The 119686-nt window shown below is 46.1% G+C and overlaps 3 protein-coding genes across 8 annotated transcripts; 1 reads left to right on the plus strand and 2 right to left on the minus strand.

Moving 5' to 3' along the window:
• Positions 1-2161: 2161 nt before the first annotated feature.
• Positions 2162-16060, plus strand: KLHL40 (kelch like family member 40). Its single transcript, XM_083466955.1, has 6 exons — positions 2162-3552; positions 5789-5949; positions 8695-8802; positions 11113-11298; positions 12499-12645; positions 15809-16060. Exons 1-6 carry the CDS (start codon positions 2398-2400, stop codon positions 15918-15920), a joined length of 1869 nt encoding a protein of 622 aa, XP_083323081.1. The 5' UTR covers positions 2162-2397; the 3' UTR covers positions 15921-16060.
• A 9244-nt stretch (positions 16061-25304) lies between these two features.
• ZBTB47 (zinc finger and BTB domain containing 47) lies at positions 25305-68926 on the minus strand. The gene is made up of 6 exons (XM_083466861.1): positions 68525-68926; positions 37217-38647; positions 35353-35500; positions 34652-34767; positions 32340-32484; positions 25305-27578 (listed from the first exon to the last, which is right to left on the minus strand). The coding sequence occupies exons 1-6, from the start codon at positions 68525-68527 to the stop codon at positions 27175-27177; spliced, it is 2247 nt and encodes a 748-aa protein (XP_083322987.1). The 5' UTR covers positions 68528-68926; the 3' UTR covers positions 25305-27174.
• A 12849-nt stretch (positions 68927-81775) lies between these two features.
• Positions 81776-118397, minus strand: NKTR (natural killer cell triggering receptor). Of its 6 annotated transcripts, none has more exons than XM_083466602.1 (17): positions 118169-118397; positions 116605-116699; positions 111855-111929; positions 111188-111295; positions 109657-109701; positions 107636-107723; positions 98845-98874; positions 98084-98229; positions 95836-96061; positions 93502-93654; positions 92454-92541; positions 91473-91618; positions 87591-90443; positions 85964-86059; positions 85653-85712; positions 85203-85304; positions 81776-83118 (listed from the first exon to the last, which is right to left on the minus strand). In XM_083466602.1, exons 2-17 carry the CDS (start codon positions 116660-116662, stop codon positions 83040-83042), a joined length of 4353 nt encoding a protein of 1450 aa, XP_083322728.1. In that variant the 5' UTR covers positions 116663-116699; positions 118169-118397; the 3' UTR covers positions 81776-83039. The 6 variants fall into 6 exon arrangements, with proteins under 6 accessions (XP_083322728.1, XP_083322727.1, XP_083322729.1 ...); XM_083466601.1 differs by having other exon boundaries at positions 85203-85307; XM_083466603.1 differs by lacking the exons at positions 111855-111929; positions 116605-116699; positions 118169-118397 and adding an exon at positions 109338-109365 and having other exon boundaries at positions 85203-85307; positions 111188-111249.
• Positions 118398-119686: the final 1289 nt, after the last annotated feature.

Raw genomic sequence — 119686 nt, forward strand, 5'->3', positions numbered from 1 at the left:
CCCCTTCTCCTTGTGCCCTCCATCTTTCCCAACATCAGGGTCTTTTCCAGGGAGTCTTCTCTTCTCATGAGGCGAGCCTCAGCTTCAGGATCTGTCCTTCCAGTGAGCACTCAGGGCTGATTTCCTTCAGAATGGAGAGGTTTGATCTTCTTGCAGTCCATGGGACTCTCCAGAGTCTCCTCCAGCACCATAATTCAAAAGCATCCATTTTTTGGCGATCGGCCTTCTTTATGATCCAGCTCTCACTTCCATACATCACTACTGGGAAAACCATAGCTTTAACTATACGGACCTTTGTCAGCAAGGTGATGTCTCTGCTTTTTAAGATGTTGGGAACAGTATTACCCGAGCATTAAAATTTTGGCTGGATTTTCAGCATTTCAGACTCTCAAATCCATAAATCTTTATGGTATTCTTGAATTTGCATCTTGCCTTTGCTCTACAGAGCTCAAGGCAGCACTGAGAGTTCATCCTCCCCACGATCTTCACAACAGCCTTATGAGGTAGGTTTGGGTGAAGCAGGATGTGGCCCCAGGACCCAAGCGAGCACCATGCCTGAGTGGATATTGAATAAGCTATATATAGGCCTCTGTGAATGCTTGGGACAAAGCAATATAAATATTATAGTCCCAGCAGGACTTTCATCCTTTCGTGTCAGTTGGCCACTAACAATCATTCCACATATTTCTGAAAACAGAGGGTATTGCCAGTGCTTATGTGTCCAAAATGGTACCACCAACAAGCAAGAGGGATACACCTGCAGCTTTGCGGGTACCCTCAAAGTCTGCTGAAGTACATAAAGGGAATCCTGACTGGCTATTTTGAGGGCAGGGTGTGTAAAATCAAGAGGGACAGGTAATCTGAAGGAGCATCTCCACCCCCATCATTCTACCCAGACACTGAGATCCAGCTCCGAGGGCCTTCTGGTGGTTCCTTCACTGTGAGAAGCCAAGTTACAGGAAACCAGGCAGAGGGCCTTCTCAGTGGTGGCACCCTCCCTGTGGAATGCCCTCCCACCAGATGTCAAAGAGAACAACTACCAGACTTTTAAAAGACATCTGAAGGCAGCCCTGTTTAGGGAAGCTTTTAATGTTTGATGCATTACTGTATTTTAATATTTTGTTGGAAGCCACCCAGAGTGGCTGGGAAGCCCAACCAGATGGGCGGGGTATAAATAATAAATTATTATTATGGAGTGGAGTATCCTGAGGCAGGGCGTGGCTGGCTGACCGGAATCCTAAGCAGAAGCGCTTCATACTGCAACATTTTGTTGCTGTTCCCAGCGACAAAACGAGCAGTCAAGTCCTGCTATTATGGTGGAAATGCCAGGAATAGGGCTTATTATTTCAGTATGGGGAAAATATGAAGCCAGGAGCAGGATGGGGAATGAAATCTGAACACAATGAAACTCAGCCTCTGCTCAAAGCTGTCTGGAACAGGCTGCTAAAAGGCTTCTGGCTTGGCGTGATGGGTATAGTGGGCCTCACCTTAGGGACTAGCAGCTTGCCTGTTTCCCCATCTGTTCACTTGTAAACAAAAAGTTTGTTGCCAAGGGCCCCATAACACAACCGCACTTGCTCCTGACGAGGAAACGAATCCTGCGTACGGCTGCCCATGGAACAGCCGGTCACTTGAGGGAACACAGCTCAAACAACGATGTGCATGTGAATAAATCAATAAATCAAATCAGATAAACCATCCCTGGGGCATTTGTGACTTGGACGGATTTCCTTCTTTCGCACCAAACGTCAGATGCCTATATTCGCTGTTTACTCAACTCTGACTTTGCAGTATATTTTTAGCGCATTAATCTTTGCTCCGGATTTAGCAAAGGAGACCAGGGATATGTGTGTGTGTGTGTGTGTGTGTGTGTGTGTGTGTGCGCAGTCAAGACTATCCCCACAGCTCCTGAGCTTGATTTTAGGGACTTTGAGTCACTCTGAGGCAGAATCTATTTCTCACACACACACACAGTTCCTAAGGCAGCCGGTCCCCAGCTTTTCTGCTGAAAGTCCTTCAGGAAAAGGCTTCCCCGATAGTGAATCACGAAAGCGTCTGCCATGGATCTAGAATTACACTTACAGCTGTTACTCAGCCCCCCTCGTGCCACCCCACCCGCCAACAACAGCCACCCCTCCCCGGCAGGCCAGTTTGTCATATTAAAAGGTGATCGGCTTACATATGCTGCCGAATGGATTCCCTAAGCTCCGTAATGCTGTAGCTATATATAAAAAGCCCCTCTTGCTGTGGAAACTGAGCCACACAGTCAGCTGCGTTGGCAGCAAGTATCTCATATTCTCTGAGCTCCATCTGGGAGCAAAAAAGGGGGGACTTCGGACGCTCACGGGTTCAAAGGAGTGGGAAGAGAAGACCTAGGAGGAGGAAGAGACAGGAGTCATGGCCTTGCCGATGGAACAAGCCGAGGAGTTGCGTCTCTACCAGCAAACCCTCCTCCAGGATGGTCTGAAAGACATGCTAGACCACAACAAGTTCCTCGACTGCGTCTTGAAGGTCAAAGGGAGAGAATTCCCGTGCCACCGCCTGGTCCTCGCCGCCTGCAGCCCCTACTTCAGGGCTATGTTTCTCTCAGACATGGAGGAAAGCAAGAAAAAGGAGATCGACTTGGAGGACGTCGACCCAGAAGTCATGGGGAAGATTCTCCACTACATCTACACTTCGGAGCTGGACATCACCGAGCAGAACGTCCAGGACATCTTCACGGTGGCTAACATGTTCCAGATACCTTCCATCTTCACCGTCTGCGTCTCCTTCCTTCAAAAGAGGCTTTGCCTCAGCAACTGCCTGGCCATCTTCAGGCTGGGATTGATGCTGGACTGCGCACGCCTAGCCATAGCGGCGAGGGACTTCATAAGCGACCGCTTCACCCTCATCTCCCGGGACGAGGAGTTCAACCAGCTCTCTCCCGACGAGCTCATCGCCATCATCTCCACCGACTCGCTCAATGTAGAGAAGGAGGAGACCGTCTTCGAGGTGGTGATGAAGTGGGCCACTGCGAGGGACCGCGAGGCCCGGGCGAAAGCACTCCCGGTGGTCTTTGAGAGCATCCGCTTCCGACTCATGGACAAAGCTTACTTCAAGGACCATGTGGAGAAGCACGCCTTGGTCAAGTCCAGCCCAGAGCTCCTCAAGAAGGTCCAGATGGTCAAGGATGCCCATGACGGGAAGTTCACGGTGGTGAGAAAGACGACGGGGAAGAAAAAGGGGGAGAAGAAAGCTGGCGACAATGTCATCAACGGAGAGGTAGAGCAAGAAGCAGGAGAGGAAGAGGAAGAGGAGGCGGCTCTCCCAGGGATCTTGAACGACACAATGCGCTTTGGGATGTTTCTACAAGACCTTATTTTCATGGTCAGTGACTCTGGGGCAGTGGCCTACGATCCAGGAGCCAACGAGTGCTATTTTGCCTCCGTCTCTGCTCAGATCCCAAAGAATCACGTCAGCCTGGTCACCCGCGAGAACCAGATCTTCATAGCAGGTGGAATTTACTACAACGAGGACAATAAAGAGGACCCCATGAACTCCTATTTCTTGCAGGTACCACTTGTTGTTTTCTTCCTCCTGGCTTGTGAATGATGTACACAGCTTGCTGCTCCTGGGCCAAGAGTCATGCAGTGCTAGATTCCCCTTGGAGTGTGGAGCCGACTCCAGGGTGGTTTAGGTCCAGTTTCAGATGTGCACTGGTTCAGGCTGGCCTGACGCTCTGTTTTAAGTCTGTGGCTCAGCAGGGATGGTGGCAAGTTCAGAACAATGGCATTGCATCACCTTATATTGCATTACCTAGATTGTTATTGCTTTGTTCATAATCTAACAGTTGTCTGGCTAGATGAGGCAGGAGATCCACATAGCCAGGGGTCCCGCTTCCCCTTTAGCTGAACACAAGTGGGCCCTGCAACAGAAAGTTGCAGTATGAAGTGCTTCTGCTCAGTATTCCAGTCACATCTTGGGGGCCAAGAAGGTCTCTTAGCAACTCTCAGCAACTCTCAGCACCCTTAACGAACTACTGTGCCCAAAATGCTTTGCAGGAAGCTATGACTGTTTAAAGAGGGATGCGGGTGGCGCTGTGGGTTAAACCACAGAGCCTAGGACTTGCCGATCAGAAGGCCAGCGGTTCCAATCCCCACAGCGGGGTGAGCTCCCGTTGCTCGGTCCCTGCTCCTGCCAACCTATCAGCTCGAAAGCACACCAGCGCAAGTAGATAAATAGGTACTGCTCCGGCGGGAAGGTAAACGGAGTTTCCGTGCGCTGCTCTGGTTCGCCAGAAGCGGCTTAGTTATGCTGGCCACATGACCCGGAAGATGTACGCTGGCTCCCTCGGCCAATAAAGCGAGATGAGCACCACAACCCCAGAGTCGGTCATGACTGGACCTAATGGTCAGGGGTCCCTTTACCTTTTTTATGACTGTTTAAAATAGTATAGTGCTTTGAGAGCGGGGTGTAAACATGGCGTAGTTCTCCATTGTTCCAGAGGGCAGGACTAGAACCGATGGGTGGAAATGGCAAATGCGGTTGGACTCTGTTTCCCATCAGCCCCAGACACCAAGGATACTAGTCCGGAGTGATGGGAGCTAGAGTCCAGACACATCTGGAAGGCTACAAGTTTCTCGCCCCTGCATTCAGAGGAACATCCAAATGATGAGATTTGTTGAACCATGGAAGAGGACTGCCCCAGGCTCTCCTCGTCCCCTGGAGGTATAGAAGCAGAGGCTGGATGGTTCTCTATTGGGGAGGCTGCAGCTGCATCCTGCATTGTAGATCCAGTGGGAATGGGCCAGATAACCTCTGGGGGACCTGTCAACTCCATCGTTCTATGTTCTGCTACCCGACAACAACCAGAGCTATATCTCAGTCCTAAAAACCCTAGCAGCAGGGTGAGCGTAAACCCTGCTCGATGCAGTGTGATGTACTTCTGAATAAATCTATACAGCATCCACTCCAACTGATCAAAATTGGGGTGCTCGTTTTCTTGGCCCAAACTCTTGCGGGAGTCGGGTGGCGCTGTGGGTTAAACCACAGAGCCTAGGGCTTGCCGATCAGAAGGTCGGCGGTTCGAATCCCCGCGACGGGGTGAGCGCCCGTTGCTCGGTCCCGGCTCCTGCCAACCTAGCAGTTCGAAAGCACGTCAAAAGTGCAAGTAGAAAAATAGGTACCGCCCCGGCGGGAAGGTAAACGGCGTTTCCATGCGCTGCTCTGGTTCGCCAGAAGCGGCTTAGTCATGCTGGCCACATGACCTGGAAGCTGTACGCCGGCTCCCTCGGCCAATAATGCGAGATGAGCGCCGCAGCCCCAGAGTCAGCCACGACTGGACCTACTGGTCAGGGGTCCCTTTACCTTTACCTTGCGGGAGTCAGTTGACTTGGGTGAGAGCGAGAGGCCAAAAAACAGGACATTCTGGGATCCAATCAGAAGCAAAGGTTGGCTTCTGTAATTCCAAGATGTCCTGCTCAAATCTAGAGGGGTATGATACAGGTCCACGCTCTTTGGAGTCTTCTTCTTCCTGTATAACAGGAGTGGGAGACTTCAGGCCCAGGGTCCAAATGTGACCTTCCAGGCCTTTCTATCAGACCTTTTGGACTTGAGTGCTTTGGCCTGGTTGGAAAATGTCCTCAATCTCTGATGGAACCTCTGGGCTACCTGGACGGAGGATAAAGGGGTGTGCAGAAGAAACAAGCTGGTTTTGCCTCTGGCCCTGCGGCCCTCAGAGAGTTGTGCAGGTGTGACTGTGGTCCTCAGCTCTGCCCTGATGCTTCTCTGCCTTATCGCTTCTCTGCAGTATGACCACTTGGACTCAGACTGGCTCGGGATGCCTCCCCTGCCGTCTCCGCGCTGCCTGTTTGGCCTCGGCGAGGCTGAAAACTCCATCTTTGTGGTTGGCGGGAAAGAGTTGAAGGAAGGAGAAGAAACCCTGGACTCAGTCCTGTGCTACGATCGGCTGTGAGTGCAAAACAAAGTCATAGAATCATAGAGTTGGAAGAGACCACAAGGGCCATCGAGTCCAACCCCCTGCCAAGCAGGAAACACCATCAGAGCACTCCTGACATATGGTTGTCAAGCCTCTGCTTAAAGACCTCCAAAGTAGGAGACTCCACCACACTCCTGGGCAGCAAATTCCACTGTCGAACAGCTCTTACTGTCAGGAAGTTCTTCCTAATGTTTAGGTGGAATCTTCTTTCTTGTAGTTTGGATCCATTGCTCCGTGTCCGCTTCTCTGGAGCAGCAGAAAACAACCTTTCTCCCTCCTCTATATGACATCCTTTTATATATTTGAACATGGCTATCATATCACCCCTTAACCTCCTCTTCTCCAGGCTAAACATGCCCAGCTCCCTTAGCCGTTCCTCATAAGGCATCGTTTCCAGACCTTTGACCATTTTGGTTGCCCTCCTCTGGACACGTTCCAGTTTGTCAGTGTCCTTCTTGAACTGTGGTGCCCAGAACTGGACACAGTACTCCAGGTGAGGTCTGACCAGAGCAGAATACAGTGGCACTATTACTTCCCTTGATCTAGATGCTATACTCCTATTGATGCAGCCCAGAATTGCATTGGCTTTTTTAGCTGCTTTTTTTTTTTTAGTCGTTGGTTTCAGGCTTGGGCCTAAAACCTGAGCCAACCAATACAGACTCCGAAGCAGATTTTGGACGAGGGGCAGTCCACATTATGACCCTGAGGCCATTGTTCAAATTTTGACAGGCAAATTTTGACAGGCAAAACTGTGGGTTGGAGGGTGTTGACAAGCTGCAAGGTATGCAACCAAGATGACCAAGGAACGGTTGAGGGAGTTGGGAATGTTTAGCCTAGAAAAGAGGAGACTGAGAGGAGATATGAGAGCCATCTTCAAATATCTCAAGGGCTTTCAAATGGAGCTTGTTTTCTCCTGCTCTGGAGGCTAGGACCCGAACCAATGGATTCAAGTTACAAGAAAGGAGATTCCTTCTAAACATTAGGAAGAACGTTTTGGTAGTGAGAGCTGTTCAACAGTGGAACAGTCTCCCTAGGGAGTTGGTGCATCTTGGACCTTTCTAAGAAGAGTTTGTATGGCTATCTGTCAAAGATGCTTTAGTTGAGATTCTGAGTCGCAAGGGGTTGAACTAAGACCCTCAGAGTCATTTCCTACTCTACGGTTCTATGATTATATGAAAATGGAGGTTGAATCGGCCTCAGTTGTGCCTGTCGAAATCAACAAGGGCCTCAGGGTAATAATTTGTCACCACTGGGATTAGCGTCTTTATTTATTTAAAACATTTCCATAACACACAAACATTAAAAACAAAACAACGTCTGGGTAGTTTGCAGCAGCAGACAACAACCCATAACTTACTTTATAATTATGCTTTAATTGTGCCGCCGCTTTTATTGTTCTATACTATGTCTACATTTAATTTGTTCCTTGTGAGCCATCCAGAGAATTCGGATTGCGCAGAAAATAGATACAGAAGCCATCCATTAAAATACTTAATCACAGCAAAAGGCAGCAGTAGAAACGATTGCAATAGATTTTTTGATTTTTTTTAAGCACGTCTGAGGTTAAAAGCCTGGGGAAAAAGGGAGATATTTGCTTGGTGCCTAAAAGACATTCATGGAAGTGGGGAGAGATTTTAGTATGCTGCTGTGAAAGGGGCAAAGAAATGGAGAAAAGAGGGGTGAAGGGGAGCCTAAGGCTGCAATCCTAGAGCCATTTTCCTGGGAGGACAAAGAAGCAAATACCGTATTTTTCGCTCTATAACACGCACCCGACCATAACACGGACATAGTTTTTAGAGGAGGTAAACAAGGAAAAAAATATTCTAAACGAAACAGTGGATGTATGATTTTTGTGGTTCATGCTGTGGCCACAGACATGTGATCTGACGGTGAGTTTGGGGTAGCCCAATGCAAAAATCCTGAGGATCCATGTGAATCTGTGCTTTGTAACCACGTTTTAAGTGGGAAGGGAAGGAAAAGCACTCAAGGGACAAGGAGCATGCGTGGGGTGTGTGGAGAAGGATGCTGCTAATAATGCAGAAGAGGGGTATAAGGGGAGAAGGCTCCTCTCCTCTCCCGCTTTGCTCCTTTAAAACAAGCAGGCTCTGCTTCTCTCCCTCCTTCCTGCTCATCCCCGGCTTAGAGAGCTGAAAAGTTTTGCTGCTATTTAGCGAGCTGAGTGGGGAGGAGAGAGGGACAGAGAGCACGGTTTAAAGCAGCCAACCAGACAGGAGCCGCTTACACCTGTGTAAGCGGCTCCTCTCCCGCTTTGCTGTTTCAAAGCGAGCCACGGAGGAGGGAAGGAAGGGGAACCATGGATCCTCTGCTCACGACTGCAGCAGATCCCCCCGCCACCCGTAGGCATTCGCTCCATAACACGCACAGACATTTCCCCTTACTTTCTAGGAGGGAAAATGTGAGTGTTATGGTGCAAAAAATACGGTATGTCAGAATTCCCTCAGTGTCTCCTTTTCTTCAGTTCTCGATGTTAGTTTGCAGATCTTTTTTTTAAAGAAAATTCATCAGCGTGTTCTCCTAATGGGCACATTTATATGCAGTTTTTTTGGTGTAATATACATTTTTTTGTATAAAATACCATTTTTGCCCAGCGATTCCCCCTAACGCAACGCATTTCTGGATGTTATTTTCATACGGCCTGGGGGCCTGGGAAGAAAGCTGAAGGCTGCCTGAAATAATATCATTCTTCTGTCCACCAGGTCCTTTAAATGGGGAGAAGCGGACAACCTTCCTTACCCAGTCTATGGCCACAGTGTGGTATCCCAGAATGACCTCATCTATGCCATCGGAGGCAAAGGAAATGACAAGTAAGTGAGAGCAGTGTTAGAAACAAAGATATGAAAGCTAGGAGCTAAATGGCACCTTAAACCGAGGTTATGGGCGCAACAACGGGATGTCTAGGCGCGGTTTTAAAAAATAACAATAATACAAAGCAGAAACTGAATGAACTGCAGGTAAAATATTATGTTCATTTTTCACATGCTCTAGTAGTCCTTTCCCCACCCCCCTAATATTCTTAAGAGGGTCTCTTCTCCAGTCTTCAGAGAGTAGCTGGAAGCTGAAAAAGGTCCTCCTTTCCTTCCACTCTGCAGTTTTAATCTGAAATCTTAGGCGCGTTTGTTATGTACTGAGCTGAATCCTAGAAAAATAGGATGCAGAATGCAGCAGTCTGATTGGTCCGCAGGAGCCACCCAATCCAGCTCCAGGTGGAAGTAAATCAGTGACCTGATTGGCCTGCAGGAGCAGCCAATCAGGCTTCTGGATGAAGTGAATCAGCAACCTGATTGGCCTACAGGAGCAGCCCAGAATTAGCCAATCACGCAGGGCCCATTGTGTAAATAATGTATATATAGCTAGACGTTTGGGGGAAAGTTTCATTCATTGCGAATCCCCGCGGCGGGGTGAGCTCCCGTCGTTCGGTCCCAGCTCCTGCCCACCTAGCAGTTCAAAAGCACCCATAAAGTGCAAGTAGATAAATAGGTACCGCTTTCTAGCGGGAAGGTAAACAGCGTTTCCGTGTGCTGCTCTGGTGCCGGCTCGCCAGACCAGCTTCATCACGCTGGCCACGTGACCCGGAAGTGTCTCCGGACAGCGCTGGCCCCCGGCCTATAGAGTGAGATGGGCGCACAACCCTAGAGTCGGACACGACTGGCCTTCGGGCAGGGCTACCTTTACCTTTACCTTTACCTTCATTCATTGCTACTACAGACTGAATAAAGAGCATGAAATTCGCACTCGACTCCAAGTATATTTCAGTGTTCATGTTGAGTTCTGGCACCTCTTTTTCAAGAAAAATGACACTGAATTTGACACAAGAGCTGTTCATATCTGGTTGGCTGCCATCCTTCTGTCTCGGGAGACAATGGAGGAGTGAGCCTTTGAGGGTGCAGTCAAATTGTTGGGAGAGTTACAGCGCCTGCTGTGGCTATAGAGACCGATATGGGAGAGACCTGTTTTGTTGCAGCTGCGGCAGACGACGGTGTCCGGTTGTGCTGCACCTTGTCTCGGTCCATTCACTATCAGAAGCACAGCCGGTGGTGACCAGAAGAGAGAGCCTTTTCTGTGGCTGCTCCCATATAGTGGAATTTGCTCCCCAGAGACGTTAAGACGGGCTCCCTCCTTGTCCTCCCTCTGCCAGCAGACTAGGTAAAGGTAAAGGGACCATTAGGTCCGGTCGCTGATGACTCTGGGGTTGCGGCACTCATCTCGCTTTATTGGCCGAGGGAGCCGGCGTACAGCTTCCGGGTCATGTGGCCAGCATGACTAAGCCACTTCTGGCGAACCAGAGCAGCGCATGGAAACGCTGTTTACCTTCCCACCAGAGCAGTACCTATTTATCTACTTGCACTTTTGACGTGCTTTCAAACTGCTAGGTTGGCAGGAGCAGGGACCAAGCAACAGGAGCTCACTCCATCGCAGGGATTTGAACCGCTGACCTTCTGATCAGCAAGCCCTAGACTAAGACCTCCCTGTTCAGACAGGCCTTTGGAAACTCAGCTGAAAGATGGTTCTGACCACTGGGCTGCTCTCAGGGAAGCCTGCATTTTCATCACTGGTTCCAAATGTGTTTTGGAGCATTTTAACTATTGCTTTTCAACAGTTAGTTTTTACTGCTCTGTATTTTATAATGTTAGGGACACGGGTGGCACTGTGGGTTAAACCACAGAGACTAGGACTTGCTGATCAGGTCGGCGGTTCGAATCCCCGCGATGGGGTGAGCTCCCGTTGCTCTGTCCCTGCACCTGCCAACCTAGCAGTTCGAAAGCACATCAAAGTGCAAGTAGATAAATAGGAACCGCTCTGGCAGGAAGGTAAACGGCGTTTCCATGCGCTGCTCTGGTTCACCAGAAGCGGCTTAGTCATGCTGGCCACATCACCCGGAAGCTGTCTGCGGACAAATGCCGGCTCCCTCAGCCCATAGAGCAAGATGAGCGCTGCAACCCCAGAGTCGGTCATGACTGGACCTAATGGTCAGGGGTACCTTTACCTTTACCTTTATTTTATAATGTTGTTTTTAAACGTTGTAAACAGCCTTGAACCTCAGTTTGGGAGAGAGGTGGGATTATAAAAACTTTAAATAAACTAAACAAACCTCACCCCTGCCCCTTCTACGCCAGGAAGTGCCTGAACACACTCCTTGTCTACAACCCAAAGAAGTTTGAGTGGAAGGAATTGGCTCCCATGAAAACAGCACGATCACTGTTCGGGACGACAATACACAACGGGAAAATTTATGTGGTGGCTGGAGTGACCGATTCCGGCTTGACCAGCTCGGTGGAAGTGTATGACATTGCAGCCAATAAGTAAGTGCCTTTCCTGGAAGCACACAGAATCACAAAATTGTAGAGTTGGAAGGGACCCCAACGGTCATCTAGACCAACCCCCTGCAATGCAGGAATCACAGCTCAAGAATCCCATCCAATCTCCGTTTATAAACCTCCAATGAAGGAGAGTCCCCAGCCTTCCGAGTTAGTTTGTTCCACTGTTGAATCGTTCTTAACCCTCAGGAAGTGTTTCCTAATGTTTAGCTGGAATCTCCTTTCTCGCAATTGAAATCTTTTGGTTCGAATCCTCCCCTCCTGACCAGGATTTCCCAGAACTATTGAACCCCGAAGCACGTTTCTCACCACCACCACTAAAATTCCTGTGCTGCGGAAGCTTATTTGCAAAGTGTGCCAGAATCAGAATTATCAGACAGAGGAGGTTCCCCGTTGCACTCTGCGTGAGTCACTGATCTGTGCGATGCTTACAGATAGAAAGAGGCCTGTTCTGCGAAACTACTCACACAGAGATGCAGCAGGTATACAAACCTTTGGCCAGGTACCTCTGCATTAGGACTAGACAGGATAGTTCAATCCCACCCAGAATTCCCTGTCCAGTGGAGTCTCAATGGAAGGAATCTGGACCAGAGGGGTAGTAGGATTTTGGTGCCCATTGCTTTGTACTTGTGCCCCACTGCATGCCCCATATCTAGTGCTCTTATAGAATCATAGAATCATAGAGTTGGAATAGACCACAAGGGCCATCGAGTCTAACCCCCTGCCAAGCAGGAAACACCATCAGAGCACTCCTGACATATGGTTGTCAAGCCTCCAAAGTAGGAGACTCCACCACACTCCTGGGCAGCAAATTCCACTGTCGAACAGCTCTTACTGTCAGGAAGTTCTTCCTAATGTTTAGGTGGAATCTTCTTTCTTGTAGTTTGGATCCATTGCTCCGTGTCCGCTTCTCTGGAGCAGCAGAAAACAACCTTTCTCCCTCCGCTATGTGACATCCTTTTATATATTTGAACATGGCTATCATATCACCCCTTAACCTCCTCTTCTCCAGGCTAAACATGCCCAGCTCCCTTAGCCATTCCTCATAAGGCATCGTTTCCAGGCCTTTGACCATTTTGGTTGCCCTCCTCTGGACACGTTATGTGCATAGGGATGTCAGTCAGGGAACGTGCAGGCAGAGAGGTCTGCATCCTCACGCTCATCTGGTTTTCTGTGCCATGTCAGGTGGGAAACCTTCCCGGAATTCCCCCAGGAGCGTAGCTCGGTCAGCCTGGTCAGCTTGACAGGTACTCTCTACCTGATTGGAGGCTTTGCCACCGTGGAGACAGAGTCGGGGGAACTGGTGCCAACAGAGCTCAACGACGTTTGGAGGTAAGACATGCCGACATGTTTCAGCCTCGCTGGCATTCATGGGAAGGAAGCAAATGGGAGATTTCTCATTTATTAAAGGTGTTTTGTTGTGATTGTGGGTTTCTGTGGGTGAGTGTCTGGAGGCGGTTGGAGGATGGATGGCGGCTAACAGATTGAGGTTGAATCCTGACAAGACAGAAGTACTGTTTTGGGGGGACAGGAGGCAGGCAGGTGTGGAGGATTCCCTGGTCCTGAATGGGGTAACTGTGCCCCTGAAGGACCAGGTGCACAGCCTGGGAGTCACTTTGGACTCACAGCTGTCCATGGAGGCACAGGTCAAATCTGTGTCCAGGGCAGCTGTTTACCAGCTCCATCTGGTACGTAGGCTGAGACCCTACCTGCCCGCAGACTGCCTCGCCAGAGTGGTGCGTGCTCTGGTTATCTCCCGCTTGGACTATTGCAATGCGCTCTACGTGGGGCTACCTTTGAAGGTGACCCGGAAACTACAACTAATCCAGAATGCAGCAGCTAGACTGGTGACTGGGAGCGGCCGCCGAGTCCATATAACACCGGTCTTGAAAGACCTACATTGGCTCCCAGTATTTTTCTGAGCACAATTCAAAGTGTTGGTGCTGACCTTTAAAGCCCTAAACGGCCTCGGTCCAGTATATCTGAAGGAGCGTCTCCACCCCCATCGTTCTGCCCGGACACTGAGATCCAGCACTGAGGGCCTTCTGGCGGTTCCCTCACTGCGAGAAGCCAAGTTACAGGGAACCGGGCAGAGGGCCTTTTCGGTAGTGGCGCACGCCCTGTGGAACGCCCTCCCAGCAGATGTCAAAGCGATAAACAACTACCTGACATTCAGAAGACATCTGAAGGCAGCCCTGTTCAGGGAAGTTTTTAATATGTGACATTTTAGTGTATTTTTCATCTTTGTTGGAAGCCGCCCAGAGTGGCTGGGGAAACCCAGCCAGATGGGTGGGCTACAAATAATAAATTATGATGATGATGATGATGATGCGAGTGCCTATTATACCAGATGATGACTTTTAGCTGTGCTACATAGAACCATAGAATTGTGGAGTCGGAAGGGACCCTGAGGATCATTTAGCCCAACCCACTCCAACGCAGGAATATTCAGCTGCCCCATACAGGGATCAAACCTGCAACCTTGCCGCTATTAGCACCACACACTAACCAACTGAGCTATCCCTACTAGCTCTGAACAGTAGATGCCACAGAGCCATGATGATGAGTTGCCATTGATAGAAACACACACACACCCTTCTCCATGGAAGCGCTCAGTCGCCTTTTAGAGCCACCTTGGCCATCTTGTGGCAAGGAGTTCCACAGATTAATTTTGTGCAGCTTTATGTGGGAGTCCTTGGTTTTGCCCCAACGTGGATCATTGATTTTTATAGTGCGGCTCTCCTTTGCCGCTGCATCAACCATCTCCCCATTTGGAGAGCTCTTTTTGGAGCCGTCAAGACTGACCCTGTTTTCTCGGCTCGCTAGAATTTGGGGTTGCCTGAAAAACCTAGCTACTTCATGGCAGATTTGGGCTGTCAGAGTATTCCAAGTTACAGGTAGGGAGCCATGTTGGTCTGTTGTAGTCGAAACAAAATAAATAACTCCTTCCAGTAGCACCTTAGAGACCAACTAAGTTAGTTATTCGTATAATAATAATAATAATAATAATAATAATAATAGTAATAATTTATTTATACCCCACCCTTCCCAGTTCAAGAAACCGGGCTCAGGGCGGCTAACAACAAATTTAAAACACTTAAATTGATGCTACAAAAAAACCAGCATAAAACACAGTATAAAGCGTAAATAACAATAAAATCAAAAATCAATTTAGGTATGAGCTTTTCCTGTGCATGCACACTTCTTCAGATACCTGAAGAATCTGGTATCTAAAGAAGTGTGCACGCACACGAAAGCTCATACCAATAACTAACTTAGCTGGTCTCTAAAGTGCTACTGGAAGGAATTTTTTTATTTAGAGTATCAGGCTGCAAATGATACATAACTAATTGCATCCCCCTCACCCACCTGAACTGTGTTTCCTTTGCAAATGGGGTGGAATAATCTAATAGGCAACATAATTTATGCAATTATGCAAATTGCATAATTCTGCCACAGAGAACAATAATGCAGTTTTGAGTGGCAGGCGAGCAGCAGCGTGATGGGATCAGTGCTGCACGGAGTGAATGCCGGGCAGAACAGAGAACCCCACGGTCTTACATCCTTTCACCAGATCAGTGATGCACAAATTAAAAAAGCACCGGTCCCAATACATTTCAAAAAACAAAATCTATCTAAAACATGGAGGGAGGGAGTTAAAAGAACATTTCGATGTAATAGAACTTTAGCGTGGAACTTGGGAACTCCCTGCCTTGAGATATCAAGCAGGCTCTGTCGCTGCACTTTTTGGCGCCTGCTAAAACAATCCCTGTTTAGACAAGCCTACCCAGGCAGTGGAAGACAGGAGTGCCTGGCCTGCTCTGGTCCATGGGGTCACGAAGAGTCAGACATGACTAAACAACAACAGCAGCAACAATAATAAGCCAGGTGCTTAAAAGGGACGCGGGTGGCGCTGTGGGTTAAACCACAGAGCCTAGGACTTGCGCGACGGGTGAGCTCCCGTTGCTCGGTCCCTGCTCCTGCCCACCTAGCAGCTCGAAAGCACGCCAAAGTGCAAGCAGATAAATATGTACCAGTCCGGCGGGAAGGTAAACAGCGTTTCCGTGCGCTTCTCTGGTTCGCCAGAAGCGGCTTGGTCATGCTGGCCACATGACCCGGAAGCTGTACGCTGGCTGCCTTGGCCAATAAAATGAGATGAGCGCCACAACCCCAAAGTCGTCTGCGACTGGACCTAATGGTCAGGGGTCCCTTTACCTTTACCTTACCCAAGTGCTTAGAAAGCCGAGGCAACTTTAGTTCCAGGGTTTTAACTTTTGCATGTCTTCAAGTACGGTTGTGGATTTTTCTGGATTTTATTTTTTTATCTTTTTTGTAAAGAACTTTGAGCATCCCCCTCCCCCTTTTTCTTTTACAATCAAGGAATCACGTGCATAAGACGTCCTGGCGCCTGTGCATTTTACGCCAGTCGACATAAGAACTGTAGGTCCATTCCCCCCATCTTGGTCTCATCCAGTTCTGTTCCTGACTTTTCCAGGTACGACGAAGAAGGGAAGAAGTGGGAAGGTGTTCTCCGAGAGATCCAGTACGCCTCAGGTGCAACCTTTCTGCCCGTGCGGCTCAACGTTCTGCGATTAACAAAAATGTGATTGCACCCCAACATCACTTTTAACTTCCTGCTACCAAGATCTCTCTCTCTCCCTGTCTCCCCAAATTCTCTTTCTTTTGTAAGTCAGTTTTGATGAATGTCACTTTTTTTGGTTAGGTAAAACATTTTGAAAAACTGCTACATTTGCTGCTTCCTGTCTTATTTACTCGGTTTCGCTAATGAGCACCGGAATAATGAAAGGCCGTAATAGGCAGGCTGGCATTTGTGCAAGAAATTTGTGGAAGGAAATTTGTGCAAGCAGGCACAATCAAATTGGGCAGGAGTTGGTGGGCAGTTCCCTAAATCTTAGCACAACATATGCAGTTCCCTAAATCTTAGCACAACTTCACCCTCTTTTATTTACTGACCTGGGAGGGAGCAGCAGCTACAGAGAGGAATAAGAGGAGTTTGGTTTTGATATCTCGCTTTATCACTACCCTAAGGAGTCTCAAAGCGGCTAGCATTCTCCTTTCCCTTCCTCCCCCACAACAAACACTCTGTGAGGTGAGTGGGGCTGAGAGACTTCAAAGAAGTGTGATTGGCCCAAGGTCACCCAGCAGCTGCATGTGGAGGAGCGGGGAAGCAAACCCAGTTCACCAGATTACGAGTGCACTGCTGTTAACCACTACACCAGGCAAGTCGCTCAGGGAAGGCAGGCAAGACCTTGCAATCTTGCCGAAACTACATAGCCCAGCTGTTCTCTGTACCCTGAAGACATAGTCACCAATTTCCTATTATTGAGGAACTCCCCGGAGTCTTTTCTGCTTCTACCCAGACAGATGGACAGGGGGAAAAAAACCTGAGGTATATCTAGGTACAGTGGTACCTCGGGTTAAGAACTTAATTCGTTCTGGAGGTCTGTTCTTAAACTGAAGCTGTTCTTAACCTGAAGCACCACTTTAGCTAATGGGGCCTCAGGCTGCCGCCACACGATTTCTGTTCTCATCCTGAAGCAAAGTTCTTAACCCGAGGTACTATTTCTGGGTTAGCGGAGTCTGTAACCTGAAGCATCTGTAACCTGAAGCGTATGTAACCCGAGGTACCACTGTATTTGATGTCGATGCCTGGGAATCTGAAATCTGTAGTTGACTTACTCAGTGGCTGGGCGTGACAGTATCTGATGCTTGCTTAAGTGCCCACTGTGTCTTTGCAAGAGAGGAAGAAGGGAACAAGTTTTCTGCACCCCCATTGATTCTTTGGTTCTGCCTCCTACTAGCTGCCCTCCCCACCACCCCACCAGCTCCAGGGTCCCCCCAGGGCCCCCTCCAGCTCTGCAGCTCTTTGTCTGGTAGCCCAGGGAAGATGGAACAATCTGAAGATGTTCTGGAAATGGGAAGACACTGGCCCTCTTGACCAGGGGTCAGCAAGCTTTTTAAGCAGGGGGCCGGTCCACTGTCCCTCAGACCTTGTGGGGGGCCGGACTATATATTGGGGGGGGAAATGAATGAATTCCTATGCCCCACAAATAATCAACTGGGACACGGGTGGCGCTGTGGGTTAAACCACAGAGCCTACGACTTGCCGATCAGAAGGTCGGCGGTTCGAATCCCCGTGACGGGGTGAGCTCCCGTTGCTCAGTCCCTGCTCCTGCCAACCTAGCAGTTCGAAAGCATGTCAAAGTGCAAGTAGATAAATAGGTACCACTCCGGTGGGAAGGTAAACGGTGTTTCCGTGCGCTGCTCTGGTTCGCCAGAAGCAGCTTAGTCATGCTGGCCACATGACCCGGAAGCTGTACGCCGGCTCCCTCGGCCAGTAAAGCAAGATGAGCGTCGCAACCCCAGAGTCGGTCATGACTGGACCTAATGGTCAGGGGTCCCTTTACCTGTACCTTTACAAATAACCCGGAGATGCATTTTAAATAAAAGGACACATTCTGCTCATGTAAAAACACCAGGCAGGCCCCACAAATAACCTAGAGATGCATTTTAAATAAAAGGACACATTCTACTCATGTAAAAACATGCTGATTCCCGGACCGTCCGCCGGCCGGATTTAGAAGGCGAGTGGGCCGGATCCAGCCCTCGGCCCTTAGTTTGCCTACCCATGCTCTTGACTCTGCACCTTCTCCCACAGATTCCCCTCTCTTTCTCCTGGGGTAGCTAAACCCTTTAGGTCAAACTGTTTGTTCCAGTAACCTCAGACTCAAATCGTTTGTTCCGTCTTATATTCCCAACTTTGCCCTGAACATCTCAACAATAGACACTGAGGCTCACAAATAACTAGACACACAAGAAATTTTCCTCCTGGAAAAAGAACGGCACGCGCACTCAGATCAAGAAAGTTCCGTTTTATTTAGGTGTAAGATTTGGAAACAGCTCTCCAATTCCTCCCCACCCCCCTCAAAAAATGTCCCTCAACAAAACAGAACATTTTGGTGACGATTAAGCAAGGTCCCACTGTCCGTTGAGTGTTTGATATTAATTGGAAGAAGCAGGGCCTAAATAATATATTTATATATACTTTTTAATTAAAAAAAAAGCATTAGGAATGTTTTACGGTTCACATGACAGATCAGAGACCCTCAACGCTCATTTCCTATTCCCTAAAAGAAGACGACGACGACATTGTTAACAAGGAGGCTGTCGTAGTAAAGGAGCTGTTACCAAGGAGCTTTTCATAGTGAAACCTTAAGAAAGTTATCAGGCTGGTACGATATGCCGGGGGGGGGGGGGAAACCCCAGGCTCAATTTTGTAGTCAGCCCAAGTTCTGAAGGATGTTTCGCACTCACGCTCACCTGTCTTTTCTGTAATGTTGCAAGAGAGACGGGGCCAGCCTGGTCTCCCCAAACCCCTGTAGAAATGGCTTTGCCTCTATCTAGCAAGCTGCTCTAAGAAGCCTCAAATAATCTATTCATAGGAAGCCTGGGCATTTCCTTCTAATCTTTCCTTCAAACTTTTGTTGACTGGTGTAATCGCAAAGTAGTAAAACACCCGAGTTGTGAACTGGCTTCATGTTTCACAATCAGCTTTATTAGACGCAGGGTAGCCAAGCCACTCTTTCTCACTCACTGCCTCCCTAGCTCTCCATTTTTAAATTGGCTGACCTCACAGGGCTGTTGTCAGACGTGGAGAGGGTGGTGCAAGAAAACCTCCTTTCACATTTCCCGGGGCAGGAATTCCTAGCATGCTCTCTTCCCAATGCTGCGGTCAGGATTCAGGAGAGACAAAGTGCTGCTTCACCCAACACAGAGGTTATTAGACTAGGACAGGCACATCCAACAGGTAGACCGTGACCTATTGGAAGATCGGTAGATCACTGGATGGGGATCTGTGCTTAGTTCGCACCACCTCAAAATCATGTTCCTGGAGCTATGCCTACACCCCTGGGAAGCCCATGAGCTGAACCTAAACACAACAGGCCACTCTTTCCTCTACAGTGGTACCTCGGGTTAAGAACTTAATTTGTTCCGGAGGTCCATTCTTAACCTGAAACTGTTCTTAACCTGAAGCTCCACTTTAGCTAATGGGGCCTCCTGCCGCCGCCGCACAATTTCTGTTCTCATCCTGAAGCAAAGTTCTTAACCCGAGGTACTATTTCTGGGTTAGCGGAGTCTGTAACCTGAAGCATCTGTAACCTGAAGCGTCTGTAAGCCGAGGTACCACTGTAGATAGTAGTCTCTTGGGAGTTGGCCAACCCTGGACCAGGGGCTTCACTCCCACAAGAGGCAATAATGGCCTTAGATGGCTTTGAAGGAGGATTGGGCAAACTGATGGAGGAAAGGGCTACTGAGAGCTACTATACATGGCAGCTATGCTCTGCCAACACTGCCAGAGGTCTCTGAATGGAGGCTGTTGGAAATCACAATGTGCGAGAGAGGTGTTGCGATTGGGTACATGAGAGCAGTACATGTGAAAAGGATCTAGGAGTCTTGGTTGACCACAAACTTGACATGAGCCAACAGCGTGACGCGGCAGCTAAAAAAGCCAATGCAATTCTGGGCTGCATCAATAGGAGTATAGCATCTAGATCAAGGGAAGTAATAGTGCCACTGTATTCTGCTCTGGTCAGACCTCACCTGGAGTACTGTGTCCAGTTCTGGGCACCACAGTTCAAGAAGGACACTGACAAACTGGAACGTGTCCAGAGGAGGGCAACCAAAATGGTCAAAGGCCTGGAAACGATGCCTTATGAGGAACGGCTAAGGGAGCTGGGCATGTTTAGCCTGGAGAAGAGGAGGTTAAGGGGTGATATGATAGCCATGTTCAAATATATAAAAGGATGTCATATAGAGGAGGGAGAAAGGTTGTTTTCTGCTGCTCCAGAGAAGCGGACACGGAGCAATGGCTCCAAAATACAAGAAAGAAGATTCCACCTAAACATTAGGAAGAACTTCCTGACAGTAAGAGCTGTTTGACAGTGGAATTTGCTGCCAAGGAGTGTGGTGGAGTCTCCTACTTTGGAGGTCTTTAAGCAGAGGCTTGACAACCATATGTCAGGAGTGCTCTGATGGTGTTTCCTGCTTGGCAGGGGGTTGGACTCGATGGCCCTTGTGGTCTATTCCAACTCTATGATTCTGTGATTCTGGGTCCTGCTTGGAAGCTTTGGGCAAGCGTCTTGTTGGCCACCGTGGGAACAGGACACTGGACTAGACTAGGTGGGCCTTTGACCTGATCCAACAGGACTCTTCATAGAGTTGGGAGGGGCCCAACCCCCTAAAAATGCTGGAATCTCAACTAGAGCATCCATAACAGAAGGCCACCTAACTTCTGCTTAAAAACCTCCGAGGAAGGAGAGTCCACCCCCTCTTGTGGGAGTCCGCTGTCAAACAGCTCTCACTGCCAGAAAGGTAGGTCTGAAGTTTAGCTGGAATCTCCTTTCTCGTCGCGTGAAGCCCTTGGTTGGAGTCCTACCCTCTGGAGCAGAAGAAAACAAGCTCGTTCTCTCTTCTATAGCCCTTGATATATGTGAAGATGGCTATCTCATCTCCTAGGGACGCGGGTGGCGCTGTGGGTTAAACCACAGAGCCTAGGACTTGCCGATCAGAAGGTCGGCGGTTCAAATCCATGCGACGGGGTTAGCTCCTGTTGCACAGTCCCAGCTCCTGCCAACCTAGCAGTTCGAAAGCACCCCTAAGTGCAAGTAGATAAATAGGTACTGCTCCGGCGGGAAGGTAAATGGCGTTTCCGTGCGCTGCTCTGGTTCGCCAGAAGCGGCTTAGTCATGCTGGCCACATGACCCGGAAGCTGTACGCCGGCTCCCACGGCCAGTAAAGCGAGATGAGCGCCGCAACCCCAGAGTTGGCCACAACTGGACCTAATGGTCAGGGGTCCCTTTACCTTTATCTCCTCTTTTCCAGGCTAAACCTGCCCGACTCCCTGAACTGTTCTTCCGACGTTCTTTGTGATAACACATGTCCTTTTGGTATGCCAGGGATAAAAAGAGTGTTACATGCAGCACTGCCCAAGTGTCCAGACTCCTTAAATCAGGAGGAGAAAAGGGCATACCGGCATCCTGTACACAATCGTCCATTCATTCACAGGAGCCTAGAAAGGATGTGGAAAACTCTCCTTCCCCTTTCCAGGATCAAGACAGAGTCACACAATAGTTAGGCAGGCACCTGAACTGGAATGAGGGGCGGGGAATGGGGGACTGCATGTTGAGATTTCTGCATTGCAGGGGGTTGGACTGGATGACCCTTGGGGTCCCTTCCCACTCTACAATTCCATGATTCTCTGAAACGCAAGGATCACCCAGGCACACTCAGTAGGGATCCTGCCTTGCCACCAAAAAGGTCCTATTCAGCCACATCCCTGGTTTTGGAGGCTTCCAGCAGATGCTACCTGCACTCTTGCAAGAATAGAAGTATCTGAAGAAGTGTGCATGCACACAAAAGCTCATACCAAGAACTAACTTAGTTGGTCTTTAAGGTGCTACTGGAAGGAATTTTTTTATCTTGCAAGAATATCCACACAGGGGATGTGGAGACTTTGGGGAGGGGCCATAACTCAGTGACAGAACATCTGCTTGGGCTTCGGAAGATCCAGGGTTCAACCCCCAACGGCACGCCAAGTTTCAAGGACCACTGGTTAGCAGGAGACCTACCCAAGACCCTGCAAAAGCTGCTCCCAGTCAGGGCAGAGTAGGGTTGAGGAATTGGCAGCCCTTCCAGGTTCGGTTGGACTCCAGCTCCCATCATCCCCAGCCAGCATGGCCCGTGGCAAGGGATGATGAGAGTTGCAGTCCTACTGTACCTGGAGGAAGAAACAGGCATCTCACACACCTGGCCTAAGCAATTCTGGGCTCTGGGTGGGTAACTCAAGCTGCAACAAGGCAGGTCTCCGTGTGCCTGGCTTGTTTTTGGAACAGCGCTTTGGAAAAGCTAAGGATCTCGTGGATACTCCTGCAGAACCACAGCTTAAGACGTCCAGGCATTGGACCTTGGAGATATGCCACTTTTCCCATCAATATGTTTGCCTTATACAGTGGTGCCTCACAAGACGAAATTAATTCGTTCCACAAGTTTTTTCTTCTTGCGAGTTTTTCGTCTTGCGAAGCACGGTTTCCCATAGGAATGCATTGAAAATCAATCAATGCGTTCCTATGGAGACCGTCCGGGGACAGAGGGGAATGGCTGTGCGCCTTCCCCTCTGTCCCCTCTTTTGAAGCAAGGGGCGGAGGGGAGAAGATCGCTTCTCCCCGTTGCCGCCCCTTGGTTCAAAAGGGGTCCGGGGACAGAGGGGAATGGCCGCGCGCCTTCCCCTCTGTCCCCGGAGATTGCGGGGCAAGCTTCGTTTTGCGAAGCAAGCCCATAGGGAAATTCGTCTTGCGAAGCAACTCGAAAACGAAAAAACCTTTCGTTTTGCGAGTTTTTCGTCTTGTGAGGTGTTCGTCTTGCGGGGCACCACTGTATAGAACAGGCCAGCTCTTTATTTCCCCAAACTTTCGACAGGTGGGTGGGCACACCTGCATTTGGGTCGGCTGATGTTGCAGTGATTGGCTGCTGGGTGGTCCCGCAGACCTGCCCAATGGTCCACAGTGGTGTGGGGAGATGGCGCCCAAGCAGGAATGAACTCGCTGCTCAGCCACTGGTGGGATATTCTGCAGGGAGCAATTGCAGAGGGCAGTTCCCTGGGGGGGCAGCCAAACCTAGGATTGAACCCCCGCTTATGAATCAGCTGAAGCCTGTCCTCTGCAGAGACTGACAGCACCTGCCGAACCCACCCGCCATCTGACATCAACTGCCCATCATCATCTGATGGCCAAGTTGATATGGTTTCATGCGGATGACCTCACGGACCAAACTGAAACCCTGGCTGGCCGAGACTGGCCTGCAGGCTGGAAGCTCCCCACAAGTGATAAATGTGGGGTGAACTATATTGATGGAAACAAACCCACCCACCAACCAAGGAAAGGTTGAAGTGTCTTCCCAGTGATGTGGGATGTCAGCTCTGAAACACGATCCGAAACGTTTCGCTCCCCTTAGCTTGCAAACCTTTCAACAACCCTGCAAAGTATGATTACCCCCATATTGAGAGGGGAGGGAATGAGAGGGCTGAAGCCGAGAAGGAATGGCTTGCATATGGGCAAACGGGAGTCATTTTTATGGCAACGGTGAGACCCGAAACTTTGGTTGGGTGGGGGTCTCCTGGTTTATTTGGAGAAGGACTCGCTTCTGGATAATTTGGGGTGGGGTGGGAAGCAGCCTGGCATACCAGGAATGGTCCCTGGCACTTCCAGGGGTCCGTCTCTCTCTGGGGGTTACAGCCACAAATTCAACACAACTCTCTGGAAGCTTCTGGAACAATGCTCCGTGTTACCTCAGTGAACAACCCTTGTGGGTTGTCGGTGCTGCACATGCAGGTGGTCTGATTTTAAGGGGAGAAAATTGGGCACGCTCCCCCTACATATTCCCCCCTCCCCCCCGGGGAATGATTAAGCTTGCCCCTAACACACACGGATCCTTCGCAGCCAATAGCACCTTCCCTACATCCACAGACTAGCATTACGTGGCCAAAAGAGGTGTGCGTGGGGAGACTGGCCCTGCCTCCTCCTTTTTAGGCTCAGTTTTGCCCTCATACAACTCAGCAGGGTGGGACAAGATGGCGGCCTAGTGAGAATTTGCTCTGCCTGCTGCTGGCTCCGGCGCCACCTACTGGTGGGCTCCCCACCTTCCGCCCTGCCAGACCCAACGGGAACTAAACGCCACTGGCCAATGGTGCCAAAGCTGCTCTGTCGTCCGCCTCCCACCCTTCAATTTGAGGATAAACAGGAAAAACGCAAGAAGTGGCTGCGATCATTGACCACGGAGTGCTGCTTCCCTTGCAAGTTAGAAAGTAAAAGCATATGCAGGTTATTCACACGACTGTTAAAATGAAAAGTTTGCAATATACTTTGCAGAACGTTTCTGACGCCGCTTTTCTTTTTTTTAAACCATTGTTCTCAGAACTCAGATCCTCCTCCTCCCCACCCCCCCACCCCCACCCACACCAGATCTATATAGAATAAAGTGCTTCATTGTAAATATTTTTTTGTTTGTAACGCTAAAAGAGAGAGTCCACGATACACGCGTCTTTTTCAGTTTCTCTTCGTTCTTGGCATATTCGGGCAACGGGTTTCAAACGCTGTAGAAAGCAACGCGTTCAGAATATTACCTTTGAGGCATGTGGAGTACGTTGCCTTTTTCTCTTTCTCCAAAGGAATATGAGGTTGTTGGGGTTATTTTGAGGGGTGCAGGTAAGACACCCCCTTTTCCCCGACGCTAGCCATCACTCTGTAAAGTGTCTGGAAGAGGTTGCCACAGACAGTCAAACCGGGAAGCCTCTCTCACCAAGAGGCCCACGACGTCTTCTTCCCAAAGGGTTCGGCGCCGCGGCGTTCTGTCCCGACACACCTAGCAATTATTGCACCGTCTCGACCTTTTCCCCCACCCGCCCAAGCCACAACTTTCTCGCCGCATCTTTTCCTGTCCATTTGTTATGGCTGTTGTTCCAGGGACCAGCCCTGCTTCAGTTCACACTAAAGACACACACACACAGGAAAAAAAACCCAAATACGTAGAGAGGCAAAGTGGTCTGGGCGTTTTAGCTGAAGAGGAGCCGTGAAGTTTCAGGCAAAGGAGGAGAAATTGCCGAATTGAATACCCAACGAGACTCGTAAGTCGCCCATTGCACACGGACCTGTCCGCGCGCATGTGGGGTTGTGTTGTTGTTTTTTGGCATGCCGATGGGGCAAATCCGCCTATGCGCTGCAGCTGCTCAAGTTCTGCCTGTTTTCCATGGGGCTTGACTGAGGCTTCTTGTCTTTGAAATGAACAGAACCGGCTTAGCAGTGGCACATGAGCGAAATGGCCTGCTGATTTCATTAGCCCATAACAGAGTCCGGAATACCTTGCCAGCACCCAAACGAGGAAGAGTTACTATGATGGATTAATAAAGTGCAAAAAGGTTAAAATAATAAATTCTTTATGTTACAAAAAAAGAGGCCAGAGATCCTTGCCCAGGCCAGCTCAGAAGCATTTGGCAGGTACGACCCTAACGGAGTTTGCTTAGTGCATTAGCCCACTGATTACTGGAATTAACAGAAGGCTGTAGATCAAGTGCCTGTGGCCTTATTTCCATTTCTCGGGTCCACAAAGACTCTTCCGTAGAGCCTGCTTGTCTTAAAGCCATGCAAACCGGCAAGGGTGAGAGGGGATCTGTACTTCAAGAGGGAAATCAAGAGAAGGACTCTTCTCCTCTGGTGCGATTTCATGGACCACCAACGAGGTTCAGCCTCGTCTCTCCCATTGTGCAGGGAGGAACGGGTCCCTTGAGCAACAGAGAATGAGAAGTCACAAGTCGTGCTGATACCGAAAGATGGAGGAAGGGGAGGAAGGGCTGTAGGCTCAGTGGTTAGAGCATTTACTTTGCAACCAGAAGGTCCCAGGTCAATCCCCCAAGTCATCTTCTGGTAGGGCTGGGAGAAACCCCCCTCCTGAAATTCTAGGGAGCTGCTACCATTCAGTGTAGACAATATTGAACTAGATGGACACAGGACTTGTTGTGGTATGAAGGCAGCTTGCTGGGCTCTTAAGGAATGGAAAGCTGGCCTCTGGGCGACACAACATCTAGCCACTTCCACAAATCATGGCATCAACGACACCCTGGACTTGCTATTTCCCTGCAGCTCAACTGCGAAAAGAGGTTTCCCTTTCCCCATTCCTTTAGAGCAGCCTTTCTCAACCTGTAGGTCCCCAGATGTTGTCGAACTACAACTCCCATCTCTTTCTTTTTCACCTCCCAAGGTGAAAGACTTCTGGGTTCAAGGGAAACGTAAGCACTTCCAGGAAGGGATGCCATATGCCTCTGCAAAGTGGTTGTTGGGAATGGCAAGTATAATAATAATAATTTATTATTTATACCCCACCCATCTGGCTGAGTTTCCCCAGCCACTCTGGGCGGCTCCCAATCGAGTGTTAAAAACAATACATCTTTAAATATTAAAAACTTCCCTAAACAGGGCTGCCTTCAGATGTCTTTTAAAGATAAGATAGCTACTTATTTCCTTCACATCTGAAGGGAGGGTGTTCCACAGGGCAAGTGCCACTACCGAGAAGGCCCTCTGCCTGTTTCTCTGTAACCTCACTTCTCGCAATGAGGGAACCACCAGAAGGCCCTCGGCACTGGACCTCAGTGTCTGGGCTGAACGATGGGGGTGGAGACGCTCCTTCAGGTCTACTGGACTGAGGCCGTTTAGGGCTTTAAAGGTCAGCACCAACACTTTGAATTGTGCTTGGAAACATACTGGGAGCCAATGCAGATCTCTCAGGACCGGTGTTAATGGGGAGAGAGTGCTACTCAGGGGCTTCACCTTAGGGAATCTGGTTGGCCACTGTGAGAAGAGGACTAGATAGGATGATCCAGAAGGACTCTTGTTATGGGCTCAACCTCTCCTCTCCACCAGACGTGGCAGGATAAGCTAAAGAAGAGAATGCTCTCTTTTGAGCCATCAAAACCGACAAGGTCTGTCGAACAGCCTTTAGCACACCCCAAGATCTTCAGAGCCCAAAAAATGGACGGCAGCGGCATTTGGTCTACAGCCTTCCACGCGTGAAGAAAACATAACGTGAGTTTCAAATTCTACGCAACTCAAGCAGCAAAGATGGCTTGAGTTGAGAACCTCAACCTCTTCAAGCCAGAGGCAAAAGACCAGGCCCTGTCGAAGAAGAAAAACCCAAACCAAGGGCTGCCCACGACATTCGTGACTGACACCTGCTGGGCACTTACTGAATTACAGGCCGGTTCTGCGCCCGCACGCTCAACAGCTGGGCGAGGGCCTAGTTGTTCAAGTTCACTCTGCTGCCCGGGAAGAGAGGTGGTGGCGGCGGCAAGAGCGGCGGCGGAGGGATGCTCTGTGCGTGAACATGCATGAGGGGCAAGGGGAGTGCATGGGAATGCGGCGTGCCGTGCAGCGGGACGCCCGTGGTCAGTTGAGGCGAGCCGGCGGCCTGGGGAGCGGCGAGGCCGATGGCGTTGTTGCCGTTGGGGTCCGAGGCCACAGGGTTGCTCACCCGGAAACACTTCTCCTTGTGGGCCTTCAGCATGTTGGAGAAGCGGAAGCGCTGGCCGCAGACGTCGCAAGGGTAGGGCTTCTCGCCCGTGTGCGTCCGGCGGTGGCGCTTCATGTTGGGCCGGCTGGTGAAGCTCTTTCCACAGATCTCACAGATATATGGCTTTTCACCTGAGGAGAAGGGAGAAGAAAGATGGCGGGAGACGTTGTGTCATTGAAATTCTACTCCATATTGATAATAATTATAATAATAATTATAATAATTATAATAATAATATTTATTTATATCCCGCCCTCCCCAGCCGAAGCCGGGCTCAGGGCGGCTAACAACAATAAAACAGTACAACAGTACAACACAACACTCTAAAATCGTTCATTATAAAATTAATTCAAATCAAACCGATGGCAACCATTGGGCCAGAGCTCTGCGAAGATTGCCAAAGGAGGGAGTCAGGCTGTGCCTTGGCCAAAGGCCTGGTGGAACAGCTCTGTCTTGCAGGCCCTGCGGAAAGATGTCAAGTCCCGCAGGGCCCTAGTCTCTTGTGACAAAGCGTTCCACCAGATCGGAGCCACAGCCGAAAAAGCCCTGGCTCTAGTTGAGGCCAGCCTAACCTCTCTGTGGCCTGGGACCTTCAAGATGTTTTTATTTGAAGACTGTAAGTTTCTCTGTGGGACATACCAGGAGAGGCGCTCCCGTAGGTACGAGGGTCCAAGGCCGTATAGGGCTTTAAAGGTTAAAACCAGCACCTTAAACCTGATCCTGTACTCCACCGGGAGCCAGTGCAGCTGGTATAGCACCGGGTGAATGTGATCCCGCAGCGAGGACCCTGTAAGGAGTCTCACCGCAGCATTCTGCACCCGCTGGAGTTTCTGGGTCAGTCTCAAGGGCAGCCCCACGTAGAGCGAGTTACAATAATCCAGTCTGGAGGTGACCGTCGTGTGGATCACAGTGGCTAGGTCAGGGTGAGAGAGGTAAGGAGCCAACTGCTTAGCTTGGAGGAGATGAAAAAATGCCGCCTTTGTTATAGCTGCAATCTGCGCCTCCATGGAAAGGGAGGAGCAGAAAGCTACTTCCGACCTAAGGAGGAGGAGGTGTTGCGGGCTTCCCGCCCCCAACACTTGCACGGTGGCTGACTCCCAGCCCTGCACGACCAGGGGAATCCTCTGACGCGTCGTTCCCTGGCCAGCCAAGCGGCTGGCTCAGGGGGTGTGGCTCGCCCCATTTAAGGGCAAGCGCAGCAGAGGAACGTCCTCTTTTGCCGCCAATCAGCTGGGGAATTTCCCACCCACCCACCCTTCAAGGTTCCTCCTTTGACCTTGCTATGGACTTCGGTTGGTCACCGTTAAGGGGCCTGGCATGAATTTTTCCACTTGGCAAATTGGCACCAGCCACTTGGTATTTTCGCCTACCTCGTAGCAAATCATCACAACTTCTATGATTTGGCGGTTAGGCATTGGTCGGGGTATTGTTATGTAGATGAATGGGGGGGAGGAGCGACATCACCTCCCCCGGATAGTGAAGGGTAGTCCGGTAAAGGACTCCGGGGGGCGTGGCCCTGTCCGAAGCCTATGGAGACCAGGGCCCAAGGCAAGCCCCTATCGGTGACCCCGGGGGCGTGTCTAGTTGATGTGCATCAGCAGGGCTCCCCCTGCTGGTGTTAACCCTTCCCGGCCTCTCAGACAGACAGACTGAAGCCGGATAGTTGATTAGGACCAATGCCTAAGCCAATACCGCTCATCACCTGTAACCAATAAAGTTGTGGCCAATTTTAGCCCAGTAACCTAAATAATGTTGTCCGGTGTCTTTATTTCTACTGGTGGGAGGGGGGAACTCACCACGCAACTCCAATGTATAGTGAGCAGAGTAACAACTTAAACACGTTGCAGGATTCCCAAAAAATAGGCCAGAGGCCATTGTATTTCATCCAGCAAAGCTTTACTGCTACTGAAAGCAAATGCCATGAGAAAAGCACACCCAGAACTCTGGCCAATATAAATTTCAGTAGTGGGAGTGGTCCCTACTCGCAAATCAATAGTCAATTGTAACAAAAACTAATCCATTCAAAAGTATGTATTCTGACAAGGATTATAAACTCAAACAGAGATTATAAACTCAAACAGAGATTACAAACTCAAACTCATAAGGATATGTATAACACAATAATTCATTACAGAATTAGAGAGAAGAGTTTATGAGTAGAGATAAATTCATGTTAGTCCATAGTCAGATATATTGGTATGTTTAATAACAAGAACCCCAATTTATTTAACTGAAGGCAAATGAGCAAAATGGTCGCAAATTCAATACATTCAGGATTTGGCCCTGTCCATAAGAAATCCAGTTGTAGCAGACTTGACTTAAACTTACAGTAACTTATAATAAGTCTAAACCTTAATGCTAAGCATTCTATGTACAGCAGTGGTGTCCAAACTTTTTTCAGAGAGGGCCAGATTTGATGAAGTGAAGGGCCCTGAGGGCCAACCAAAGAGCCAACTGAACTTGTTAACCTTTGTTTAGGATTGAAGTTGTTGAGCTTTCTTTATGATTTTACCCCAAAGTTGTTGAGCATTTCTTAGGATTGAAGTTGTTCAGCTTTTTTTTAGGGTTTTACCCCAGGAGATAAACTGCCACAGGGGCCGGATTAAACGACCAGAGAGCCGGATTAGGCCCCCAAAACGGACTTTGGACATGCCTGATGTACAGAACACCGCACCAGAAGGGAAAGAGATAGAAAGAGAAAACAAGATTCCTTCTGGTCCTGCTTTTATAGTCAGCGTGACCTTGACTGAAAGAGATAAGAGAAGCAGTTAAAGCCAGCTGCACTCCTGCTCCCCTGAAGGGATAACCCAAACATCAGGAACCTTCTGCTTGCTTCTTTCACACAGAGATGCTTCCAGAAGAGTTAAGTAGAATACAGTGGTGCCTCGCAAGACGAAAATAATCCGTTCCGCGAGTCTCTTCGTCTAGCAGTTTTTTCGTATTGCGAAGCAACCCTATTAGCGGCTTAGCGGATTAGCGCTATTAGCGGTTTAGCGGCTATTAAACGCTTAGCGGCTTAGCGGCTAAAAGGCTATTAGCAGCTTAGCGGCTTAGAAAAAGGGGGGGGAGCGAAAAAAATCGCAAGACTCGCAAGACATTTTCGTCTTGCGAAGCAAGCCCATAGGGAAATTCATCTTGCAAAGCGCATCGAAAAACGGAAAACCCTTTCGTCTAGCGGGTTTTTCGTCTTGCGAGGCATTCGTCTTGCGGGGCACCACTGTAGGAACGACCTCTACATATCAGATGTACTTTCTGTACTAAGAAATACAAACTGACACTCTGGGATTAAAAGGAATTGGGGGGGGGGGAGTGGTGATGCCAGTGGGGTCTTTGGGAAAGCTGAGGCCTAGAAACTTGTTCAAAGTTGGGTAATTTAATATAATTACCGTATTTTTCGCTCTATAAGACACACCAGACCACAAGACGCACCTAGTTTTTGGAGGAGGAAAACAAGAAAAAAAATATTCTGAATCTCAGAAGCCAGAACAGCAAGAGGGATCGCTGCGCAGTGAAAGCAGCAATCCCTCTTGCTGTTCTGGCTTCTGGGATAGCTGCGCAGCCGGCATTCGCTCCATAAGACGCACACACATTTCCCCTTACTTTTTAGGAGGGAAAAAGTGAATCTTATAGAGCAAAAAATACGGTATATATAATCGATGACTGGTAGAGCCAGTTTAGCAAAGTGGTTAGAGTGCAGGACTATTGTCGTAATTCTGATTATTGGTTAAATTTGTATACTACTTCCACTAAAGATCACAGGGTGGTTCGCAACATAAAAATGCAAAATGACCCGGGAGGTCAGGGTTCAAATCCCCAATTGCCCATGAAGCTTACTGGGTGATTTGGGGCCAGTCACTGCTTCTCAGAATTATTTGCCTCACAGGTTTGCTGTGGGGGTGATTCTGGGAGACAGGGCCTACCTACCCACAAGGCCTCCAGCTTTCCAGAATTCAGTCATGGTTTATTGTTGAGGTTTTGTTATGGTTGCTGTTTTGAAATTATAATGGTTGCTTGTGTATTGTTCTCACTGTTGCAAGCTTCTTTGAGCCTATTTCTTTCTTTGAGGCAGTGTACAAATACGCGGGTGGCCCTGTGGGCTAAACCACAGAGCCTATGGCTTGTCAATCAGAAGGTCGGCGGTTCGAATCCCTGCGAGGGGGTGAGCTCCCGTTGCTTGGTCCCTGCTCCTGCCAACCTAGCAGTTCGAAAGCACGTCAAAGTGCAAGTAGATCAATAGGTACCGCTCTGGCAGGAAGGTAAACAGAGTTTCCATGCGCTGCTCTGGTTCGCCAGAAGCAGCTTAGTCATGCTGGCCACATGACCCGGAAGCTGTACGCTGGCTCCCTCAGCCAATAAAGCGAGATGAGCTCTGCAACCCCAGAGTTGGCCACAACTGGACCTAATGGTCAGGGGTCCCTTTACCTTTTATCTTTACAAATAAAGTGATAATGATGATATATCTATTTACCTACCACATTTTCCCCTGACAGGAGACTTAAGGCAGCTTAGAAATAAAAATAAGAACTGCTAAACATGGGGGGGAGGGGGGAGTCGTTAAATAACGACCAAACATGGATAGAATTAAAACTACATGCATATATAAAATCTGTTGAAAATTACTGTAATAAACACAGCACAGCACCAGCCCTTTAATTAAAAGCAGTCCATTTCCCCAAAACCTGTTGGAACAAGAAAGGATTCACAATTTTAAAGAGAAGTTTTGCAAAACCACTCGGAATATAGGACAGGACAGAAGAGGTGGGTCCGTGACGTTACAGGCACTGGTCAGTCAGTACTGTGCGCAGCTGTGGAAATGGGGCTGGACTTAAGACTGGGAAGGCAAGAAGGGGGAACTTGGCTGGCTTGTCCACCCCGAGCCATGGATCCCTTACCTGTGTGTGTTTTCATGTGCTCGTCAAAGTACTGCTTCATGTTGAAGTCCTTCCCGCACCACTGGCACATGAACTGTTTGTGACCGATGTGGATGCTCATGTGAGAACGGAGTTGGTACTTGTACTGGAACCTCTCGTTGCAGTTCTGGACAAGGGAGAGAATGGAGGAATGGAATAAGGAAAGGCAGGAAGTTCGCATGAAGGAAAGGTCTCTGTTGTATTAAACCAAAAGGTCCATTTCATTCAGCAGTTTTATCTACAGTCTGCCTTTCCTCCCAGGAGCTCAAAAACGACGTATTATGCTCCTATCCTTCCCACGGCATCTTACCCACAAAACGACCCTGCGAGGCTGGCTTCCTCAACCTGCCATAGAATATGAACACATCTGTAAATATATACTTTAAAAATAACACTGTGCATAACAGAATGGTTTTTTTTAACTGTGTTTAGAAAGCCTAGTTCATATCTGGAACGTGTCCAGAGGAGGGCAACCAAAATGGTCAAAGGCCTGGAAACGATGCCTTATGAGGAACGGCTAAGGGAGCTGGGCATGTTTAGCCTGGAGAAGAGGAGGTTAAGGGGTGATATGATAGCCATGTTCAAATATATAAAAGGATGTCACATCGAGGAGGGAGAAAGGTTGTTTTCTGCTGCTCCAGAGAAGCGGACACGGAGCAATGGATCCAAACTACAAGAAAGAAGATTCCACCTAAACATTAGGAAGAACTTCCTGACAGTAAGAGCTGTTCGACCGTGGAATTTGCTGCCAAGGAGTGTGGTGGAGTCTCCTACTTTGGAGGTCTTTAAGCAGAGGCTTGACAACCATATGTCAGGAGTGCTCTGATGGTGTTTCCTGCTTGGCAGGGGGTTGGACTCGATGGCCCTTGTGGTCTCTTCCAACTCTATGATTCTATGATTCTATGATATCATGAGCTCTGTTGCAATAAAACTGCAATTGCCAGCAAGTGGAAACATCCTGCACTTTTATAAACCAAAACAGAACAAGCATTACTCCAGGCTTCCTCAATAATAATAATAATAATAATAATAATAATAATAATAATAATAATAATAATATAGTAATAATAATTTCTTATTTACTGTATTTTTCACTCTATAGGACGCACTTTTTCCCCTCCAAAAATTAAGCGGGAATGTGTGTGCGTCCTATAGAGCGAATGCAGGCTGTGCGGCTAAGCCCAAAGCCAGAACAGGGAGACGGAGCGCTCCGTCTCACTGTTCCAGCTTGGGGATGGCTGCGCAAAACCTCCGCAGGGCAGCGGGGTGAAGGACCCCCGCTGCCCTGAGGAGGCTTCGAAGGCTGCGCTCCGGGGGCTTCAGGCAGCTATCTGCAAGCCTTCGGAGTGCAGCAGGAGTTCCCGCTGCGCTCTGAAGGCTTGCGGATAGCCACCTGAAGCCTGGAGAGCGAGAGGAGTCGGTGCACACTGATCCCTCTTGCTCTCCAAGCTTCGCTTCTCTGGAGAGGTGCTGCACAGTTTTCCCTCTCTGCGCAGCTCCCCTTCAGTGAAGCAGGAGGAGAAATGGAAGGGGCTCCGTTTCTCCTGCTGCTTCGCTGAAGGGGTGCTGAGCGGAGAGGGGGAGTCGTCCCCCCTGTTCTCCCCCTCCTATGGTCCGGTGCGTCCTATAGAGTGAAAAATACGGTATACCCCAGCCATCTGGCTGGGCTTCCCCAGCCACTCTGGGTGGCTTTCAACAAAATATTAAAATACAGTAATGCATCAAACATTAAAAGCTTCCCTAAGCAGGGCTGCCTTCAGATGTCTTCTAAAAGTCTGGTAGTTGTTGTTCTCTTTGACATCTGGTGGGAGGACGTTCCACAGGGCGGGTGCCACCACCGAGAAGGCCCTCTGCCTGGTTCCCTGTAACTTGGCTTCTCGCAGCGAGGGAACCACCAGAAGGCCCTCAGAGCTGGACCCCACTGGGAATTCCTCAGATGGGAATTGTAGTCTCAAAACATCTAGAGCAGGCTTCCTCAACCTCAACCCCCTCCAGATGTTTTGAGACTACAATTCCCATCATCCCTAACCACTGATTCTGCTAGCTAGGGATCATGGGAGTTGTAGGCCAAAAACATTGGGAAGGTCGAGGCTGAGGAAGCCTGGACTAAGAAAATGCAGCCAGCCCAGACTCACGCGTGGAGTTTCAAACACTCATCCTTTCTGCGTGGAAGCAGGATGGCTAAGGGCTGCAGAAGAAGAGGACTTGAATACAGATCCATCAGACCAAGTTGACACTGCAAACAGGAAACTGGAAAGCAGAAGAAGATAAGACAGGCTGAACCTGGCTCTCACCTCACATTTGAAAGGCTTCTCCCCCGAGTGCTGCAGAGAGTGCACCTTCAAAGACATACTTCGCTTGAACGACTTCCCACACGTTTCACAGGTGAATGGCATGTCCTTGGTGTGGGCTGCAAAGCAAGGGAGAATCGTGGTTACCAGGGAAATCTGTACGGTTAGGAATGATCCCCGTCGCGGGGATTCGAACCTTTGGTCTCCATCTTCCATCTCTTTTTCAGACTACAACTCCCATCACCCCTGACCACTGGTCTTGCTAGCTAGGGATGATGGGAGTTGTAGTCCAAAAACATCTGCAGGCCACCAGGTTGGGTGTGTGTGTGTGTCTGGACCAGCCTTCCTCAACCTGTGAGTCCCCAGATGTTGTTGGACTACAACTCCCATCACCCCTAGCTAGCAAGGCCAGAGCTCAGGGATGATGGGACTTGTAGTCCAACAACATCTGGGGACCCACAGGTCGAGAACTGCTGGTCTGGACTGAACCGTTCTTTTAAAGGCACCGATAAAAGCAAACACTTGAAAAGGGGCTACGTGAAATAGTTAGAAAGTAAGATGAAGACAGGCTTGGAAAGGGTTCGTGGGGCAAAGCCTAGAACCCTGATTTGCGCCCGAGAAGGTGGGTTATCTGCACAGCGCTGAAACGCCGCCTGATGTTGGGTGCTCCTCAGGGGGTGGCAAACCTACTGCTGTCCACTCACCGACCATGTGCTTCCGGACATGCGCCATCGTGTAGAACTTCTTCTCGCAAATCTCGCAGGAGAACTTCTTCTCCGCGTAGCCGTGGACGATCTTGTTGTGCTCATGGAGAGACCACAGCTTCTTGAAGGCTTTCCCGCAAGTGATGCACTGCAAAGGAGATGGGGAGAGTCAGGAGAACCTGAGCCTAGCGAAAAAATTGTGCAATTCATAGAGTTGGAAGGGGCCATGAGGAACATCTACAAGGCAGGATTTAGGTTTGATGAGGCCCACCCAGGACTTGCCGATCAGAAGGTCGGCGGTTTGAATCCCCGCGACGGGGTGAGCTTCCGTTGCTCAGTCCCTGCTCCTGCCAACCTAGCAGTTCAAAAGCATATCAAAGTGCAAGTAGATAAAAAGGTACTGCTCCGGTGGGAAGGTAAACGGCGTTTCCGTGCGCTGCTCTGGTTCGCCAGAAGTGACTTAGTCATGCTGGCCACATGACCCAGAAGCTGTACGCCGGCTCCCTCGGCCAATAAAGCGAGATGAGCGCCGCAACCCCAGAGTCGGCCACGACTGGACCTAATGGTCAGGGGTCCCTTTACCTTTACCTAAGCTACTGAAGGTAATGGGGCCCTTTATATGTCCAGCTGTCCTTTGTCAACAACAAACTGTTGAATTTGAATTTTTTTGGATGGTTTGTTGAATATTACTTCATTTGATAAAACTTGTTTGTTTTAAAGTTACAGTGGTACCTCGGGTTAAGAACTTAATTCGTTCCGAAGGTCCATTCTTAACCTGAAACTGTTCTTAACCTGAAGCACCACTTTAGCTAATGGGGCCTCCCGCTGCCGCCACACGATTTCTGTTCTCATCCTGAAGCAAAGTTCTTAACCCGAGGTACTGTTTCTAGGTTAGCCGGGTGTAGCCTGAAGCGTCTATAACCCGAGGTACCACTGTATTATGATTTTTTGTAACATATTGGATCAGATTGTTACTATTGATGCTTGATGTTTTAGTATGTTTTTATAGGCATCGGAAGCTGCCCAGAGTGGCTGGGGTGACTCAGTCAGATGGGCAGGATATGTATGTATGTATACATAAATTATTATTATTATTGTTGTTGTTATTTTCAATTTTTTTATTGATTTTCCACATTTTGTGTTTAGTTTATTGTCTTTGTTGCGTGTTTTGTTTGTTTTTGCTTTTTCCTGTGTGAACAGATTATTGTTGTTGTTGTTGTTGTTACGATATGGATGCAATGCGGCAGCTGGAAAGCAAAACATTATGGGAATGTTGGGACTGTTCCGTGGGAACAGAGAGACAGTCTATTCACAGTGCTGAGCACCGGATTTAGCTCAGAGTGTAATTTGAGCTGTACAGGAAGTACAGGAGGTGGAGTTTGTCTCTCTGCTGTTGGAGTTTGAAGAGTGCAGACGTGTTTCTCTGTAATGCTGCAAAGACAGAAATAAAGGCATGTAAATACATTTCTGTCTATCTCTTTCCCCTGCCTGGGGGGCGGGAGAGTGGTGTGTTCTTCTCACGTTTGAGGAGGATCGCCGATCGTGACCTAGCCTGGATCCTGCCGGAGAATGCAGACAGGGAGGTCAACCGGGATTCAAGCCAGGTGCCTGGAGAGTGGCCAGTTTCTCCTGATAAGGCTTGATTTCCTAACAATTATTAGTCTCTCCAGGGATGGGAGACTCCCCTGCCTGTAACCCAGGACGGCTGAGCCCAGTCAGTGGGTCTGTCTCAGCATAAGGCAGCATCCTACATCACGACGCCTGTCCGTTCTAGTTTCACACAGGGCGCCCCATGCGCCAAAGCCTGCGAAGGGCGGCCTGGCGGAAATGTGGCGCCTCAAGGGGCAGTGGTCTCCCTCCTCACCTGGATGTTCTTCTCGCAGTCCGTCTGGTGGTGCAGCAGCAGCTCGCTCTCCAGCAGGAACCGCTTGCCACACTTGTCGCAGATCTGCATGCGGCTGTGGGTGACATTCATGTGTTTCTCCAGGTACCAGCGGTTGTTGAAAACCCGGGGGCACTTCTTGCAGGGGTAGTGCTGTTTCTCCTCCAGCTTCACCTTCTGGCCCACCCCATCCGGCTCCTTCTTCCTCTTCCTGCCTCTCTGGTCCTCCCCTTCCTCCTCCGCTTCCTCCACCTCCTCGTCTTCCATCGCCACGGCAAGCGCCTCCTGGGACCTGGTGGACGCAGCGGCCTGGACGGCCTTGGAGGGCCTGCTGGCCTTGTGGGGCAGCTCGGACCTCTCCCTCTTGATGTCCGCCACCTCCTCGCCGTCTTCCTCCTCCTCCTCGTCCTCCTCCTCGGTGGTCTCCTCCAGCTCTTCCTCCTCGCTGTGCTCCTCCTCTTCCTCCTCCTCCCCCACCTCGCCGTCATCCTCTTCCTCCTCTCCTTCCCCGTTCTCTTCCTCTTCGCCATCCTCGTCCGCGCCACGTCCTTCCCCTTCGGGCCGCCCAATCACCGCAGCGATGCCGGCCGTCTGGTCAGCGGCCGGAGACTTCCCCTCCGTCCCTTTCGAGACGTTGAGGGTTTGATTGTTGAGGTTGACTTCCACAATGATCTGCTCTCCCCGGTTGTAAGAGCTTTGGCTGCCCAGGGCCACATCGGGCTCTTCGCCCTCCACCTTGCAAACAGGCGGACTGCCATCTTTCTCCTCCTTATAATACTTCTTGCCAGCCACGGCGGGCAGGTTCTGGTTGCCCCCACACGCCGCGCCGTCCTCAACCCGCACCGAGTAGGGGTCGTTCCCTTCCCGAGCATAGATCTTGGGGTGCGGCGCCGGGTCCATCTCCTGCTTGATGTTGCAGTAGTACTGAGATGGGATGCCTTTGCCACAGCTGTCCGGAGGCAGCGCCATATTGCTGGCCATGGCTAAGCCGAGGGACCTGCTGCTGATCAGCTCCTGGCAGGAGGACGCAATGTCGCTCATCTGCAGGACGGCGGCCGCGTTCAGGACGTCCTGCACGTTGCAGGCATTGACCAGGAGCTTGGAGGTGTAGATGAAGTTGAGGATCTGCTGGAGGCCCTGGGAGGTCAAGGCCTCCAGGGAGAGCTCCACCCGCTGCAGCTGCTTGTTCTGGGTGAAGAGGGAGTGGAAGAAGTGGCTGTAGGCGGCGAGGACCCCCTTGTGAGCCGGGAAGACGTTCCTCTGCTGCAGCAGGACGATGTCCACGTCGCACAGATCCGGTTGAAAGAGGCGCTGCTCATTCAGTCTGTCCATCAAACACGTGAAGTGGAGGGCTACATCCTCCACCAAAGAGTATTCGGCGGCCGGGTAGTCAGTTGTCTTTTCGACTATCAGCTGTGGGAAGAAATGAGAGGAAGGTTAAGAAGAGCCAAGTGGTGGTGGGACTCCACCTTCTCCTCCTCCTTGGAACGGATGGAGCCCAAGACAGCTCAGGTGGCTTCCATCCTTACGTCCCCACCAAGATATCTGAAATACAACCAGGAACGGAGCAGGCTTGCTTGTTAGGGCAAACGGACATTTTCTCTCTCTCTCTCTCATTTTTATTAAATTTTCTATTTTACAATATAGACTATTCATTCAGACAACCTTAAAATATCAATGACTTCCCTTCTTCTCTTTCCATGGTTCATTTTGCACAGCATAAATCCCTGCATACTAAACCATTCAGTATTCCATTGTTACTTCCATCAAAACTTATTTACGCTGTTGAATTTATCTTAAGGCTGCCAACAGGTATACAAAATTATTGCCCATATATTCAATAAACATTTTCCAATCTTCTTCAAACGTATGTTCGTCTTGTTCTCTTATTATATAAGTTAGATCCACAAGCTGCACATATTCCACCTTGCTCGTTTTCCATTTTTGGGCTAACGAAACATGGGCCGCCGTAGTGGTGTACAGAAATAACCTTTTTTGACACCTGGGAATTCCCATCTGAATAATCCCCAACAAAAAGGATGTTGGGTGTTTGTTTTTTGAAAGGTGCTTTAAAACATTTTTTTCAATTCATTATAAATTATTTCCCAATACTCTTTTACCCTTTTACAGGTCCACCACATATGGACAAACGTATCCTCAGTCTCATTACATCTCCAGCACTTATCTGATTCAGTCCTATACATCTTAGCAAGTCTGCTCGGAGTTAAATACCATCTGTAAATCATTATCAAGTAGCTCTATGGCAGGCATGGCCAAACTTTGCTCTCCAGATGCTTTGGGACTACAACTCCCATGATCCCTAGCTAACAGGACCAGTGGTCAGGGATGATGGGAATTGAAGTCCCAAAACATCTGGAGGACCAAGTTTGGCCATGCCTGTTCTATGGACATTTCCTCACTAACCCTACCAATCTAGGGTCTAGGTAGCTATTCCCAGGTCTGGAGAAATTGCAGCAGCAGGGAATCACTCCACCAGTTTACGTACCTTCCAACATTGGGCTGTGTACTTGCAGCCAGAGACTACGCCTGCATGGAAACATCCTCTGCTCATCCCTCTTCAATCCCCTCCTGGTTCTGGGGGACAGTGGTGTGGGGATGGGAGGGAAAGCCCCTGGCCCTTATCTTGCCTGGCCTGCCTCTTCCTCCAGCTCTGAAGCTTCCCCTTCCTCTGTTTCTTGCCTCCTGACAGGTACAGGTCCCCACAAAACACTCAGCTCAAAGTGGTGAACACCCTTCTACCCCGTCGACTCCTTTTCATCTTCACAACGACCCTGCGAGGCGGGTGAGGCTGAGATACCGTGACTGGTCAAAGGTCACCCAGGGTGCTTTGTGGAGGTTTGAACCCTGGTCTCCCAAGTCCCAGCCTGACACTGTAGTCCACTATACCACGCTATCAATGGGTACTAGCCACAATGACCACAGCTGTGAACACACCATACATTTGGTGACTGGGAGTGGCCACCAAGACCACATAACACCGGTCTTGAAAGACCTACATTGGCTCCCAGTACGTTTCCGGGCACAATTCGAAGTGTCGGTGCTGACCTTTAAAACCCTAAATGGCCTCGACCCAGTATACCTGAAGGAGCGTCTCCACACCCATTGTTCAGCCCGGACACTGAGGTCTAGCGCTGAGGGCCTTCTGGCTGTTCCCTCCCTGCGAGAAGTGAAGTTACAGGGAACCAGGCAGAGGGCCTTCTCGGTGGTGGCACCCGCCCTGTGGAACACCCTCACACCAGATGTCAAAGAAATAAACAACTATCTGACTTTTAGAAGACATCTGAAGGCAGCCCTGATTAGGGAAGCTTTTAATATTTGATGAATTACTGTATTTATTATTTTGCTGGAAGCAGCCCAGAGTGGCTAAGGAAACCCAGCCAGATGGGTGGGGTATAAATAATAAATTATTATTATTATGTGCTTAAACCACATCACCTCTTGCAGAGAGTCTTGGAAACTGTAGAGAAATTCAGTAAATAAATAAATTGGGGGTCAGCCAAATTAGGTCTGCTGGCTGCAGGGTCCCCACCCCTATCTTATCTTGAACGGACCCAGATTTCCCAGGGGGAAGGCAAGGCGAGAGAGAATCACACCTGAAGTTAGCAAAAAGCAACAGCACACACACAGCCGCACCACTGACCGTCACACAGGGATCCTGTCAGCTATCACTCAGAAGATCCTTGCATACCTTCTCCAAGGTAATTACAGCCCATTAAAAAGAGCGACTCGTTTCCTTCATTAAGAGACCTCATTAGGATGAGTTAAGGCACACACTCCAGTGGGCTTTAAAAATAATAATAAATTATTGCCGGGGGCGAAGCATCACCTCCAAAACTTTAAAGTCACATTGAAGAAGCTCTTGGTTGCAACTTGCAACTGGTAGAGAGCAGCCGTTCCGGGATGAAAAAGTCCTTTGATGCAGAGCCGTAAATCTGCTGAAAAGAAAGATGCTCTCCAGGGTTTCGATTGCAGACAGGTAGGGGGAGGCAGCTGGAGAAAGAGACTGAGGCGTCATCGGTCGCCTGCAGACTGACAGTATTTTGCAAGAGGGATTCAGTCCCCGTCCCCCCCACAAATCCGGGATTGCACAGTTAGGGTAGATTAAAGCGTTCCAGTGCAAAACAACAACTCACTGAACAACAATAAAAAAGGGGGTTTGCAGTTAGGCAAGTAAAGGGACGTGGGTGCCACGGGTGAGGCTGAGAGACGCAGGTGGCGCTGTGGGTTAAACCACAGAACCTAGGGCTTGCCGATCAGAAGGTTGGTGGTTCGAATCCCCACGACGGGGTGAGCACCCATTGCTCGGTCCCTGCTCCTGCCAACCTAGCAGTTTGAAAGCACGAAGTGCAAGTAGATAAATAGGTACCACTCCGGTGGGAAGGTAAACGGCGTTTCTGTGCGCTGCTCTGGTTTGCCAGAAGCGGCTTAGTCATGCTGGCCACATGACCCGGAAGCTGTACACTGGCTCCCTCAGCCAATAAAGCGAGATGAGCGCCGCAACCCCAGAGTCGGCCACGACTGGACCTAATGGTCAGGGGTCCCTTTACCTTTAAGTAAAGGGGAAATGCGATGAACGTGAACAAATGATCAGTGGGAGGCTGTAACACTGCAACAAAAGGATATCAGGACAAATGTTCTTCGTTGCATAACGAGGGAAGGGAAGCTTGGGAGCCTGAGGGCCAAATTCCTTCTGAGGAAGTCTCCTGGGGGCCACGTGCTGCAGGCAAAAGCGGACGGAGCGACGAATGCAAATGTTACCTTTGTATAGTATTCTAATTTCTAAACACACTCAAACACAGACACACACACACACACCCTCTCTATCCAGGAAGGAAGGCAAGAGGTGAGATCAGGCTTCAAGGACGCATTTCAGTCTGCCAAACAGAATCAAGGAAGGTGCAAAGCGAGGCTGGTGTGATCTGTGGCCTGGGAGGAAAGGGTCAGGCAGAGAAGCCTCCCCTCTTGGTTGTTGCCTCCAGAGAACAAGAAAGATAAACGGCTGAAAGTTCATTACAGAAATAAGCCCCAAGCTGCCTTCTGAGCTACTTCGGAACGACAGCAAAATAATCGGCCAAAGCCGAGCGAGTAGGTTTTTGGCATCTCCTCCTTGGCAGCTGCCTTCCTCAAAAAAAAAATCATTGCATAATCCGACCCTGATCTGAGCACGCAGACACACACACACACACACATTCTCCCTCTATTGCCTCTTTGGAGTTTATTCCTCCCTCCTTTCCCCTCCCTCAGTCTGACTTGATTCTGCAGTTGACAGTTTTGCAGCTGAGCTGCGTTGGCACGCGACTAGGGGACGCTTTATTATCTTCTTCTCTTTTTTAATTGCACAATCCACTTGCTTTTTCAATGCTTCGGGGAGAAAGATCCTGAGCTGATCATGACCAGATAGTGTAGAGAGGGAGAAAGAGAGTTATTAAAGCCATCTGGGGGGAACTCGGGTGCCCCTTGCCAGCGCACTATTACAAAAACGAGGCAGATTAAATAGCAAGAGAGGGTCACGGTGACCCACCAGTGTGCAATAGGAGCCTGCAGCCAGGCTGAAACGAAAGACCTTGCTCCTCAGGAGCAAATTCTGGGTGGGCAATTGAATCTGCTGGTCCAGACAGAGTGGGCAAATCCACACTCCATTGGCTGTAATAGCTCATAGAATTGTAGAGTAGGAAGGGACCCTAAGGTGCCATCTAGACCAACCCTTTGCAATGCAGGATTATGCCGTGGTTCCTTACAGGGATTGAACCTGCAAGCTTGGCATTATCAGCACCACGCTCTAACCAAACGAGCTATTCTGGCACAGGGGAAAGGCAATTCTTATGGCTTCGTTTACGTTTCTTCCGTCTCTGCAGCACCCCTCAGAAAACCAGCAAGGGGGAAATATATCAGCTCAAGATTGTAAAAGAAACTAACCTATCCATCGAATGCCACACAGCTAAGGAACGTGCGGCCATCCAGATGCTGCTGGACTCCAGCTCTCATCAGCCCCAGCCAGCATAAAGAATGGTCAGAGATATTGCAAGTTGTGGCCCATCTATATCTATAAGGCCATACGCTCCCCAGCCCTGATCAATGCACACACATCGAACTGCTGTTGTTGCTGGCCTCCATCTATCTCAAGAAGCAATGGAGTGTGCCTCCAGGGGTGAGGTCAAACCTCTGTGTTAGGAGCACTGAAGTGACCTCCCCAGGGCGCAAACCTGGGATGTGTGTGTGGAGGTCCTGGACTGCCCAGGCAACCAGACCCGCCTCTCAGCCTTGCTGATGTTGTCCAAAGGAAAGCAGGGCAAGATGTTGGGCACCAGCCTGGCTGCAGGAGTTGCCAGAAGGAGGCAGACAAGGTGTCATCCAGTGTGGTGTAGTGGTTAATAGCGGTAGACTCGTAATCTGGTGAACCAGGTTCGCTTCCCCGCTCCTCCACATGCAGTTTGTTGATGGGGAGGAAGGGAAATGAGATTGTTAGCCGCTTTGAGACTCCGTAAAGGTAAAGGTAAAGGGACCCCTGACCATTAGGTCCAGTCGTGGCCGACTCTGGGTTTGCGGCGCTCATCTCGCTTTATTGGCCGAGGGAGCCGGCATACAGCTTCTGGGTCATAGAATCATAGAATCATAGAGTTGGAATAGACCACAAGGGCCATCGAGTCCAACCCCCTGCCAAGCAGGAAACACCATCAGAGCACTCCTGACATATGGTTGTCAAGCCTCTGCTTAAAGACCTCCAAAAAAGGAGACTCCACCACACTCCTTGGCAGCAAATTCCACTGTCAAACAGCTCTTACTGTCAGGAAGTTCTTCCTAATGTTTAGGTGGAATCTTCTTTCTTGTAGTTTGGATCCATTGCTCCGTGTCCGCTTCTCTGGAGCAGCAGAAAACAACCTTTCTCCCTCCTCTATGTGACATCCTTTTATATATTTGAACATGGCTATCATATCACCCCTTAACCTCCTCTTCTCCAGGCTAAACATGCCCAGCTCCCTTAGCCGTTTCTCATAAGGCATCGTTTCCAGGCCTTTAGTCATGTGGCCAGCATGACCAAGCCGCTTCTGGCAAACCAGAGCAGCACACAGAAACGCTGTTTATCTTCCCGCTGGAGTGGTACCTATTTATCTACTTGCACTTTCATGTGCTTTCAAACTGCTAGGTTGGCAGGATTGAGACTCCTTAGGGTAGTGATAAAGCGGAATATCAAATCCAAACTCCTCTTCTTTTTCTTCATCCAACTGTCTTAGGAGATCCACTCTGGATTTGTGTAGGGTTTCTTCCCAAGATATCCCACAAGGCAGTGGAGGTTTAGGATGAGAGTTTTCCTTCTCCTTGGTGGGCTCCCTTCCCAGGGGTACGAGCCCCGTCTGCCCCTCAGTTCCCTCTATAGCACATGCAAAAATCGCCTTCTTGATCATTGCACCCACCATTGGTCTTGCTACTCAACCCACCAATCACCTTAAAAAGGTTTCTTTCCCAAGACTCTCGCCAGCTTATATTATTTTTAATTGCTGCTGGCGTTATTTTCTGCATTTATTTTTCAGTCATTTCTGCTCCTGTTAAGCTGCTTTGGGTCCTTCCTTAGTCAGAGGAGGGGGAACGGGCTACTAAAGGGTCTAAATCAGGGGTCTGCAACCCACGGCTCCGGGGCCGCATGTGGCTCTTTTACACCTTTGCCGCGGCTCCGGGGCGGATACTAGCAAGGGGAGGAGGCGCATTGTGCGCCCCGACACTCCCCACTGTGGCGGGCACTGTACTGGCTGTGACGTCGCATGGGGGCAGTGCGTGCGTTAGTCCCGCCCGCCCGCTACATTGTAAGGGGCATGTACGCTGGTCACTGCATTGAAAGGGGGCATGTACGCTGGTCACTGTTTTGAAGGGGAGTGAACACACACACACAAAAAGGTAACTTGTTAATTTAATGTTTATTTCTATGAAGAGGAGTAATTCTGAGGGGTCAAACAAAGAAATAATAAAAAAGTTATTTTTATAATGACTAGTTTTGTGGCTCCCAGGTTTTTTTCTTCGGAAATGGGTCCAAGTGGCTCTTTTTGTCTTAAAGGTTGCAGACCCCTGGTCTAAATAAATAAAAATTAAGAACCCATGTTGCTAAGGTGGGCAGTAGCTCCATGTTGTCCACACTGGCTGGCAGCATCTCTCCAGCATTTCAGGCAGGATTCAATTCAGGGCCTGGGACCTTCTGGCAGTGAAGCAGACCCTCCACCACTAAGCGACGTCCCCCGTAAGATCCCCAGTGTCCCGTGCAAACGAGTCCTTGCAATATCGCGACCCTCATTTTTTGCACCACCCCTGAAAAAAACACGCAGCCTCATGGCATTTTGCTCATGCAAGAGATTCCGCTGCTTTGAGGCACGCTATATATGGCTCCGAGCCTGACGAGGCGAGACGGAAGACCCCATTCCAGGTCTTCGCCTGCGCTGTCTTAGCAAACGCTTCCCCCGAGGGAGTCGAATTAATCATAGCTGATCCAAGCGCTTCCCGGCCGCGCTCTGGGGCACGAGAGCAGCCCGTGACGGAGCTCGTCACAGAAGGAGGAGGAAGCCCCGCTCGGGTGCAAAAATCCTGTTGGTGCCGCCTTGCACCGCTCCCAAGAGACATTCAAGGTCACTCTGGTCCCAGAGACTTCCCTCCCTCCCTCTCTCATTCCCAGAGAAGGCCATTGTCACAGCTGAACAGCTGCCCAGAGTGACAGAAGCACAAACTTGTAAGCTCCCTGCCTGCATATTCACAGCCAGCCATTGCATGGAGGAAGAGGATAAGTAGGTTCTGTAATGCAAAGGGGTCTGCATTACAGAAAGTTCAAAGTACAGTCACACCTCGGGTCACAGACATTTCAGGTTGCGCGTTTTCGGGTTGCGCACCGCGCGAACCCGGAAGCACCGGGACGGGTTACTTCTGGGTTTCGGCTCTCGCGCACGCGCAGAAACGATAAATTGTGCTTTGAGCATGCGCAGAAGTGCCGAATCGCAACCCATGTGTGTGCAGACGAGGTGCTGCGGATTGCGAACGTGCCTCCTGCCTGGAGAAGAGGAAGTTAAGGGGTGATATGATAGCCATGTTCAAATATATAAAAGGATGTCATATAGAGGAGGGAGAAAGGTTGTTTTCTGCTGCTCCAGAGAAGCAGACACAGAGCAATGGATCCAAACTACAAGAAAGAAGATTCCACCTAAACATTAGGAAGAACTTCCTGACAGTGAGAGCTGTTTGACAGTGGAATTTGCTGCCAAGGAGTGTGGTGGAGTCTCCTACTTTGGAGGTCTTTAAGCAGAGGCTTGACAACCATATGTCAGGAGTGCTCTGATGGTGTTTCCTGCTTGGCAGGGGGTTGGACTCGATGGCCCTTGTGGTCTCTTCCAACTCTATGATTCTATGATTCTATGGATCACGTTCACAGCCCAAGCGCCCACTGTACATCCTGGCATCTCCTTTGCAAAGAGGTGCAAAAGCAAGCAGAAGTCAAGCAGACAGTTATTTCAGGGAGAAATCTAGCAACTGGTTCCCAGTACGTTTCCGAGCACGATTCAAAGTGTTGGTGCTGACCTCTGAAGCCCTAAATGGCTTCAGCCCAGTATACCTGAAGGAGCGTCTCCACCCCCATCGTTCAGCCCAGACACTGAGGTCCAGCTCCGAGGGCCTTCTGGCAGTTCCCTCATTGTGAGAAGCGAGGTTACAGGGAACCAGGCAGAGGGTCTTCCTGGCAGTGGCACCCTCTCTGTGGAACCCCCTCCCACCAGATGTCAAGGAGATAAACAACTATACAACTTTTAGAAGATATCTGAAGGCAGCCCTGTTTAAGGAAGTTTTTGATGTTTGATTATGTTTTTATATCTGTTGGGAGCCGCCCAGATTGACTGGGGCAACGCAGTCAAATGGGTGAGGTACAAATAATAAAATTATTATTAACAGCTGGAACCAGTGAAACCGACTGTTCTAATGAAAAACCCACAAAAATATAAATTAGTGGAGGAAATAGCTCAGTGGCAGATTGCGTGGGGAGGGTCCCAGGTTCAAGTCCAGGCGTCTCTATGTAGCTCAGAGAATGCCCACTCTCTGAAACCCAAGTTAAGTGTAGACCAGGTATGGGCAACATCTGGCCCTCCAAGCTGCTGAACTACAACTCCCATCATCCCTGCCCGCTGACTCTGCTCGCTGGGGTGGATGGGAGCTGTAGTTGGACTGCTGCAAAGCGGACACTTGCCGTTCGTACATAGGCTGCCTCCGTGATTTGGAGCCTTGCATGACCAGGTATCCAAATAACGGGGAAAGCCTGCGAGAATATACCAAGCACGCCTTTCGCGGACATACCAATGTAGGTGTGATGGGACGCTCGCAAAGCTGTCTCCTTCCATTCAAATGAAGGGGGTGGATACTGAAGAGAGCTGCAGCTTAACTGCATTGCTCACACTTTCGGGGCAAGTGGGTAGCCTTTGTGCCCAAAGGCTGCCTTCAATCACTTGAGTCTACCCAAACTTTGCAGTCTTCATTTCATAGAATCATAGAATCATAGAATCATAGAGTTGGAAGAGACCACAAGGGCCATCGAGTCCAACCCCCTGCCAAGCAGGAAACATCATCAGAGCACTCCTGACATATGGTTGTCAAGCCTCTGCTTAAAGACCTCCAAAGCAGGAGACTCCACCACACTCCTTGGCAGCAAATTCCACTGTCAAACAGCTCTTACTGTCAGGAAGTTCTTCCTAATGTTTAGCAGAAAACAACCTTTCTCCCTCCTCTATGTGACATCCTTTTATATATTTGAACATGGCTATCATATCATACCCCTTAACCGCCTCTTCTCCAGGCTAAACATGCCCAGCTCCCTTAGCCGTTCCTCATAAGGCATCGTTTCCAGGCCTTTGACCATTTTGGTTGCCCTCCTCTGGACACGTTCCAGTTTGTCAGTGTCCTTCTTGAACTGTGGTGCCCAGAACTGGACACAGTACTCCAGGTGAGGTCTGACCAGAGCAGAATACAGTGGCACTATTACTATTACTATTACTTTGAGGCATTTTGCCATGTTCCCCTTCTCCCCCAGCCATCTCAAGTCAGGAAGATGACGACCAGAGAGGGGCCATTCTCAGGCATGATAGCCACCCCCCTGGGGAACACTCTTCCTGGACACCCACTTACTGGGACACCAGATGAAGGCCTTTTTATCATCTGCCCAGGCTTTTCATCATCATCTAGCATGAGGTCGACTTGGGTTCCTGTTTCAATCTGTCCTGCTGAATTGTAGGGTTGTTTTATCTCAGGCTGCATTTTCTTAGTCTAGGCTTCCTCAACCTCGGGCCTCCCAATGTTTTTGGCCTACAACTCCCATGATCCCTAGCTAGCAGGACCAGTGGTCAGGCATGATGGGAATTGTAGTCTTGAAACATCTGGATGGCCAAGGTTGAGGAAGCCTGCTCCAGATGTTTTGAGACTCCAGTTCCCCTCATCCCTGACCACTAGTCCTGCTAGCTAGGGATCATGGGAGTTGTAGGCCAAAAACATCTGGAGGGCCGAGGTTGAGGAAGCCTGCTTTATCTTTTTTGTTTTGTTTTTTAGCTGATGCTGTACTCTCTTTTGATTGGCACTGCGTTTCTCATTTCTGTCAACTTACTCGTTTATTAACTATATCAGAGTGGGGTACAGCGATCCGAAAACCAAACAGAAAAATCCCATTAAAATCAGTACAGAACAAATCATTAAAATGACTGGCTACTTGAGGGACTTTTAAAAAAACACAAAAAACCCACTTAGGTCTGTCAGCACAAAAACGTTTTTTCCCGAGAGATGCTGGAAAGTCAAAAGTGAGGGTGCCTGCTGTATCTCTGCTGGAAGAGAGTTCCACGGAATGGAACTGGTGACACTAAATGCCTTACTTTTAGCGGAAGACAATAGGGCTTCTGTAACATGGAGAACAACTAACAGTGCTTCTTCAGATGATATCAATGACTGAGCTTGGTCCTTAAGGTACCCTGGACTCAAGTTGTTCATGGCTTTGTACATCTATTCAAGGCTTACAGCAGCTTGTTCGTGTCACGGCAAACGGGTCCATTTCTTGCAAACTGAAAGGTGTGATGCAAAAGCAAAAATAAGCATGGAGAGGTAAAGTTATGGGGTGTCTAGGGGGGAGCAGTGAAAACTGCCCACCATTCCCCAAAATCAACAAGACAGACCTAGCTACAGTGGTACCTCGGGTTAAAAACTTATTTCGTTCCGGAGGTCTGTTCTGAAACTGAAACTGTTCTTAACCTGAAGCACCACTTTAGCTAATGGGGCCTCCTGCTGCTGCCACTGCGCCGCGATTTCTGTCCTCATCCTGAAGCAAAATTCTTAACCTGAAGCACTATTTCTGGATTAGCAGAGTCTGTAACCTGAAGCATCTGTAACCTGAAGCATCTGTAACCTGAAGCATCTGTAACCCGAGGTACCACTGTATTACATATCACCTCTTATTCATAAAGGCAGTCTGGGCTATTTCAGACCATCCACCGTTATACAGTTAACAAGAAAGAAGTCATAGCAACCTGTGGTTGTTGTTGTTGTTTTGGAAGAGAGCTTATCTATGGTAACTGTTCAGGAATTTGTTGCTTTCTTTTACTCGAATAAATTAAGAACATGGGTATTTGAACCATTGCCAGCAAGCAGGCTTTGATCCTCGCTCACGCTGAGCAAACCAGTTATTTGGGGAGATTACTTCTGTAGAGGGACACGGGTGGTGCTGTGGGTTAAACCACAGAGCCTAGGATTTGCTGATCAGAAGGTCAGCGGTTCGAATCCCCGCGACGGGGTGAGCTCCCGTTGCTCGGTCCCTGCTCCTGCCAACCTAGCAGTTTGAAAGCACGTCAAAGTGCAAGTAGATAAATAGGTACCGCTCCGGCAGGAAGGTAAACGGCGTTTCCGTGCGCTGCTGTGGTTCGCCAGAAGCGGCTTAGTCATGCTGGCCACATGACCCGGAAGCTGTACGCCGGCTCCCTCGACCAATAAAGCGAGATGAGCGCCGCAACCCAAGTCATCCGCAACTGGACCTAATGGTCAGGGGTCCCTTTACCTTTACTTCTATAGGAGAAGGTAGTTTTAATTTAACGGGGGGGGGGAGGCTGATGTGCAGTCTGTGTACATGATGCAAATTAAGCAAGTCTGCTTAAAATGTACCAGGTACAGGTAGGTAGCTGTGTTGGTCTGCCATAGTCGAAAGAAAATAAAGAAATTCCTTCCAGTAGCACCTTAGAGACCAACTAAGTTTGTTATTGGTAGGAGCTTTCGTGTGTATGCACACTTCTTCAGATACATGTACCGATTACACATTCTTTTGCCAGGTTCAGAGAAAGACAGAGAACTTTGGAGGGCAGTGAAATCTCTCCCCGCCTCCCCCACAACCCGATTCTTGGAAATCTAGCAATCACACATACACACAAACTTATGAGATTCTTCCAGTCAGTACTCCTGGCAGGCATTCTGGCCAAGAGAACCAGACTCATTTTAAAAAGGCACAAGCTGAGATTCTCACGAAGCAGATTTCCATGCTGGATGCCAGTGAGATCTCAGAATACAGAGCTCCAAATAATGCAACTTATGGGTACGAACGCACAGGGTGCTGCTGAAATCTGAAAGCCCAAAATGCACCACTGCTAGCCGCTCTGTACATAGCGACACCCAAATCTGAAAGCAGAATTCCCACTTCGCAGCCCTTTCTCATAACCCACCGATGTAGATGGGTGGAAATTCATTTTGAAAGCTGAAGCTGCTGAAACCGCACTTTCTGAAACCATGTGCGAGGGAAGACAAAGCCATCCTTCGAAATCCGTACTTCTCTAAATGTCGCGATTCGGGAACAAAATCGCACAGGCACCCACAAAAATTTGAACCCCGCTCATCCGATCGCGTTGCAAAGAGCCTACCAAAAATGATCATATTGAAGAAAATTGCTTTTAGGAGAAAATACAGTGGTACCTCTGGATGCGAACGGGATCCATTCCGGAGCTCTGTTTGCATCCTGAAGTGAACGCAGCCCGTGTCTGCGCGTGCACGGATCGTGATTTGCCGCTTCCGTGCATGACGTCATTTTGAGTGTCTGCGCATGCGTGAGCGGCGAAACCTGGAAGTAACGCGCTCCGTTACTTCTGAGTCGCCATGGAGCGTAACCTGAAAATGCTCAACCTGAAGCACATTTAACGTGGGACAAGAAGGTACAGTTAGAACTGGATATGGAACAACTGATTGGTTCAAAATTGGGAGAGGAGTACGACAAGGCTGTACAGTGGTGCCCCACAAGACGAATGCCTCACAAGACGGAAAACCTGCTAGACGAAAGGGTTTTCCGTTTTGGAGGTGCTTCGCAAAACGAATTTCCTATGGGCTTGCTTCGCAAGACGACAATGCCTTGTGAGTTCCTGCGGGGTTTTTTTTCCCCTTCCCCCCCCCTTTTTCTAAGCCGCTAAGCCGCTTATCAGCTGATCCGATCAGCAGATAAGCCGTTAAAAGCCGCTAAAAGCCGCTAATAGCGCTAATCCGCTAATCCGTCAATGGGCTTGCTTCGCAAGACAAAAAAACCGCTAGACGAACAGAATCACAGGACAGATTCTTTTCGTCTTGCGAGGCACCACTGTATATTGTCTCCCTGCTTATTTAACATATACAGAATTCATCATGCAAAAGGCTGGGCTGGATGAATCCCTAGCTGGAATTAAGACTGCTGGAAGAAATATCAACAACCTCAGATATGCAGATGACACAACCTTGATGGCAGAAAGTAAGGAGGAATTAAAGAACCTTTTAATGAGGGTGAAAGAGGAGAGCGCAAAATATGGTCTGAAGCTCAACATCAAAAAAAAAGAAAAAGAAGATCATGGCAACTGGTCCCATCACCTCCTAGCAAATAGAAGGGGAAGAAATGGGGGCAGTGAGAGATTTTACTTTATTGGGCTCCGTGATCACTGCAGATGGTGACAGAAGTCACGAAATTAAAAGACGCCTGCTTCTTGGGAGAAAAGCAATGACAAACCTAGACAGCATCTTACAAAGTGGAGACATCACCTTGCCAACAAAGGTCCGTATAGTTCAAGCTATGGTTTTCCCAGTAGTAATGTATGGAAGTGAGAGCTGGACCATAAAGAAGGCTGATCGCCAAAGAATGGATGCTTTTGAATTATGGTGCTGGAGGAGACTCTTGAGAGTCCCATGGACTGCAAGAAGATCAAACCTCTCCATTCTGAAGGAAATCAGCCCTGAGTGCTCACTGGAAGGACAGATCCTGAAGCTGAGGCTCCAATACTTTGGCCACCTCATGAGAAGAGAAGACTCCCTGGAAAAGACCCTGATGTTGGGAAAGATGGAGGGCACAAGGAGAAGGGGACGACAGAGGACGAGATGGTTGGACAGTGTTCTCGAAGCTACCAGCATGAGTTTGACCAAACTGCGGGAGACAGTGGAAGACAGGAGTGCCTGGCGTGCTCTGGTCCATGGGGTCACGAAGAGTCGAACATGACTAAACGACTAAACAACAACAACAAGGGGCTGCAACCTTTCCGAGGGCACCTCGTTTTTATGCACTCTGCAAAACTCTCCCTTTCAGCGGCCCACCAGCTCCGAAGGAAGACACCGGAGGCCTGCAGTTCTCCTCTTGGCGCCCCCCCAAAACCCAGAGGCCTTGGAGGGGCCTGCGAGGGAGAGCCGCCAGCCTTGCTTATCCAGGGTCGGCTGCGGTCCAGGCTCTCCAGCGAGGCCGAGTGAAGGTCAGCGCGAAAAGATTTTTGAGGCAGGCAGCCCGGCCTCATCCCGTCTCCGTCAACAGAGTTTTATGAGGGGGAGATGCATGAGGGGTTACAGCAAGTTCACTATGTGCAAAGTGCTTGGGGGGTGGCTTCTTCTTTTTTTCTAAAAGGGGGACATGGCAGGAGCAAAAAAGGAAGGGAGGAAACCAGATGGAGGACAGAACCAGACAGGATGGAGAAAATAATAATAATAATAATAAATAATAATAATAAATTATTTTATTTATACCTCGCCCTCCCCGGCCAGAGTCGGCTAACACCAATAAAATCGCAGTAAAAACATAATAAGGGAAAAAGAGAAGGGGAGGAAACCAATTTAAAATACAGGTTAAAATGCAATTTAAAATGCAGCCTCATTTTAAAGTACTGTAGCTGATAAATCAAGACCATAAGGGGAGGGAAACATAGGGGTCAGACCTACTTGAAACCAAAGGCCAGGAGGAACAGCTCTGTCTTGCAGGCCCTGCGGAAAGATGTCAAGTCCCGCAGGGCCCTAGTCTCTTGGGAGAGAGCGTTCCACCATGTCGGGGCCAGTGCTGAAAAGGCCCTGGCTCTAGTTAGACCAATCTAACCTCCTTGAGGCTCGGGACCTCCAAAAAAAAGCCTCAGATTGCAACCGCCTTCTCCACGTAATAGCTAGCTGCGAACCAGAGATGGGGAGACTCAGGGTGAAGGGCCAAATGTGGCCCTCAGGACCCTCTGCTCGGCCCTCATAACCCTTCTCAGGACACACCCCTTGCTGACAAGAGGCATTCGCCAGAGTTCAAGGACACATTCCCGGGAGGCGGAAACGAGACACAATTGCAAACCATGGTTTAGTGTTATGTGAACCAGCCCCAAGGAGTCTGTCTGTTCCCTTAATGAATGTTAAAATGATGTTGGACTGAAAATAAGTGGTTTTGGTATTAAGGCTAATAAGAATATGTAGATATAGATAGTTATTTGGATGAAAATATATAGTTATAATAGGTTAAGATTATAGAGTAAAGATAAATGAAAGAGGGTAAGGATTTGCTGAAAGGACTTTGTAAACGGGAATACAAAAGGGGAGGTGTGAGGAGGTCAAGGAAATAAGCAAATGAACTTAAAGATATTGAAAGATGGATTATTATTTTTTTCAAGATATTTTTCTTTCTTTTTTCTCTTCCTTTTTAATTTCTCAACTATTGGTTTTTTAGGTCTTTTTTTGGTAACTTTCTTGCTAGCTGTTGCTCTTTTTTGTATGTGTAATAGTTGGTTTAATTATTTTTAATTTAAAAAAAATATTATGTTTTGTATGTTTTGTGTAAAATCTTAATAAATATTATATAAAAAAGGAGTCTGTCTGTTCCCCTTCCTCTAGGTCAGCGGTTCTCAACCTGTGCTTCCCCAGATGTTGTTGGACTACAACTCCCATCATCCCTGAGCTCTGGCCTTGCTAGCTAGGGGTGATGGGAGTTGTAGTTCAACAACATCTGGGGACCCGCAGGTTGAGAAAGGCTGCTCTAGGTGCTTCCGCTATTTTGGAGTAGGGTGCAAACACGCACCGCAAAACTGTAGGCGAGGGCAAAACGTTGTTTGCCCATTCGGACGTACCCGGAAACCAGGTTGCCACAAACGGAAATCATAAGTCCAGAACTGTGTCTCCTGAGCTGAAGGAGGAGGCAGTATATATACAAGGCAGAAACTCCTCAGGGCCTGTTTGTGAAACATCAAACCAGGCAGGCATAACATCTGAACAGAGCCCAGCATCAGTAATCAACTCTTGGCCAACTGAGAATTCGAACTCGGCTCTTCCCGGCTCAAGCCCAACACTTTTGCCACCGCAGAATACTACCTCAAGTTTTTAAGTCTACTTTCCCTTTACTGGGTGACTTGCATTTGTAAGTGTGGTCTAGATTAGAAGAGAGAGATGCCAACTAACAGGGGAAAGAACTGAGAAGAAAACAAACAAAACAACAACAACCCGACAACATTTTATTTTTCCATGCAGACAAGCAAACGTAGAAGTGACAGAGCCTTCACTCTTCAGAGCTGTGGGGGAAATCGCAGCGAAGCATTGAATGAAAAACATTTGAAGAACGCCTAATGTTTTGACACATTGAGTTCACAGGGAAAGAGGGTTTGCCTTGTATCCTGTTGCCGCAGATGTACGGCATGGCAAGCCGGGATCTTTCAAACAAAAACCTTATCAGCTCAGTCGCAGCACGGCCCAAACTCCTGTTTTTCTCATCGGAGAAGTCAGCTGGGCAACCAAGAAGCTACAAATAAGAGTTGCTGCCTTTGGGTTTCAAAAGTTCCCTCACCATGGGGGCAGAGCTCCTTAGTAGCTTAGCTCATTTTTTTTAATGAAGCCATGCCTCTGAGCTTGCACAGAGTACATTTCCCTTGAGAGTCAGTGTGATATAGCGCCTGGAGCAAAGGAATGGATACAGGACACTGGGTTTCAAATTCCCACTAGGCCTTGAAAGATCACAAGATGACCCCAGTATTATTATTATTATTATTATTATTATTATTATTATTATTAAGATTTGTATATACCACCCTATACCCATAGATCTCAGGGTGGTTCACAACATAAAATTGCAATATAACAAAACACAAAATACATAACAAAAACAGAAACGACCCAATAACCCTCTCCTTCCACAATACATTTAAAAGGGCATCAGACGTCAATCAGTCAAAGGCCTGGTTGGAAAGGAACATTTTGCCTGGCGCCTAAAGGTGTATAATGAAGGCGTCAGGTGAACTTTTCCGGCGAGAGCATTCCACTGCATTCCCCCCCTTCGCCCCCCCCTTTTCTTCCTTCTCCTTCTCCTTTACTTTTTTTATTTCCTATAATGGCTTATGTTCTATGCCATGTAGTTTGATTTTTTTTGTAGTTTTTTTTTAGACTTTTCCATTATTATTAAAGGTTTTTCTTTTGTAATTTCGGTTGTTTGTATTTATCTGTATTTGTTTAAAGCAAAATAAAAATTGCGAAATTACGAAATAAAGAAATTATGAAAGAAAGAAAGAAAGAAAGAAAGAAAGAAAGAAAGAAAGAAATGAATGAAAGAAGGAAGGAAGGAAGGAAGGAAGGAAGGAAGGAAGGAAGGAAGAAAGAAAGAAAGAAAGAAAGAAAGAAAGAAAGAAAGAAAGAAAGAAAGAAAGAAAAGTTTGTATTTATCTGTATTTGTTTAAAGCAAAATAAAAATTACGAAATTACGAAATTACGAAATAAATGAAAGGAAGGAAGGAAGGAAGGAAAGAAAAGGAAAGAAAAGAAAAGAAAAGAAAAGAAAAGAAAAGAAAGAAAGAAAGAAAGAAAGAAAGAAAGAAAGAAAGAAAGAAAGAAAAGTTTGTATTTATCTGTATTTGTTTAAAGCAAAATAAAAATTACGAAATTACGAAATTACGAAATAAATGGAAGGAAGGAAGGAAGGAAGGAAGGAAAGAAGGAAGGAAAGAAAAGAAAGAAAGAAAGAAAGAAAGAAAGAAAGAAAGAAAGAAAGAAAAGTTTGTATTTATCTGTATTTGTTTAAAGCAAAATAAAAATTACGAAATTACGAAATTACGAAATAAATGGAAGGAAGGAAGGAAGGAAGGAAGGAAGGAAGGAAGGAAAAGAAAGAAAGAAAGAAAGAAAGAAAGAAAGAAAGAAAGAAAGAAAGAAAGAAAGAAAGAAAGAAAGAAAGAATTATTATTTATACCCCGCCCACCTGGCTGGGTTTCCCCAGCCACTTTGGGCGGCTTCCAAAAGAATATTAAAATACTGTGATACATCAAACATTAAAAGCTCCCCTAAACAGGGCTGCCTTCAGATGTCTTCTAAAAGGCCTGTTCTTGTGCTGCTGCCCCGGTCCGGACCTCTCGTGGAAGAGGCACATGAAGAAGGACCTCAGAAGATGATCTCAGGGTCCAGGTAGGTTCATATGGAAAGAGGCTGTTCTTGAGGCAGTGCAATCCTGAGCCGTTTAAGGCTTTATAGGTCAAAACCAGGACTTTGAATTGGGCCCAGAAACTAATTGGTAGCCAATGCAGTTGGACCAGGATCGGCGTTATATGCTCAAACCGTCTTGCCCTGGTAAGTGTGAGCAACCTAGCCGCTGATTTCTGCACTAGCTGACGTTTCCGAACTGTCTTCAGAGGCAGCCCTACATATAACACATTGCAGTGATTTAACCTGGAGTTTACCAGAGCATAGACAACAGGGACATGGGTGGCGCTGTGGGTTAAACCACAGAGCCTAGGGCTTGCCGATCGGAAGGTTAGCGGTTCGAATCCCTGCGACGGGGTGAGCGTCCGTTGCTCGGTCCCTGCTCCTGCCAACCTCGCAGTTCAAAAGCACATCAAAGTGCAAGTAGATAAATAGGTACCGCTCCGGCGGGAAGGTAAACGGCGTTTCCATGCGCTGCTGTGGTTCTCCAGAAGCGGCTTAGTCATGCTGGCCACATGACCCGGAAGCTGTACGCCGGCTCCCTCAGCCAGTAAAGCGAGATGAGCGCCGCAACCCAAGAGTCGTCCGCGACTCGACCTAATGGTCGGGGTCCCTTTACCTTTACTTCTGTAGGAGAAGGTAGTTTTAATGTAACGGGGGGGGGGCGGGGGAGCTGATGTGCAGTCTGTATACATGATGCAAATTAAGCAAGTCTGCTTAAAATGTACCGGATACAGGTAGGTAGCCGTGTTGGTCTGCCGTAGTCGAAGCAAAATAAAAAAATTCCTTCCAGTAGCACCTTAGAGACCAACTAAGTTTGTTATTGGTAGGAGCTTTCGTGTGTATGCACACTTCTTCAGATACATGTACCAATTACACATTCTTTTGCCAGGTTCAGAGAAAGACAGAGAACTTTGGAGGGCAGTGAAATCTCTCCCCGCCTCCCCCACAACCCGATTCTTGGAAATCTAGCAATCACACATACACACAAACTTCTGAGATTCCTCCAAGTGCAAGTAGATAAATAGGTACTGCTCTGGCGGGAAGGTAAACGGCGTTTCTGTGCGCTGCTCTGGTTCGCCAGAAGCGGCTTAGTCATGCTGGCCACATGACCCGGAAGCTGTACGCCGGCTCCCTCGGCCTATAGAGCGAGATGAGCGCCGCAAGCCCAGAGTCGTCCACGACTGGACTTAACGGTCAGGGGTACCTTTACCTTTACCTTAGACAATAGTAATTAGGCTGTCCCTGGCAAGGTAAGGATGCAGTTGGGCTACCAGCCGAAGCTGATGGAAGGCACTCCGGGCCACCTGAGCACCCCAGAATTCAGGGGGAGGCTGGGAACGGGTTTTTAATGTACAGTGTGTATGCAACCAAAGTTAAGAGCCCAAAACTTATAAGGGTCCATCCAGTGGCGTAGCGTGGGGGTTGCAGGGGGAGCCGGCCGCACCGGGCGCAACATCTGGGGGTTAGGGTTAGGGGGCGCAAATCCACGGGTTAGGGGGCACAAATCCATGGGTTAGGGGGCACAAATCCACGGGTTAGGGGCGCAAATTACTTGCCTTGCCCCGGGTGCTGACAACCCACGCTACGCCACTGGGTCCATCCAAAAGGAACCAGAGTAGATTAGGTTTCCCTTCCAGCTTGCCTTTTGCTCTTTCCAGGAAGAAGCCACTGCTCCAGCAAATCAATTTTGGGCAGCCCCCTTTCTGCACGATGCCTTGAGCCAAGGGCTCCCTAGCCATGTTCCTTTGCAGGGCGACTCATGCTTTGGGCTCTCCTTAGCCCATCCCTGACAGCAGCAATCTCTTGCGCTCCCGAGCTCAGCGCCGTGCTAATTCGAGCAAAACGATGATTGCCCTCCCCTCCTTCAAAAGCCTGGCACTTGACTGCCATTTCCAGAAAAGTGCTCAAATTACTAGCTGCGTTATTAAGGGCACAATGCCACGTCTCTCGCAATCGCATAATGGCACACTTTTATTAAAAGAGCAGGAGGATCAGGGGGGAGAGAGAGAGAGAGAGAGAGAGAGAGAGAGAGAGAGAGAAGCAGAGAGCGAGGAGAGCTTTGCACCATCGTCGTGAGATCGGTGGATCTGGGTTCTGCCATCCGGAACAGCTTCCCTAGAGAGCCCAGATTACTTTAATATATATATATATATATATATAAAATAAATAAATAAATTCCCTTTTTACATAACAGGGCTTTTGCTCGTCGCCACGCGCACACAGGCAGAACCGAAGGAGAAAGGGCCGCTTGCATTCTCCAAGTGCCGTTAATCCCACGGTTCGCCCTGAAAAGCATGTTCGCCTCACGGGGCCCAGCCTTGAACGCTAAAGGCTCCCACCAGCTTGATGTGAGTGCCAAGGTTATGCCAGGAATGTGAGGCCTACGCTGGAGGCTGGAAGGAACATTTGCAAAAGACGCAGAGTCCAGAGGCACAGCAAACCATTTTTCCCCCTTTTTTCTTTAGCCTGAAAAGAGGTCTCCGGTGTGACTGCTACTCTGGAAGAAGGGTGCAATTTCTACTACTCCACCAGCAGCAGCTGGGACCTCAGTAGGGATGTGTGTGTCTCTGTGTGCACTCAGCTTCCAAGATATGACCACGAAGGCCGCCTGCTTCTCGCAAAGAGCAGGTGAAGTAACAGACCTGTTTCTAAGCCACCAGGTTAGATAGTTCCCACGGCCAAATGCAAAAAAAATAATAATTCCTGAGCATAGAATAGAAGCGTATCTGTTGGAAATAACTTGCAGATAACTAATTGGCTTAGGATTTTATATCAGCTAAGTGACGAATCAATTGGTATAATTTTAAAATGAAAAGATTTAAAGATCTTAACGCTTAAGTTAAATTTTATAAGAACTGTGATTTGGAAAACCGTTAAATGGATATACATGGAAATTCAACCAAGGGGAAGTGAGGAAGTCACTTAAGGGGGACATTGTGGCCCAGTAGAGGTTCAAACCCTGGTCTCCCAGATCTTAGTGCAATGCTCTCACCACTAGGCCACACTGTCTCTACCATGCAGGCAGCCGCCATCCTCCCTTGATGTGCTTGTACATCCGCAATGGCTCTACTGGAGCTCCCCTTGCCACTTCTGCCCACGGCCTTGTGCCCTCCAGTCCCAGTAAGAACCGCAAAGGGGTGTACATGATCTGGTCAAGCCTGTAAAAAAATAAATCTGGGGGTGGCATGGGAAAGAAAGGGGTTGTGGATAGAGAAAGTCCCCTACCCTGCAATACAGGGACAATACTAACCTAACAGGGCAGGTGCAAAGATTACTAGATCACGTCTGGGCTCTGCTTTGAGCACTACGTGATTGCGAAGCTGGACAATCACATTTCCTCTATCTCCCAAGTAAAAGGGAGAGGGCGGCCATAGCTTAATGCCTCGTTCCGCAGAGTACAGAACTCCTTTATTGCTAAAATTAAATGTGAGATTCAGCACAAATGCTCTGTTGGTTATAGCTGGCGCCCACAATGAAGCAAGTAATTGTTTGATGTTCACCAAATGCTTTTTGTTGGCATTTTTAGTAGGTTGCATTAGTGTTCACTCATTTGGAGCCCTGTGAGATTTGGGGGGGCGGAGAGACATTGAAGAAATGCTCCCCCAAATCCATCATCCGCTGCCTGCTCTTTCTTTGACTGGCCAGGGGTCCGGCAGCTTTTAAAAAGTGGGATGGCCGTCCTTCTCGGGACAGTGCTCCTAAGCCAAACAGGGATCACTTAGTGGACAGGATGACATCATGATATAGGGCAGCCAATCAGATCTGACCTGGAAAGGATGGGGGATATGAAACAGCCAGCCCAATGGACAGACATGTTTCCTGCAATGCTTGACTCCCGCTCTGAAAGGACAAACACATTTGGCACCTTTTGACATCGACATACCAAAAGGAAAAAGGAAAAACCGAAAGAGGGAAGCCTTTTTGCCAGGGCCAAAAATACCCCTCTATTTGCTAGCCAAGAAGCAACTGCACCCCACAAAACAACAACAACAACAAAGCCAGAAAATAAAATACCACATTACTCTACATCAGGCCTAACGAAGAAGCAAGCCAGTATTGGCGTAGTCTTGCTTTTTGAGCAACGGACGCTCAATGAAACAGGGATGAGTAGACTAGAAGAAGCCTCCCTACCAATAAAACCTAAACATTGACAATCTTTTGTTCTCCTTCTATGGACACCCAAAACCAACTTTTGCAGTGATCCAAAAGAGCATGGGATGATGAGAAGTCTTCCACAGCCATAGTTCTGAAGGCAGGTCCTTGTTCTATATGCTCAAATTCCCACACAGCTCAATAAACAGGTGCCATTTCTGACCACAAACAAGGCTTGGGGATTCAGTCTAATCAAACTCTCCGAATGAGACCTAAATGGGTGTGTCACATAACCTGGATTCGCCATTGGGTGTGCATTCAGTGGGGAACGGCAGCCAATCTTGGCTCTCTGATGAGCAGGCCTCTACAACACAACTGCTTGCTTGTTGGGTTCAGGAATCTGCCTTGAGGGCCTCATCCTTTTACAGGCAAACTTCCGAGGGCCACGTGTCTACAGAGATGAAACTGGGCACAGCAATGCATGGAACCCTAACCTTTGCTCAGTAGGCTACTTTTCTAGACACACACATTGGTGGTTCCTACGCAGGTCTCTAGCCCAGCAAGGAAGAGCCATGATCACAGTTGAAGGACACATCCCAGGCCAAAGCACTCAAGGAGGGCGAGCAACATGGTGTGTGGACATGCCCAGAGAACCAGATTCATCCCTGAGGCTCTTCCCCCACATGCTATACTTTTACATGCCTATATACACACTTGCCATGAGCTACTAGGATTTGTGGACAACTACCCTACATGACAAACCACCGAATGACAAGAGGTAGCTTCTCAGGACCTTCAGGTCCTGGGCTGATTCCACCCACCCAGGCTGGCCATTGGATCTTCCAAGACAGGAAGTAGGATAAGAATGCTTCCTGTATGAACTGAGCCTTGCTTGAGCCAAAAAGGTCTTCCTGAACTCTGATGTGGTTCTATATCCTTGGCTCCTGACTAGTGACTTGTTCAATGGGTCTTTGTTCCTGGCTCACCTCAGACTGCTGAAAAACAGCGATGCGGTTAATTAATTTACACTCAGGACTTAAGTGGTCTTTCCAAGTTGGGGGCTCTTTTTAGAACCTAGACGTGGTCCTCCAAGATGACGTTGGACTATAACTCTCATTGTCCCTGGCCATCCTGGATGGAGTCCAGCTACATCTGAGACTCCCCCAAGGCATCTTGGTCCCAGGCCATTTAGAATCTTAAATCTTATTTCTTTAGGCTGGTTTTGCCTCACAACTGTTGCACCTCCTATACAGAGGATCCATTTTACAATGGAAAGTAAACTTGATGGAAAGAGCACATTAAAAATAAATATCTGCAAATAGCATCAGATTGGGAGGGGGCCCCTGATAATTATTGGAACCCCAGCAGTTAGAAGGGGGGAGTTAAAAGCAATTCCTTCCCCTGCTGCGGTGCTGAAGAAAATCCCTCATCCGAACTTATTTACACTGGGAGGAAATTTTCCATTAGTGTCCATGGGGGTTCCATCTCAATACGAATAGTCCTCATCTCTTCCAAGTCAAGGCCCATAAAGCATCCACAACAGATGTCCGTCCAATAGCGGCTTGAAGAGGAGATGTCCTAGTCTTCCTAAAAATCTAGCTGAACAGAGGCAGAGCAAAGTTAAGCACTGGAGAAGCAGAAATGCCCAAGTCTTGTTTATATCTGCTGCTTTTCCTATCCTGGGCAAATGTGATCGATAAGCTTTATCGCTCAGCCCAATCTTTTTCTTCTTCCCTGATCTTTCAGACCTTCTTTACAGGTTTGATCTTCTAGGCCAGAAATAAAACATCAAACATTAAAAACTTCCACGTACAGGGCTGCCTTAAGATGTCTTCTAAAAGTTGTATAATTATTCATCCCCTTAACAGCTGACGGGAGGCCATTCCACAGAATGGGTGCTACTACCAAGAAGGCCCTCTGCCTGGTTCCCTGTAACTTCACTTCTTGCAGTGAGGGAACAGCCAAAAGGTCCTCGGAGTTGGACCTCAGTATCTGGGCTGAACGATGGGGGTGGAGACGCAACTTCAGGTATATAGGGCCAAGGCAGTTTAGGGTTCTAAAAGTCAGCACCCACACAATATGACCTACCACGGCTTCAATCAGTTTCCCCCTGAAAAACCACAGCTGAGTCGCGCTAAGACTGTTATCAGCTGTAACCACTATGTTTTTCCAAATCTTAATGCTGCATAGACAATCCTTGTTTTCTGTGTTACTGAAACCAGGTAAGGTTGCCACCTGTTTTCCTGACATATTTCCTGTTAACCACGGTGTGTCAGGCATGGACCTAACAGGTGGAGATCTTTCCCATCACTAACTCTCCAAGCCCAGAAAGGTTTCACCTGTTGGATTAAATCCCACAGCAAATACAGGCACAGGGGCCCTAGCCACCCCCCAGTTTTTTGGATGCCAGTGTTGAAGCCAGGCAGGAAGTCAAGAACATTTCCCTGTTGTTTGGCCTCCAGTACCTCCATATATTCAAAAATATACTATCTCTGCAGAGGGAGGTTCCATCTCATAGCCAAGGAAAGTTCAATCATGTATAGACACTCAGATACTTCCCGGATCCATGATTCTACAGCATGTGTGGGGATCCTGTTTCAACCAGAGGCCCACATTCCTTCCCAGGCAATGTTTCAAGGGCCACATGGCAGTGGTGGGCAAGGCCAGAGGCAGAAATGGGCGGGGCAGCAAATGTAAAACTTACCTTTTTCACAGTAAGCTAGTTATTTCACCTAGACAGCATCTTAAAAAGCAGAGACATCACCTTGCCGACAAAGGTCCGTATAGTTCAAGCTATGGTTTTCCCAGTAGTGATGTATGGAAGTGAGAGCTGGACCATAAAGAAGGCTGATTGCCGAAGAATGGATGCTTTTGAATTCTGGTGCTGGAGGAGACTCTTGAGAGTCCCATGGACTGCAAGAAGATCAAACCTCTCCATTCTGAAGGAAATCAGCCCTGATTGCTCACTGGAAGGACAGATCATGAAGCTGAGGCTCCAAGACTTTGGCCACCTCATGAGAAGAGAAGACTCCCTGGAAAAGACCCTGATGTTGGGAAAGATGGAGGGTGCAAGGAGAAGGACACGACAAAGGACGAGATGGTGGGACAGTGTTCTCAAAGCTACCAGCATGAGTTTGACCAAACTGCGGGAGGCAGTGGAAGACAGAAGTGCCTGGCGTGCTCTGGTCCAGGGGGTCACGAAGAGTCGGACACGACTAAACAAGAAGTTATTTCACACATCTCTTTCACCTCCCGTCCAAACAAGCAAGATGCATTATCCGACTTCAAGGACACAGCTTGGGAGATGAAGAAAATCCCAGGCAGAGTGTCGAGGGTCAGACACAGAGAACGCATTTGGCCCCTGTGCCTGAGATTCTCACTCTTGCTCTACAGGGTGATTCACAAGCACACATTATAATAATAATAATTATGATGATGATGAGAAATTCAATGTCACATTATGCTGCTGTTTCCATCTAGACAAAACAATCCCTCATCTCCTCCCAGTGTTAGAAACTCAGATACATAAGCTACGGGACAAAGGTGGCTCTGTGGTCTAAACCTCTGAGCCTCTTGGGCTTGCTGATTGGAAGGTCGGAGGTTCAAATCCCCACAACGGGGTGAGCTCCCACTGAAGAAGAAGAGGAGGAGTTTGGATTTGATATCCCACTTTATCACTACCCGAAGGAGTCTCAAAGCGGCTAACATTCTCCTTTCACTTCCTCCCCCACAACAAACACTCTGTGAGGTGAGTGGGGCTGAGAGACTTCAGAGAAGTGTGACTAGCCCAAGGTCACCCAGCAGCTGCATGTGGAGGAGCGGAGACGCGAACCTGGTTCACCAGATTATGAGACTACTGCTCTTAACCACTACACCACACTGGCTCTCTGTCCCAGCTCCTGCCAACCTAGCAGTTTGAAAGTACACCAGTGCAAGTAGATAAATAGGTACCGCTCCGTCGGGAAGGTAAACAGCGTTTCCGTGGGCTGCTCTGGTTCGCCAGAAGCGGCTTAGCCATGCTGGCCACATGACCTGGAAGCTGTATGCCGGCTCCCTCGGCCAATAAAGCGAGAGGATAAAGCGCCGCAACCCCATTGTTGCCTTTGACTGGACTCAACCATCCAGGCGTCCTTTACCTGTTTACCTTAAACCAATGTTACAGTTGCCAACATGGAATGCCTTGTTGCCATTTTGGGACAAGGTGGCTCTAAAGTCTTATTTTTCAAGTGATGGAGTGATTGACAGTTAAATATATGGCTAGTTCAGAGGACAACCCTGAGCCAGGTTTAGAACTTTGAGAACTTAAAAGAAGAAAAGTCACTTTTGCCCAGGAACTGTCCACATATATATTGGCCTATTCCTACCTCTTTTTCTTAACGGTGACACAGACCATTCATAATGACCTAGCCACTGTGATCCACGCGACGGTCACCTCCAGACTGGATTATTGCAACTCGCTTTATGTGGGGCTGCCCTTGAGACTGACCCAGAAACTCCAGCGGGTGCAGAATGCCGCGGCGAGCCTCCTTATGGGGTCTTCGCTGCGAGATCACATTCACCCGGTGCTATACCAGCTGCACTGGCTCCCGGTGGAGTACAGGATCAGGTTCAAGGTGCTGGTTTTAACCTTTCAAGCCCTATACGGCCTACGACCCTCGTACCTACGGGACCGCCTCTCCTGGTATGTCCCATGGAGGACCTTACGGTCTTCAAATAAAAACATCTTGGAGATCCTGGGCCACAGGGAGGTTAGGCTGGCCTCGACCAGAGCCAGGGCTTTTTCGGCCATGGTCCCGATCTGGTGGAACGCTCTGTCCCAAGAGACCAGGGCCCTGCGGGACTTGACATCTTTCCGCAGGGCCTGCAAGACAGAGCTGTTCCACCAGGCCTTTCGTCAGGGCACAGCTTGACTCCCTCCTTTGGCAATCTTCACAGAACTTTAGCCTAATGGTTGCCATCAATTTGATTTGAATTAATTTTATAATGAAATGATTTTAGAATGTTGTACTATTTTATTGTTGTTAGCCGCCCTGAGCCCGGCTTTGGCTGGGGATATAAATAAAATTTAGTATTATTATTATTTATTAATGGTGAGTGGGGTGAAGACAAGCCACAGCAATTGACTATAACATCGTTCACTGCTCCTGCTCAGGCTGCATGGAAAAAGCGTTTCGGTTCCTGAAATTCATTACTGATGGTACAGATAAAATAGAACAGGTGGAACTGTACAGGATGGGGTATTCATGTGGGGGGGGGGAGCCAAGATCCAGGGCTCCCCAGGCATGCACCTCCAGAGCGTGGAGACGTCAGGTGTCATCCTGTCTCCCAGGTACCTTCACTTGGTAGCAAGTGGCCAATAAAGGTAAAGGTAAAGGGACCCCTGACCATTTGGTCCAGTCATGACCGACTCTGGGGTTGCAGCGCTCATCTCGCTTTATTGGCCGAGGGACCCGGCGTACAGCTTCCGGGTCATGTGGCCAGCATGACTAAGCCGCTTCTGGCAAACCAGAGCAGCGCACGGAAACGCCATTTACCTTCCCGCTGGAGCGGTACCTATTGATCTACTTGCACTTTGACGTGCTTTCAAACTGCTAGGTTGGCAGGAGCAGGGACCGAGCAATGGGAGCTCACCCCGTCGCGGGGAATCGAACCGCCGACCTTCTGATTGGCAAGTCCTAGGCTGTGCGGTTTAACCCACAGCACCACCCGCACCAGGTGCAAAATGCGCCTAGCAAATTTGAACCACTGTCCTCTCTCCATATGCTGTTTTGGAGGATTCTACCCCCACAAGTCAATTTCAAGGGTGCATAGCAGAGGGGAAGCCCTGCTCACACAGAAGCCTACAGGACTAGCTAGCCGAATCCCACCCATTATTCCTATTACCATTATTCCTTCACCAGCGGATCCCAGGGCGGGTTGGAACAGTTTGAAACCCTGCATTAAGAACCAGCTAAAACAAATCAGAGTCGCGGGAACAGGTCCTGAAAACACACACCTCAAGTGTCACAAGGCCAGGGCAGAAAAAGGTGTGTCTTTAGCACCTTAGGAAGCTGAATCCAGGAGGTTAAACCACTGAGGCTATTTCGAGTGACACCAGACGACCCAAGAATTCTGTCTGCCCTGCGATGGTCCGTTCACACATGCCAGCCAGCCTAACAGTGCTGCAATTGTGGAGCGAACAAGCGTTTGCGTGAGGAGCAAGCTCTACGATGGATGCAGGCCAAACTATGCAAAGACTGAAGATTGGGAGTTTTGGATTACAGCTTTTCCACACCAAAAACACACACAACACCACCCCTATTTGCAAACCAGATGTAGAACTTACACACACACAACCAAAGCCCAGAAATCCATATTACAACTTTTTGGTTCTGGATCGTACCCATGGTTAAGATTACTTCCTTGAGAAGATCTGCAATGATGAAGGACTGTAGGCCTTCCTTGCAATCCAGGGTTTCTCATGGCCAGATAACCCTTTCAGTGCCCCTCATCCCAAGCATCCAGATAGTGTCACTTCCAATAAAATGTATATTCCTGATCTTGTCCCTGCCCTTGAGCCGTGTGTGTGTGTGTGTGTGTGTGTGTTGTAAGGCTCCAGCCCTCCCTCTTTTAAGCTGGCACCTTCTCGCAATTGCAAACGGAAGGTCTCCCACCTTTCCAGTGCAGAAACACACCTTCATTTCTGCAAAAGGAGAAAAGGGAGAAGTGTCGCATGGGGGAGGGGGTGGAATCCCCCCCCCCTCGAAACCAATGCAAACTTGAGCAGACTTGCTAGATAAAAGGGGGGCTGGAAGAGGAAACTGTCACAAATCCCATAGCGACCCTCTTGCAATTCAATACCTCCAAGCAGATGGGTTTTTTTTTCCTCTCTCTCTTCCTAAACCGACACCACCCCATCGGAAGCCACACTTTGCCTGAAAGCTCCTAGACAATGCATCTAAACACGAATGTCACTCCGAGTTCACCAGAAAGGCAAAACAAGCCGGCGAGGCTTCCTCCGATGGCTATATACGACTGCAAGCAGCCCCGTCAACTTGTAACGATTGCAATTTTGGGGGGGGGGGGTTTGAGCTAATCCATCGCCACAGCGTCGGCCCAGCTATGAAGGAATTTTAACTCTTCGCATGCAACAAGACAGCTATTGTACGTTCTTCCAGCATCTCTCTGCACATCTCGGCTGCCCCCCACTTGCAAAAAAATAAAAGGAGACAGCCTATAGATGCAGGGGAGATATTAGATATATAATTATGCATGCAAATAAAATAAAATAAAAAGAGCCCTACCCCCTTCTGATCCACCTTGGCGCACATCTGCGCTCTGCAATTGTGGACACACAGAAGTAAGAAAAATGCTAACGGGGGGGGGGGCAGCTGGGGAGAAAGAGAGGCAGAATAATCGCAGCGATCGAGGGGCAAGTTTGCAAGGAGAGCAACTGTGCCGACCCCAAATAAATAATGAAATAAGGCAGAAAAAGAGAGAGAAATAAAGTATCGGATCCGGTACCATTTTGATGCCAGGGTCTCCGGTCAATTGAGCCCCGGTGCTCCTCTACTTGCTGGGGGGTTGTGATCTCCATGAAAATGTTGGAATGTGACAGATTAGATCTTTCTTTTTAAAGGTTTTCTCCTCCTCTCCCTTTTTTTCTCCTTCCCCCTTTTCCTCTGCAGTGGTTCCTTCTGCTGGGCTGCAGCGGGGGGGCCTCCTGCGCTCTCGTCTCCCCTCCGCCGCCGCGGCTGCCTCTGCTGGCTTGCTGCCGCTCCTCCTCCCCTCCCGCCGCCCGCCCCTTTGGCGGCTGCTTCACTCCGGCCCCCCCATCGCCCTGTCAGCCCCGGAGGAAGAGGCAGGCGAGCCTGGCAGCGCGCTGCCAGTGCCAGAAGCCGGGCCCAGCTGATTGGAGGCGCCGCCTCCCGTGCGCCTGCGCGCGGACCTTTCCTCCCTCTCTCGCTCCGATTTAAAGGGACTTTTGCAAGGCGCGCTCCCACCCAAGCAAATAGCCGGCCTGCAAAGGGGTGGCCGCCCCTTCCAGGGCCGGATTTATATATCAGCTAAACAAGCTATAGCACATAGCTGTCAACGTTTCCCCCCTTTTTAAGGGAAATTCCCTTATTCCGAATAGGATTCCTTGCAAGAAAAGGGAAAAGTTGACAGCTATGCTATAGCTTAGTGCTGCACTCACTGGGGGGGGGGGGGTTAAAGGAAAAAACACACCTCGATGTGCATTTCCAAAATATAAGCTAAAAAACAAATAAAATAAAACCTACATACAGCAACAGTGTTTTGTGTTGTGTAGGCTCCTATGATTGTAAGTAATGGGCCCCAATCATTTTAAGTTAGAACTTAATAATTATTTCACTATTAATATACTCCTTCTTAATTGTATACAATTACTACTACTACTACTACTACTACTACTATTATTATTAATACCTCACCCATCTAGCCGGGCTTCCCCAGCCACTCTGGGCAGCTTCCAACAAAATATTAAAATACAATAATGCATCAAACATTAAAAGCTTCCCTAAACAGGGCTGTATTTCGCTATTGATACAGTGGTACTTGGGGTTACGTACGCTTCAGGTTACAGACGCTTCAGGTTACAGACTCCGCTAACTCAGATCTATTACCTTGGGTTAAGAACTTTGCATCAGGATGAGAACAGAAATCGTGCAGCGGCGGCAGTGGGAGGCCCCATTCACTAAAGTGGTGCTTCAGGTTAAGAACAGTTTCAGGTTAAGAACAGACCTCCGGAACGAATTAAGTACTTAACATGAGGTACCACTGTATGCTTCTTCTTAATGGTATTTCTGTTCAATGATTACTTTGATAAAATACATATTTTGTTATGTGCAAATGACTTGAGATACCTATTGGGGCCATAAATTACCATATAGCATATATTCAACACACAAAAAACCAGCGACAATTTGTTGTTGACAAAGGACAGCTGGACATATAAAGGGCCCCATTACCTTCAGTAGCTTAGGGCCTCATCAAACCTAAATCTGGCCCTGCCCCGGAAAACTACAAAGTGCAGGTGACTGGTGATGCGATTTTGCAGCCCCTCTTAAGGCTGCAAGAGCATGCCCTGCACATTTAACCCAAGAGGAAGCCCAGGGTGTGCAGGGTTTGCAACAGAGTCACCATGGAAGGAGTCACGTTGCACGTGGGAAGCCTGTTCAAGTCCACATTTATTTATTTTTTTGCAGAGGCAGACACGGTTGTCTGGTGCTTGCTCCCACTGAACTTGGCTTGCCGATGGAGGGCTGGTTGCCTTTTCCTGTTGTGTGGGAGACCCCCCCCCCCTTTTGTGTGGTAGGGTGTACTGGAGGACGTTTTGGCTGTCTTCTAACCAGGGCTGCACTGTGCCCCCACCCCAACCCCCATAATAGCCTGTTTGTTGAATGGGAGTTTCATATGGACTGCAGAAATTTATCTGGAGCTAGGGTGGCTGGTGTCCTTTGTGGGTGGGGGAACACAGGTAATCTGACTGGGGGCAGCACAGCCAGCACACACTAGGATACGATAATCTTTATTGTCATTGTCCCATACAGAACAACAAAACTGAAAAAATCTACATCAGACATTCAAAACCAACAAGCCTGCTATCCCAGCCTGTTTAGCCTCCTACAAACTCTGATACCCCATAATTAAATACAATACAGTGGTGCCCTGCAAGACAAATGCCTCGCAAGACGGAAAACTCGCTAGATGAAAGAGTTTTCCGTTTTGGAGGTTCTTCGCAAAACGAATCTCCTATGGGCTTGCTTCGCAAGACGAAAATGTCTTGCGAGTTCCTGCAGGCTTTCCCCCCTCCCCCCTTTTTCTAAGCCGCTAAGCCGCTTATCAGCTGATCCGATAAGCCGATAAGCCGCTAAAAGCTGCTAATAGCGCTAATCTGCTAATCCGTGAATGGGCTTGCTTCGCAAGACAAAAAAACCGCTAGACGAAGAGAATCACAGAACGGATTGTTTTCGTCTTGCGAGGCACCACTGTATACTCCCATAGAGACTACCTTACACTGCGTTTAAAAGGGTTTAAAAGGGTTGCTATATTTCAAAAAGGAAAAACCAGGACACACTGAAAGTAGCTGAACATTTTATAGGGAACCCCCCCCCAAAACTATTGAGCTTTCCCCCCCTGACAAACCCCAAAGTTATTGAGGAATTTTTTGAGTTTTGGAGCTTTTTAAAAGGCATTTTGTTTGGCACTATTTAACCTCTGTTGCTGGTTTTCCAGGACATTTGCCCGATTTCTGAATCATAATGTATGTGGCTGGACTTTGGGGGGGAGACAACTGTGTGTGTGTGTGTGTGTGTGTGTGTGAGAGAGAGAGAGAGAGAGAGAGAGAGAGAGAGAGTGAGTTTTCAACATATGATACAATGGAAACCCAGCTAGTCTAATGATAATAAACAATACTTAAAAATAAAAGCCAGACAGGCCCAGGACAAGGTGGCTGGAAGAATGATGACATTCTAGCCAGGGCCTGTCTTTGCATGCAATTGCCGGACTACAACTCCTGTCATCCCTGATGAGAGATGAGAGCCCAACATCTGCTCATAGCTGTCAACCATCCCTTATTTGGCGAGAAAGTCCCTTATCCCAGTGCTGTGTCCCGCTGCTGTCCCTTATTGATGATGTCCTTTAAATTTCCCGGGTTTCAAAGGAAGCAGCTCCTCTCCCTCCCTCGCTGCCGGCCAGGGAGGAGGGAGGCTTCAGCTGTGTTGTTTGGCTGCGTTGCTCACCCAATAAGGAGTCTAAGAACGACTGGGGGGTGGAGCTTGCATGCCTTGTGCCAATCAAATCGGCCACGTTGCCTGGGGACTCACCTTTGCTCAGCGCTTCCCAGCGGAGAGGTGACGGTGGTTTTCCTTGCTGCATCCCCTTTGCCGGGTTGCTGCGCTGTGGGAACCACAGCTTGAGGCTTCATTTGGCTGCTGGCTGAGCTTTCCACTTTTGGCTTGGAGGGGCTCAGAAGTTGAACATACCTGTGCTTGGAAAATCCATTATTTTGGCTGCTGATCCTTTATTTTTGAGGCTGCTGGTCCCTTATTTTCAAATCTGTAAGTTGACAGCTATGCATCTGCTGGAGGGCTGGAGGTCCACTGCCTCTCCTGGAGAATCTCCTTTTGCAAAACCTGCTCATACAGCCATTTGCAGGATGAGTAACTGTGTGCATGAGGGTGACTCTGTTGTTTAAGAGGCTGCAGGTCATAAACAACTGGGTCAGCTGTTTCTCATGTCTGCCATCTTTATAGGTCAGGGTGCCTCGATTGCTAGATGACAGCTTCCTCCAAACTGGTGGGGGTTTTTTGGGGTGGGGGTAGCTGTATGATTTTGCAGTATACCTCACCCCCTTCCCACCAGATATGTCTTAATTCATCCTCTGCACAGCCCCGTCAGAGGTCAGTATTGAGCACTGTGGAATCACTGCCCATCCATAAACAGGACTGCTGGACATCTGGTCCTCATTTCCATTCAGCTTCAGCTGCCTTGTGCAGTAACCCGTTCCAGATGTTTGCTGCCCTCTGCAAAGGCATTTGACACAAGCCCGGTATTTATCCTGCCTCCCGTTTCTACCTCCCCACGCTTAAAATTCTATCCTTGTTGTCTTTCCTCGGGGGCTGAAAAGCTCCACTGGCTTTTCAGATGCCTGTCTCAATTTTTAAAAAAGAGTAAAGAAACAAACTATAGTTCTTCTAAATACTTGGCAGGGAAGCCAGCCAGCCTCATGACCTGCTGCTGTCAAAACTTCCGTGGGCACTGGAAACAAAAAATCAGAGAGTGCTTATGGCACAGTATGCAAATACGATTATTGTTGTGGATCTGGAGATTCCCTTCTGATGACTAGGGATGGGCCAACCTGTCAAATTCACTTTCTCGTTTTCCTAATCCTAAATTCAGCTCTTCATTTTCCACATCGGTTTGCAATCATCATCATCACTCATTTTGTGCAAGTTTCTCCAGATAAGACATATTTTTTTGTATGCAGCTTTGCCTAACGCAATCATGTTTGCAAAGCAATTTCCCCAGTATGACACGTTTTGGTGCACTAGTAAAAATAACACCCAAAATGTGTTGTATTGGGCAAATAGCTTTGCAAAAATGTCTAACACTGGGCAAAATTTAGTAAACATTTCTACACATGCTTCACTTTAGTATATATGCATTTTTTATACCAATTACTTGACTGGAGAACTGCATTGCAAAATTCAGGTAAGTCTGCTCTTTGAAAGATGGCTGTGTTTCGCTTTATGCGTTGCTCTGGGAAGTGCAAATTAGCTAGATTCGCCTTTGAAAGTCAGCAAATTGGATTTCTTCCCCATCCCTACTGATCCGCTGGATCAGAATGGACCTCTCCACCTCCTGTCCAAACACAGAGAAGGCAGGCTTTTCTGATTTGAGGGGGAAAGTATTTCAGAAACCCTCCCTGAGCCAAGGAGATATACAACTTTTAGAACAGGCATAGGCAAACTCGGCCCTCCAGATGTTTTGGGACTACAACTCCCATCATCCCTAGCTAAGAGGCCCGGTGGTCAGGGAGGATGGGAATTATAGTCCCAAAACATCTGGAGGGCCGAGTTTGCCTATGCCTGCTTTAGAAGACATCTGAAGGCAGCTCTGTATAGGGAAGCTTGTGGATGTTTAATGTTTAATTATAGTTTTATATATGTTGGAAGTTGCTCAGAGTGGCTGGGGCATTAATAATAATAATAATAATTAATAATAATAATAATAATAATAGTAATGGAGCAGGACATCCCTATTTCACATGTAATTCCGCAATACCTTCTGCGTACCTTGATAGGCCTGCCCAGGGGTCTTCAGGTTCTGTCACATGCTGATGATGTAATCAGTGTGCGCTGCTTTTAGATGTCTCTGAGCAAGGAACGCCATGGGCTGTTTCCTCTTCCCAATTCCTTCTGCAGAATCATCCAGAGGAACCAGTTTTGTCTGAACAGGCCATAGCCTGCCCTAAATATTTACGGGCACATGCCAGGCATTCGTTGGGCATCATCGTTCTCTATTGCATTGCACTCGTGGCAGTTAAGAATTTGACACCGATCGGCTGAACCCGTGGTGTGGCATATAACGCTTGCCAACACTCCAGCTGGCAGCTACTCAGGGAACGAAACCAGAATGTCCACAAGCCACCCCCACATGAAGCAAGGGGAAATTGCTAGCATTATGAAACCACACAGGTCCCATGCTTGAGGTGCAAGGAAATCACAGATTGAAAGGTTAGCTGGAAAGAGGAAGACACAAGATCTACCCACTCTGGAAGAATGGCAGATGAAGGTGATAGGCTATATGGGACTAGCAGAAATGACTGGCAGAATCCGAGACCAGGGAAAAGAAACGGCAGAAGAAAATTGGAAGAAATTTAAGAACTATCTTAAGAAATATTGTAAAATTAATGTGTGCTAGAATGATGTGATCTTAGAAATTAAACGGAGTACAGCTGTAAGGATTAAGTTAAAAGAAAAGAAAGGTTGACAATTAGATAAAATCAAGGGTGAGGATTTGCTGAACTAAATATTTGAAATGGGAATGCAGATAGGGGAGGTACGAGGAGGTCGGTGAAGTAAGTTTTAAGAAAATAAGGTTTTGAAATTATACTTGTTCTTTTTTGTTTGTGTTTGTGTGTACTGTTTTGTCTGATATAATTTGTAAAATCTTAATATTTTTTTTTTAAAAAAAGAAAGGTTAGCTGGAAAGAGATGGTGTAGCCCAGGGGTCAGCAAACTTTTTCAGCAGGGGGGCCGGTCCACTGTCCCTCAGACATTGTGGGGGGCTAGACTGTATTTTGAAAAAAATATATGAATTCCTATGCCCCACAAATAACCCAGAGGTGCATTTTAAATAAAAGCACACATTCTACTCATGTAAAAACACCAGGCAGGCCCCACAAATAACCCAGGGATGCCTTTTAACTAAAAGGACACATTCTACTTGTGTAAAAACACGCTGATTCCCAGACCGTCCGGGGGCCGGATTGAAAAGGCGATTGGGCCGGATCCGGCCCCCGGGCCTTAGCTTGCCTACCCATGGTGTAGCCCAAGGGTGTGGAACCTGGTGGTATTTGGATGTTGTTGGACTGTGACTCTCACCATCCTGAACTCCACATGGGAGACCAGGGTTCAATTCTCCACTAGGCCATGAAGCTCAATGGGTAGCCCTGGGCTGACCTACCTCATAGGGTTGTTGTGGGGATTAAATGAGGAGCGGGGGAGAACCACGTGCTCTACCTTGAGCTCCTTGGTGAAAATGGTGGGGTAGAAATGCAACAAAACAAGTTAGAATAAATAAATGCTGACTGGAAATGGAGTACAATAACATCTGGGAGGCTGCATGTTCCACATCAACAACCTCAGATATGCAGATGACACAACCTTGATGGCAGAAAGTGAGGAGGAATTAAAGAACCTTTTAATATGTGTGGTGGAGTCTCCTTCTTTGGAGGTCTTTAAGCAGAGGCTTGACAATCATATGTCAGGAGTGATCTGATGGTGTTTCCTGCTTGGCAGGGGGTTGGACTCGATGGCCCTTGTGGTCTCTTCCAACTCTGATTCTATGATTAATGAGGGTGAAAGAGGAGAGCACAAAATATGGTCTGAAGCTCAACATCAAAAAAACGAAGATCATGGCCACTGGGCCCATCACCTCCTGGCAAATAGAAGGGGAAGAAATGGAGGCAGTGAGAGATTTTACTTCCTTGGGCTCCATGATCACTGCAGATGGTGACAGCAGTCATGAAATTAAAAGGCGCCTGCTTCTTGGGAGAAAAGCAATGACAAACCTAGACAGCATCTTAAAAAGCAGAGACATCACCTTGCCAACAAAGGTCCGTATAGTTCAAGCTATGGTTTTCCCAGTAGTGATGTATGGAAGTGAGAGCTGGACCATAAAGAAGGCTGATCGCCGAAGAATGGATGCTTTTGAATTATGGTGCTGGAGGAGACTCTTGAGAGTCCCATGGACTGCAAGAAGATCAAACCACTCCATTCTGAAGGAAATCAGCCCTGAGTGCTCACTGGAAGGACAGATCCTGAAGCTGAGGCTCCAATACTTTGGCCACCTCATGAGAAGACTCCCTGGAAAAAAACCTGATGTTGGGAAAGATGGAGGGCACAAGGAGAAGGGCACGACAGAGGACGAGATGGTTGGATAGTGTTCTCGAAGCTACCAGCCTGAGTTTGACTAAACTGTGGAAGGCAGTGGAAGGCAGAAGTACCTGGCGTGCTCTGGTCCATAGGGTCACGAAGAGTCGGACACGACTAAACAACAACAACAACCATGTTAGCTTGGTGAAGACTTGAAGTTTTCATCCCCCAAAAAGTTTTTGAGTTTCCATTGAAATGAGGCTGTATTTTAATGTTTTAATGTTGTATTTTAATCTTGTTTTTAAGTTGTATTTCAATCCATTTGTTTTTGTATCGGGTGTTTGCCGCCCTGAGCCCGGTCTTGGATGGGGAGGGCAGGGTATAAATAAAAATAATTTTATTATATTTTTATTTATATTCTCCAGGCCTGACCTGCGCCAGGCAACTTTTAAAGAAAGGTGGCCACTCTACTACCCAGAGGCAGAAGGAGAGGGGATTTGATTTGGGTTTGTCACTCCAGCTACCTCCTTTTACTAGTCTCCTAATCGAGAAGAATATTGGAGGTGAAACACGGAGGACAATGCCTTTTCTAAGCAACACACATGCTACTGGGAAGTCTCCATAATTGAGCACTCCTAGCACAATAAAGCAATTGCCTGCATGAAAGCCACCCTTTGCTCACAACAGATAAAACGATCATGTAAGGAGTTTCCTTTCTTTTCCCACATTCAGGAAAAACAACAGCCTGCGTCCTAGTTACTGTACACATTACTTTTGGCAGCTATACGGAGATGTACCAACCAGTTGCTGGAAACAGCAGGCTCCAGGTACGCAGCCAAGACATTGTCCTAGAAGCGAACACAAGTTCCAGAGCTCCCTCCCCTGCCGAATTTATTTTCCTAAATCCTTATTATCTATGCTTGCGAAACTGCCGATATCCAAGACACACAGACCCAGCACAATTACAGCAGGTGATGGGAAGGCAGAAGTTGAGAGCAGCACCTTCGCCTGTGGGCAAGGGAGGCACTTTGATCTCGCAGGGAATTTTATTTACTTCTTACGGCACACTCCGTTCTTTCGAGGCTCCCTAAAGGTGCAAGTAGATGGGACTGTTCCACTTTCTGGTTAGTTTGTTGGTGATTACATGCATACCTCATGCAAGCATACTGTGCGTGGTTTTTTAAAAAGGGACACATATTTTTTCAGACAAGCAACGTGGTCTGCCGTGAGCTCCTCTGCCTGCAATCCCTCCCCACAGGCTATGGACCTGATCTAGACAGCTTCACAAATACTGAAGGATGAGAGAGTCACTGGCATCCATCAAACCGTTGAAGTTAGAGCTCCTGGTGTGATTTTAGAGGTCTATATGGGAGAGACAGGTTTTGTTGCAGTTGGGGCAGATGAAATGCACCATGGCTCCTTCCAGCGGTAATTCACCCTGTGGTCAGTCAGGAGCTCGTCCTACTCTCGAGTAGGACCATGGCAGAGACACATGCCCGACTGGCATGTTCTCTCCCTCCTGGTCAATCGTTCGGGAGCTTCAAAAGCTTTCTTCTGCTCGAACATCAGAGCGACCAACAGACATCTGCACACTTAGGGATCCGCAGAGTCTTCGCAGCTTGCGTAACAGACCTCAGCAACTCAGCGTTTTGGCTAATCTACTTTATTTACATATAAACACACACGGAGCACTGCAACATGGCTCCCTCTCTCTCTAGCATCAGAAAGCAAAGAGAGAAAGTACAAAGGCCAATAGTCCCACTTCACGGAACACAGTAACACAAACATCCTGTCTCCGTCACTTCCCACTCTGTGGAGTCAAAACATACACCGTCATGTGATAGACAAAAACCCCATGACTGCAATCATGGAGCAGGAATTCTAACATCACTGCTATGGATACACAACCTGACTGTCTTGTCTCCAGGCACTGTGGTCGTCTGCAAGGGATTCCCACATGGCGGGGATGAAGTTGCCAGTCCTCTCATCACATTTGCAGTAAAGGTAAAGGGACCCCTGACCATTAGGTCCAGTCGTGACCAACTCTGGGGTTGCGGTGCTCATCTCGCTTTATTCGCCGAGGGAACCAGCGTACAGCTTCCGGGTCATGTGGCCAGCATGACTAAGCCGCTTCTGGCGAACCAGAGCAGTGCACGGAAACGCCGTTTACCTTCCCGCTGGAGTGGTACCTATTTATCTACTTGCACTTTGTGCTTTCGAACTGCTAGGTGGGCAGGAGCTGGGACAGAGCAACGGGAGCTCACGCCATCACGGGGATTCGAACCGCTGACCTTCTGATCGGCAAGTCCTAGGCACTGTGGTTTAACCCACAGCGCCACCCGCGTCCTATACATTTGAAGACATCAATGTTAAACAGAGTTGGTCTGCCAATGGGCCTGGTGCCTGAAGCCAGCTCCCCATAAAGCACGTCCTTGGGGGATCCTGCCATCTTCCATTCGGTGAACATGACCAAGCCAACATAGGTGTCACTGTGAGAGGAGTGCAAACATGCTGGGAATGTAGGCTTTCGGGAGCACATCTGTGTTTGAGACTCTGTCCTGCCATGTGATGCCCAAAATCTTCCTGACGCAGCATATGTGGAAGGCATTGTAATCCAGCAATATCTGGAGGGACACAAGCTCCTCACCCCTGCTGTACGCTGACAGGCGGCTACCTCTAAGATTCAGGTAAGAATCTTTCCCAATCCTACTGTAAGATGTCAGGGACTGAACCTGGGATCTATTGCATGCAAAACATCCCTGAGATGTGTTGAGAAATGGCATTCGGCCCAAGGTCACCCAGGAAGTTTTGTGCTGGAGTTGGGATTTTAATCTGGGTTTCCTTGGACCTTTTCCAAGCACTCTTGAACACTTACACCATACGGGCTCTCCACATAACCACTCTGGGAAGGAGAATGCATGTTAAATAGTTTCAGCTAGCATATGGGCTGCTCTTGGGAAAAGCAGAAAGGCCCCAAACCTCAACAAACAAATGCAGATGAGACATTGTACAGTGCTGCTTGGTTATTGAACAGCATAACAAGGCTTGTTCAAATCCACACTGAATATTTCATTTGCGGGCAGAAGCTTTCAACGGATTTGAGAAGTGCTTTGGAGAATGAGGGACGTGCCATATGGAGCATGCACATTTTTCCACCCTCATGATCGGATCCACCAGGCTACATTCAGAATAAAAGAGCAAATGACTAAGGCAACCAGGTGTGGTGCAGAATTATTAAAGCAACCCAACCATGTGGAACCCTGGCTGAAAGCTTAAAGTTCTGCCACACTGTGCTTGTAAACATCAGCTGAGAACTTGGAAAACCTGGCGTTCAGGCCAGATTGTGGTGGTGGGTTTTACTTCTGCAGTTTTTATTATCATTTAAAAAAGCACCAACTGCAATCATCTAGCACATTAAGAAAAGGTTTGGAGCCATGCTGACTGGGGTAGATGAGACTCAGGAGTCTATTTGGAAATTCACAAACTGTTACACGATTAGAGAGAACTTTCAAAAAATGCAACATCGATGGTATCTAACACCATGGAAACTTTCAAAAATGTATAAAAATGTGTCAAGTAATTGTTGGGAGATGCGGAGACTCAGGAACATTCTACCATATGTGGTGGATATGTAGGAAAATACAGGTATTCTGGGAGAGTATACATGCAGAACTGCAAAAAATGCTAAAGATCTCTTTCAATAAAAAAACCCAGAGGCCTGCCTCCTGGGAATAACAGATTTGGATATTCCACAAAAGAGGAAGGGTATCTTTTTATATGCGACGGCGGCAGCAAGAGTTTTGATCGCAGCAAAATGGAAGAGTAATGAAATCCCCTCTATACAAGATTGGATCCAAAAGCTGACAGAATATGCCGAATTAGATGGTTTATCAGAAAAGATAAAGAATAAATCAAAACAGGAATTTGTTTCTAAATCGGAGGTTTTTAAAGAATATCTGAAAATTAAATATAGTAGCTTAAATTCTGTTGCAGCATTCAAGGAACTTCAGTAATAGTTGCTAGGTAGATAGAAGAAATTAGATTTATTGAGAATAAGTTTAATTATGAAAATGTGTATTGGCAATAAGTAATATGAATTTGAAATATGGAATAGACGGGAAGCTGGGTCTTTAGTGTTAAGACCAATAGATGTTTATTGTTTGCCAAGAAAATTATGTGTCTATGGTTATTTTTGTAATTTGTGTGTAATTTTGTATTTCTGTTTTTTTTGTGTGTGTTTTATAAATAAAGATTTTTTTTTTTAAAAAAAAGAGAGACTCAGGAGTCTAACAATTTCGTAAGGCCACAGGTTCCCAACTCCTGGGCTAGACGAACCTCATTTCCCGATGTTGGTGCTTTACTACAGGCATGGAAGCATTCAAAAATACAATCCTCCAGCTGGTGACTGAAGTGGTACCACCAGAATTTGACCACCTTGGCCTAACATCCTGTTCCACATGGCATATAAAACAGCTCTGCCTTTCCAGTGCGGTTGCTTATACTGTAGTGTGGTTCCTTATCCAGCTTGCTGTTGGAGGATGACAGCCGCTGATAGCAGGATAACTAGATCTAGCAAAAGGGAAACAGTGGGTACTCGGAAGGACAAGAAGATTGGAATCTGCTGGTAGCGTTTATATGTTTTAATTATTTACTTGTGTTTGTATCTTGCATTTTATCCTGTGAAGCACCCCGAGATCTCATGATGAAGGGCTAGGATCTAAAGCACACCTTTGGTGCATTCAGTTACGAGCAAAAATGCTGGAGTCTCACCATTTCCCTTCTGACCACATATCCTTATGCTGCTTCTAAGACATGGGTAGGCAAACTAAGGCCCGGAGGCCTGATCCTACTTCTGTGCATCACATTCCTCCAGCGGTTAGACTCTTACAGTGGACAACCAAGAGACAGAAATCTGGGCCTCCCCCGCTAAATGCCCTCACAAACACCCTTGTTCCCGAGCTCCCAGGATCTGCACTGAGCTAAGTCTTCCAGATAATGATTTACAGCGAGAAGCAACACCATACTCAGTGATTGCTCAAGATATGTGGAGGCTAACTGGGACGATTAGATACTTACCTTTTCAGTATGCTCAACGTGAGTATTAGTATAGGGATTTATAGCAATTAAAACACGTTTGCAGCCAACAAAATAATAAATAAAATACTGTATTTTTCGCCCTATAAGACGCACCAGACCATAAGACGCACCTAGTTTTTGGAGGAGGAAAACAAGAAAAAAAATATTCGGAATCTCAGAAGCCAGAACAACAAGAGGGATCGCTGCGCAGTGAAAGCAGCGATCCCTCTTGCTGTTCTGGCTTCTGGGATAGCTGCACAGCCTGCATTCACTCCATAACACACACACACACACACATTTCCCCTTACTTGTTAGGAGGGAAAAAGTGAGTCTTATAGAGCAAAAAATACGGTAGTTGTTTTGCCATTGACATATAGGCCAAGTTGACAATTATTATTTAAATATATTAAATAGTTGGTTTGAATTAAATGACTGAATTAAATAACCGATGTAACCCAATCTCTGTAAGTCGAAAAAGCTTGAAAACAATCTCAGTTCTATCAACCCAGGTTTGCATTTGAGGTAATGGAGGATGCCATGAGTTTGATGAGCACTGAATAACCAATATCCAATATACTTAAATGGTTTATATTTTTAATTGCAATGGGGGGGGGATCACATTTTCAAATGTACAGCTGTTAGCTCTTGACAAAAAAAAAAATCCAGATTTGAGAACATTTAAGAAATGTACAGCATTTCAAAATAATAGAAAGTTAAATTCAGTATCACGACTACAGTTACAGACAGCATTTTCCCCTCTGCTGTCACACCCAGTGATCAGAAGGGCTAGTTCTGCTGTTAGAAAACATTGCTATTTCATATGAAAATTTGTTTACACTGAAATGTTCATTTACAAACAATTCTTTAACTGCTGAATCAAACCACTGGAAGAAATACAGTGCTTTTGAATTGAAAATGAGTGTTTGTAAACCCATTCACAAACAGTTTGCTGTCACTATTGAGACTCTTTTTGGTGCTGAACACTGAAAATGAACTCCCATGTCTTCCTTTGCTACAGTATAAAATCTTAACAGTATAAATACCTTGTGGTATTCTGAAGCCAGTGGGAAAAATCAAACACCAAATTATCTTGTACAAGTCTCATTCACTGAAGGGCGGGTGGTCAGAAAGTCCCCACGGAAACTATTCCCAGTGTTCAAAGACATGACTAAGAATGTCAAAGGCTCTTTAGGTTGGCTTTTACAAATCCAGGGTGCAACATTATTCCTACATTCTTATAGCATGGATACAGAATTGAAATAGAACTCTAGGCTACCATCTTTTGAGGCTTAACATACACCTTTATACATTTTTTTAACTTTTTCCAAGAAAGAGATGCCAAGCTTTGCACCTGAACCTATTACATATTGTACTGCAGAAAGACAGAAATACCTGCCTTCAATATTTTTATCCACCTCCGCTCGTGTAAAGGCTTATACCAGATCACCACTGAAATAATACAAGCTTATTAGGTAACTGCAAAGAAGGTAGTCTTGGAACAGTATTCTCCTCCTCCTCCTCCTTCACAGTCTCATGGCTGCCAGCGTATTTTTGAGAAAAGGCTAGAAGCCATTTGTTAGTCCCAAGAGGTAATTCTGACACATCAGGCCTCTCTCAATACATAAGGATATCTGCAAATCCAAATCTCTCATGATTGATAAATCTAACTCCAGGGTTCAGAAGACAGCATATGAAAAAGTTGTGCTCAGAAGTTGTTAAGGCCTCACCTCACTAGGCATCTGTCAGTTTTACTTGGGAATACTGAGAAAAAGGGGTCTGCACAGTACTGATGGGGGGAAACCCCTGTTAAATACAATCCGTATTTCCAATGGTTATGGCTTTCAGCTGTATCTGCTGCTTTCACTGGGGCTTCGGTTGTTAGAATAACTGCGGTCACTTTCGCTGTCTGAGCCGTAGGATCTAGGGGGGAAAAGCCAAGACACAAGTGAAGGTCTACACCGCTGAAGTGTCACATTTTCAAGTACAAAATTCTGCAGCAGTCCCCACTGCGAGCAGAGTGGCATGGCAAGGAAATGAAATACATTTCATTATGTTAAATATGCTTTCCCCCCACAAAAGCTTGCTTATTTCAAGCATGGATTTTCTCAAACTCTCAAATGGATGAAAGTTCAACTACTCTAATTAGAGGTATATTTCAGGACTCTCCCCACCCAGGTTGTCTTTGGCCAGTTTTGAACCTACCACCTAACTTGGTACACAGCCAACACCTACTTTGATTCAAAGCATCATAAAAAAAGAGGTAACAGAACAAAAAGCCTGGCATAAGAGAGTAAGAAGGGACAATTTTTAAAATATTGATTTTCTTCAACACCCAAACATAGGGCAATTACACCTTTTCAGGCAATGTGGTGGAAAGCTGACGCGTTGGCACCATAATGAGATCTAACACCTATCAAGGTTGTTAATGGAAAACTACACATCAGGACCACTACTGGGAATAAAAAGCAGTGATCAGGTGTTCTCAGAAACATTTAGACAGAATATGAAGAGACACTTGTGTCACCTCTGAAGTTCAACAGCTGTCACCAAAGGTAACCTATTTTGCTGTGTGTTCTAGCTTACCAATAAAAATCAAATGTAATAACCTAGTTCTTTGTTCCTCTATGAGTCCAGCGAGGCAGAGTAAGTTCTGAATCAGTTATGGATTAGATGTGGGCTAACAAACTGAAATCTAATTGAGACAAGACAGACGTGCCTTTGTTCAATAGGAGAGCTGATCTGTTTTGGCTATTTTGATCACGTGTGTAGCCTGGGATCCCCTGGGGTGCAACATGGTAGTTGTAGCTCGAAGCACCCTTCCACCACTATGGTTTCTGGAGAAAGTAGATATGGCCACCTGCACAAGCCTTGGTTAGATGCAGAGTGGCTTACTTGTAATACACTCTACTAGGTGAGGCATTCTGAAGTGTGACGTGTTGGGACACTTCAAACTGTTGTCACTGGAATATGTGATCACACTGGCTTCACAGTGGAACATGTGATCACATTACTAGTTTTTGGGTACAGTCTGAGGCGCTTATTACCGTCAAAGCCCTAAATGACTTGAGTTCAGGTGACAAGGAACACCTCTTCTAATAGGAAACAGCTCGCCTGTTAAGGTAATTAGAAATGATATTGCTTTGTGTTCTGCTGTTGTCACACGTGTAGCCGAAGCTTGCATGAGACACAGAACTTTTTTGCAGTGACACACAACTTGTGGCACTACCAGGCTTTTGGTATTGGGTAGCTATGTTGCCTTGGTACTTTACTTTTGCTCTACTGCTCTACTATTAATGGTTATGGACTTTTAATATTTTACTGTACTCTGATTTACAGTGGTGCCCCGCAAGACGAACGCCTCACGAGACGAAAAACTCGCAAGACGAATTTCCCTATGGACTTGCTTCGCAAAACAAAGCTTGCCCCCGCACCCCGGACCTCTTTTGAAGCAAGGGGTGGTGGGGAGAAGATCGCTTCTCCCCGTTGCCAGCCCCGCAATCTCCGGAGACAGAGGGGAAGGCGCGCGCGCGCCTTCCCCTCTCTCCCCGGACCCCTTTTGAACCAAGGGGCGGCAACGGGGAGAAGCAATTCTCCCCGCTGCCCCTTCCCTTGCTTTAAAACAGGTCCGGGGACAGAGGGGAAGGCCCGGGGCGCTTCCCCTCTGTCCCCGGACGGTCTCCATAGGAACGCATTGATTTTCAATGCATTCCTATGGGAAACCGTGCTTCGCAAGATGAAAAACTCGCAAGAAGAAAAAACTCGCGGAATGAATTAATTTCGTCTTGCGAGGCACCACTGTATATTGTTTTGTTTTATATAATAATTATGTTTGGAGCCCTTGGGTCGCTCCTATTTTTGTGGAATTTTGGCAACTGCACAAGATTCGTAAACGATTCACATTACTGCTAGGGAGACAAGTAGTTTGAACAGAGAAGGTGAGAGGCAAATGTCATTTGCATTTGTCTATAGTAAGTTCCTCAGCCTAGCTGCCAAAAACCACATACCTGGACCGTCTGTCATAACTGCGAGATCTGTGGTAACTGTCACTCCTTTTGCTTCTACTTCGGCTACGGCTCCTGCTGTAGTAACTGTCATAGGTATAGGACCTGCTTTCATGGGTGAAAAACCAAGCAATGGCTTACTTTGTTTAACACTGAATCTCCCTCAATAAACTTAGAGGCATCAAAGCTTTCTTATTCACAGAAAATATATCTGGATTAAATACAATATGCTAGAGAATTAAAAACTAAACTCAAATGAAAAAAAATAAATCTATAAAGGCACCCATTCAATGTAGCTATGTTTTCCATTATTCTCTTTCAATTTTGAAGTAAAAAAAAGCCTGTTTAGAAAAGTAAGCCACAGCACCTTATTATCAATGTATCATTTAAATTTGCTGTTACTAACCCATTATATACTGGAGTCATATTTAAAAAAATGATCTCTTAGCATACCTTGATCGACTGTGGTGATCGTAAGAGCTGCTTCTGGACCGACTTCTACTATAAGTGCGACTATTAAACAAGAAAAGAATGACATGACATTTTTAAACTGTAAGAAAGATGTCCCGGTATTGTGCTTGCTTATTTTGCATTAAAGCCAGTTATAACTATTTCCCCAAGCGACAAAATATGTGTTTATTTTTAAACCATACTAAATCTACAGAGTGCCTCTGGTAAGAAACCAAACGAGGCTTCAAGCAGATTTTTGCAGGAATTTATTCTCTTCTCTCCAGCACTTCCCCTTCCCTTTTGCTGGTACTAACCTGTGACTCCTGCAACTGTCGTAAGAACTACTTCGACTTCTTGAGTGGCCTCTGCTGTACCATCCTCTGCTCCGGCTTCGCGTGTAACTCCGTGACCTAGAGATTTCAAGTGCATATACTTAAAAGCTGTGCAAAGTAAAGCCCAGCTATTCACAGGGGTCCGTTTTATGGTTTTCGGAGCACATAGTGACCAATAGGCTAGCCCCATTGAGCAAGGAACATTGAAATAGCCTATGGGTATCAGGAAGGAGCCTTCACTGCACTCTTTTCGACACATGCTAAAAACATTTTTGTTTGCACAAGCCTACGCAGATACCTCCCCTTCATGGATCACTGCCTTGTCGTGGCGAAGGGGCTTGAATAACTCAGAGAAGCTATGAGCTATGCCGTGCAGGGCCACCCAAGACGGGCAGGTCACAGCGGAGAGTTTAGACTAAATGTGATCCACCTGGAGAAGGAACTGGCAATCCACTCCAGTCTTTTGCCAAGAAAACTCCATGGACATAAAAAAAGGAGAAGCTTTGAGAAGAAGGGGGGTGTTTCCAAAGCATGCTCTGGTTCATGGGGTTACGGAGAGTCGAACATGACTAAGACGACTAAACAACAACAACGCAGATACCTACAATGCTGACATGGTTTCAGTTTCTTGCAGGTTCTAGTTTTCTGAACAATTTAATTGTTTTTACTAACAATTGTTGGGACGCGGGTGGCGCTGTGGGTTAAACCAGAGCCTAGGACTTGCTGATCCCTGCTCCTGCCAACCTAGCAGTTCGAAAGCACGTCAAAGTGCAAGTACAGTGGTGCCCCGCAAGACGAAATTAATTCGTTCCGCAATTTTTGTCGTCTAGCGAATTTTTTGTCTTGCGAAGCACGAAATCCCATAGGAATGCATTGAAAATCAATTAATGCGTTCCTATGGTCAAAAAAAGTCCAAACAAAGCCAAATTTGGTACAACAACAGTTTATTAACTGCTCTTTAAAGTCACACATACTGTAAAGAGCAGTTCAAAAATTGAAGGGAAAATAAATTAACTTTATAAACAAAACATGACTTTGTTTTTAGACAAAGAAAACAAAGTCGCGAGACGTTTTCGTCTTGCGAAGCAAGCCCATAGGGAAATTCGTCTTGCGAGGCAAATCGAAAACGGAAAAACCTTTCGTCTAGCGAGTTTTTTGTCTTGCGAGGCATTCGTCTTGCGAGGTACCACTGTAGATAAATAAATACCTCCAGCGGGAAGGTAAACGGCATTTCCGTGCGCTGTTCTGGTTCACCAGAAGCGGCTTAGTCATGCTAGCCACATGACCCGGAAACTGTACGCCGGCTCCCTCGGCCAGTAAAGCGGGATGAGCGCCAGAACCCCAGAGTCGTCCGCGACTGGACCTAATGGTCAGGGGTCCCTCTACCTTCACCAATTGTTATGTTTTATTCTTTACCATCATTTCATGAAAGAAATACAGACAACTGAGTGTTTGTGTGCACTTAAGGCACGCACAACCACTGACATGCATGCCGTTTTTGACACTGGAAGGGGGAGGAACAGGGACGGAACAGGCATGTGTGCATCCTGATGACTGTCCATAAAGAAAGAGCTATGTCTATTTGTAAAATGCAAGTAATTTTACTTACCTGTAAGAAGAGGTGGAACTTCCTGATCGACTCCTGGAGTGACTGTAGGAATGGGATCTTGCTCTGTGCCTGGATTTGGGGTCCGACTTGCTTCGTGACCGGCTATGGCTCCTTGACTGGCTGTTTTCCCGTGTGGGAGAATCCTCCTCGCTAGAGCTCTCGTGGTTCCTCGGTCTCCGATTCAGCCGGGCAGTCTTCCTAACTTCATCAAACAGGGAGCCTGGTCTAATTTTGTTTTTGCTTTTAATTTCTATTCTTAAACCTTGTGGCTTTGACTCAGACGACGAGGCCACGCTTTTGGCTTCGGAAGGAACACTAGAAGCTGCCAGAGCTGCAGGTTGCAGGTTCCCTACTCCCAGTAACGGTTTCCATTTATTATCAGCCACGCTGCTCTGAGGGTTTTCCACCAGCTCAGTCTTCAGCACACTTTCCACAGCAGCAATGGTTGTGACGGGCGTAGGTCTTTGTTTCTCTCTCTGTGTGCTGCCTTCTTTGCTACCAGTCAATTCTCTAGCATCAAGTCCTGGTTTTGCACTCTCCGCTTCAGAGCTGCTTGGCACATCTGTGCTCTTACTAACTTTAATGTCCTGCAGGTTCACCTTCAGACTTACTGGAGAAAGTTCCACATCAACCTTCACGGGCGAATTATGCTCTGGAGTACAAATCTCCATGTCATCCATCTGGGTAACATCCACCTCATTTTCGTTATTTACTTTGGCAGCACCGGCCCTTTCCGAAATTTCCGTATTTTTTTCTGAATTTAGAGCATGTGCTGGTGTTGCCTCTTCCCCATTAACTTTACAAACGTTCTTAACGGCAGGTGATGTCTGGCCTACAGTTTTATTCTCTTCACTGAGCTTTTTGTCATTCCCCGTTTGGTCTTGGAGGATTTTATCGTTTTCAGAATCCTGATCTGGCTTTTTATCTGTTTTTGTCACGACTGGCTTCTCTCTCTCATCCTTGATGCGTGGCTTTACAGCGATGTCCTCTTCCTCCTCCTCCTCTTCTCCAAACTCCAGAGGCGGCTGCCAGTGAAATGTTTCCTTTCGTTTTTGGGCCTTATGCTTCTTTTCTTTTTTACCCTTGGATTTCTCCTTCGCTTTTTTGGAATGTGTCTTTTTGAGGTTCTTTTTGGAGCCGTGTTTTTGCTTTCTGGATTTCCCCCTGGCCCCTGAATTGGAATGGGAGCTCTCCGTCTCAGAAGGGGAGAACTGCTTGCTCGTCTTGAGTGTACCTGAGGAGGAATCCAACTTCGTCTTGCACTTGGCGAGGCTGAGATCTGTGTCAGAGTCTGATGTGGCTTCACCTTCCTCCTTGCTAGAAGACAACCTTGAATCTTCCTTAGAGTTCCTGTTTCCACCTCGTTCTGAATTTGATTCAGAGTCCCACTTACTATCAGCGCGTGTTTTCCTTTTTGCTTTTCGACCACTTCTTGGGGAGTTCAGTTTCTCCTCCAAATGTCGTTTTTTTGAATGGTCACTGCCCCACTCAGACCCGGGCTTTTCTTCATTCCCATCGCAAGCAGAGCTGCTTTTCTTTCGCTTCCGGCTTGCTTTTTCTTGCTGCAATGGCCCTTTTTCCTGCACTTGCTGTGGTTTTGTCACCTGCTCACTATCCGTGGAGAAGTCCAAAGAGGATCTACTCACACTCTCCCTGTGCTTCTGAGAAGCCGCATCTTTTGCATACAGAAGAGTACTTTCAGAACTGCTTTGTCTCTTCTTTGACAAGTGCCCACTTTCTTTCGTTTTGCTTTTCTGTCGTTCATCCTCGCTTAGAGAAAAATAAGATGACGACCCACTGTAGCACGACCGGTCACTGGGGAATTTATGCACTGAATGGGATCTAACAGTTGACCGAGATCTTGAGCTGGATGGACTTCTTGATCTGGAGTAAGACTTGGAGTAGGATCTACTTCGAGATGTCCTGCTCCTCGACCTTCGCCAACTCTCTGAACTTCTATCACTGTGATTTTTTGAATAATCACTGCGGTCACTATCTGAACTTTTTCGCCGCTTCCGGTATGAAGAGGATGTGCTTGCATCTTTGACACTTGCTAAACTGTAGGTAGTCTGAGTAGGCATCAAGTGAGTGGTCTTTGCTTTCATTTCCTGAATTCGCTCATAGGATGGTTTCCAAGGCTTTTGCCCAGGTTTCCATCTAGAAGGTGGAGGACTGTCACTAAGCGATATGACTGGAATGCTTTCGGCAACAACGGGCTGTATCACAACTTTGTCATTTTGTGGCAATGCTGCCATGACAGGTTCGACTGCAACAGGCTTCAATTCATTTAAACGAGCTACGACATTTTTTGGTGAACTGGGCACCATCTTCAGATGCTTGGAACTGGACCTAGATCTTGATCTGCTCCTAGACTGAGAAGACTTAAAAGCCATTCTTGACCTAGAACTTCTTCTGGAATAAGATCTGGACCTGGTTCTGGACCTGGTTCTAGACCTGTAGTATGACCGGGAGTCCCTGCTTGACGGGGACAATGAGCTCTGCTTATCTCTATCAGATTTAGACCAGTCTCTTCTGGAGGAGTCATCTCTAGAAGAAAGTGAGGAAGAGCGGGACACCCTCTCCCGATCACAAGGCGATTTTGTCCTTCTAGCAGAAGAACGAGAAGATTCTTTCTCTGTTGAAGTAGATAACCTCTTCTTTTTAATTTGCTTCTGCTTCTTTAAGTGTTTTTGCTTTTTGGCCTTCTTTTTGTGCTTTGCCTTTTTCTCTTTCCGGTGTTTCTTGTGGTGGCGACCGTATTTAGCACTACTTAGGTCAGAATAACCATTATGTGACCATGACCTTGACCTCTGAGACAGACTTCTTTCATCCCACCTTCCTGGGTCACTCAACCTAAGAAAAAAAATGAATAAAATGTTTATCTGTATCTTGTGAGCACCCCGAGATCTTTGGATGAAACATAAATTTTAATTAATTAATTAATTAATTAATTAATTAATAAGCATTTCCTTGACTATGCTTGCTTGGCTTCTAAAGTTCTCTAGCAGAGTTTTCAGGAGCCATACAGCATGGGTCTAATGACCTGGGTACATGATCTGCAGATGCCTGGAAGTACTGGGCTGGTACAGCCATCTTCCTACAAAGGCCCTCAACAATTAGCGCACATGAAATTGAGAGCAGTATCTCTACCTCAAGTAAAGAAAACCAAAATGACAGAACTACATCTGAGTGGATAAACAAAGCCTCAGTTCACATGCCTCAAAGGAGTTGCTCAAATATGATCCAACGAAATTGTGTTAATACTCAGGAACATGTCCTCAGAGCAACTAACTTGGCTGACTGTTCAGATGAATAGTTTTTTGGATAAGTGTGTACCCATGGAATTCATTCCAAAAGCAGTCCCATGGGGGAACATTGTTAAAGCTACGATGGTAGTTCACTGGGAATGAAAACAGCCCGGAGGGTGGGGCAAAGGAGCTTCACAAAATGCAAATAACTAAAGTTTCATGAAACATATTTTGGGGCAAACTCAACAGATTTTCATAAACAAAAATCGTTCCATTTTAGAATTATTTTTAGCCTGTTCATATAGTTCTTTTACAATGCAGCCCCGAACTGTTTTAATACTCAAGAAGTTTCTGCAAGTGAGTAAGATTAACATATGTCGCCCTGTTCCAGATAACAGGATGTAAACTAGACGCAAAGCACCCAAGTAAAATTTCCCTACCCAATCAGCCCTACTCTCTTATTTGTAGCCATCTAAAAATAAACTCTCTTACCAGGTACAAAGCCTATCTAAACTGCAGTGCAATAGATGCCTTACAGAATCTGCTATTACCACTCTCTTTATTCATCTTGTGCCTATATGTAATCGACTGACTATTTTAGGGGACAAGAATAATTTAAGAGAGCTAGTCTTACTTGTCTCCTTTACTCCATTTTTCTCCACTGGGTGGCCTATAGGCTCTTAACCTCTGCATTTCTTCTTTCCAGTGTGGCGGAGTTTCACTGCTCTCATCATTATCAGATTCTGAACACGAGCGAGAACGAGGTGGTGTATGGTATCGCTAGAAAAATACAACAGCAGAAGCAGAATTGTATACAAAATCCGTAATGCAGTAGCGCTCGTACACAATCATCAAGGCTTATCCACGATTAAAAACAAATATCTGGGGGCAACCGTATAGTGAGCATATGTTACACCCAAATCTGGAGATTACTTGCAGATTTTCTGTGCAGGTAAGCAAACCTTGCCAGAGGAACTCTGCAGGAAGAGAAAATGTAGGTACAAGCGGAGACATTGTTCAACTTGGAGAAAGAGCTTTTGTGACAGGAGAACACAGAGCCCACAAGAAGCTAAACTACAGCAGCTGCCTAGTGGGCTTTACAAAATCATCTCCACTTCTACTCTTTCTGTTCTTTGCCATATAAAGGTTCTGCGAGCAACAGGCAAAAACAGCAATACATTTTGATAATATTTTTCAGTTGTTTATTGCTACTCCACCTTTTGAGGTCTCACATTCTCAGCCAATTTACAATGCCTTACTATCAATCCCCATCTCCATTTAGAAGAGAAGCCTATATCACTATTTTTTGTTTTGATTCAGTGCTATTTTTATAAGGTAACTTGTTTATTTTAAAAAGAAATTATAACCATTTGGTGTGTTTTTAGCTCCACTCATTCTTTATTCATGTTGGGAGCTGTCCTGGATCCCACACTAGGAGAAATAGAATAATACTTTGCAATTAACCTCTTCATTCCTGCTTCCGCATCCAGGGACAAGTATGAATTTTTGTATGCAAGTGGTCAGCAAACAGAGGTAGCTTTCAAACACAGGCCAAAATAAAGTTCTCATGTAAGTTACAAAGCTTGAAGGGCGGGGGAAAATATGGAAAACATACTATTGTGCCTCTCCCTCTGATTTTTCTTCCAGATTTAGATACTGAAGGCTTCTGGTCATTCAAAACCGGGGCTACATCAAGCAGCTTCCTTAAATATTAAGAATTATACAGGTATAAGGAAAACAGCACTGGCAATAATATATGTTTCTTGCAGTCAAATGTTAAAGACAGCCCAAACTGAGCAAGTGACTCAAATGGCCACACACTTAATTGCATAGCTTTTTCTTTGCTAAGACACAGTTCAGAAGCATCTGGTTGGCACTCCCTCCCCTCCCCAAAGTTACAGAATTTTAACCCAAGGTAAACGAGTCTCTACAGCTCCTAGCTGAGAGGTGCAATCACATACTGTAAAAGCATTCCTTCATCTGGCTCCCCAGCTGGATCACCTGGACATCAAAGTTTTCACTGGGGTACCCCCAAGAAAGACACCTCTTTAAGGAATCCAATAGAGAAGAATCTGACTCTTCCTGAAAGGAGTTTCCCCAAAGATGCTGAATTGCTATGAGACTAACCTGACCAGGGGCCTACATCACATGGCCCAAGAATGAAATGGGCATGTAGGATTTCTTCACCCTTTGCTGCATATACCCCACTAGGTATGAGAGTAGTATCTGGGGACCAGGTTATAATGGTCAGGACATAAGAGAGTTCATGATGAGGATCTTTCTAAACCAAAAGCTGGCTAACATTCAGAGAAAACAAAAACTGGAATCCCATATTTTGTGACAATTCTGCACCCTTGTCCCATTTTTTTAACAGCAACTGGTATAATAGCTGGCTAGATGAGACATTTCTTCCATCAAAAAATAAAGACCTTGGTTTCCTACATGTAAAATACATTTCCCCCCCCAGCCATGGGAGTACACAAGCATCCCATCGAAATTCAAGCATATGAACTGCATCCCTGTAATGCTGAGGTATTATTGCAAGTTACAATGATCCTCCACTAACTCCCTAACTGCAAATACACAACTGGCTCAAGGATTGCTTAAAAGGAGCAGTCCCACAGAGAAGGAACAAATACAACAAGAAGAAAATGGTTGCATACGGCTCAGGCTCTGTATTTATAACTGGTGCGTCTCTTCTGAGCAAAAATCTGTTTTCCGGTACTGGAGGAATTTCTTCAGGACGGACCACGGGCTTGTCCCTCTTCGCATTTGAGTCCACTGCTTTTTCATTTTCTTCGCTTCTGTTAGGATGGCTGAATAGAAAGAGCAATTTAGAATACACAAACACACAATTTTCGAAACCCAAATGAGAACTGCATGTGTCAGACTATATTCTGTATGTGACAACTTTCTACATCAAGTTTCCTGGCACTGTAAGAAGCTTTTCTCAAACTTAATAGCCTGGTGATGAATCAAACTCCTAAACTTTTTAACTTCCTGAATTTCTTTAAGTCAGCACAATTTACTTCTCCAGAAAAGCAGAGAATTAAGGCCTGCAGGTTATCTGCTCCTATTCCTTTAGATAAGCTGCATTAATTTACTCGAGGGCAAAAAGTGGAATTCAAAGAGCTCCAGTAGTGACATAGATTCCCATATGGAAGGGTATGCAATGGCTCTGTATGTAGGTTAAAGAACTAAGCAATCTGAGGGGCTCCCTCTTATCAAAGTGTGGTGTCAATGACTCTCCCCCGCTTCCCACTGTTTCTATGTTACTCTGTGTCATATACTGCTGTTTCTTCTCTATTTCCATAGGTCAGGGATGAGGAAGCTTTTTTGCCCCAAGGGCCACATGCCCATGGTGAGCAGGACCAGAGGGCAAAAGTGGGTGGAGTAATGAATGAGAGTTTTGCACTGTAGGGATATACCGTATTTTTCACTCCATAAGAAGCACCTGACCATAAGGCGCACCTAGTTTTTAGAGGGGGAATGCAAGAAAAAAACATTATTTAAAGGGAGCGCTGAGCAGAGCCTGTATGCATCCCAGGCTCTGCTCAGTGCTCCCTTTCACGAGCCGCGTGGAGCGTGTGTGCGGCGCTTGCAGGCTTTCCCCCGAGAAGGGCAGCCCATCACTGATGGGCTGCCCTTCTCCCTTCTTGGGGAAAAGCCTGCAAGAGCTGCACACATGCTGCCCTTCTCCCTCCTCGGGGAAAAGCCCCCAAGAGCCACATACACACACACACACTTTAAAGGCAGCGCGGCTATCCGTGGCTTTTGCGGGAGGTGGGGGAAGGGACAGAGCCGTGCTCTGTCCCTTCCCCCACCTCCTGCAAAAGCCACGGATAGCCGCACGAAACCTCCGCAGGGCAGCAGGATGAAGGCTCCCCGCTGCCCTGTGGCGGCTTTGCGCAGCTAAGCCAGAAGCTAGAACAGCCAGAGGGAGCGCTGCACAGCACTCCCTCTAGCTGTTCTGGCTTCTGGGGTAGCCCGCGAAGCCTGCATTCGCTCCATAAGACGCACACACATTTCCCCTTACTTTTTAGGAGGGGAAAAGTGTGTCTTATAGAGCGAAAAATACGGTATCTTCACACATCCCTCTCTATTTTTCATTCAGACAAGTGAAAGGAATAATCAGAGTTTAAGGATGCTTTGCAGCCAAGCAAAAAACACTATGGTGCAGGTTCAGTGAAGGGTGTGGCCTGGGGAAGAGTTACAGAAGCTATATATGGGAGTCAGGGGGGCATACTCAGCCCTTGGAGCTGTGGTCTTCCCTCCTGCTCCAAGTTCATGGGCTTTGCAAGAAGCGAGGCTGTCCAAAATAATAACGGCGGAGCGCAGAAGAGCTCACGAGTATTGGTGGAAATGGATGTTATGTTGTTTTTAAAAGCTTCATTTTTGTTCTTAAAACCTCACAATGCTTTGCTTTTACAAAAAACCAAACCAGAGCCCTTCAGAATTCAGCAGCCACATTCTAAAGAGCTTCATGTTGTAAGACCTAGTTGTAGGCATGTAAAAGTTTTGGGGTTGGCTCTTTTTAGATTCTCCATTATAGCAAATGGGAGAACACAGGTGTTTGATTTTACACAGAGTAGCTTGGAAACTCACACATAGGTCAAAGCAGAAGAACACAGAGCAACTTAGAAAGAGATAAGAATTTAAGAACGCACAGATACAAGGCAAATATTGAGACCCATGAATACCCCTACTCATTTTACTGTGATGAGCTTTAGCTTAAATGGTTAGAGCTGGTTCCTCAGTCCTAAATGTCAGCATCAATTTATGTAACATGTCAAAGTCAACTTCACAGATTATGCCCTGAAATGTTATTTCCTAATGCAAAAAGTCTGACAGTGAGACAGTTATCTTCACTGCAAGCCAAGAATCTTAAAACTTGGTGCTCAAGAGAAGCTTACAGGTTTATGAACAGAAGTGAATAAAACGTTAAAACCTTGATAAAAAAGCTTATTCATCTCTTCTTGTGATAATGTATTAGATACCTTCTTTGGCTTGATGCCCGTTTGTTCTTGGGTTCCTCCTTTTTCTTCTCTTCCCTTCGTCGCTTCCTTGACTGTTTAGCTTTCATTCTCCGCTTGCGTTTCCTTTTCCTACTTCTCTCACTTTCAGATTCACTGTCAGATGATGATTCTGATGAAGTAGACGAGCTGCTGCTGGAAGTATCTGAAGCTTCTGAGTGAGCAGACACCTTTCTCTTCTTCTCCAATGCTTAGGATGGGAAAGTTAATACATTTTGATAATTCACACTTGGAACATATGGATTTGCATTCAGCGTGGGTAAAACCACAAACACAATTAACTCTGGGGATCATGATTAGATCATTACACTTTTTTGTTTGTTTGTTTCTAAATATTTGAGATAGTATGCTAGTTCTAGCCATACTGATTGACCACTGGGCAGACATAAAAAGGCTACACTGGCTATTTGGCATTAACCAAATGCTAGACAATTTAATGCTGGACAATGCAGCCATGGTTTACTGCCATTTGCCTTGAGAAAATGGATCCAGGTACATTCATATAAAATCAACGTGCTGGTTATCTGTGGGAAGACAGACATTGTGCTATATGTCAGCAGCTGATATTGTAAAAGTATTTAACTCTCAACGTCACCCCCAGCAAATATACATCTTAATTCCTGCCTTATTTTTTAAATAGCCCTGAAGACTTCTTTCATCCAGGTTCTTAACTTTTCCTTCCTGCTTTCATTTTCCTGTCTTAAAGAGGGCATAAGAATGGATACTCATAGTGTTTTATTGTTTAATGTAAAAACTGCAACTGCTGAGGGTACGCGCACACAATATAAAAGACTTTGGGATGCAATTTATCTGCACTGGCTAGCCTAACAGTGCCCACTGAATAGTTTCTGCACAGGCATCAATGAAGTCCTCTTCTTTCCAAGGCCCTCCATAACATCTCTTTCTCTGGCCAGTATTTCCATCAGGGATCAGTGTGCACCTCCAATACAGCCAGCCCCCCTCTTCTGTCTAGCAACCTGGTCCACAGGTTATGCCACTGGTAGTGATGACTGTGGTACAAATGAGGCCAAGGGGACGCTGGGGAGAAAATGAGCACCACACTCTCTTGTGGGAAAAGTTATGCCTACATCTGGATGGATCACGGTCTTATGCAGAGTAAAAAAAAAAAGGCCATCTTAAAAAACAAAATCATGAAGAGTAGGGTGCTGACAGACGCATTGTGTTATAGCAAGGGTGGCTAACACACGCCCAGAGGCTCCATCCAGCCTCCAAGGGATTTTCTGTGGTCCCCTACTCCAATCTGTCTTATTGTTATTATTACTGCTCCTATGGGTCCCCTGTCGTGATGCCCTAAGGTTTGTTGTAGTCCCTAAAGGGACTATGTGCCCCCAGTCCATTTTGTCATTTAAAAAACACACAAAAACCTGACCATTCCAACAGGTCCCATGCACTTATTCTATGATGCCAAAGGGTTTATGACCCCAAGATACACCAAGATTTGTCTTTAATTGTTAAAAATTAAATGACCACACGCCCATCTATACTTTGGCCCACATGAGGACTGACCTCTTGGCCTGAAAATGGGTTAGGGACTCACGCTATAAACTCATTCTATGTAGACAACTTTATCATGAAAATGTCCTGTTTTACTATGATTTAAGCTTAGAAAATTTGATCCATTATTTAAACATTTAAAATTTAATAAGGAAGCACACTTCTACTATTCCTGTATTACAGTGGTGCCTCGCAAGACGAAAAGAATCCGTTCTGTGATTCTCTTCGTCTAGCGGTTTTTTCGTCTTGCGAAGCAAGCCCATTGACGGATTAGCGCTATTAGCGGCTTATCTGCTGATCGGATCAGCTGATAAGCGGCTTAGCAGCTTAGAAAAAGGGGGGGAAAGGAAAAAAAACCAGCAGGAACTCGCAAGACATTGTCGTCTTGCGAAGCAAGCCCATAGGAAATTCGTTTTGCGAAGCACCTCCAAGACAGAAAACCCTTTCGTCTAGCGGGTTTTCTGTCTTGCGAGGCATTCGTCTTGCGGGGCACCACTGTATTCTAGGTTTAACAATTGAGCATTTTCCAATATGCAGCCCACATTCTCCCAAATGTAGCAACACAATATGACCAAACTCAGTATGGAAACATAGTAAAAGCACGTAAAAAAGGGTTTCTTTACCTCGCAGAATACCTAGATCTAATACAAATTATGATATTATCTCACAGATTTCGAGGAAGTATGCAATGGCTTACCATCCTTTGCCGATTTTGTAACCAGCAACCCACAGTCAATAACTCGCACATCTGCATATGGCCTGCTGGCAGTATCAGTTTTCAGATTTTCTATTTGTTCTATTACTTCAAAACCAGAAATAACCAATCCAAAGACAACATGTACACTGCAGAAACAGAAGATGCAAAAAAGTGCACTGGTTTATATGCCAGCAGTAATTGCTTGGAGTGACTTCATGCAACAAATGTTATCCTTAACACAGAAAATTCATTTAAAAAGAGGTTGTGTTAAGAAAGCTTTAAAATTATTGGCAAAATGCAGAGCCAATATGCTATGCCCTGTTACATGTTTTCTGTCAGACACATATGGAGTCGCACATTACACACTTTTAATTACACACATAGGTTGTTTTTAAGGTGAAGTAAATTGGGGTTTTTAAAAAGCAGTTTTTGCCTATCCTGCTCATTTTCTTTATGTGTTCAGACTGTCCTTCCTACAGCAACCAATATGTTTCTCATCTGAATATCGTAAAGAAACTAGGAGAGGCATTATTGCCCTTTTAATTTTAGAATAACGACTCTAAATGATCTTATATGATACAAGGATAAAAAGTGGGGTGGAAGAACAGAACCACCATGTATAATTTACAGAATCCACTGAACTTTTGGAATGAGCAGAGATTTGAACCTTCCTGGTTTAAAAGTCCATGTTCAAGAGAAATTTCCAGTTGATTTGGCCCAAATGGCCCTAAAGTGCAAGAATACAAATATCTGTATCTTACCCATCAAGATGAGGAGCAGGCTTTGTAGTTCTGTTTAACATCAACATAAGATGATTTTTTGTGTGTGTGTGGAAAAAATCAGTTGTTCAGATGAGGAGGTAAAAAGGCAGAGTGGCACATAAAACAAAAAAGGAAGGAAAAAAACAGGGCCAAGTTAATAATTTTTTGCATACAAAGCTTAAGATTCTTATGAAATTCAGGAAATGGAATATATTTCAATAATTACTATTACTACAGCATAAAGCCACACTTCAGTTATTCCTCCAGGCGATATGCATGCAGACAGGGCACATACATTAACAGCTCAGTTTCACTGTGGCTGATATTGGGCAAATAACTGTACATGTGCACAAATTTCATCTATTGCAACAAGATTCATACTGCTCTGCTGCACAGCATTGCCATCTGGTTCTTACCAATAACACTAAAATCCGGCAATAATAATTTAGGTGCCTGTATCAACACCGTATGCTACACAAAACTTTAATTATTAGACAAAAAAAGGGGATAAAATCAGTTTCTGCAAAACAAATTGGTTTCCCCGCTATTCTTCTGGCTCTGCAAATCAGCTTCAAATCTTTTCACTAGAGACTGGTCTACAGCCACTGTTCTAGAAAAGGATCGGTAAAATTTATAGACAGTCAAGTAACACCAAAGGTTAGCACTGAAATCTTGTTGACATCTAATCACAACTAAGTCCCACTGAATTCAATGGGGCTTCCATCCAGGTAAGTTTGCATAAGGCTGCAGCCTTAGCTGAGACTCTTAATTTATTGAACTCCAAGTCCTGTTCCTGTCTACTCCTACAATGGCTTGTATTTTAAGGAGATTAAAAAATAATAATCAGGACGTAAATGCTATATTTGAAATTTCATCCCTCTAAACACTGTACCGGTCACTACTAAACCCTTTCAAGTCATACATTCCAACAGTTCCCATCTGTCAACGGCTCAGTAAGAGGATGATACAAAAGATTTCAGGGGAAAGTTATAACCCAAGTATAGCACCCCCCCCCCTTCTGCATACCACGCAGAGAATTTTTGCCACAAAAAGCAAGAACCGCCACTGAGTTTATTATTTTGATTAAGAGTCCTCCTCCTAAGTCCTCTTAACTTATGTTCCACTCTTCAAGATAATCAAATATTCCTGTTAGAAGTTTCCTATAAACCAGCAGCTTCGTTATCAGGGTCCACTGTTCTTGGCTGGCTTTGGTAACCAAGTCAAAAAGCAATGCTTGTTTGAGTGCCTTGCCTGAACAGCAGCCAAAGGAGCCCTCTACCTCCCTACAGGAAAGAGAGGTTCGGAGCTTGCCCATTTGGTCTCTGCTTGACCAGGCTGCTCAAGGCACTGTCACCAAGTAGCAGCCAAGGACTCTTCCAATTTCTTCTGGAGTAATAAAGGGTGGCAGACTTACTGGCCTGGCCCTGCACTGTGGGAAGAGGGGCAAGACTGCTGTACAGCAATACTGGGACCCCTCAGTCGCCAGACAGCAGTGGTATACAACATGGTGAGCAGAAATGTGGAAGGAAGGACAGAAAGTTTTGCACCACACAAACCTAAACGTGGGAAACCTGTGATTTGCTATACGTCCTGAAAGACGTCTGGCTACCCCTGAGCAAATGCTTACCTTTCAGAGAACTATCCAGAACAGTGAATATTAAGCAGGTGGTTACGTGTTCCTGACACCAAAGAACATTGAAAAACTAGCGAAGGAGCACAATGTGCTACCAAGTATTACCTTGCTGTTACTTGGCTTTGGGGATCCTGTTATGATTACTGTCGTTCCAACTATGTTGGTAATGCGCAGCCAACATCCCACCAATATTATGTATGTATGAACCGCCCTTTAGTAAAAGGGATGATCATTTTGATAATTTGATTCTTTACAGAGCTCAAATGGTGCAGTATGTGACATACAGGAACTTGAATTACAAGTTCAAGTTTTACTGCATCAATGGATGCACTGGGTAGCTACTGGCAAGTCACTCAGTCTCAGTTCCCTTATCAATAAAATGGAACCAATCTAGAAGAGCTGCTGCAAGGATGAATAATGCACACTGTGAAACAATCCACATTCTATGAATTAAAACAGAAGTTTAAGACAAGTTTGATTACAATTCATAAAATGGCTACCAGAAACTATACAGTCCAAACACCACCAGCTTCCAAATGGAAGTCTGATAATTAACTATTAAGGGTTTGAATATTTCACCATAAAATAGTATTTCTCATCTAAATGTTTAAGGGATTTTAGAATATTTTCACTACACAGACATTATTAACATTTTCAGGAAGGTATTGAGGAAGACAGAAGTGCTCTGACCGACAATTAGAATAATTTTTATTTGTTTATTTACCCCCCTCCCCGTGCTTTAGATATTCTGATAAACTTGAAACTTTGTATTTGCATGTTGTTAAATAAGATGGCAGGTGCCTGTAAATACAATGTTTTAACCAATGTTCCTTCCTTCCTCTGGAAGTCCATTATAGAATTGCAGTTTAAGAACGCAAGCTGGTGATCTACCCATCCCACACATTTTCAAATGTGTAAGCATAATTTCATCCTAGTGAAAAGCACTGCATAGAGAATGTTGCTTGTTCCTCTTCCCCCAAAAAGCAAAGCAACTAGCTTTCTACAAGTAATTAACATATTTTGATATTCTATCACAAAATAACACCTTGGGGTTTTTCCCCCCAAGCCGAGAGAATGAATACTTATTTAGGGGTTAAAATAGTGTTGTCATATAGACCAAACTGCTCTGCTCAAAACTGGTACTTCCCCCCCAAGAAGAACTTCAATACCACAAGATTTAATGCACATATGATCAGAAAAGGACAAGAAAGACAGAAAAAAAGAGAAGAGAAAGAACACAGCCTTAGAGGAATGAGACATTACCTTTGGAGCGCACGATGTAACACTGTTTCTGTAAATTTTACACAAAAATGGCAAGAAATAAATTGTAGTACAATTCCAGACAAAATTGAGTCTATGTTTAATACAAATTTAAAATATTTTTCAAGTGAATGCAGTTTTCAAAGTGTATGCAAAACCAAGAACACTTTAAAAAGAAGGGCTCTAAATTTTCTTCATGTTCATATTTAGAAGGTTAAAGTAAGTTGAGGGTTATGCCTTGCTTATGTACTGAAGTGTCACTACAAACAATGCACTCTATTAAACCTTTGCCTAGAAAAGATCTTTTTACTGAAAATTTTCAAGAGTATGCAATGCACATGTGTAGACTTCAGTGTAAGTGATTTTGGCATCTGAGGATGAATTTGTATTGTACGGGATATTATGGGTTGTATCCAATGCAAGTCAGACTCCAAGTAGACCCACTGAAATTAATATACATGACTACCTTAGGTCTACTAAATTTAAGTTAGCTGCAACCCTATACCCCTGTTATAAGAGACCATTGAAAGGAAGATAAGCTAATGAAGAATGTTAAAAACACAAAAGTCCATACTTTCTTGAGTAACTATGGACACTCATTTTAAAGTCTTTTTCACCTGACAGAAAGAAACTCTAGCAGTACAGAAAACATTATAGGCAGTAAAGCTTTAACATACAAAAAAGCGAACCATATGAAAAGAGACAGCATTCCCTAAACTTAACATTTTGTACTGGAGGTCTTACTGTTATTCTTTCAGTACATCAAAGATTACCAGCAAGCATTTTTGAAGAGATCCTTTATCACTTATATTTATTTAAAATAATTTATATACCGCTTAATTGTAAAAACGTCTAAGCGGTTTACCTGAAATATAATTCACTAAGACTTACAAGGCCTGGAAGTCCTTGTTAAGGACTTCCTGTGAATGAGCAGTGTTGTGAACTAGCACTCATTGATTCTTGGGGGTGGGGAGAATGAGAGCTGGTCTGCACGTAACACTAAGCCAAGGCTTGTGGTTTGTTCTTCTGGTCTCCAGTCGAGGCAGAGCAAAACGAAACAGGATTCAGAATTATGTACTAGCAGACTGCTTATTCACAGAAAGGCATTAAGCCACAAACCATGGTTTATTGTGATGTGTGTATCGGCCCATGTGTCACGCCAAACACACTGGGTCAGTTTTATTTGAATTTACTCATTACAGCAATTCAGCTGTGTTATCCATATTTAAGTTGAGCTGAAGAGAACTGTTTTGATGTTAAGAAAGTAGGAATCAATCATTTCTTAATGGTGTGAGAAATATTGTAGGAGAGCTACACTAAAAGACCTTGCACCGTGAAATTAACTGCTCCAAGAAATGCACTACTGTACATACACAGAAACTTTCATCACAAGCAAGACCAGGTACACCAGCTGTAAAATCCATTGCTTTAGATTTCTCTTAGAATGCCACCGTCCACAAATGAAAGCACAAAGTAGAAAAGTCACAAGGTTGAACACCCCCTAGCCTCCGCTCCCAAAACACAATCCCTGTCTACCATAGCTTTAGCATCTAAAAATTTGACCTCCCCACCCTCCAACTATGTTTTAGAAAAAGCTGTAGAACTGTTCCAAATACTTGCAGCTGTTCATAAACTAAGCTTCAGCAGATTTAACTGCAAGCCAGTTGCATGTTTGGACAAACACTGCATTCTTAAAACAGTGTTTAAAGGCCAAATATTTACTTTTTGTGTGTGTGTGCACAAGCGGTAAGGAAAAATGTGCATTCACATACTCATGCTATAATCTATTTTAGGTATCCCCTGAGCTTGTGTGCACCCAGCTGAATATTCTAACACCCTCCACCACCTCCCTTTTAACAGCAGATCTTCCTCTAGGGCATATCACAAAACTTCTTTTGGAACTCGACTCAATTCCAGAACTGCAAGGTACTGTGGAACCTGGACAATATGGCTTAAAAGCTGTACTTCCTGGCCTGATTGAAAACGTTGTAGCTCAGTATACAGCACTTAAACACATCCTTATGAGAATAGTAACTCATGAAAATATTTACAAAACATTGGACCAGGATCCTAACAGCTCATAGCGTAAGCAGAGTATCTTCCACTCATAGGGGAAGCTTGCTGATTTTTTGTTCCAACTACAGTACTTCATTCTGTGTTCCTGATCTTCAGCAAGAGATTTTCGAGGGGTGTTTCCACAAAATCCCCCCCTTGTATGCAGGAGTCCCACATGTGCTCCTTTAATTCTTAGAAAATATATCTTTATTTAAAAAACCAAAGCCACAAAATGTGTGGGGCTCCTGGTATAAATAGTAGTTTTGTTAATAGTCTAAGACTGATCACTTAGTGTACTGGTCACAAGAGCCAACTTTTTATCCATGGCTTTGGGAAGGAGCCTGATCTGTTCTGGAGTTCTCTGTTACCCCAAGGGCCATTGGCTAGAGGGGCTTCTGCCCCTGCTCTGCCAAGTCTTGACCCGTGTGGGGAGGAGGTTTCTCTCCATTGATTTGCACAGATGTGTGGGTCTTCCCTCAAATCATTGTGAATGGAATGCCCTACAAAAATATTTCAGTTTTTAAGAACTAGACTTGTCAGTCAACAATATCCTCCAACCTGTCCAATTCTCCTCTTGACTTCAGAGTGTTAACCTATTCAGCTTGGTCTCTCTCTCTCTCTCTCTCTCTCTCTCTCACACACACACACACACACACACAGAGAGAGAGAGAGAGAGAGAGAGAGAGAGAGAGAGAGAGAGAGGCACTCAAAGTTTACACAGCAACTCAAGAATTAGGGATCTCTGTCTGATCCAACTTGAGACATCTTGTTAAGGCCTTAATATAACTCAGGGGTTTGAAAACCTTACCTGAATCATCCCTATTGATCTCTTAATTCAATAACTACACAGAGTCAATGCATACCCCTACAATCTAGTGTGTGCTGAAAGTCAGTCTGCATCCACCTACATAGTCCTTTCAGACTGCAAAGCAGGGGTGTTAATTCTATGGGCACGGAAGAGAGGTGTGAACACACGAAGATATTTCAGAGTGTTTCCTAGAGGTTTCCTAGATTTCCAAAAAGTGTGTTGTTTTTGTTTGTTTTTAAAACAGAATTCAAGAGAGAGATATTTCTGGAGTGTGTGCGCGCACACACACATATGCAAAAAATTACTGTTTGGGGAGTTCACTGGAGGTAGCTACTTAGAGGGAAGCACCTAAAAATAATGTTAGCACACTGCGCTTAAAAGGTAAAGGCACCCCCTGACCGTTAGGTCCAGTTGCGGACGACTCTGGAGTTGGCGGTCATCTCGCTCTATAGGCTGAGGGAGCCGGCGTTTGTCTGCAGCTTCTGGGTCATGTGGCCAGAATGACTAAGCTGCTTCTGGCGAACCAGAGCAGCACACGGAAACACCGTTTCCCTTCCTGCTGGAGCGGTACCTATTATTCTACTTGAACTTTGACGTGCTTTTGAATTGCTAGGTGGGCAGGAGCTGGGACAGAACAACGGGAGCTCACCCCATTGAAAGGGATTTGAACCGCCGGCCTTCTGATCGGCAAGCCCTAGGCTCAGTGGTTTAGCCCACGGCGCCACCTGCGTCACCTCTAAATTATAATCATTTGCATCCATGAAGGCTCGGAGCTTCAGCTGCAATTCTGTGCACATGGAACTCAAGATGTACAGGAGCTGTTGTAGCTCCATGCTGCCTCTCTGCTCAGAGCAACACTGCTGACCCTGATGCAGCAGGCTTCTTGGGAAGTCCCTTCTGTACCTCATCTGCACCAACTACTTGCTCTTTCCCTGTGGATGCAATGTGCTCAACACCAGAGCACTCAACTCCTGATTTCAAAGTTAACAGCTTTCAATAGCTGCACAGAGGTAATACAGAGGTCACTCTGCTCCCCTTGTGCCAGAGATGAATCCATCTTTTTTAAACTCATAGAGCCTAAGCCACTCAACCCTTTCCAGTTCAAATATCAATAATGTGTAAGGAGCCCCCAGAAAAGATAGCAAATGATTACAGTCCTAGAAATATGACAGCTACTGGGATCAGTTTCTATATGTATGAACCTTGAGAAGCGTGTCTACATAAAATTAAATTTTCCCTGAACTCATGGATTAGAGTGAAATATAAACCTATTTATTAAGAGCATTTTACAGAATTAAGACAATTTAAACTCTGGTGTTGGCCTTTATTAAAAGCCGGTCTTTAAGATCCAGCTCCTAATAGTTTGCCTATTAACCAAACAATCCTGCAGGTAATATGAAAGAAACTTTAGAGCCCATTGGTAGCTTCTTGATCAATGTACTATCAGTTGTTATTTCTCTAGTTCAGATAAGCTTAAAAATGGAAAAAGTGTGAGCAAGAGAGAAGGTAGCAAGGATAGTGAACAAACTGCTTGTGCTCAGGACTAAATATACGATTAATCCAAGTGTTCAGTTTCAAGAGAAGCCATCTTTCTGCCAGACTAGATAAACAGAATTCACAACAAACCTACATCTCTTTGCCCAATGAAGTATGAAGGAAATCCATTTCCAATCCTTCTTCTGGTTATATTCAATTTCCATTTTTCGGACTTTTTTTTTAGAAAAGGAAACAACCTAAATATGCCTCTTATCTGAACTTCATGAAGGCAGAGATATCTTGAAACAAGAAGAGTCTAGTCCTGGACAAGATACTCCTTTAACTCGGCTGTGAAGCGCCATTCATTCTTACCCAAAAAGAAAGATGGCAAAGTTTATAAAGTTTTGAATAGCGCAACCTGGACTGCAATTCTTCTAAAGCACTTCTGAAAACACACCAGCTTGAAAACACAAGAAAAAACCCAGATCCTCCTAAACACAAGTCTACAGTGAATAAAACTTGCGTTTCTAAAAATGTTAATAGAAAAGAATGGAAGGTATTTTAAATACCGAAAGGGGCACATTGAAAACAGAATGACTGGGAAGTCACTTCAGCTTAAGAGCTGTGCGGTACTCACAATATTTTTATGAATCAGGGATGAAGTTTGTTGACAAAAACTTGTGAAGTACATTACTTTGCCGTTCAGTTTATCTGTCCAAACTTTAAGCGATTTAAGATGTGCAGGATAACCCATTTGGAATGTCTGTACTATGTTATGATATCGAAATCTTTTATGATAAACCTAAAGTACTGCCAAAAGAAAAATTCCCTTCAAAAATTTATTTTACGTTTTGCAATTAACTCTGGTCAATAAGATGCTTTGTTTTGTCTTCTCTTCCCTTTTATTGTTATCTGCAGAATGCAATAAAATGATTGTAAAAACTGTCATCAAGATGATCAGTCAGCTAGCATACATGTATATTGTACTGAGTAGTCTGTTTTGGATGTTTCTCCCTATGCATTCAGGGAATCCATGGAAGTGAGCAGGAACCTCTGGTCCCATGCCCAGTATGAACGTTCCTGCTTGCTCTGCTCCTGATTATATAGAATCATCTAATCCAACTCCCCTCTATGGGTGTCAAACAAAGGTCTCAAAAACAGCCTCTGTGTATCTAGCTGTACATGTACAGATTCCCTTTTTAGACCTTTGGCAAATGAGAGAATGGAGGGATACTTCTGATACGGGCTTTTTAACAGCTCTGAGCTGAACTGGGACAAAATTTGTCACAGAAGTGGGATTTAAAAGATAATTTACTTGAATTATTTCAAAAAATACTATTTTTATGCTACAGAAATGCCAAGCAAATTCAATTATTCTAGAAAAAACGTATCTAAAAAAGAATTGTTTTCTGTAATTTGTGAGATGAATGAGTTTTTGACTGCCCTTTGCTTTTTTCTGCAACAAATACTTTTGATGGTTGGTTTTGGCAATACCATCTTTCTCATGAACAGCGCTTCTTCATTTAAGAAAACTCAGCTCTCACATTACATCTACTTACATGAAAAACTGGGAACCATTGGTATGTTTCCCTCTGTTTGCCATCGACAAAAGGAATGCTCTATCGTGTTTCAGAATAAAGTTTTCATCTGTTTCAAGAAAGAAGAAAAGACAGGCTAGTTAGCTTCTCTGGGCTGAATGAAGTACTTCAAAAAAGATCAGTAGCTTAACAAGGAGGAATTCTCCAGCTGTTCACCAGGGAAATTTGAAAACTACATAATAAGAGCAGATATAGGTTGTACAATCAACAAATTCGTTAAATAATACTTAGGAGTTTTGTTGTTAGTCATAACAGCTTTACAATTAAAAAAACAAATAGATTTTATCAAGCTGCCTTTGACTGTTAGCCTGCACATTGGTCCATTCAGTCTAGGTCTGTTTGCACTGACAGGAAACAGATCTCTTGCAAATACTGGTATCTTGGACACGCAAACTATGCACACTATCACCAAACTATACCTGGATTGTTCAGTCCAACCCTACTGACTATGGAGAAGGGGGTCGGGAAATACCATAGGGCGGCGTTCCACAATTTAAGAAATTCAATGGTCACTTAATGCCCCCTTTCCTTTGTGAAATAGGACAACATATTTGGCTGACTCTAAGTATAGCCCTCTTCCATTCCAGGACTTAAAATGATGACAGCCCCCCTGGAGTACTAATAAATTAGCAATATATTAGCAACAGAGTAAGAATGGTGCTGGGTGGTAGTAATTCACAGACCATTAATGACCACTGCATAATTGCAGTGAGGGTTGGATACTTTTGTTTATAAAACCTGCCTTGAGTGCAATACTGACCATCTACAGAGAAAACAACACCCAAAACACATTATCTCTCAAAACCCACTTCAGTACAGTTTTTCCACCAATTGCAAAAGCGAATGAAAATAATTTCCACAAAACAGAAGAGAAAGCCCTGTGCCCTCCTTTCAAGCTTTGGTCAGAGTACGTCGTTAGGAGTAAAACGTTAATCTGATGAAGGGTATAGAGGAGCCGAGCAAAACTAATTTTAGTCAGATAATCCCTTTCATATGCACACAAAAGTATAATTATGGCTGAACTGTTAAACATTAAAGCTGCAAATACACAGTACCATAATATTTGTACTTACCCATCATAAAATCTTAGAGAAAAAGAACCAAAAACCTTTAGAATAAGGATTTGTTGATGCACTACTCTTAAAGACCAGTATCTGTTGCCACCTAACTCTATTTAAACATCCTTAGAGTTTAGCTTTGGTAAGCATGTTTTGATTTGGTGCATATTCCAACCAACCACTTTCAACACAAGTTTGCAACCAATATTACAACCAGAACCATCCAGTTTCTGTTTAAGAATCAATGACTAATAATAGGAAGCTCTTGGAAACAGTTCATTCACAGGTTTAGTAAAGAACAAACATAAATGTATTGCTCCTATGAAAAACAGCTACATGCTGAAAAATATTTTGAGAATTCAATATACATACAAACCTTGAAAGGGTGGGGGATAGGGGAAGGGGAAATGTTTCAAGACAAGTATTTCGAATCCCAATTATTTCTTTTGCCAAGGAGAAGACCACCTTAGAGTCTCTCAAACTATATTTAGGCTTTTCTCCAAACTATATTTACCCAGCCACAAATTCATTATCAGTGGTCCAAATGTTTATTAGGAAGGGGGCAGGGGAACAGTTTGAATTTGTGTTGAGCATTTGTCTCTTACCTTTTCATTTTGCAAAAGACCACATTCTCTATAAACAAAAGAATATGTTGACAGTTTTAGGCAGGAAGATAGGAGTTGTCATGAATCAAGTTGCCTAGCCTCCATGCTGAAGTCATGTTTAACCACTACATTAGCCGCAATAAGTTTTGACAGTTAATGCTAACATTACAATATATTCATTTACAAGTCATGCACATAGATAGTATCCATGCAACGTTACTTTCATGCAAAGGTGATCTAAGTAGACCTTCTCATTAAATGCATCATGAATAAAAACTCTCAAAACTGCAGCAAGAGATCAAGAATTATTAGACCTTACCTTTAAAATATCCTCCATAAACAGATTCACCTCCTTTTCCATTACCTAGTTATTTAAAAAGTATGAATTAAACCATGTCAAAATGGAATTATTCACATGGTTAGTATAGTGATAGGTCTGTGTATAGGTATAATTCTGAACTCTTGATGTGTAAAAGATTAAATAGGACCAGCTTAGATAAATGTTTTAATTGCATAGTTTATCATTCAACCTCATGGTAAAGCTCAATTACAGAAAGCTTACAGCTAAATCGACTATCCAAAACAAAGCTAACATACAAGGATGGAAAGTTGCCCCAACACGTTGTTCAGAACCATGTATTTCACAGCTTGCTGTTGCAGGGGAACCACTGGCTATGCTGACTGAGACTGATGGAGTCTAACACCTGAAGGGTTCTCCATCCCTGCCCTAAATTTATTTGACACCAAGCAAACTCTCAGCAGTGGTAGACTCAGGCCAGAACAGAAGAGCAGCCAAGTGTGCTAACTGGCATGAGCCTACGATTTTGAAGGGAAGTACTACAAGTCCCCTTAGAAGAGGCAAAGGGGGAACGTTTGTAAATATTATTGAAATGGGGCCTATATTTTCCATCTGGCATGGGTGGACTTCACATTTACTTTCCAAGTAAGCCTAAAGGGCAGGATAAATGTAGGCGTTTTGAAGCAGGGATGAAGAAACCCAGAGCAATCAAAGTGCAGTTTAATGAACAGAGCAGTAGTGGACATTGACACTCCAATTCTGAACATATTATTCTAAGTGCCACTTAAGGTCACTTCACCTAACAAGATTTCTTCACATCTCACTTGTGTGAACTTTCTGTGAGATGGCATATATGATTACCGCATGTATGTAATCCACTAGATTTACACTCAGCAGATTATGCACAACCATATGAATATTTCTGGCGACATTTGAAATTAAACAAATTGTCTTGTCAGTCAAAACACATCTGTGCCCAAATTCTAAACTGAACTTCTTCATGCATGAAGAATGCTACATGATAACATTCAGGAGCAATAAAGTTCTTACACCTGTGACTTCCACGAAGGAATTTTATAATGTATGGGCATAGATGACTGACCTGCCAATGTTTTAAATCTCAGATAAATGCAACAGCCCTGTTTAGGGAAGCTTTTAATGTTTGATGGATTACTGTATTTTAGTATTTTGTTGGAAAGCCGCCCAGAGTGGCTGGGGAAGCCCAGCCAGATGGGTGGGGTATAAATAATAAATAATAAATTATATTATTATTATTATTATTATTATTATTATTATTATTATTATTAACAATTAGCATCTCATCTTACTATTATATTGCTTTGAAAATGGATTAATTTTATTTATTTCTTTAATTTGTATACCACTCTTCCTCCCAAAGGAGCCCATTGCAGCAAACACTACAGTAGTAAAACTTCCAATAAAAAATAAAAACCTAATTCTAAAAAAAAAACACTACAAGGCAAATTTCCTCACTACTTGAGTGGGGCAGGGGTAGGTGGGGGGGGGGATCATAATCTCTCTCAGACTCTACCTTCACTGAAGTCTCCTCCTTGTATCATGAAGTTTTTAACCACACGGTGGAATGTGGAGCCTTTGTAGCAGAGCTTTTTCCCAGTTGTTTTTCCAATTCCTTTTTCCCCTGCAGGGAGGAAACATATATAAGCTACTATCTCAAAAATTCCCAAAGCAATAATCTTGTTCTAAAGTTGAACAGAAATACAGAGCCAAGCATTAACACACTGCAAAATAATCGGGTTTATATATACACCAAGATAGAGATTTGCCAATTCTTCTTCCACTCTTCCCTCAAGCTTTAACACTGCAAATGAGATGTGGCCAACTTCTAGGCTTTTAATGATCACATCAGCATTTTCTTCTTCTATCACTTGGCAGGTGTTGTTTCCCTCCAGGGTTGTTTCCAGAAAGATTAGGAGAGTTTAAATAGGATTTAATCTCCTGGGCTCAAGAGAGATATCACATGCACATTACCACAACAACTCCCATTTGGCAGATCTCTGGTTTTCAGTGCAAGGAGTAGTAGACAGTAAAAAGGGGTAACAAAACATGCAAAGAAGTCTCCTGTCAAATGCACCTCTGTCAGCAATTGTGGGCACTGGAATGAAGAAGCCACAAGTTACCTGAACATAGAAACAATTATTTAATAATGGAAATTATTCAATTATGGAAGAAAAGATTACCTGTACATAGGCAGAGAAAGTTTTTGCAAGTCCTTGGACACACATCAGAAAAAAGTTGAAATATGATACGACCAACTGTAATAAGAATAAATATATAGTTACTTTGCAATTTTGTAATATCCATGATAAAATAGTGACATTTTCTCAGTGATTGTACTTCCATATATTCTTGCTGGAGATAAACAAAACACAACACAAGTTTAGTTGTAATTATTTAAAAGGTAATTATTTGGAAAGTTTAAATGCAATGGCAAAAACAGAAGACTGAATGGATATGTATTCTGTCTCTCTGTCAGGAATAGCTGGGGTGTGGTGGGGTGGAATGTACAACCAGAGAGTAATGATGTGCTTGATTACCATTTTTATTTTCCACAGGTGATCAAGGAAGCCTGATTCTTATGCAGGGATAATATTGATCCAAGTTATTATCTGTTATCCTTTAGTACACAACAGACTTAGGCAGTGGAGGGAAAAGGAGCCCAGGTAAGCACCTACTACAAAGTCATCTCCCCAGAATATCTTCACTTCCTTTAGAACTCACTGATATATACTGTATTTTTCGCTCTATAACACGCACCAGACCATAACACGCACGTAGTTTTTAGAGGAGGAAAACAAGAAAAAAATTATTCTAAACGAAACAGTGGATGTATGGTTTTTGTGGTTCATGCTGTGGCCACAGACATGTGATCTGACGGTGAGTTTCAAGTAGCCCAATGCAAAAATCCTGAGGAGCCATGTGGATCCATGTTTGTAACCACGTTTTTGCACCACTGCGGCCCCAGGCAACAGTGGGTGCGTGATTTTTTGGTGCAAGATGTAGCCATGGACATGCTATGTGATCTGATGGTGAGTTTGGGGTGACCCAGTGCAAAAATCCTGAGGATCCATGCTTTGTAACCACGTTTTAAGTGGGGAGGGAAGGAAAAGCACTCAAGGGACAAGGAGCACATGTGGGGTGGGTGGAGAAGGATGCTGCTAATAATGAAGAAGAGGGGTATAAGGGAAGGAACCAACCGGACAGGACTTGTGTAAGCGGCTCCTCTCCCGCTTTGCTCCTTTAAAGCAAGCAGGCTCTCTGTCCCTCTCTCCTCCCCACTCAGCGGCTCTTCTCCCGCTTTGCTGTTTCAAAGCGAGCCACGGAGGAGGGAAGGAAGGGAACCATGGATCCTGACTGCAGCAGATCCCCCCGCCACCCGTAGGCATTCCCTCCATAACACGCACAGACATTTCCCCTTACTTTCTAGGAGGAAAAAAGTGAGTGTTATGGTGCAAAAAATACGGTAGGTTGCCTTCAAGAGCCCTTGGTACTTTAGTACTTATCAGCAAAGCAACTTTTTCATTTGCGCATTACCTGAAGCTAGAAAAAATGCAAATGTAAGTGCTTCAGTGAATGTTAATAACAGTAGGTAACTGCACAGCCTGCTATAGCCTTCGTGTGTCCTGCGAGTCAGGGCACGATAAGAACGAGTAGGATTCGTGACCTAGGACCTGCCTTTGTTGGCTCCTCTATAACCTCCCCTCCCTGCCAGTAAGCATAATGGCATTAAAAAGGGAAAGGCACTTATGACTTATCATAACTGCTACTCTGCAGTGGAGCTTTGGATAAACCTGTGAAGAGTGGGCTGATTCCGTGTTGCTGTCCCCAACAGCAGCCATTAGCTTACACTCATTCAACCCTTCTATCTTTTCCCAGTCGTGCAGATTCCTGGCAGCAAGGAGAGGAGGGTTGAAGGATTTTCACAAGTGGCAGGAAGGCGGGCTTACAGCTTCAAACATTCACCTATGTGGAAGTGAAACGCACCCCCCCCCCCAAGACTTGAGTAACATCATAGGCATTTTCAACTGGAGAAAGTGGAAAAAATACTATCTCAGTATCTCAGGTGTATAGTAAAGGTAGGATTTTTTAAAAACCTGAATTATAGACCTAGCAAGTGTATATTAAAAAGGTAAGTCGTTCACAACAAAGACCTCCACGTGAAGAGAAAAGTAAAGCTTAGTCCTTCCTGATGCAGAGGTAACTTCTTTTAAGTTGTAACACTTCAGACTGCAAGACTGAATATTCTCCACACCAAGAACAAATGAGAAACAAAATCCGTTCATACAGAAAACACACGCCAGGGACAAGGTATTTTGCCCCTTTTTTTTTATCTGACGCTTGTGCAAACTAAGTCTGGGCGTTGCCAATCTCATATCATTCTTCCCCACCAACGAAGATCAGGAACTTTCCACTCAGCAATATTTTATTCCTCAGTACTATGAACCAAATACAGAAAAGTCTTTCTCACTACTTGGGAAAAAATTCACACCACTACTTTTAAATTACTGACCGTATAGTCTTAGAAATACTTTGAACATTAAAGTAAATGTGAGGGTAGGTGGAGGAGTATGTAGTATATCAACTATACTACATTACTGATTTTAGAGAGGCCCTTCTTTATACCGTATTTTTCGCTCTATAAGACGCACCAGACCACAAGACGCACCTAGTTTTTGAAGGAAGAAAACAAGAAAAAAAAAATTCTGAATCTCAGAAGCCAGAACAGCAAGAGGCATCGCTGCGCAGTGAAAGCAGCAGTCCCTCTTGCTGTTCTGGCTTCTGGGATAGCTGCACAGCCTGTATTCGCTCCATAAGACGCACACAGATTTCCCCTTACTTTTTAGGAGGGAAAAAGTGAGTCTTATAGAGCAAAAAATACAGTAACTTAATTTGAAACAAGTGTCCTTTACTTTAAAAAAAAAAATCAAAACAATATCCAAATACTTTAAAAGTAGTAACAATAAAACAAGACACTGAACAGAATCCAGAGCAGCATAGATGTTTCTGAAGGCCTGATATTTCTGGTAAATTTTCACTTGTCTTTTAAAGATTAGCAAGAATGTTTCAGACATCTGCATAGATCATTAATCTATACTGCACATACCATTTTCACTACTGTGAAATCTGGGTAGTCTAGCAAGCTGAGGTGTCTATAGTTGGGGGTCACCAATACAAAATAATGACCCCCACATACTGGTGACCACCATTTCCCTAAGCTACACTACTAACTTCAGCTGCTCAACAAGACTCAAGACTGCCTTCTAGATGTGACTAAAAGCAGAGTCCAAAAGATTTTGACTAAGAACAGATCATTCATCCATTCCTATAGCACTCTGTGTGAAGGAGAATGAATAGTACAGAATTACCACACACTTGGGGTGGTATTGAACCTCACTAATTTCTTCTCTGCCTGAAAAATGAAAGGAAATTGCAAATTCGAAATCTGCAGATAGGTAAAGGACAAGTGTTAGAAAGACCAAGTTAAAAAGAAACACACACACACTATACTATTAATAGCCTATTGAAATGAAATTCCTCTGCATCGCCTCTTCATTAAACTATTTTGGGGGGGGGCATATGATCTCTTACAAGTAATTTATCATACCAGTTCTTACAGGTAAGCATGTTCTAGGGATAGAAAACACTAAATAATTTCTCTGGTACATTAACTACTGGCAAGTAAGATAAGATGACATACAAAAAGAAAAAGAAAGCTTTATAGTTAACATTTTGGGTTTTTGTCAGAATCATGACAATCCCAGCATTTATTAAAAAACAGTAAAATCCCAGTTCCTATTAATAAGGGGAAATGACAGATGTGAAGAAGTGCATGCCAGAAGAATTAAAATCAAAATTCCTGGATGGAGATTCCTGAGGTTAAAAAACCATAAATATCACAGTACCGGTTGTGTGCTCTATATAAATATATATTCCACCTGATGGAGTATCAGCACCTTCCCCTGTTGCCTCCCACCAAGAGGGAACAACCCAGAAACTTGACTGCCAGAAACCAGAAGAGAACATGACCACATATCCTTAAGAAACTTTACTTTTTGTGACCTTTGCCTGAGAAATGGGGTATAAATATAGTGAAGAATCACTTGTCAATGTTTTGCATGATTCTGCTTTCCCTTCTGGCCATGAGAGCAAACACAAACACTTTAGGGATTAGCATGCATCTTCAAAATTACAAATACAGGCATCCCCCACTGTGTTCCACTTGGGCGTGTTCAGCGTTATGCACTTGGTAAAATAATAATAAATAAATAAAAGCGAGTGGAACAGAAGTAGGCATCCAGGAAATTTATCTTTTTCAATCTCACCCGCCACTGAAACCACTAACCCCCATGTAAGTGGGGAGTCACCTACACATCAATTTACAATATTTGTTCATGCTATCACACTGAGAGGTTCTAGAGTTTACCCCCAGCGGATCTCTAAATTAACTCCTGCCTCTCACAATATACACAGAGTTTTTAACATATAAGTGTTTAAACCCTACCCTATCAACCCTTCTCAAATTCAAATCCTTCCTTATCAGGATGTATATTTTATCCCCCACCCAGCCACTCATTTGTACAAAGCTCTCTCATCTCAGAGGGATTACAGACAGGTTTTTACTACACCACCCTATAACACTGGTTCAGTTTATCTATTGATATTAAAATGCTTAATATGCCACATATGACTATTGAAACAATTCACCAAGTCACAATACATGGCTAAAAATTAACAATGCCTATTACATATTCAGAGTGCTGCACAGAGGGGGAAAAGACAATTCCACAGTAATGTGAAATATGGCAGTCATCTATCTAGACATTTAACCTAAAGGAACACACTGGCTGCACATACTTCTGCTTCAGGGCTTGACCTAATTCAAACATCTTTTCAATCATACAGCAATCTCTGAGCCCCTCCAACTCTTACCTGGTTCCCGATTTATTTCTATGTCGAAGAAGCACTGAGGCCGATCCTGTGCCCCCATGGCAGCAGGAAGCCCAAGCACCTCTCCTCCTCACCACCTTGAGAAAAAGAGAAGCATTTCAGAATTCCAGCTGCTCAACAATAGTTGTATATAACATCACAGAGAAGCTGAAGGCTATTTATTGTAGCTTGAAAACAATCCTCCACCCACATGACGTAGCAGCCAATGATAAGTGGTACCGCAGATTTCACAGGAGCCGCATGGAAATTACATTTTCTATTTTTAATTAAAAATTGAACAAGGGATGAGACAAGCACCTGCCACGCACATTCTGTTAGGAAGTAGAAAGAAGAAGAGCCTGCTGATTCTAGCACTAAGGATTCCAGGGCAGAGAACAATGGACTTCATTCAGCTTTTGGAACAGAGTATCATGCACTCAAGCCCCTTAAGGAATTTATGAGCAGAGATGTACTATTTTAGCTTTCCTCATCTGCTAAAGGGAAGAGAGAACACTTGCACCCCCAACTTTGTTGAGGAAGGAGTTTGCAAGGCAAATTGTATTTCCTTTCCGATCTGCATCACCTTAGAAAGAGGATGATAAAAAATACTGCTCTCCTCTCTTTGGAATCTGCATGTGACAGGGGCCCTTCCTAGTCCTTCAATAAGCTACCACAACTATTTACAACCTATTCCTACAAGCATTTTAAGGTGATTCAGTTAACATACTTAATATACTTAATAACACACAGCACATTTCTGGGGCATATGAAGGAGACATATGTCTCACTGCTTAGCATACTATGAACCCCATGAGAGCCGAATTAATTTATACACAGTAGCAAAACTTAGATATCTCAATCCTGAGGAGGATGCGGTTTGTTCCAAGGACTAAATACTGTACTCTTTCAAGATCACACGGAAATGTGTTACTGTAAGCACAAAAGGGCTTCCTCCTCTATAAATATCATTCAGAATGTCCAGAATTTTACTTTCTTGAGCAATTTTAATCTCATGTTTTAGCATTTCTGCATGTTTTAAAGTATGTTTGTCCTTCCCCACCACCCTTGATCTTACTTGATCTTTACTTTGCTTTTGATTCTAGCCCTCAAGCAGCGTATATTTGTTTTATTAAACAGACAAAACCACGTACAAGTGGGGGAGGAAAGGAGGCCCTATAATTTCAAAGGGGAGCTGTTTCCGCTAAATGTTTATATTTTGGGCTGGCCGTCACCCTCAAGAGGGGAGGGCTCCCTGCAAGGGGGGGGGGTGAGGGACAGACCATGGGGCGTTTCCAAAGCAAGGCCTTTTACCAGACCAACTCCCCACACCTGCCACCAAAACCACAATAACCCGAGGCCTTGGGGAGCTGCTGCCAGCCAGAGCCGACAACACTAGCCTAGATAAGGCCTGGGGAGTAAATAGCAAAAAAAAATAAAAAATGGGGCGGGGCGGGGCGCCATTGTGCAAAAGCGGGTGGTGTGGAGATTCCCTGAGGAGAAGGGGGAGATTAAAGGCACCCGGGAAGTCAACCGCCCCTCGCCGCGAAGTCAGGGCGGCGTTTCTTACCTGGCCGCGCTGGCGTTGACGGAACCTGCTCTTTGTTTTCCCGCTCCCCACCCCAAAACGCCCCCCTGCCCCGACCCTTTTTGCCCGCCTCCCCTCACCAGCCAAGGGGGGCGGGAAACTCCACAAGGAGACGCAGTAGCAGCAGCAGCCCTGCTACCCGACGGACGCCATTAACGGACTTCTCTGAGGAAACGGGGCGGCCCCGCCCACTCCGCCTCTAGGCCGCGCGAGCGCCCTTCCTCCCCGACCCCACCCTCTCGCAATCCCATTGGCCAGCTGCAAAAGGTTCACGCCCCTTTCCCTCCTGGTCCCAATCGGGCGCCCGCTCGCTCTCTCCTCCCACCGCCGCAGCAAGCAGTGCCCCGCGAGGTGACGTTACCAAGCCCCGCCCCCGTCTCACATAGGCAGTGAGTCCCCGCCCCCCCCCGCCCACCTTGCTCTCCCTATTAGCAGAGAGCGGGCGGGAGCGCGCGAGGAGTAAATAAATAAATAAGCGGGCGGCGGCGGCGGCGGCCACGTTGTAATATCGCGATAAAAAGTCTAGTCTCGCGGTTGTCTCCTCCCGCCTTTTTTGGGGATGTGGCAAATACGTCAAGGGGGGGATATCTTTGTAAATTATATTTCGTTTATCAAATGCTGTCTTCTTTAGGAAACCAGATGCTTAAAATTAGGGTCGCCAGAGTGGTTGGCATGTTTTGTTTCCCACAGCCCTCTCTCTCTCACACACACGTACACATGCGTGCAAACTGTTTCCTCGGTCTCGTTGCTTCTGGGCGTGTGCAGAGTGCCCTTCAGGAAGATTTTTTAAAAAATGTCAGTTATCTCTGAACGTTGTGGAGGTTGCGCAGGTCAAAAGCCTTATTTTTGGAGGAAAAAGCATTCTGCGGCCTGCGTGCCTCTGCGCATGTGCAAAGTGCCCCCTCCTGCTCCCAACATAAAGGGCAAGGCTTAGGTGCAAACCTCTGGCCATGGCTTTACACCTTTGCTGCATTAATGCTAAATTTCCATTCTGGAATGAAATTCCAAGCTTGTGGCATCTGAATATAGACTGCATTTTTAATCAAGGCATATATTGGCTTATATCTTGATCAGGTTCCTAAATTAAAGAGAGAGTTTAAAGATTTTCAAAAGTTTCATGCCAGGCAGACCAGCTGCTTAAGAAAACACTGGCAATGTTTTCCTCCTAGACAAAGCCCCCCCCCCCCCTTGATTGATAGCAGAAAACAATTCTCAAAGTCGTAAAAGCTAGAATTACAGGCTGAGAACGGACACTGACCCTACATGTTACAGAAGATAAAAAAGGCAGAGATAAGCATAATTAGGAATGAGTAAATAGTAAAATAATGCCAATGTGCCTCCCAGTAAAATGAGCCAGATCTTCTTTCCAAGGTTAAAGGCCAAATGGAGAAGCATCTAGCTGGCAGAAATTTTGGGAAGTCTTTTTAAAGCTGTTTCTTTCTTAAACTGAGAGAGTTTAAGGGCAATAAATGTTGGGAAGATCTAATGGGAAAAGCAACT

This window comes from Podarcis liolepis (assembly GCF_965112155.1).
Source record: "Podarcis liolepis genome assembly, chromosome: 12".
Classification (NCBI taxonomy): domain Eukaryota; kingdom Metazoa; phylum Chordata; class Lepidosauria; order Squamata; family Lacertidae; genus Podarcis; species Podarcis liolepis.

What these genes read in the sequence shown, in the direction of transcription:
- ZBTB47 (XM_083466861.1), bottom strand. An exon ending in TGTCCGGAAGCACATGGTCG is followed by an intron (nt 34,768 to 35,352) that starts GTGAGTGGACAG and finishes CTTGCTTTGCAG; the next exon opens with CCCACACCAAGGACATGCCA. An exon ending in GCACATGAAAACACACACAG is followed by an intron (nt 27,579 to 32,339) that starts GTAAGGGATCCA and finishes CCTTCTCCTCAG; the next exon opens with GTGAAAAGCCATATATCTGT.
- NKTR (XM_083466601.1), bottom strand. Translation starts at nt 116,662, where the DNA reads ATGGGGGCACAGGATCGGCCTCAGTGCTTCTTCGACATAGAAATAAAT. An exon ending in TTATGGAGGATATTTTAAAG is followed by an intron (nt 107,724 to 109,656) that starts GTAAGGTCTAAT and finishes TTCTTGAAACAG; the next exon opens with ATGAAAACTTTATTCTGAAA. An exon ending in CGGGCATCAAGCCAAAGAAG is followed by an intron (nt 93,655 to 95,835) that starts GTATCTAATACA and finishes CTTTCTATTCAG; the next exon opens with CCATCCTAACAGAAGCGAAG.
- KLHL40 (XM_083466955.1), top strand. Translation starts at nt 2,398, where the DNA reads ATGGCCTTGCCGATGGAACAAGCCGAGGAGTTGCGTCTCTACCAGCAA. An exon ending in TGAACTCCTATTTCTTGCAG is followed by an intron (nt 3,553 to 5,788) that starts GTACCACTTGTT and finishes GCTTCTCTGCAG; the next exon opens with TATGACCACTTGGACTCAGA. An exon ending in TATGACATTGCAGCCAATAA is followed by an intron (nt 11,299 to 12,498) that starts GTAAGTGCCTTT and finishes GTGCCATGTCAG; the next exon opens with GTGGGAAACCTTCCCGGAAT.